The sequence below is a fragment of the Tetrao urogallus genome, assembly GCF_951394365.1.
Source record: "Tetrao urogallus genome assembly, chromosome: Z".
Taxonomy (NCBI): Eukaryota; Metazoa; Chordata; class Aves; order Galliformes; family Phasianidae; genus Tetrao; species Tetrao urogallus.
The window spans coordinates 18,634,304-18,778,482 of NC_136816.1; the positions used below are offsets into that span (position 1 = coordinate 18,634,304).

General features: G+C 40.2%; 5 protein-coding genes across 5 annotated transcripts in view; 2 read left to right on the forward strand and 3 right to left on the reverse strand.

Annotated features, from left to right (window-relative positions):
- Positions 1-8,898: 8,898 nt before the first annotated feature.
- On the reverse strand, positions 8,899-70,934 carry GAK (cyclin G associated kinase; the record flags this gene model as incomplete). Its single annotated transcript, XM_079548061.1, has 28 exons — positions 8,899-9,000; positions 10,467-10,643; positions 11,739-11,887; positions 13,524-13,736; positions 17,209-17,328; positions 17,686-17,820; positions 24,740-24,904; positions 26,788-27,261; positions 28,134-28,292; positions 28,904-29,097; positions 29,420-29,499; positions 31,128-31,245; positions 32,104-32,298; positions 34,446-34,579; positions 37,084-37,206; positions 39,589-39,737; positions 39,830-39,879; positions 47,119-47,242; positions 49,073-49,184; positions 49,777-49,889; positions 50,501-50,636; positions 53,772-53,861; positions 54,888-55,013; positions 57,464-57,606; positions 58,023-58,137; positions 60,490-60,549; positions 64,344-64,405; positions 70,793-70,934. The coding sequence occupies 28 exons, from the start codon at positions 70,932-70,934 to the stop codon at positions 8,899-8,901; spliced, it is 3,960 nt and encodes a 1,319-aa protein (XP_079404187.1).
- A 4,765-nt stretch (positions 70,935-75,699) lies between these two features.
- Positions 75,700-89,219, reverse strand: LOC306956898 (S-adenosylmethionine synthase-like; the record flags this gene model as incomplete). The annotated part of the gene is made up of 8 exons (XM_079548232.1): positions 75,700-75,802; positions 78,626-78,759; positions 80,456-80,638; positions 82,123-82,341; positions 84,214-84,357; positions 85,085-85,197; positions 86,055-86,177; positions 89,147-89,219. The coding sequence occupies 8 exons, from the start codon at positions 89,217-89,219 to the stop codon at positions 75,700-75,702; spliced, it is 1,092 nt and encodes a 363-aa protein (XP_079404358.1).
- Positions 89,220-104,802: 15,583 nt separating this feature from the next.
- Positions 104,803-115,565, forward strand: TMEM175 (transmembrane protein 175; the record flags this gene model as incomplete). Its single annotated transcript, XM_079548488.1, has 10 exons — positions 104,803-104,937; positions 105,307-105,345; positions 106,021-106,118; positions 108,324-108,375; positions 109,562-109,597; positions 110,701-110,784; positions 111,309-111,473; positions 113,277-113,355; positions 114,234-114,375; positions 114,902-115,565. The coding sequence occupies 10 exons, from the start codon at positions 104,803-104,805 to the stop codon at positions 115,563-115,565; spliced, it is 1,494 nt and encodes a 497-aa protein (XP_079404614.1).
- Positions 115,566-117,754: 2,189 nt separating this feature from the next.
- Positions 117,755-119,593, forward strand: ATP5ME (ATP synthase membrane subunit e). Its single transcript, XM_079548398.1, has 4 exons — positions 117,755-117,878; positions 118,016-118,070; positions 118,288-118,386; positions 119,472-119,593. The coding sequence occupies exons 1-4, from the start codon at positions 117,843-117,845 to the stop codon at positions 119,495-119,497; spliced, it is 216 nt and encodes a 71-aa protein (XP_079404524.1). The 5' UTR covers positions 117,755-117,842; the 3' UTR covers positions 119,498-119,593.
- Positions 119,594-123,805: 4,212 nt separating this feature from the next.
- PDE6B (phosphodiesterase 6B) overlaps positions 123,806-144,179 on the reverse strand; it is a gene marked incomplete at both ends in the record, with an annotated part of 21,414 nt that continues 1,040 nt past the window's right edge. Inside the window, 21 exons of the mRNA XM_079548693.1 lie at positions 123,806-123,864; positions 124,927-125,083; positions 125,586-125,669; positions 126,333-126,407; positions 127,128-127,191; positions 127,962-128,069; positions 129,440-129,540; positions 130,073-130,160; positions 131,044-131,153; positions 132,205-132,312; positions 133,141-133,287; positions 134,053-134,118; positions 134,677-134,820; positions 135,788-135,937; positions 136,119-136,166; positions 136,317-136,383; positions 137,844-137,908; positions 138,016-138,090; positions 139,146-139,286; positions 141,293-141,382; positions 141,719-141,871. Of these exons, the coding sequence (XP_079404819.1) occupies positions 123,806-123,864; positions 124,927-125,083; positions 125,586-125,669; positions 126,333-126,407; positions 127,128-127,191; positions 127,962-128,069; positions 129,440-129,540; positions 130,073-130,160; positions 131,044-131,153; positions 132,205-132,312; positions 133,141-133,287; positions 134,053-134,118; positions 134,677-134,820; positions 135,788-135,937; positions 136,119-136,166; positions 136,317-136,383; positions 137,844-137,908; positions 138,016-138,090; positions 139,146-139,286; positions 141,293-141,382; positions 141,719-141,871 (2,100 nt within the window). The remainder of the gene's footprint in view (positions 123,865-124,926; positions 125,084-125,585; positions 125,670-126,332; positions 126,408-127,127; positions 127,192-127,961; positions 128,070-129,439; positions 129,541-130,072; positions 130,161-131,043; positions 131,154-132,204; positions 132,313-133,140; positions 133,288-134,052; positions 134,119-134,676; positions 134,821-135,787; positions 135,938-136,118; positions 136,167-136,316; positions 136,384-137,843; positions 137,909-138,015; positions 138,091-139,145; positions 139,287-141,292; positions 141,383-141,718; positions 141,872-144,179) is intronic.

Consider the following 144,179-nt stretch of genomic DNA (forward strand, 5'->3'; position numbering starts at 1 on the left):
TACTGTGACAGTAACACTGCCTTGTGGCCAGGGGCCTGCTCTTTGTCCTGTGGTTTTGAACTTCTTTTCATTGCACTATTGCTCACCTTCTTTAGCTTAAGTGTTGTTTATCTTGTTCTCTCTTCCTAAGAAGTCATGCTATATGCAAAGATACAGCAAACCTAACCATTTATGTTAACCTCATGGACCTACAGGAGAGAAGGAAGTGTACTTATTAGCAAGTATGGATTGAAGCATATGAAGATAATCTTAGCTGTACCCAAGAAGAAGGAAGAAATTATTTGTCATCAACGCTGCGTTTTTCCTGGCAAAGTACACAGGACACCAGTGAGCAGCAAAGAGAAAGGGCTGAGGCAAGCTGTTGGTCAGTTCCCTAGTGCTGGAAGGGAAACATAATTCCTCTTGGGGTAAGCTTTTTGCTCTGAAGCTTCAGGTCCTTCCATTTCTTCCTTTTCTCATGCTGGAGAGGCGTCTGAGAAGCAAAGCCATGCCCACACATGAAGCCAGGGTGCACCCAGGCTTACACAGGGCTGCAGCAGCGCTGCTGGTATGCGTGGCTGCCTGCAGATGCTTTGTCATGCTTCCTCTCAGCCACACACCACTTCTCCAAGCTCTCCTAAGCAGGCTCCAGGAGAAGTTTGGTGGTGAGCCTTGAGGTACCTTCAAGAGGAGAGCCAGGTGCTGGATGCAGGCAGGAGCTGTGAGGGAGTGCATGCCTTTTCCTGTAAATGGTCCGATGAAGGGATATAAATATTCTCCCCCTCAATTCTCTCTGGGCCTGAAGCTGACTTTCAGATTCTCAGACGAGACAGTATTATCCAAATCCTTCTTTGTACGCTTCTGAACAAATAGCAAACACTTGTGCTAGGAAAAAAAAAAAGCCTTTGGGATATACATTTGCATGTCAATCTCTTTGTAGTGAAAAGTAAGTATTAAATATCATTATGGATCATGGTAGCAGATTTTTTCCAGCCAATGCTCATCTTCTAGCACCTGCTGTTCTTCCAGCATCAAGAGTAATCTTCTAATACTGTTTGCACAGAACTGAAATTAAAGAAGAGCGTTTATCATTTCTCAGTAGAAGCAGCTACGTTACACTTCACAGCAACAGAATTAGAAGTTGAAGTTCCTCTGATTTTATTTACCATACACAAGATTTTTGATCACATTAATGATGCATTTTCCATCCGTTCCTGAAAGTAAATCTCAAATTTAGCTTTTAAGGCCTAGTTGATATCAACTTCCCATGAACTGCTGTAACTTTTACACCTTCTTGCATAAAGGCAAACATGGAAAAAAAAATCTTACTAACTTGTGTCCTTCTTGAGACAGGAACTTTTCCCAGACAGAACTTAATTCAGCAGTTAAGTACTTCACATTCTGAGAGGATGAATTTTGTGGCATTCATGATGGAGCATAGGATCAATGGCACTATAATGTCCGCTAACCATGTCCTTCAATGCCACATCTACACAGTTCTTGAACATCTCCAGGAAGGTGACTCCCTTGGCAGCCTGGTCCAGTGCATCACCGCTCTCTCTGAAAAAGAAAATTGGCAATTTTGGGGCTCACATGAATAAGCCTAAGTCACTGATCAGTGACTGATGATAGGCTTATTCATGTGAGCCCCAAAATTGCTGATTTTCTAGACTGCTATTAGCATTACAGACCAGGCAACATCCCAACTGTTATTTTGTTTGCATCCCAAACTTTGTTTAGGAGCAGAGGCCACTCCTGGAAGACTGTCATCCCTGTCTTAGGGATGACAAGAGACATCAGACAAGCTGAACTGAGAGGGATCTCTGGAGGATATCTGTTAAACCTCCCCTTTTTATATCAGAGACACCCAGAGGAGGTTGCCCAGGAACCATGTCCAAGGAGAAGACTCCATCACCTCTCTGGGCAACCTATGCCAGTGCTTTGCTATCTGCACAGCAGAAAAGTGCTGCCTAATGTTCATAGGGAACCTCCTGTGTTCTAGTCTGCGCTCATTGCCTCTTGTCCCGGCACTAGGCACGCACCACTCAGCAGAACCTGGCTCTGTCCTCTTTGCATTCTCCCTTCAGACATTCACACACATCAGTAAGATCCCTTTAAACCTCCTCTTCTGCAGGCCGGGCAGCCCCAGCTCCCACAGCCTTTCCCCAATGGAAGTGTGCCCCAGCTCCTTGGTCAGTTTCACACCCATTCATACAGTTGGGCCTGTTCCAGTGTGACCCTTTACTGGCCTCCTACTAAGCTTTGCACCACTTACCACTACCCTCTGGGTCACACAGTCCACCCGGATTTTGACCCTCCTTGCTCTCTGCTCATTCACCCCACACTTCAGCAACTTCTCTGTGAGGATCTTATGAGGAGCAGTGTCCACCTGGACTCCAGGAAGGCCTTCACAACAGTCACTGCTCCCCCCTCACCCATCAGGGTGGGCACTTTACAGAAGCTTATCGTGCAGGTCAGGCATGGCTTTCCCTTTGTGAATCCATGCTGACTACTCCTGATGATTTTCTTGTCCTTCATATGCCTGGAATTGTACTCTGAGGATTAGCTGTTTCAACACCTTACCAGAGATTGTGGTGAGGCTGACACAGGAAGAATCTCTTGCAGTTTATATTAAAAGTTATCTTGCCAGTAGAGGCCTGCACATACTTACACAGTCCATTTCCCACAGAGCTTTTTGTTCAGTTCTGCCAAAAAGGAGCTAAACATCTGCCAGAAGCCTTCCTCTGGCCTTCAAGGAAGGCTGAGTCAGGGTCAGAAAGGGGCCTGTGGTGTAGATTTGGAATGCTCTGACTCAGACTGCAGCAGGCTGCACTGCATACCACACTACAGCAGTGTACCTTGTTTTAATGTTATTTGCTCATGCACTTCCATTGTCTGTTTGGTATTAAATGTATGGACATGCTGTTGCTCCACAATCCACCCTAAGCCTGACACTATAGGATTTCCATCTGGCATGGATTGCTTTACTAATGCAGCTTTCCTAAATACTGTTAGTGCATCTGTATATAGAGAATGAAGCAACTCGCTACCTTAACCATCAGCGCTATATCAGCAAAGAACACATCACTGTTCTCAACTTGTAAAGGTACTGAAACATTTGAGAAGTAGCAGCGTGTTCTATGGAAAGCAGGGCAAGATTGTTCAGTGAAAAAGCCCTACAAGACTTTTGTCTACAGACTACTCAGCAGACAAACTCAGCAGACTGTTGAAAGCAGTAAGCAGAATATGAGCAATATCACCAATAATGGGCCTTACCAAATGCTTTTCTGCTTGATTTCAACACTTCTTTTTTCTTACCCTGTACTCTGCAATTCTCCTTTCCTCTTCATCCTAGGTCAGATATCAGCATCGTTCCATAGTCTCCTCCACTTTACACGTCTGGAACTTACTTCCACCCCATCCATCCTCTTTCAGTCATGTCCTGTACCCTCCAATACCCTCCCTGTTGTCCAGCTTTCTCCTTGAAGAAATCCTATGATAATCCACCTTGACTCTGGCTTTTGTTTGTGTTTTCTTAATATAAACTTTCTCAATGCAACCAAATGATTTCTTCTTAATTATGAAAGACCCCACATTTTCGTCCTGATGATGAGCACTATGGCAGGCTTCTGGGAACCTGCTAGTACTGTGCTAGCCCAGTTCTCCCTTCTCCAGTATTCCTGACATCCACACTGCTTCACCACATCCCACCCCCTTCCCACATGCTGCTCCATTCCTCTCTCTAGCCCAAGCCTTGTCCCTTTGTTCCTGGTCCCCTCCAATTGCTGCTGTGCCTATGCAAGAGCTCCCCTCAGCAGCACTGCATGGGCACCTTGTCACAGCCCAGCTCAGACACAGTCATACCGCAGGAGATGCTGCAGTGACCTCCTCTCTATCAGGAGAGAGAAAACCCTTCTGAAGATGACATTCCTCCTTTGCTAAAGAATGAAACAAGTCAAATCACTTTGTTTGTTTTAATTGATCACTGATTAAGTCATAATACATTTCAAAGCAAAATATTCTCTTCAAGAACATTGTGCCAAACATCAAATCTATTTTTAAACAATGTTTAATTTGATTATATTGCCTTTATATACATACAGGTATATAGATTTTCATTTTACTAGTAGCAAAAGTACATTGCATGTCCTGAAAGATGGCAAAACAAAGAGGACTTCAGTATCTGTTCTGTCCTTCCACACAACCCAAGCCAGAAAAATCACAGGTATAGAAAGTACAATCACAAGTACACGTAACTACAGCAAGGACCTTGGGGCAACTAAGTCCTCACAGAGAGGTGACAAATGCTTCTAGGAGTCTACATTGCAAAAATACAGTACATTCCACTAAAGAGTTTCAGGAGTTCTCACAATGCCTCTCAATCCTCTTTGGGTAATAAAAGCTTCTGTGTCACAATGTATCCTTCATAAAAATGACTGAAAATTTCTGGAGTGTATGTCTGAAGTTTGATGCAGTCTAAGCTGCAGCTACCAATAATGAGCTCACCCGAATAGAGCAAACGAACACTGAGATTCCCCAAGATGAGAACCACACCTCAGCTTAGTCCGTCCTTGCTCCCAGTCAGCACATGCTGGTAGCTGAAACTGCTCTGCACCAGAGACAGACTCAGGTGATGGGAAATCATACATTCCTTCAACAGCTTCTGCAGGTCAACCACCTGCAAGTTCTTGACAGAAAATGCCAGATTCAGAGCACAGGCAACTGTACAGAACTATTCTGAATCTATTTACAAAGCATTCATTGCAACTGTTAAGACAAAGAGCTAAGGAGCAACAAAGTTCCACAGTTATGTATCCCCTGAAAATTTCTTGTGAGCAGCAAAGAGAAGTGATGGCCAATAACCACTGAGGCGTATTGACACTGCTGAGAAACTGCAGGCTGGCCGTGGGAGCTGAGTGCTCCGTGCAGCCCAGCAATCCCAAAGGGCAGCTGAGATTGCAGTTACGCTCAACCTCTGCTTTGGTTCGTGCAAAATGCTAATCCCTTGCATGCAGCTTTGAGATGGCCCGCACTCAGGAAGGAGCTGTTACTTTGTGCTTGGCAAACAGCTTTAGAAGGACTTTCTACAATCAACATGAAAACGGAGGTAAAACAAGGCATTTTTCCATGCACACTAATTACCTTCATGGGTGCAATGCCAAAGACTTTGCCACTGTTTCAAGGAAATGTTCTTAATCAACACATACAGAATGGAGAGGCTACAACAGTGCTGAAGGAAGTGATAGCAATGAGCAGAACTTCTCCTCCCAGACTCGATGCCTGGAAATTCATATCCACTCACAACGCTGAGCTCAACTCTGTGATTTTAATAGGAATGTAAATGCTTAACTGCTTGCTTTCATTTCTCTTTCCTGCTGTTAAGTTCAAGGAAATGTGACAGCACTAGAAAGCACACGACAGGCATGCACAACGTTAAAGACACCAACATGGACAAAATGTTACTCTTCTCCATTTGGCAGATCCTAACCACATGCACTCTTCACGCCAACTCTCTTCTTTGCAGACTTCTGTTCTAAAAGAGAAGTTATCAGACTCTCCAGACCTAACAACAATGTAATATAAGCAACTTAATTCGGAAATAACTAGTGGAAATCTACCCTACTTCATAGAACCCAAGCACCTGGTTACTGCCACTTGCCCATAACCAGTCAGGAGTACTTCTGAAAGGATTGGAACTGCAGGCAACAGAACTACTGTCCTAGACCTGTCCTTATCAGGGTTCAGTAGGGACAGGTCAGAGAATTAGAGAACATCTGTGATACAGTATAGTTATAGCCCAGGTATCCTTCTCTATTCTTCCTTTAATTTCTGCTGCATTGAAGACTGCAAAGAATGAACTGCATCAACAGTCTGTCATCATGAAGTAACAACAAACATGGGCCAGAAGGCATCAGAACCTGCTGGAAGAATTCAGGAGATGCTTCACAATACAAGGTTATAACTTCAGCATACCCCACAATACCAGGATTTACCTCAAACTTTGTAATCAGCAGCAGCAGACAAAAAGCCTGGCTTTCAAGATGCACCCCAGACAGCTCTCAATAAACAAGGAGCATGAGGAAGGGAAAAACCCTCATTCCCAGTCTGAGCTTTTTTTTTTTTTTTTTTTTTTTTATTACTGCTTTAAGACAAATTAAAAAAAGAACTAGATATCCTTCTTCCAAATTATCTTCTCATTTAAGACTAGTATCAGGAGCCAGTGTAAGCATACGTGCAATTTAAGTTCCTTCTTCCCACATTCACATAATTCAGAAAATGTGGTTTAGGCTTCAACTACGAGACTCCTTTTATGGTCTTCCTTCTCCTTTATCTTACACTGAAAACACTATTTCATTTTACTGCATTCATTACTTAAGTCTTGACAATTTAAATATTTTGATTTACTTTTTAACTGTGTCACTTAACTGAGTTGAATATAAGGATGCATAAGAGCCACATTTCAGTAAAATCTTAACTTCAAAAGTTTACTGAACTCTGAGCCTCTCCCAGATTCCTCTCCCTAGAAATCAAGCAGAAAGGAGCAGGATAGATAAACCAGACAGCTCCTTCACCAAAGGCCAGAGATGAGTAAGCTGTAATTTAAGCGCTCCTGTACAAATGGCTGTGGATTATTCCAAGAGCCAAATTTCATGAGTTTCCATGATATTTAAAAGGGGGAAATCAATTTGCAGAAATCTTCAGTTCCATATAAAACATTCACACATTTTTCCCTGCTCACTTGAAATCCTAAGGTTCTTCTCTGATGTTCAAGAAAGCTTTTGCAAACAAGAGTGGACAAAGAAAACCAGAGAAATGTAGCTACCATACAAAAAACACTACCAAGCAAATAGAGGAAGATATTTTCCTCCAAAACTTCAGGTTTTTTTGTTTGTTTGTTTTTTAATAATTGTACACACTTCAAGAAGAGCACAAAAATGTCTCAGTCTAGTTTCTTGTATGTGTTGAAAGTGATATGGACATTTAAAGTAGACTTCACATTTTTTTTCTTATGAGAAAGCAGCTCTTCAGAAAGATTTTCTCTCAGCTGCACACAGTACTCCAGTCATTACATGTCTGTTTTTAAACTTATTATTACAGATAGTTTATCTTAGAACTGTAAAGAACCATGCAGGTCTCTGACATTTATCCTGCCAAAGCCTTTGATTTCTAATGATGCAGATCATTATTGTAGGAAGTTGAAGTGTCCCAAGGGGGAAAAAAAAATCCTAAATCTCATCAGATTTCTTGCTTTCTGGCTGCTTCAAAACTGCAGCTGAACTACAACTGTTACTCTGAATAACATATAACCTTCCTGATCCATTGCAGGTGTCCAACTTGAAAAAAATTACAGCAGCTGAATAGATATGCAAATACACATACTCTGTTGATGAAAGACTGGGTAAGTAGTTAAATGTGTCAGAGCTTAGAGACTGGATTGTACACTGCACTGTGTAAAAAAATATTGTGTACACTGGCTCGGCAGTGGAAAACTGCATCCAACAAACTCTCCAGGTGGCATTAGTGTATTCTTTTTTCCTGTTCAGATGCTGCTCAGCTGATTTTACCTTTAGTTGTTACAGCGTCCCTCTCAGTTAAGCATGAAAACCAGACAAAATGTCAAGATTAATTTTTTTTTTTTTTTACCATTTGAATGCCAAACTACAGTGTTTCAAGAGACTGCTAACCAAGCTTTAATACAACAATACTGATTGTTGACATTTTCAAACTTGATTTGAGGATTGCATTTTGTTATGCTATGGAGCATAACAGTCATTGGTCAATTGTATTCATCTACCCCAGATCAAGTGAATAGCTGCTATCTGAATACAGATGAAAAAACATGGCAAGTTCTGTTCTCAAGTTGTACTAGCTCATCTTGTACTAGCTGGTGCATGGAAGGGGGATGAGCAGAAATACACCACCAATATATCCCTGTTTGCACATACACTGATGTCATGCATATCTCAGAAACACAGAAATTCAGACATGCAGCAAAATACAAAATACTCTCTACGTGATAACAAGTAATGTAGCTTTCTCATAAGAAATCAAAGCAGAGCAAAATATTTTGTGCTTCCACATCAAGTCTTGAAAAAACATTTCTATCAGAGCATTTTAAGTCCAATGGAAGGCATGCTCCACTGAAATCAGAAAACGATATTTAAAGAATTAGTAAAATAAGCACTGGTAAGAGCAAAGCCTTCCAAAGGTTCATAATAAATAACAAAATAGCAAGAACATGCAGACTTTAAAGCCAAGATTTGTTTCTAGATTCATAAAGAATAATTTAAAAAATAATAATAATTAAAAAAAAACATCAAGAACAACCCTGGTTGACTTTCCTCACAATTGAGGTCTTTTTGGCTAACCTATTAATTTATTGTAAAGAAGAAGGTATTGTCAGAAAATATTTACAGAATGATTATCAGATTGATTACATACAACACAGATGAAAATATACACCTTCAGATTTGAAACAAGCCAAAGAAATTCACTGTTGATAACTAAAGCACTTCAAATAAGGTGACAGGCACAAAACAACAAAACTGAATCACAAAACTACCGAAAAAATAAATGAAAGTGTGGTAGAGTAAGGTAAAGCAAAGATCAATAGAATTGGAATGATTTAGAATTGATCCGAGTGTATCAGAGACCATGGAAAAAATCCGTTTTGCTATATATAAAATCTGAAACAAAATGTTTATCCCCAGGCCATGATTTCTTCAAGTACTAAGCAGTTGTTTCCTTAATGCATCTACGTAATGCTTTGTACTTATGTCTTACAAAATACATCATCACATTTAAGTGTGCACTGCAAACTGTGCTGAAATCATGGAAAAGCACTTCATAAACCATAGGCAAGCAAGTCACATCAATGCTCAGCTCCAGTTTTTGGAAGTAGTTCGAAAAAGATGAACTTTAGAAGAGGGACTTGGACCCCTGGTTTTCAAATTCTGACCACGCATCGCTCAATTCCATGAAGATCATTTTGGCATACTGCTCGTAAGGTTGCCCTGTCGCCTGAAAACAAAGAGAACATTAAAAGCATAAAGCATAAAGGAATTTTGTGGTTTGTGAAGCATCTCAACCTTTCTTTTTGTTATTTACTTGTTTTGTTGTTTACTTGTATAGCAAACATTAGACTACAGTGTGAGTACCATGTTCAGGCACAGAGCACTGCCTTCTTTTACCCAAATTTTGCTACAGGTGTCCTTGTTTTCCTAACATTACTTCAAACTCTAGTGTACTCTGTAAGTAATTAAGACTTAAAAATTATTTATGAGAAGAACAGCTTAGAAAATGTTTCAGCTAACAGCTCAAAAAACAAAACCCAGCCATTTTCGAAATAGCTTCCTGACAGCCCTAGTGGTATCATACAGTAATGTTTGAACTTGAAATTGTTCGCAGTCAGCGCTAACTGCACATAACTGCCTGTCTGTTCGTCTCCATGCTTGAAGGAACAGAGACAGCATGCTCCTGATTCCCTGCCTCTGGGCCAGCCCAACCCCATGGTAATTAAAGATGCAGTTCCACACGATGCAGAGCAAAAGATTCTTTACAACACTGAAGTAAAGCCTCAAAGGCACCTCTCCATGTCTCTGCCCTTATGCTGCTTGGCTTTTGCCAGCAGTAGCACATTGACTCTTTTGTGTGCTGCTGTAACTCCAGGCGTCTGAAAAGATAAGGCCAAAAAGAGAATGCTTCAGAAAGGTCTTGCAGAAAGCATCAAGAATGGCACTAAGTTGTAGGAAACCATGTAGCCAGGAACAGGAAATAAAAGAGGGAAGGAAAGAAAGATGTCCTGTTTCTTTATTTTGGATGCAACAGACACAGGACTTTGACATCTACTCCCTAAACCATTAGAGGTAATCTTGAAAACTCAAACTAGGTATTATTTAACACTTACCTTTCATACCTAAAGCACAGCCTAGAACAATAACTCAGAGCAAGAATCTATCTTCTTGTACTGGGATACAGTAAGAGAATGTACTAAATACTTTTAGAAAAGTGAAATGTCATTATGTTTATTGCATTCTTTTTTTTTTTTTCAGTTGCTGAGTAATTTCCAGTAAGGATGTTCCATGGATGTTCCACAGTTTTGCTGTGGCATTTCCTTGGTCTTCATGCACTGGCAAACACCCTAGAAAACCTAAAAACACAGCTGGCAGAAATAAAGCAGAATCTAGTAGTTATCATTAGATCTGCGAGAAGCCAGTCAAGCTCAACTGATTTCAGTGGCTAATTACCTTCTGGGAATACTGTATTTGATAAAATTTTATCTGTTGAATTCTGTGCCATGTCAGGATTACGTGATTATCATGCACAACATGGATGCAGCTTCAGAAGACAATGGAATTGAAGCAAAAAGCATCTGGAATCCCAGTGAAGAACTAACACTGCAGCATCCATCAGGGACTCGTACAGCATGGTAAAAAGAGTTTCTGTTCCTTCTGTCTACAGAGAAAACACCAGAGGAAAACACTGACCTTATCTGGATGAACTACAAGCACCGCTTTCCTGTAGTATTTCTTCACTTGTTCAGGCGTTACTAGATCTGCCATGCTAACTGGCTTCCATTTATTTTCCCCTTCCCAAAGCACTGTATGAAGAGTAGATATTAATGCTCTGATATTTCTCTCCTTTCCTTCAATCCATTCAAGAATCTGGGAAAAACAGAACGCATAAAAACTGAATGCAACAATGCAAGCATTCTCTGCCTGTTTAGAGAAGTAGCTCTCATGCTGCACAATATTAAGACCCAAGTACAGTAGTGTTGTTGTATTCAGCACCCAAGTCCAGTTGTCTTACTACATTCATTCTTGAATCCAGATCATTAGCAGCCAGAAGTGATACATTTGCTACTAGATTAACTGGCAGTTAACCAGCTTTGTAGAGAAATTATCATTAGAAAATAAACTGAAATAGCTGCATATTTTAGTGCGAGTAGAACCCTGTACAATTAATGACAAGATAATGGAGAGGTAATTGAAAGGAGTAATTAAAAACATCTGTTGATTACATTACCTCCCTGTCAGAGCACAATATTCATTTCCTAATATTCTCACCTGATTTGTACAGAACTTTCAGTTCACATACGCTAATAGCTAACGTTTACTTCACACTTTGCACCTCTGCAGATTACTTCTTTCAAATATCCCCACGAGACTCAGAACAACTATTCACTCCACTGACTTCACAACAACTAAAACTAAACTAAAATGTACTAAAAACTAAAAAATGTATTATATGCAATATTATCAGCAAAAAGTCCGAGCAGGCCATCAGCCCTCATTCTGGAGTGTGTCTCTACCAACAGAAGCAGCACTAGCTAACTGTTAAGTGCAAGTGGTCACCCTCAAGATAGCTATTCTCATTTGCCTGTTCCTTAAAAGTTTTGTGTTATCAGTTAAGTCCATCTTTGCTAAGGGGATGTTTGTGAGACTGAAGATGAACAGTTTTGGCTTCAGAAAGCATACAAGGTATATTCTTAAGTTTTCCAGGCTCAGTTGAAAGAAAGAGGAACTTATATTACTTACACACAGTTGATGCTCTTGTTCCTACTGTTTCATTACAAGTTGACACTTGTTCATGCTTATTAACTTACACAGTAGTAAAACACAGTTATTTAAATACAAACAAAGCTTCCCCCCTCTGCTTTACCAATTTTTTTTGCCTTTCAATGTATCCTTCTACTTTGTTCTCAGTAGTTCAAAGTACAATCTTAGATATATGTTTAAGTTGATCTCTGTTTAACAAACCTTCAGTTTCAAGGGGTCCATATCTTTAGACATTTCTTGTTTCCTCATCTCAGCAATTGTTTTTGGTCCCTTTTTATCAGATTTCGCTGAAAAGCCTTGATTAGATAATAGATCCTCAAAGTCATTGGCTGAAACTTTTGGCTTTTGACCTATGAGAGAAGAAAAATGTTAAATAAAATTACATGAGAAAACACATTAGCTGTGCAAACACACTGCACTCAGATACACCTGCATGACATTTATCACTACCATAAATATTCTTCAATTGCTTAATAAACTCCACAAGGTAAAAAAAAAAAAAAAAAAAAAGACAGAAATAGAAAGTCATTGACAAAATGTATATTTATGACTAAATGCTTGCATGTTCTTTTCTCTCAAAAGCTGAGTAAATCTGGGGGAGAACATTTATCTATTCATGTGTTTGGAAATTGTTTTGTTTTCCACTATAAAATAACTTCAGATGTGCTGCAGTTTTTCAGATGACTGAATACTTAATGGTTTAGTCAGAAATGTATCGTGCATTTAAATACATTGAAACTTACACAGAATAACAAACCAACCATCAACAAGAACAGTTACAGCACTGTTACAGAACATACATTCTAGAGAACTGCAGGATTGAAGTTGGGTGAGATCTCTGCATATTACCTAGCACAATCCTCATTCAGAACAGGGACAACCAAATGAACTGCTCAGAACTTTATCATGTTGAGGTTCACCTATTTTTGAGGTATTAATCACCTGCTAAAACTATTAATGTTACTCCTGCAGAGCCTTGGGGTCAAGATGGGGCAAGCACCAAGTGCTTCAGGGGCATTTGGTCAGGGCCTGGTGCTAGGCTCACTGGAAGGTGCTGGAACAGGCACGTGGGGCAGCATGTGGGGCACCAATGAGGTTGGAGGGCATGCTGTGGTATACTAGGGGCATGGCAGGATATATCAGGGCATGATGTGGTACAGTGGAGCATTTTGAGGGCTCGTGGCCCTATTCTGAGAACTCATAGCCCAGCTGCCAAGAGTTGAACACAACAATCCCTAGGACTCCCTTCCAACTTGGGATATTCTCTGATTCTACAAGTAATAACCACATTCCAGGGCCTATTACAGCTTCCTAAATACACTTTCTGTTTTCTAATTGCATTTTCTGTGTTGCAAATTGTGTCCATCAATCTCTCACTGTTACCTCCTCCCAGACAAAGATCGACATCACTTCAGCTAATGGATGTACTTGTTCACCTGTGAGCCAGTGAAAAGACAGCATAATCCCACTATCAGTACATCTGAGATTTATTCTCACTCCTCATAAAGGCTAATACAGAAAGACAACACACCCACTTTAAGAAATTGGTTAAAAGAAATTTATTTGCTCCCCTTCCCATACGTTTGAAACACACAGATTTCCAGTAAGTTTAAGCTTAGTGATGACCTACTATTCTTCAGGTAGGAAAAAGGGGTGCAACCTTTTGTCTACAAGCAATTCTATCAATTATTTCTCCTCACTGCATTTATGCAAATTTATATTCTCAATCTACGGTCATGAAGCTACTACTCCTTTGGATAGGAGATTTATTAGTTTATGCCCAGACCTGTAAATATTTGGCCCATTGTCAGCTTGCCTATGATATTTTAGTTCAGCTTTGCACCAGATTTGTCAAACTCTCTACTAACTTACACTAGATATGAGCTAAATGTAAACAAAGAAAAAGACTGAGGTACAAAAGTTTGAAGCTAACAGTGAATCTAACTTTATACAGGTCATTATAAGCAATGCTTTCAGAAAACTTACCAAAGCTTGGGGTTCTGACTCCCCTTTCTTCTCGTCCTCCAATAACACTGAAGTTCACTGTGTAGTTAGGTTTAGCTTGTGTACTGGATTTAGTTTGGGACTGCCAAGAAGTATTTTGTGGTTTTGTGGGTTTCTGCCACTGACCTCCTGACTTCTGAGATGGAACAGTTTTCTGAGCAAACCCACTAGAGGAGAATCCACCTGTGGAGGAACCTAAAGGTAAAAACTAAATTAATTGCTCAGCTTGATATCTGTCACTTGTTTAAAGAAAGAAAGACACTTTGGCCTTAATATCTAACCATACACTTTACTGTGACACCTCCACATACGAGAAAGCATTAAAAGATTTTCTTCTCATTAACAACCAGGATAGCAGGAGCTAGAGCCATTTATTAAAAGTCTTCCAGTCTTACATTAAGTTCCCAAGTGTTAGTTTACACCAGAAGCATTCATTCATCTGAATGTCCACTTGCCAGAAAACAGTTCAGAAGTGACAGCAGTTATGCCCACAGATTTACTGTACTTCAGTATCTGTTAACAGTGGATGCTCCATCCCTGGAGGCATCCAAGGCCAGGCTGAATGTGGCTCTGGGCAGCCTGGTCTACTGGTTGGTGACCCTGCACATAACAGAGGGGTTGAAATTAGATGATCATTGTGGTCCTTTTCAGCCCAGGCCATTTTATGATCCTCTGAAAATAGACAATGAAAACTAATAACATATTCTTGATAATATAACATATTGAGGATATTTTCAAATGAATGCTTTCAAAGCCTCCTTAGTGGTCTCTTGCACAACTGCTTTAGAAAGATAGTTAATGTTACAGTAGCATTATCAACAGATGTTACAGAGAACAGGAAAAAACACTGAATCTTATACAAGACAATGTAATGAATCAACTGTAAACTATAGGCCCATGTCTTATTAACCTAATATTGCACTAAGTTTTTAGGATTTTATTTCCGTTCTTTTAGCTGGTATTGAGACAGCTGCTTAGCAGCCTTATCAGCTACACACTTCAGGAAGAACATCCAAGACCTCTTTTCCAGTCTACAATACTCATTATGAACAAATTAAGCTGAGTAAAAAGCTCCAACCTTTAACATTATTAGCTCTTTTGTTTAATTGATGAGAATGAATTCTAGATGCATTCTCAACCAAGCTGCCATTAGACTGCCCTTGACTGACTTTGGGAAGACTTCAAGAAATTCAGTTCCTTTGACAAGGTGCAGCATAAAACTTCCTGGCATACACCCATCATAGGGAAAAAATAGTATGACGGCTGAATTTAAACACATCTAAATTTTCCTGTAAGGGAAACATTCCACATTCACACTTATGATACTCCAAAGCAGAAAGCAACTTCTATCTTTGAATAATTTCCTAAAAATAACAAAACAAATTCCAGATCAGTGGTCAAATACATTTACACAAACAGGAAACCAGCCATTAAGCTTGATGTGAATAAAACACTATCACTTCAAAGATGGAAAGCCTTCTTTGATCTCTCAGTACTGAATGACAAGCTTATGATCCAGTCTCACTTGCTGAAGAAAGTCAATTTGTATTTCCATCTCTAACTGTCTTTTTAACCAGCTGCTGCTGATTAGAACTTAATTTTCAGCTCAAACCAATTCCAGGCCAGTTTAAATTCACTTGTTCTTGTTTCTCCCTTTTTATTTGCCCTAAAAATTAAAAAAAAAAAAAAAAAAAAAAAAATCACCCAAGCTTCTCTGTCTGGACACAGCAATGTAAACTTATCTTCCCAGTGATCTCCCACATCTCTCCTCTCCCCAATAATACACTGCTGTGACTAGCAGCTACAAGAAACAGCTCAAAAAAAAACAATGTCTCCCCAGAGCCAAATAAGAAATACCATCCTATACCTCTGAATAGCTCACCTGGTAAAACCTATTACTGTAACACATCACCTGACAAAATTTCCCCCACAGGAAGCACCTCATTGAAGAACTGCTTTGAGTTACTCTAATCTTCAGTCACTTCACCTTATGAAATTTACAGAAAACAAGCCCCGCAACTATCAAAGCTCATGACCTTGCACTCTAAGAAGTAAACTCACTCTACTGCTCTTTCAAATCATTCTATGTTATTTTAGTCTTCAAGGCCAACCAATTCTTCCTGTACTGCAAGCCAGTGCCTGACTTTCAGCAACAAGTTTTTAAACAGCATATTCCTACTTTCTGATACAAGATCATTACCAGAAATAGAGTGTGTTAAGACCAGTTATCACAGATCACTACTCATACCTTACTATTAGCATAACACTGTAATCATCCTTAGCTACTGTTTTTTCACATAGCACTCCCAATTAAGGAGTGTTCACTTGCATAACATCTTTCAGACTAATTACTTGGAAGTCCAAAAACTCCTATGAAAAGACAATAGTGAGTTCAAACTGCAGGTATTATGCCTCCTCAAAAATTCATTTCAAGCTTAAGACCAACTAGACCTATTACATCTGGCCATTTTTGTATGTAGTCATTAATCCTATTGAAAACTATCTGCAAGATTAATGAACTAACTCCAGTATCAGCACAGTTTTCTCCACTAGTTCACTGTGCATCATATCTTTAAGTCAAACACAAAAGGAATGTTTTACTCACACTATCGTGATAGCAAGTACATATTTATCTGAAAATGCTGAACCAGAATACTTTTGCAAACTGTTCAATGTAGAACAGCCTTAAGGATAATGCTTCAACATTAAGAGTTTTGCAAGGCAGCAGAATAGCCAAATACTGCGCATTACCTTGTACTTAAATAAGGTAATTTCACCATGGGCATACTGAATGTGCAATACTAACAGCCACAGCAACAAAAGTCTGCCACCTTCGAGCTAAGGGGAAAAGCACATTCCTGCAACTCAGCAACTACACTCTGCACCAAGCCATTTCTTGGATTCTTGGCAGCTAGTCACATTAAACAGCCACCAATTGGCCATTAGCAATGGCAGTGTGACACTGAAAAATCAAAGACTTCAGCTCTTTTCATTGCCTTTATTTTTTTCTGCTGTTCATGAATATCCCTGGGCTAATTCATGAGTTTATGTGAATACAACATCCTAGGACAAGTATTACTCTGGGGTGTGTTGCATCTTGTACACAACTGCAAATTGGCAAATGTTTATAACGCTGATGGAATTGCGTGTTTATGACAAACACAAATCAGGCCCAAACATGACTGATTTGAGCAGCAGAGCTATGAAAGCCCACTGAATTCAAACGGAAGTACTGAACTGACTATTCTTTCTTCTTAGTGAGGACCAAAATAAAAGGAATTTGATTAAGCTTTCCATTTTGTATCCTTCACAGCACATTAACCACAGTGTTAGCTAAGAAATCCCATGATCAGTTACTGAATTAGGGACACGTGGTTTCTGCTACCTTCTCAACTAGATTACACAAGCAAGCTGCATAACGTTTCTAAACCACAGTTGTAGTTATCTTCTGCAATATTTTGTAAGTTTCACACCATCTCTGCAAAGGCTCCCTCTTTTCCTACTATTTATCTGCTTTCAGTAACTCCATGAAGCTTGTTGTTACCACTGAAAAGGAAACTTTATATAAGCTATCTTTACACAAGCTGCCAATTACACTTACTGGAACAAGGAGCAAATCAGGAACAAGAGAAACATTAAGTTCAGACTTACAAAAGTAAAATCTTACCTGGAAGACTAGATCCAAGATTGGCAAGATCAGCAAAAGGATCAAAGTTCTGAGATTTAGCCTGGCTGAAGGATGAACCTGAAGACACACTGGACTGGCTCCCTGTGGTAAAAACTTGACCTGTATAGTGTGAAAACACATAATATACATTAGAGTATTTGGAAAGTGAGAAAATGAATAGAAGTACTATTTAATCAATTCCTCATATTACACCTCAGCAACCTGATATAACATCTCTTCTCATGAGAGGAATGAGCATTGCTACAGGCAGCTGAAGCTATTTGGTTCCTATGCCTTTGAGCTCTGAAAATCTAAAGTGCCTCTACTTTAAAGAGAGGCTTCAAGCACAAGAGCAAAGACTTCTTTAAGAAACAAACCAAAAGGTGCGCAGACATGTTTAGCAGTTTCAGCTCGCTAAAGTGATGAAGTTTGGAGTGTTTCTTATGCCCTCTAGTGGAAGAATTTAATTCATTCTACCTTCAAAAAGAGACTTCAACTGTGGTGTTGATACATTGCTGGCTGCTGAAGAATCTGCCCAAGAATCCCATCCACCTAAGAGATCTGGATGGCTTGTAGAAGATGATATTTTAGGTGGCTCTGGTGTCAAATTTCCTGTAGAAGAAAATATCCATTTTTATTCTTTTAAGAAAACTGCCACAAAAAAAAAGAATATTTTTGCCAACACCAATAAAGCTTACAAGGTTTTTGGCTGGCCAATTACAAAGCTAGCTTAAATCTCCATAACAAATTATGTGTTCTTAAACAGGAGTAAGGAGTGCTTTGCAACTGAATTACTTTAATTGAATTCCAAACATCCCAACAACTTCATAGAGAGCTTCATTCCAGACCATGATATGAGTTCAACAGCATAGGTGTGCGGAATGCTTCAGAACACACTCCTGTTTCTGCCAACACAGCGGGTAACCAAAAAGCATCAACGTCTTATGAAACAATGTTCTATTCTCTGAACAGCCCAGGTGTTACACAGGTGGAGCAGGGCACCGCAACATGTGGATCTGCTACACCAGGTCTTGCAAGACAAAGCAAGCTCATAAAAAAAACCAGAAAAACAATACTAAGAGCCCTCTTAGGGTCAGTATCTTCATGAATGCACTGATCATGAGAATACTGCTAGAATGGCCTCTTCCATAGAAAGATTAGGAGAATCATTAGTTTAGTGAATAAAATGCACTTTTCTATGTGCAAAGCCAGACCACCACATCAGCTGAAAACAGACCACCTGTGTTGCATGCAGTGGTGCTATCATTAATTTGTAAAGTTACCCCTTCAACACAGGTTTGTAACTGCCACCATGGCCCTTGCAAGTGATCACTCCCCTTCTCACACACAATATCTAAAGTGAACCATATGGAGGTATTTGAAACTGAGCACCTTTTTTTGAAGCACACCTTGTAGATACCCCCAAGGCAGCTGAGATACTGACTGAACCTTTTCTTTTACTTCTATGTCAACAGTCAGTGCTACAGCAAGAGGTGGTATTTCTGTAAAACATTTCAAATACCTACAATTTAGAACATTAACCCAGACTTTCTTACCTGAATAGGGACATCTTGATACTTTGGAATGTTTTATCTATTTTATGGCTTTTCTACTTCTCTCAGCCTCTCAACATTACATTCTAAATATTGATACCAAATCACACAAGCTAGTTGACCTTGTTCAAGGAAATAATTGGAAGCTTCTTAAATAGCACTTTCACCACTACAATTCACTGTCTAATTCAATTAGAAAGTAACACTTCGACCTTCCAGTTGCGTAAAGAACACACAAGATGCTCTACAAAAATACCTGCTGACAGCCTCTATTACAGAAGTTTGCAGCTGCATGTAAAAGACATTGGAACAGAAGATATTGCACAGCTGTTAAAGTCTGCTGAATGGACAGCAAAATTTTTTGCCCTCTTCAGACTTAAAAGTCATCTGCCTCCAATACCAGAGAAATAATATATTTGCCTCTGAGTACTCAGAATGCCAGCTACTTGCTATACAGCAACATAATGGGCTAAACAAGTATATAATTCATCAGTTCAGACATTCTATGTACGACATGCCATTCCCAGACACTAAATGGGTCTGAAATTAATAATTACCCTTGATTTTTAAGATAGAGACAGTTTGGGCTTATGACCTCTATATTTACATGTTTTTGACATGGAGATGAAAAAGCTTTCAGCCACTTGATGATGTTGTCCTGTGATAAAACTATCCTGAAGGGGTATGACCAGACTACACTGAATTCCTTATTTTTGTAGCCTAACACACCAGAATTTGCACAGATCCATCGATACAAAGGATCAGCACAAAGAAAGAGTGAAATATGTTGTGCAGTTAAACACAACAAAAGCTTACGTACTTTGGAAAAGAGCAAGCAGGTCTACAGCAGCTTGGTCCCTTAAGTTTTTCTCTAAGAGGTGTCTTTGTCATATAGCAGTCACCACTGGAGGTCAGAGCATGGTTCATTACTTACACAGCTCAAACTGTGCTAAGGTATAGCTTGCTTGTAATCAGATCATGCTTTCCAGTTTCCCAAAATAAGATACCTACCTTTTATTATAAACTACTCAACTATACATTAGGTTTTCTTTATTTAACTTGTCATCACAGGAAATCCTTTAATCACTGATGACAACAGGATTTTGTATGAACCAAGAGCCTTGCTTGTATGATGCACATTTAAGCTTGCTTAGAGTCTGACTAAGAGCACAGTCACCACAGAAACCAGAGGAGAAAGCCACACTGATCATGCAGGTTTCTTCTGATCACTTTCCATGTCTCATGCCTGTTGTTTGTTTTTTTTTTTTTTTTTTTTTAAATACCAGGCAAACTCATACTCACAGGAGTCAGATTTCCATTAAAGATTACCTACTTTTGCATCCAAACAAACCAATTCAGTTCTCAGAAATGCTCACTGAACAATTACCTACAAAGGAAAAATGGACACGCGTTCTTCCATTGAAAATAGTTCGGTATCTTAAGTGTGGCCACTCAAGAACTGATAACCTGCTCTTAAATTTAAGTGAACAGCCATCTCATATCCTAGCTTCTCTGTCAAGTGAAGAAAGATTTACACCAAAAATCCTTTTGCCACACTGATGTTTTTAGTAGCAACTGATCAATATTTTTTTATGTTCTGTCCTGTAATATCTTAACAGACCATACATTCTTTTGAAAGTATCAGAATGAGTGCAGCCAGCACGAGCAGGGCAGTGATTGTCCCTCTGTACTCAGCCCTGGGGAGGCCATACCTCGAGAGATGTGCTCAGTTTTGGGCCCCTCAATTACAGAAGAGACACTGATATCCTGGAGTGCATCCAGAGAAGGGCAACAAAGCTGTGAGGGGTCTGGAGCACAGGCCTTATGGAGAGCAGCTGAGGAAGCTGGGATTGCTCAGTTTGGAGAAGGGGAGGCTCAGGGGTGACCTTCTCACTCTCTACACCTGTCTGAACAGAGGTTGAGATGAGGTGGGAGTCCGCCTCTTCAAGCATATAACTTGCAATAGCATGAGAAGGAATGGCCTCAAGTTGTGCCAGCAGAGATTCAGTTTCGATGTAAGGAAAAACTCCACGAGAGAAGGTTCTGGAACGGGCTGCCCAGGGAGTAGTGGAGTCACTGTTCCTGGAGGTGTTCAAGAAATGCTTAGATGCAGTACTGAGGGACACGGCTTATGGGAAATACTGGTGACAGGCAGACAGTTGGACTGGATCATCTTGGAAGTCTTTTCCAACCTTGGTAATTCTATGATTCTAAGTATCTCCTATAAATTAAGATTACATTTTAAAGCTCTTTAAAATTTTATGCTACACTGAGAAATAAGTCGAAAACTTTAGTCATTTTAATCATCAAAGATCAGCTTTTCTCCTGATAACTATACAAGTGTAGTAATTGTTTACTACCAAGTAAAGCTTATCCATTTATCTATAATTCTAGACAATTACATCTACCCCAAGAGATTCACCCTATCCAACAGTGATGTTACCAATTTATTTTTAATGGGTTTAATACTTTTCTCAATTCACCAACCAGTGTTTGCACCTTTCTCTACTCTCTCCACACAATTTTTCCAGGCCTGTCATTTAAGTGAACACCTTCCTTTGCAGTTTCTTTTTCAATGCTAACTAGCAATTATCTTCTCACTCATTCATATTAAAAGCAGTAACTATTAGTATTCCTCATTTTCACATTAAAATTAATACCTGTGACTGTACCTGTGACTGCGTAGAACATTAAGGGCTCAAACACATACTCGATTTCAGCTTAAAACACAGAAGGGCTGTCATTTAAAAGGTAAACTGAAAGAAAATGAAATGCTACCCATTTTCTCAACTTCCACATGAATTCTGAAAGCCTGCATAGCAACGGTTTCAGTAACTCAAAAATATTTGGAAATGCGTAACAGTAAACTGAGGATGAGAGCATTTTTAGCATATTTTGCATATGTTGACAGAAACCTCTACAAACTACATTAAAATACTGGACAGCCTAACGCATTTATGAGGGTAAAAGCCATCACTAAAGTCAGAAAAACAAAACACAGAACATCAAGCATAGAAGGTGGGTATCTTAAAATATTTTCTTCCTTCCATACTTGTTCAAATGTTACAGACAACAAAACACACTGGTATTCTCCTTTGGTCCACAGATAAATATTTAGAGTGCAGAAATTACCATTTGTGTATTTTTTCACCTGACATTTTGTATGAAAGAGGGTTCTGCCAGTTAGGGCTTTGAAGACCTGTCTCCAAAGAATGGCTGAGTGTACTGGCATTACTTAAGCGGAAGAGGGTTAGGGGTGAGAGATTTCAGAAGAAAAAGACAGACTCATGTCAGCACTGCCCAACTGAAACACCAGGAGGCAAATGGGCACAGACCGAAAAACAGAAAGCTCAATTTCAACACTGTTCTCTTTTTCCTGTAAAAGCAGTCACAGGCATAAGATGCCCAGACAGGCTGTAGAGTCAGCACTTGGAGATCAAAAAATACAAATCCGAAAGGACATAGTTCTGGGCAGCTTGCTCTACTAAACCATGTTTTGAGCTATCAACTAGACAATCACCAGAATAAACTGCTTCTGAAGTGAGATAGATTATAGTGAACACTGTGTTTCACAGATCAGTGTTGAAATTTAGAAATCTTTTAACAGTTAAAAAAAAAAATCACTATGTTTAGTAACTATAAGCAACTGTGACCACAATATTGGCCTAAGTGACAACAGACAACTACACAACTAAAACATGCATCTATTACTTTCTTTATAGAAATGAACACTTTGCAAATGAAGCAGTAAGAGGGATCTTCTTGGCAGAACCAATCACAAAAGCAGCATAACTCCTAAACTGATGGTAGAGACAGTATTTACATTGCTAGTCTTTTATCTAAAAGAGAGCCTTTACTTAAGCCAAGCAAGTATTGTGTCTTTTTACCCAATTTCTCTGTAGCTAACACTCGGGACTACATCAGACAGAGGTAGAGCCAACCACATCTATTCTACTAGGAAAGGCATCTCAAAACTGCATACAAGCTATATGAAGAAAACACTCTTAGAGTCAGGACTGAGGAATGTGATATCACAGTTCCTAAATACAACTTCATTAAGAAGCAATGCAGTTCTGAAGAACAATATTATCCTGTCCTGTTATTCCTGACAGCACACACTTTATTTAATGTCTGTATTGTGCTTGCATGGCAAGACTTTGTCACAAGGGTTTGCCTCTGTGAGAAGAGGCTAGAGATTTCCCTGTACTGGACAGACCCACCTCAGGATGCGTCCTGACAACATGGTGATGCAAGTTCTCTAGGCCCTGCAGCCTACAGAGGACACAAGAGCAGATCTCCACATGCAGCTTGCGGAGGGAGCCTCCAGAGCAGCACTGCATGGGGCCTGGAGGAGGTACAGCCAAGGAGCATCCCCACAGGAGCAGCCCCAGGCCAGAGCTGCAGCCTGTGGAATGGAACCTACAGTGGGGCAGGAGGGCTGTGGGAGCTGCATGCTCATGGAGGACAGTACTGTGTGGAAAGGTCTCATGGTGGAGCAGTTTGTAAAGAAATGCAGTGCATGGGAAGGACGTGCGCTACAGCAAACCATGAAGGACTATATTCTGTAAGAAGAACCATATGCTGCAAGGAGGAGCCCATGCAGGGTAACTGCGTGAGGAAGCAGCAGCAGCAAAGTAGCTCCCATCCCTCTCTGTGTGGAAAAGGAGGCTGAAGTGTCAGGAATGGAAGAGTGAAGTTGAGACCAGAAAGAAGTGAGGCAAGGGGAAGGGAAAGTAATAAACTGGTCTTTCCTAAAACAAGCCTGTACCCAGTAACTGGTAAGTGATCTTCCTTTAACTCAGTCACTGAATTTTTTCCACCTTATTTTCCTCTACTTTCCTCTGGGTGAGAGGGAACAAGAGCAAAGCTGTGGGCATCTGGCAGACAGCCAAGGTTAACCCATCACAGTCTCTGCAAAGAGTATCTTCTATAAATGAAGGAAAATTAATCCTAAGCAGCTAAGAAGATATTTTAGAAATCAGTGCCATCTGAGTTAGAGTTATGTATTTCCAAAGCACAGCAAAATACCATCAAATCTTAACCACTTATGGCTCCTTTACATATCCTGCCATCCTTCTGAAAACACCTGTTCTAATCGGTAGCCCTTTATTTTTATTGTGCTCCTATCCTCTAGTTTCTAGGAGTGATGGAAGACAAATAGCTTTACAAATTCTATTTTTGTTAATTTGGATAAATGCTGACTAACGGGTCACAGTATAACCATGTAGTTGCTCCTTTTCTTTCAAAAGAAAATGAAAGAAGTAACACCTCTGGCTCTGTGACACCATCATTTTTATAACGGCATATTTCTTTAAATAATGAGCATGCATAGATGCTCTATTTAACAACATTTCAGACATACATGTGTAGGATGGAAATAGGGAAAGAAGCAATGTATTACAAAGCCTTCTGTTTAAGGATAAATAGATTTCAGAATAAGTACATGAATAAAAGGCTTCGTCACGAATCCATCAGGAATCAAAGGAAGCAAATAAGATTAGAGCATTACATAACGTATCTTGTAAGTATTATCAGGACACATGCAGGTCAAGAAGGTTCCAGATAGCTTCAGCTTGTATTTTAAGATCTAGTTATACTCTAGCTTGCTTGAATCACTCAGTTCTTTTCAAAGACTTTCAGAAAGACTGAAATCTCAAAACATTCAAAATGCTATGTAGACAACAGAATGCTGTAATTTGTGATTGCTTAAAACCCTTAGTTTTAAGAGCTCTTGGGGGAAAATCTAGCTCCTAACAGGAGGTCAGCAATTCTAGAAATCCCCTTGCATCATAAATATTACAATATATTATACAGGAAGACCTTGCAGCTTGGTACACGTGCATCTGTTACAAGAACATGGAGCTAGTGGTCACAATAAGCAAATCTATTGAAACGCTAACCCACCTTGACTACAACAAAAGACAAATGCACAGAGCAGCAGAAACTGCTGCAAAACAGAACACTGGAAGTACACTTACCTAAATTTAGGAAATCTGAACTGGAAGAAGGTGGAAGTGAACTAGAAGGAAACGTATTAGCTGTAGATGTTGTGCTTGAATTAAGGAAGTCCCCGAAAAGGTCTGGGCCAGACAGCGCTGAATTCTCAGAACTAGATGACATTGTAAATGGGTCAAAAGGATCGGCTAAAAAAGAAGCAAAAAATAGAATACAACAAATTTTAGGAAAAACAATACAGAAAAAGTACTTTACTCCTTCAGGCACAAAGACAGAAAGCAGAACTACACCAGCAACTAAAGGAGCCCCAGCTGAGTTTTTCTGTTGAAGTCACCATTCTATCTTTGTTACCAGATGCTGACACTTTCTATAGCAACATGAAAGCTGTTTTTACTGTGCATGGCTGAGATACTATGTCCTCAACAAATCCTTAGTAAAGCTGCTATATTCAATCATCTCATTATTTTCCTTCATGCAAGACATACTTCAATACAAGAGATCAGTTGTACATAAACCATTATATTTGTTTAAAAAGTTATATATAATGCAAGTCTCTAAAAAATTTAAACAGAACAGACTATTAAACTGCTGGAAAAAAAAAGTCAATTAAAGCATTCATACTACCATTTTGACTCGAAGGCATTGGTAGCTTTAGGGCAGAAAGTACATCAACACAAGAACAAACGCCAACAAGAAGCAACACTTTCAACAGCTCCTTAGCAATCACAGTGAAGAAAAAACTAATGGGAAGGGCATTTATAGTCAGCATGGGATAACACGTGACAGTCAGCTGGAATCACAGCTTAAGATCTTGCTGTTACTGCTGCCCTGTATGGTCAAAATCCTCAGGGGCCCAGGGACTCCTGCCAGGTTTGCCAATGAGGAAGAATAATCCTGCCACAGTGTCCCAGCACATCCTGAAGCAATGATCATCATACAGGACTCAGTAACACTTCAAGAAACAAACCCTGACCTCTCATTAGTACAAGCACTCTTACTGAAGCACAGCAACAGATATGCACAAAGTTTCACATAAGAGTTTGATGTACTAGCTGAAACAATGGTCAAATATTCTCACTTCTCTTCTTAACCAATTGTAGAATGAGAAATTATTACTTCTCATGTCTGCTTCATGTTTTCAGAGATATATAAATAAAACTTCTTTCACAGACTTCTGCCTATGTAAAAAAGGTAAACCGATTCCTCTCTGACCACGGTAACACAGTTCAAGAGAAGATTACTACAGAAGAAATATTTGAAATCTCCCAAATGCCCTGAATATATATACCTCTGTATAACTAAGGCTTGTAATAGTTACCCTGAATGACTAATACTCCTAGAAGTCTTTCAGCAAATTGAGGCTGAAAGTTACTGCTCTCAAAAATTCAATCAAGTGCCAAAGCCATAAGCCAAAGTCTTAATAAAGGTTTGGGTAAGACAAACACTGTTTTAAATACAGGTTAGGTAAGAGTAACATTCTCCTTCCTGATACAAACCTGCTAACAACATCAGGAAAAGCAACAAGAAAGCAGCTTTTAGCAGTAGCATTATGATAGTGGTTTGAACAGTAAGCTACAGGATTTCCAGCTGCCTGGCAGTCTTATCTGATTAACATTCAAAAATACCACACAGCCTTTTGACCTATGCAGAACAGCTCTATTACATCTAATGCAACCACTCTACATGGAGAGCAAGAAAGCTGCTGGTTTCTACAATTCTTGTTTTACCAAGAGAAGCTGCTTACATTATGGATCTAGAAAAAGATTTAATATGTAACATTTGCACAGGAAAGTTGTTCATCTTTAAGACTGGTGAACCTGCTTTAAACTCAAAAAGTTAACACTCTTTTGTTTACATTAAAGCTGATAAGATATTAGAAGCACAGCATACATGGATAATGTACAGTATCTGTCAGCTGCAAGTACTAAAAATGCCAATTTTTGTCAGACTTTTGCTATAGATCAACATGTCTTCACTGTATGTATCAAACGTGGTAATTGTTTCCTAAGCACAACAGAGGCAGCAGTTTTTACCAGGTGACCAGCAGAATATTAATGTTAAATTTACATACCTGAAGACACAGCTGCTGCTGATGTCTTCTGAGTAGCAGGTGGATGCTGAGACTGACCGCTGAAAAAGAAATCTGTTCCCTGCCCAAGGAGATCTCCAGTGGGCTCTTCTGAAACTTGTGATGCACCACTCACAAAAAGATTGTTCAACAAGGCTGCATTACTTGACGAGTTTATTTCTGAGATAGGTTGTTTCAGCTCTGTTGAAGTATCGGAATTCAGTCCCAATAAATCTACATTCTCTTCAGTGAGAGATTTTTGTAACAGTGTAGGTGGAGTTTCAAAACCAGCTTCAAAAAGCATCTCTCCTTCTGGGGCAACAGAGTCTCCTTCATCAACAGTTACTGCCCTCTCTTCACCTGGAAATGTAGGGAACTCCTCATCTGAAGGATCACTCTCTTCTCTCTCATCAGACAGTTGAACATGATCATTTTTAGACGAGTTATCATCTACTCCACTTTCTGGACTTTTTCCTTCTTGAATAAAATGAAATAACAGCACCGGATTACTAAAATTCTTCTGTCAAAGGTACGTCAGACTTACATGGCAAGAATACATGAAATCAATCCTTATGTAAACAGTCTTACAAAGAGGGATGGAAAAAACTGTCAGGTACCACCTGTTTGCACAGGACAGGGAAAGGAGCACCTACGCTCTTCCAGTTCAGATTATCCAAGTTAACAGATGGGCTTCTCTAGCTACAAAGAATTAGAAAATTGTGATGCATACTTTGAAAAAAATGAGAAAAACTACCACGCTTACCACTACGTAATGTAAGTCAATATTCACGCTTTCAGAACAGCACTGACTTGGACAATCACTGCAGGACATGATACCACTTATGGCTTGGAACATTGCTCAGTAACTGCTGCCCCATTCTCAGACAGCATTTGATGGCGACACAAGCAGTTACTGTTTGCCAGCAGAGGAGAGCCCAGAAAATGGACTTACGTATGCACCACATCGTTACATTTCCTCAGTCTGCACATGCTTATCTGAACACCACCGTCTACTCTTTGTTTCTTGTGCTTCTTAGACAGCCTAAAATGAAGCTGTGGGAATATAAATGTTTCCTTGCAGACCGTTAAGGTTAAAATTCTTACACAGAAAGAAAAACATAGGTCAGCACTTAAGTTATGCATAACAAAAAAAACATACTTAGTGTTTACCCAAAAGAAGTTGACTTTTCATGTGCTAGCATGCACAGTTCACTATTCAAATACCTTTTTCCTCTTTGTCTGACAAAATAGTGAACTTCACTGCAAAAGAGTACCTAAGGAACAACTGCAGTGCTCACTGGAAGGCATACAAGAAAAAAGTGATGGTAACTTCAGAGATCAACATGTACCTTTCCATTCCAGAGAATGAAAGAAGTTATTTGCATCAGTACCACTGCTGTGTGGGGATTCTGTCTCAGTTGGGGCACTTTCTGAGGACAGATCCAGTTGGGATGCTTCTGCTTCATACTGCGCAGTTGAACCCGGCTGCCTTGGTAGCTCCGGTTTCCCTAAAAAATAGATTCTAAACTAGGATCCTAAGAGAAAAACTAAAACTCAATCTTGGTTGTAGTAGCTGATATCTGACTTGTAGGTCCTGATTGCTATGGCAGAACAAAGTCCAAATCTTTCTGGCTTGAATATAGCATTAGTAACCTTATTTCAACTGCAAAAACTAGTAAGTGTTTTGCTGTAAGTTTGATTTATTAATGCTGTAGTTTAAAATAGGGACCTAAATAAATCAGGATATTTTTCTTGAATGTCACAGGCATCCCAATCATACCTGCAGAAACGTACAGGTCCCTATTTTAAAGTAGGGAAAGTAAAGTAGTTTTAAAATAATTAACAGCTCATTCGTACCACCTTCTACCCCTTAAAACAAGCAAGAGCTATGAATTCTTGCAATATCATTATCTGCAATAACTTACATGATAACCTCTATCATGCTTTTTATACTGTAAACACAGATTATTACTGGAGGACAAATTATAATCCTTCATGCATTGCAAGCTTTTTGAAATTGCATTTAAAGGAATGTCAGAAACCAACCAGAATGCAATTCTCAACCACTAAGTTATTAGCAATTTTATCAGCTTCTCTAAATATTTAAGAGATCCATTACCAAATTTTGATAAAATTTCCTGTTGTTCCTCTCGAGTGGAGAAAAGGATCTTGGGATTCAGTCCCTTTATATTCATGTTATCCCATGGCAGCTGCTCACAGCTAGGCCTATCTTTGGGCTCCACCTCCACTTCCAGATTGACTTGAAATAAATCAGGATATTTTTCTTGAATGTCACAGGCATCCAGATCATACCTGCAGAAACGTATACAGGTTAATTCATGAGGCTGATGAACAGATGACAGAACTTCAAAGCTCTCAGTATAGGGCTAAAAAGTATGCTGTACTTGTTTACATATTTCAGTAGATTTCTGTACATCTTAAAGAAGTAGTATTTAGAAGAATCTTGTTGTTTTGTGAAGAAGACCTTCAGCTTCCTTGAGATAAGAAAGCAGAAGAACTCACTGTATCGCAAGAGAAGTAAACTACTCCTCCCCAACCGCATCTGCTGGTTTGGAAGGATAAATCTGAAAGAAAACTTCTTCCAAATTCCCTACAAAAAAAGGTGTCAACTTACTTCGCAAATTTCACCGTGGTGGCATTTCGGGGCACAAAACCTGTGTGGAACTGAATCTGAAACATCTTCATAGAAGCCATCTATTGGAAACAAAAAGTAGGGAAACTACATAAGTTCACAAGCAGAGACACTGTGTTCTGTACTTAACCTGAAGCTAAGGATTTCTGTAAAAGTTATTTCAGCATTCATTTTTCTACTTTGTATACTCTACCTGGAGTGACTCTGCACTAACCTCAGATTGTCACAGTTTGTCAAATGTTTCTAGATAGCATCGTAAAGCCTGAAATGCTATGACCTTTATTACACTTTTCAGAATAACATACTCAAAGAAATTCAACATGCAATACACCAACCAAGAAATACAAATCAAAGATACAGCTCTGTTCAGCACAGTTTTAGAAGTAACATGTTTAGAAGGACACTGTAAGAGTGCCCTTTTCCTGTGCATCAGTGAGCACTTATTTGTTGAGCAGGTGCCCAAAGAGGCTGTGCAGACTCCCCTTGGAGACACTCAGAAGCTGCCTGAACAGCCTGGTCTGGTGCCCGTTTAAGCAGAGGGCAGGACCATTTGACCAGACACAGAGAGCTTCAGGGAAAAAGTTACTGTATGTAACACAAAGAACACACTGAATACTGCTGCATCAAAGCTCCCAGTCAAGCTCATTACAAACACTGTTGATGTACCATGTGTTATAACAGACAAGAGAATTCTTGTATTTTCCAATTAGTGAATAAGTCAGAAAAAACAACAAATAGGTGTTAATGTTATTAGCCGTGAAACTGACACTGAAAATGAACAAAAATAAGCTAACCTTGGCTGAATTTTTCACCCACCTTCAATCTCTGCAAATGACAGGATTTTGTACTCCTACATACAAAGTTAAAAGAAAATGTAGAGAAAAACTTCTAGTGCAGTAATAACATGTCTGCCCCATGTGTTTTCCAACCGTAGTACTGTCTGAAAATCCTCTGGATCCATTTCCACAATGCTCCAGATTATCTTAAACTTCCCACTACATCTTTCAATCTTTTACACAGACCCTGAGGTTTAATTTCTGAGAGGGGCATACGATTCATTTTTAGTAATGTGAAGACAGACTTTGTTTTCAAGTTTTTTTGTGATCTTCTAATATATTAGCTTTTTTCTTTTTTTAATTAAAGACGAAACATGCATTATTTCTGGAAGAGCAAAGACCAGTAAGAAAATGTGCTATAAAACATAAACTGGCTCTAAGAAAAGGGTACAACACCACACAATTTTTTAAAATTTTTTATTTTTTTCGGACCGTTTCATATGAACAGTCCCTGGAATTCCACTTCTGTAGTGAGTGGCATTTTCCTTTGGTTGTGTTGAAGCTTATTTATACAGTATTAAGAAGTTCTGTCCTACTGTGCACCTTTCTGGATGAGATTGAAAAAATTTGAAAAATGGCTAGAGGCTCTCCACACAAATGTAGTAACTACCACTGTAAATCTAATTTGTAGAAATGCTTACTAAAGCATCACAACAGAGAGCACTACAAAGAAAATGGACATATATATCAGGCCTGTTAAACTGAATTCCTAAATACAAGGCACAAAACACTTATTTGAATAAAAAGAAGAGTAAATAAAGCTGTGTACTTACTGAGATTCCAAATATACCTACAACACAAACTGCACAAAGGAAAAATAAGCCCTTGACATAGGCAGTTAAATGTGCCATTACCTTGGCTTGTAGTCGTCCTCCTAGTGTTGACCTCGCATGATAGATAACAATGAGAACATCTCCTTGTACTGTTATACCCAATGGAATTACAGCTTTCCCATCTTCAATTTTAAACTCCCTGAGGAAAAAGCATATCCTCTGTTAGTCTAGAGAAATTGTGTGTAAGAGCACAGCTAGAGCAAAGGAAAATACCAACAAGATATTATGAATATGACTGTTCGTATAGTGGACAAGGAAAGGTGCAAAGAAACTGCAGCTGTCCTGCTTCATGACACTGCTGCTACTAAGGATTCCCACTTAGGAACAATGGTAGGGAAAAAAAAAAAAAAGAAAAAAGAAAGGTGAACATACCCCACAACAGTTTCATTCTCACGCTTTACAAGTTGATGACATCTCTTTACTAGGCTTAAAATTATAGGAAAGTTAGAAGGACTTTGGTATTCACCCATCTTTCTTCCATCTGTGACTATTACCTAGAATTGCACAGCATTGTTTGCACTTGCAGTGATGCACTGCAACGGAAGAGCTATACCACAGCTAGTGGCATTAAGCACTTTCCTTAGTGCTCCTATGGTTGATGAATGCTTCCTGTTTTTCATGACTGCACTGTGAAGTTCAGTTTTAGTGGTGCTGGTATATCCCCACAACAACTACATGCGAAATGGGAAGACTGATCCCTGGGGTACAATACATGAAGGGTCTTGTTCCATTCTTCCTCCTGAAGCCCACAGTGCAATATGCCACCTCACTGTCACTCACCCATTCTGTGGAGATACCTCCATGCTTCTATTATAACCACGTGATGTATTTTTTAATAAGCACATGATTAACCTTTCACGATCAACTAAAATGGGATTTAGGAGCTTTTCCAGAAGCTTCCTATTCTACTGGCACAACCAAAAATGTATTTCTCTCGTAGAAAAGACAAACTTTCTACAGAAAAATAAAACATACAGTTTTCATAACCTGTACTTACTTCATTTTGTCATACTCCTGGGAGGTAGTGGTTACTCTCTCATCCCCTACATAAACTTCACAAAAAGGCCTGCAGCCATTGCGCTGCTTACTGAAAAGAGGAACTGGAGTCATAATGATGGATCTGACCAGGATTGGCTTGCTGTGAGGAATAATGGGCTCTTCAGCCATCATGTCACACATGTATTCAATGTATCTGTCAAAAACAAAAAGGTACTCATGAAGCCAAAGAAGCAAATCCTAGAATTGGGTACACACATTACTTCTGTTAATACTCAGCCTCTGAGCAGTAACAAATGACAATAAAACAGTGGGAACATCTAACAGCACTGCTGGGAAACAGTTTTAAAATCTGAGACAGTATCACAAAAGAAGACCTAAATAGAAACATGGGTAAGTACTTAGGATCCCTAACTGGTCTTTTCAGGTAAGGACAGCAACACAATTTCTGCACAGAAGCACAATGGCTCCACAACAACAAAAAATAAACAGTATAGAAAATACAGTCCTGTGAAATAAATCGCCTGTGTTCCACCTTACAGACAACTCTAGTCTCTGCCTTAGGTCTACAGCTAACAATTATCCATTTGTAAAACAAACTAGCCACTCTTCCCAAAAGCCTCATTTACAATACCCCAGTAGGAGAACTATTTTTGTTTTACACAAAATGAATTAAAGTTACAAGAGTTCTGAAGCTAGTTACTCAGAACTTCCTGACAGCACTTAACACACTGGACTAGGTTAAAGCTTATCTTACATGGTCTAGGCTATAACAACAATGCCCTAGTTGAGTTTCTGATCTTGAGGAATACACTCCCAGCAAGAAGTTGTCAAGACCCTGGATGAGATCTTCTGGGAAGCTGTCTTTACGGACACAGAAACAGAACAACGATGGCAGCTCTTTAAGGACAAGAGCTCTCCATTCCCTAGCATTTGTCCTGCAAAGACAGGTTGAGGCAGCTGGGCTTGTTTTCAGATGAGAGAAGGAATGGATTCAGGGAGACCTCACTGGGGCCCTCTAGTATTTAATGGAGCTAATAGACATGGCAGGGACCATCTTTTTACATCACCCAATACCGATAACAGCCCTGAAGAAAAGGGCTCGGGGGTCTTTGTTGATGAAAGTCCCAACATGAGCTGGCAGTGTGTACTTGCAGCCCAGAAGGCCAACTGTATCAACAGAAACATGACCAGCAGGTCAAGGTTAAGATTCTGCCCCTCTCTCGTGTGAGCCCACATGGAGTACTGCATCAGTTGTGGGACCTCTAACACAGGAAGGACACAGCTATTGGAGTGGCTGCAGAGGAGAGCCATGATGATGACCAGAAGGCAGGAGCACCTCACCTACAGACACAGGCTAAGAAAGCTGAGGACCTTCTGCCTGGAGAAGGCTCCTGGGAGACCTCACAACAGCCTTCCAGTACCACTTGGGGGCTTACAGGAAAGTTGGAGAGGGGCTTTCTATAAGGGCATGTAGCAACAGAATAAGAGGAAACAGTTTTAAGCTGGAAGCAAGCAAATTTAGACAAGTTATTAGGAAGAAATTTTTTACTGGGACAGTGGTGAGACACCAGAACAGTTTGCTCAGTGAGGTTGTGGACACCCCCTTGCTGGAGGCATTCAAGGTCAGTTTGCATAGGGTCCTGGCAGCTGACCTGGTGGGTGGCTATCCTGTTCATGACAGGGTGTTGAAACTGAGTGCGCTTTAAGGGCTCTTCCAATCCAAGACATTCTGTGATTCTATGATTCATTAATACAAGTTACTCTGCACAGGACCCCTTAAAATATACTCAGTAAAACTGTACAACATAATAACCTGTCATTTGCTCTTCACAAATCCCTCACACTTCTCACATTTCTAGATCTAATCCTTTTTTGTAGGAAACACCTTTACAACCACTGTTGCTTACTACTGACTTAACAACAACAAAAAAGCATTTTTATCCAAACATGAAAAAGACTCATTACTCTTTCCACCAAACTTGCAGTGTTCTGACACATTAAAATCTACAGCAGTAAGGTAGTAAACATGGAATATGATGCCTTCCACATGAGGAAGAAGATTTTATACTTAAGACAGCATACTCTTATTTTTGTTCTTAACACTGCCTCATTACAGGATCACATTCAATTCAGCTGTGCTAAGAACACCGTTGGCGATTAAGGTCTAACCAAGTTCAGAGCCACTTGATTTATGGTACACTGGTTTTTCCAAGTATTTTGCTGCTCACAGACACTACCGAAATAATTTATACTAAAAACCACCCTGTAAGAACAGTAACTTATTAACAGTTGCATAGATACTTGCTTCAGTAGTGCACTACAAGCAGACTGATACCATACCTTTTATGAGAAGGCCATATGCCAGGAGGACAGCGTTTCATACTGAACATATAAACTGCAGCCTCAGCAGTAGTGAAGAGACGACAGAAACACAGAAAAGAACAAACTACAACAGCAGATGCTGCTCTTCCATCCTACAAAAAAAAAAAATTGTAATTTTATTATTAAAAATAGTGGAAAAAGCATTACAGAAGATGCTGAAGAACATAATATCTATCTGTAATGTGTAAAGAAGCTCAAGTTCTAGTGTGATCACTGGATTTGAAAACTTCATCTGAAGTGTTTTCATTCTATTTCCACATGATACACATGATACAACAGATTACCTACTTACTCAGACATGAATAAATTGTGGTTATGTTTAAAGTTTTCAAGTTTTTTTTAGCTTAAAGTTTTCAGTTTGACGTTTAGCATCTTACTATCACTATCATCCATTTCATAGCCTGCTTCCTGGCTGCTGCCTTAAAGTTTTGTTTGTCATTATTGACATCCAGCACTAGAGAAGTCCAAAGAACAGAACCATACTATATTCTTTAACATTTTGTCTAGAACTGCCTAAGATCAATATTTGCCAGGGCACTCACAGAAGGGAAGCAAAATATCAATCTACCTGCAGGAACTGCTGGGATATACTACATTCCTCCCCAAAAATAAAATACTGAATATTTGGAAGCTTAGTCAGTGGTCGACAGAAATTAGTGCACACTTTGTTTTGGCCAGCAAGCATGGAACAGATTTTTTGTAGTCATTTAGCATATGTATGTAGAAACGAAGAGGAAAACTTTTCTTCTCAAGTTGTTATAACAGCCTTTTCCCTCAAATCCAGGCGATTACTAGTCATCCTAACTATCAGTGCTGGTGTAACTTGCATGCCCCAATTAAGGGCATCTTGTGCTAACATGGAAGTCAGCTCAGCTCAGAGCAAAAGACACAGCCCTACAATCTCCAGAAGTCACTTCTAACCAATGTTGGCTTATGATTCTATGGGCTAGACCAGGCCTTTCTGTGAAGTTTCACGGATCAATAGAATCACAGTCCCTACACTGAGAAGCCCATGCTTAGGACAAAACATGAATGAGTACAGGGGAAGAAAAACACCACCAATCAGCATAGCAAACAGTGAGTTATGTTCACCAGCATTACAAAATAATTACAAAAAAAAAGTATCACACTGAGAGGAGAAAAACATAGCACAAACAGGCTGACAAACAAATAACAGCTAACTCTTTGCAACCATGTAATGAAGCTAGAGCAAATGAGTAAGATTTTAAAGATTATGTCATAAACAGAATGACAGCATTCAAAATGCATAATATTTTATTCACTGGCAAACAAATCTGATGACAGATCTTCAGAAAGAAACTTGATAATTTGCATAACAAAAACAAAAGGAACTCTTCATGCAGAGATGAGACATTGAGAATTTCAGGTTTTCCTTTCATGTTTTTAAAGGACGTAGGGCTTGGTTACAGAGAAACTACCCTTGGCCTAAGCAATCATTAAGGTAGCAACAAAAAAAACTATTATCAGAAAACACTAAAGTTCTAAAAGTTAATATTTGTCCCAAATTCTTGACAAAAGGGATCAGTTTTTTGACCAAAGCATTTTAAAAGTAAATATACTTTAGCTTTTTCCAGCAATTATCTTAACAGGGTTTATTCAAACATGGGTCAAATACAGTTATTCATAAGAACACTTCAGCACCTTTCCAGTCTCTGGAGGCACTCAAGGCCAGATCAGATGCAGCTCTGTTCTGCCCAGCAGAACAGGGCAGCCTGTTCTAGTGGGTAACAACCCTGCTGGAAATGAGCAGGAGTCGGAACTGGATGATCTTTAAGTGTCTTCCAATCCCAGCAACTACAGGACTCTACATTTAAGAAGCTGCAGCATTTAAGTTTCAGATCTGCTTGCCCTTAAGTTCCTTCAAAATGATCTTATTCTAACATACCCCTAAAACTATGAGTCTTCAAGGATGACTAACACTGAATGACCCCAGATTATTATGCAGAACAAAATGCTACTGAAGATACATAGGAGCTACTCAAGACCCTGGCATATGTATTTTACATTCAATTTTCATAAGAAAACATGACGGTAACCTCATGTGCTCAAGCTTTACAAACAATTTTTTAAAACTGCTCTTCTCTCTTGTTTAACATGAGGTAGCTTTTTATGCATAGTTAACTTGCATTTTTGAGGCTACATCAAAGCTAGTGATGCATTTAAGAACATCGGAAGTTACAAGGCAACCTGATGCCAGCAAAATCAAGTACCATTAATGCTCTATAGTCAGTTTCTGCAGTTCTTTACCTATTCTTCTCCAAAGTGCTTCACCGGAAGAGTAGAATGAAAAGTAGAACAAACACTAAAATAACTAAATATTCTTTTCTCCCAAAAGTTATTTTGCCTTGCACTGTCCATATATTTTCTACATTACATGCAAGCTAGGGCTACATTATCTTACTGTCTAAACAGAAAAATATATGGAAATTATTTTTCTAAATACCTTGCAGGATGGAATTACCTCCAGGCCCTACAGCAAAGAAAATCACAGGAACTCCCCAAGTAATACTAGCATTCTTAATCACAATCTAAAGTTGGCAAGAACAAAATGCCTGGGTAATATCTAGCTACTTACTAGGCAGTGCACAATGCAAACATTCTTCTGGTCCTGTTTCAGCCATAAATGCATGTTCTTGCATATACTGTAAAGATTCTGAAGATTTGGTGCTCGTCTTGCTGGCCAGCCACATTCAGAAACCTAAAGAGACACAAAAGAGGTGTGAAACAACATTATAGTTGAATACATTCACAGAAGAGGATAATTTACAGTTTAATGCCATCTTCAGGTAGAAAATTAAGATAAAATGCAGTCTTGCAAAAATAGGAAGCACTCTCTAGGATCTAAAATAGTAGACCTCTAGTCCGTTGCACTGGAAGTGCCAACAATTCAGATTACTGACTTGTAATCACTTTTAACCATTTTAATCTTTTAGAACTTATCGATAGATAATATACAACGGCAAACCAAGACAATACAATTTCTTAAGTATTTTAAAAGCTGCTTCACTCTGATCATGTTGAAGGCTATGCAGAACCATCTTCTGAAGCACTAGACAAAAAAACCTAGACTTCTTTAGCTTACTGCATAACTGTTCTAGCCCAGTACTGAACAACAGAGTTAATAAGTTAGAAAGCGTTGTTCATTGAGTGTCTGGATTTCAAAGATGGACATCAAAAATTTCCCTACTATAACGACTTTTTTGAAAAGATATGAGATACTATTTCTTTCCAGATACAACAAAGCAAAGAGCACACAATAAAATTGATGTCACTAAGATAAATGTAGAACACAAAATGTTCAGATTACTGGTAGACTTAGAATCACAGAATCACAAGGTTGGAAACGATCTATAAGATCATCTAGTCCAACCGTCTCCTCATCACCATTGCCACCACAAGCACTAAGCCATATCACACAGCATGTCATCCAGACGCCTCTTGAACGCTGCCAGGGATGGCAACTCCACCACTTCCCTGGGCAGCCATTGCAGTGCCTGACCACTCTCTGAGAGAAACAGTTCTTCCTTATGTCTAACCTAAATCTCCTCTGATACAACTTGCGGCCACTGCCCCGTGTCCTGCTCATTGTCTGGGAGAAGAGGCCAAATCCCTCCTCATCACAGGAAGTTGTACAGTGCAATGAGGTCTCCCCTGAGCCTCCTCTTCTCCAGACTAAACAATCCCAGCTCCCTCAACCGCTCCTCATAAGACTTGTGCTTAGCGGTGTTTGTGTTATCATTTGCAGTATTATTACATCAGGAATATCAACATGTAAGTGCATCAGACTTGCATAACCAAGCATAACCAAAAAAGCTATCTCCAGAATAGACAACTTCCTAAAGACAGAACGTATCATTTCAAACGAAGGTTGATAGCTTTGTCAGAATAGGAGATAAAACTGTTCACTTAAACATGTCAGCCTCAGTGAACTTCAGTTCAAAAAAGGATTTCTGAGGCTTTTGCTTTGAGATACCTGACTAAACAGAAATAAATGGGAAGCTCCCTACAGAACTGTTACCTTTCAAGTTGAACAGCCTTTGGCTAAACCTCAAGCTCAGCAGAACTCAGAAAAACATTGACCTTGAATAGGATCCTCCAACCAAAGAGGCAGTAACTATTCTTCAGGTTGAACATACTTGTCTTGTGTACAGATTTGCGATGATGCAAAAAGGCAAGAGACATGCACTGGATAAAATACATTATCTATTTCCTAGCTTGATGAAGTTTAAGTGAACTCAGATAACCGAAGCAATGCTAAGAATGGCTCTGCAGAATAAGGTCTAGAAGGAGTTTCACATAACAAACAGTGCTTTTACACCATCAGCTGGACAGTCAGTATCAGAGGAGGATCATTACCTATGGACAGTTTAGATATGGTCTAACATGGTCACTGCTAGAAAACTTAAAACACATTAATAATCTGCATAGTTGAGCTAGTTATAGGACAGTTAAAGTGTATTTCAGAACAGAGAAAGAAGTCCAGCACTTCAAGTATCTTTCAAGCTGGCTTCACTACTTGTCTCAGTACACAGGGGATATGGTCTTCATTGCTGAACAATATTTCAGTCAGGAGCAACAACCAAACACCTACACCTCCCAAGAAAAAGCAGCATTCCAGGACTAGGCCACACAAAAGTCAAACAGTGTGCAGCAAGACAAGGAAGAAGACTCATCAGCAGGTTATTTAAGTGAAACTTCAAGGAAGTGCTACATCTGAAAGTAAAAACCATTGAACAGAGAGGAACTGAAGTGTTATTCAGATTTTTAATTATGTTCAATATTCCCCATATAAATCTGAAACCTAAGGGCACTGGTACACTTCTTCAAAAGATACCACCAGCCTAACAAACAGTCTTTAATCAAAAAGAGTAAAGATTAGCCTTTAATCTTTAAGTTTGAAATGGAAGTAAGGGCAAGCAGAGAAGAGGTTACTCTTTGAGCTTATGTTTATAACCATTCTGTTGTCATCTTTCTGATTAAGCAGCATGCTTTAAAGTATCACATGACAAGAAGCTGAAGGTATAAATCAATACACTGCATTGAAACACCTTTTACAGAAATACACAAAAACAATACACACTCTATTATGGAATCGTGAAGGTCTGTATGTCCTTGGAGAAAGATTATACACAGCATAGTGCCCAGGATGTTTGGAGTCCAGACATAACCGTACATCTTCTATGTTATTTTTGATGGCAGATTCTACACCTTCTGCTGGAAAGGACATCACTGAAAAAAGAAGATCAGCAGGTGAGGTATATACTTTTTTTTCCATGTATAATGCATGATCAGAAGTTATTTATGAGACTTAGCAATCATACCTGCAATTCTTGAAGTGATGTATGATATATCCAAGTCTCCTTTCGCATAACTGAAAAAGAATACATTGGAGTTGATACTGAGAAATAGAACCATTCAAGCCATGAATCTAAAGTCTTATCATAGGTTATTTCCAGAATAGATGGTATACCTGCACTAGTTGCAACAAAACCAGCTTTGGGAATTATATACAGGTACTCTCAATGTTTAAGTCATTCCACAACTGTTACTGTTACTGATAAATGTTCATTGCAAACGCATAAGCAGCTTCTAAAAGGACCTGAAGAACCCTTATCTTTTACACAGTATCAATTTTAAAATTCATTGAGGATTCATTAACACTTGGACTGGAGGACATTCTAGTGCTTCAAACAGATTTTTTAAAGATTCCAAAATGCCCGAAGTGAGCAAAGCATTAATCATTCATTACTCACTGGTTTCCTAATTACCCATGCAGTTTTTTTTGTAAAATAGCTTCCCAGTGATTTTCGTATTTATATTCATTCCTTCCATCTCTGCCTTACTCCCCAGCTTACACTAATAATTTACTATTTCATGATTGTCATTATTTTGTTTGCAGGGTACTTGCGGTGCAGCAAGGTGAAAATCTGGGAAAGACTGAGAAGTCCCAGCATATGTCAAATGAGATGGATCCCATAGGTCTACACTTCTCAGCGTCAAAGCAGGAAAAAATACTTCACCTAGAGAGTTTGTTTTAGATAGCTTACATCGGTAGCACATCTCCAGAATATCAAAAGACAGAGCAACAACATCATGCATGTATACCAAAGAGAAGCACTTTTTTAAATCATCACAAAGTTTCAAGACACATAGAATACAGCATTCCTTTCTGAAACACCAAAAGGAACAGTCTCTCCTTGATTCCTTATGGCATACTAGTTAACTTAAAGGAGTCGATTAAAAGATTACTGAATTTACAAGGACTGGGAGGAGAACTTGGGATGAAGCAAGAATGACAGCTTTGAAGGCAATGACGAGTACTTGTATGGACGGGGTTAACAATGATAACGACTCACAGACTCAAGAGAAACTGAAGTCACCATAAGGAAAGTTGAGAATCTCACCAGCCAAAACACTAAAAACTCAACCCTGAAAAACACTGCAAGAAGAGGTACACAAAATGACCTAATACAATGCTATTTCAAAAACATCTTCATTTTTGGAAGGCCATTAACTTCATCAGGTAGCTAAGGTGGTAACATACTGCTGCACACAAACTGATCAAGGCAAAAATTTACATTCAGTACCAATTATAATTGCTAACAAAAATCAGCACAGTCATTTCTGATTGTGAGGTGTTAAATTATTTGTCACTTACACCCACTAACTTCAAGTAAAAAAAAAAAAAAAAAAAGCAGATCATTCTAATGATTTGAACTTTTTCAGTTATCAAGATGAAGAAACATCTAATACAATAGCCTGAAAACAAAGAAGTATTACATATTCAATACCATAAGTTAAACAGCAACACAAAATGAATGCATACTGCTACGAGCAAAAAACCTGAAGTCTTCACATTTGTTCCTACAGCAGTATTTTCAGAAATTGACCCTTTACTAGCAACACCATCCTACACATTTTCTATTTTTACATTTGTCTAAATTAAAATGCAAAATTATTAGGAGAGTGGATCACACCACACACTAGCAGAAAAGTTCCATGCAGATTAGAACTTGCTGAAAAAAAGTAGTTTGGATTGTTAATAACAGCATGGACAAGGTAAGTTTGCTGCTTTACAGGAAAAAGTCTGCATGCCTGTTACAATCAGAAAAGTTTCAGAATGGTTCTGCTGTGTGAATTAGAGTGTAGCTGGTACACAGACTGGAAAATCAACTCAAGACTCTTAAAATGTATGACTATCTTTTGAATTCCTATTCCGTGTTTTCCTTGAATTTTTTCCTGAGTATTTCAGAGCTATTTCAGTATTAAGACTGGAACACCAGGTGCTCTTCTTAGTATAGTGCTTCATGTCAGACTGACAATAAAAATTTCTTTAAATAAAGGCAAAAAACATGTACACAGTTGTGGAGTACACTCTTCACATACAGTGATAGGCATTTCAAGTCAACTCTGCAACAAAATATCAGGTCTGACGTCCATCTTTGCATGCTGCTAACAGCTATACCTGTACTGCAGCACTGCTGGCAAGTGATGAATACAACATGCAAGAAGTCAAGATATTGCATGTAGGGTTTCTACCTTGTGACCAACATGGAAAAATTCTGCAAAATTCCATAACAAATGTGCTTCTTTAAGGCTTCAATTAAGGTAGACAGGAAAGCATGTCATCATATCAATATCTAGTCCCTTTCCTGATAATAACAAGATTCTTATACCCTCACAGTGAAATATCTAGATGGAAATGTAGCAAATAAGACATAAACTCCCACTTTGCAGCATAAGCATCTGAACAAAATCAGAAGTCCTAATTAAATGTTTAAAACTTCTCAATGTAAAGGGTTGGCATTATTGGTCTCGTCAGAGAAGAGCTGCACTAATGATGCCACAGTTTGCTGAAAGGTTAAAAATAAAATTAACAAATTCATAAAAGCTAGACAGCATACAGCACAAAGTTCTACAACAGCAGACAGTTACCTTGTGATGCTGACAGCTGAAGATGGGAAAGAAAGAAGACATACTAGTCAATTTAGCTACAGTATGAGCAAGCAAAGTATGGCCTTCAGTCAAACAATGCTCTAATGCTAAGCAGTCTTCCTCTAGAGGTGTACACAAAATTAAGACAAAAATCTATTAATTAACTGAGTAATACTGCTCTTGAAGTTTTTGGGCTTTTTTTGTTTGTTTGTTTTTGTTTGTTTGTTTGTTTGTTGTTTTTTAAAGCCATGAAGAAATGCAGCAGTGAAATTCATATCAATCCACTCCCATTTGGTTTTTCTTTGTAAAACTGAATTAATCATTTAACTATGCAGTGGTAACATGAAGCAAAGTAATATTCCCATGAAATGAAGCATTAATGCAGCACCAAGAAACAAAATTACCCTAGAAGCACAGAAAGTTAACAATGAAAGGCACTAAAATCTTAGATCAGTTTCTTAATTAGAAGATACTGTTCTGGTAAAGCAGGAAGACTGGTCAAAAATTTTGCAGAAAGGTTTGATGCCAGCAGATGCTCAATGCTTATAAAATCTATAAAACTTTTACATAATATTTACAGGTTATCTTCTGAAGTTGTCTTGTTTTTTTTTGGGTTTTTTTTTTTGTTTGTTTGTTTGTTTTTTTTGACAAGGCATCTGTATCTTCCGTGGAAGCAAGCCTCAGTAAGCAAAGAAGCTGAAGGGAAAAGCAGCATCACATCGCAACTGAGGGACAGGAGAGATGGACAGAGAAATTACACCAATGTTGCACAGCTGACCCTGAGTTAGCAGGCGTATATGGGTACGTGTGCAAGAACAAATCTCCTTTCAGTGCAGATGCTGCCCTGCAGTAGTATACATTAGGTTAGCCTGTGACAACAAAAGGGCTGAACCTCAACAGCTAAAGAGTGACAGACCAGCAACAAAGAAATTGCTTCTGCCTGACTTAAACCTGAATGCACAATATATGTTTATTCCAAAATAGCTTCAAATGAGGTGGCATGAGCACAATCAAGATGGTCCTGATTCATTCGTATTCCTAGTAGACCACAACACATTTTAGTGCTCAGGCTTTTATCACTTATTGCAACAAACAGGAGACCCAAAATTTGAATAAAGGCAGCTCTGGGAGAAAATTATCTTTTTATTGGAAGTAATGAACATCAACTCTTCAACTGTGGTGTGGATTCAATGAAGAAGAGTCTGCCTGAAGATAAAGGATATAACTCTAAAACTCAGAAAAGCAGCCATGAGCAGGAAGGAGACAGCCCATCTGTGGGCTCAGAGCAGTGATGAAAATGCATGGCAAGGAAGAAACATTTTAGTTTGTCCAGAAAGCCTGCTTCTCATATTCATTGAGTTTTAGAAAGGTAGTTGATGCCATTAGCATAAGGAATTTAAGAACACCTTTTCAACTAGGATCAGCTGTAGCCACAAATTTGTGAAGGTAGAGAACAGCCATGGCAGAAAACAAACACCCTACAGCAGATACAAAGAAAGAATAAGCAGTTCAGCTCAGTTAAAGCACGAGTAGTTCATGGATGCACAAAGCCTTGTGGTGGGACTCTCACAAGGACAGTGATATATGTGAATGCTGAAGAACCTCAGACTATCTCTGATCCTGTATAACATTAACTACTGTTCAAGGCTCAAAAAGTCAAGGTTCAAAAAGCATGCACTCTCAGAAAACGAAACTTGTGCTAAGAAGCCACTAACAAACACTGATAAATTACAAGTGGAAAAGGTTCTCTGTGTATTCATTAAACGTTATCTGGAAAACAAGTACTGATGTAACTTGTCCTCACTAGCACATTATATGAATCTGCACTTGGTGCAATCTCATTTTCTTTCAGTTCCCAAACTGCTGACCAAATGTACATGGTTAACAGGAGACCTGGAAGTTGTGCCAAAACAGATGGCCGTCCACAAGACCAAGTTTTGTTTTTGCTATTGCATATTTTAAACAAGTTTGACAACTTTTCTTCACTGCCAACAGAAACAATAGTTTGAAGTGACTGTACACACAGCCCTCCCCAGTTCAACAGCCTCGTCCAAAATGTCTGAGTGGGATTCACCTCCTCATGAGAAAGCCTGGAATTCAACAGTCAGACAATTTACAGTGAAAGCATCAGCTTGTAGAAAGTAACCTGCCATTAAATCATGGCACAACACTGTCTGTCAAACCTCTCCCCATTTGTTATAGCTCTTGGAAGTGCAGCATCCTCCTCTAGACAGGAAACACCAATGGTTAGTTATCTAATTGATTATCGTAACACTTACAGCTATTAAGTCTTAAAAAGCCAAACCATGCTGAGCAACCACACTCTCAAGGTAATCTATTGTCATTAATATTCACATCTATTATTTTACAGTTAACACATAAGATGGAAAAGTGAAGAGCTATTTCCTGGTTAATAATCTTTAACAATTTCCATACTGCACATGTAATAACACACCTCCAAAAGCACGAAGATCCCTGACAGAGGCTCAGATCTATAATCAAGTAAATCAATAAGTAATTCTAACTGAAGTGCTAAATATGAAGTTCAGTCACAGAACAGGAACTGGTTATTAAAAAATGAGAACAGTGACTAAAACAGATGAAAATTTATTCTGGGCAATCTCTATACCTGTATCAAATGACTTTGAATACAAGTATGTGAACTGAACAGCATATTTCAAGACAGCAAGTACCCACTGTCTTATATCTGTCAGTACCTCATGGGAGCTTGTATATTCAGTTAATATTTTACACCTTCCATGCTACCCATGGTATGGAGCCAAATGAAAACATACAAAGCAGAAAGCCCCACAGACATGTTAGGTAAGAGAAGCAAAAATAAAGTGAAGATACAGCACAAGGCATTCCATATACTTGTAGACTGTTCTTATCCCTTGCCACAGGAAAAGAAGACGACAACGCAAGATGAAATTGTAAGAAGTAATCAAACTTCTAGTGGTCAATAAGGAAAAACTGGTTGCAAGAGCAGGAAGAGAAACCTCTTCAAATATAAGCATATGTACAACAGTACAGAACAACTCATGGAAAACTGCACAAGAAATGGAGTGCAGGAGTACTGCAGAAGCAGTAGCAACTGTTAAAATAGTAGAATGGAAGAGTAACATCTATTGCAGGAATAAAAACATGAATCAGAGCTTACAACTTCAGAGGAAGACAAGAACTCAACTACTGTCTGTCACTAAGAGGAAAAGAAGTAATTTCTCTATTGCAAAACTTGAAATTTAAGCAAAACTGGCAGAATTTAAGACAAAGAATTAAGTACCTTCAGGTTGTAAGAGAGCTGTTGAAGGCAAGAAATCTGCAGAATATATCCAGGTATTATCACGCAGAAAATTTTCTTTAAAAGATACCGCAAAAGGAACAGAAATTACACTGAATAGAAGGGCTGAGAAAGATCACTTCCACAGAAGGTAGCAAAGAGGTAAAGAACAGAGGTATGTATCTCAGCGTATGCTAAAGAGATACAAAAGTTGCTTAAAATTAAAGCGCTGCTCATCACAATGCTTTGTACACAAAACTTCTACAGTTCTGTTGGGTTCCTAAGAATTCACTGCTTTCCATCATGCAACAGTTCACTCCCCCAGTTTATTTCCCTTTCTCTTCACTTGAGCCTGTGTGGTTCCATCACAGCAGAAAGTCTGATGCTGTCACAATTGATTTTATCTGCAGAAAGCTGCTAAGGACAGACCAAAGCTGCATAGTTATTGTGACCTTTAAGAAACTGAAGATTTGGCCTTTTTGAGCGCTACATGGAAAGTTCAAAGCAGCACATTAAACACTACGCTCCATGATAGAAAAGCATGTTGCAAATAGAAGATTTCACAGTATTTCCAATTAAAAGGTCAAAAAGGAATACAGTAACTTGCCCAAAAGGAGGTTCTAGCTCTATTACTACACTGACTTACATTCTCACCCAAAAAATTAAGAAAAAGCTTTTTATACCGCATAACACTCCATAAAAAACTGAAAAAGACAAATCCATATTCTGATCATCATACAGAGCCAACAGAAAACATTTGCTGTGAGTTTGGAAAACTCATTAAAATACATTAAGAACCCAAGAAAACATACATCAAATCAGGACAGTATTCTTTCATGTAATTCAGTGCTAATGAGAAAGGCAGTGTGAAACTTCTCATTCTGCCACAAGTCTCTGCCTTTCATCACCTATACCACACACAGGATTCCATTTAAAAGCTAAACTGGACAGAAGAGCTCATGCGCCATTTCCCTGTAGTTTTTCCTCTCTTTCATTGCCTTAAACTTTCACCACTCCGTCCTATTCTTTCATTATTCACTCAAACCCTATGTTGTAGCTGAATTTATTTTGATCCATGATAGTCCCACTCTCATACTCCTCCTCCTAGTTCCAGTCCCCACCAACTCACATCTCTCAGGTTTTCAGTATGTGCAAAATACAGCAGACAACATCAAGGAAGGCAGTACTTACAGACAGGTTTTCCCCTCCCAGCAATTTCTTTTCTATGCTATTGCTTCTTCAGTTTTTGTATTAGAATCGCTCAAAGTCTCTGCAGTAATTATCAGTTGCTAGAACTCATGTAGAAAATGATTGGGTTGAGTTTGACTATTTCCGGAATAAACTCCTTACTTCTGTAACGTAAATCTTACCAACATTTTTTTTTTTTTTACTCACTTGGCCACAGACTGGATAACTTTAGAAGATGTATCCTTAATATTAGTGAAAAATCGCTCTGTTCCACCCCTCAGAATATCGAAGAACCCTCCATAAGTCTGGTCACATTCCGCAACGGTCAAGCCTAGAGTAGTTGAATAAAAATAATTGTACTTTAAGTCACATCCAAACTAAAGAAAATTGCCCACAAAGCTGCAAAGTGAAAGCGTATACAGGCCAAGCTTTGCTGTAAGGCTCACAGTATTAAAGACCTCCTTAACCACAAACTACACCAAAAAAATGACACCTGTGTGGTAAAGAGCTACTAGTAAATCACTTAACAAATTGTTTAATTGACTGTATTAAGGAGAAAGCAGAACGAGATTTGTACCGGTGAAGCATTTCTTTCATATTGTTTCTGCAAGAAAACACTATCAGTCTCAACATGCAATATTTCATCAGCAAGTCAACTTAAGCATCTCCAGTAAAATGACATTTTGAAGCAGGGCTTCAAAAGCAAGGTGACATAAGTTACATTTTAAGCATGCAGTCCCAGCTAGCAACATTCCACCATTAATGGAAAACAGCACTGCATCCTGCACAAAACAGACAGCCAGACAAGATCTTGATTAGAATCACATAATCAGAGGGATTTAAAAGGACCCCTAAAGATCATCAAGTCCAACCCCCTGCTGAAGCAGGTTCCCTAAAGTAGGTTAGTGGTTTTGAATATCTCCGAAGAACGACAACTTCACAGCCTCCCTGGGCAGCCTGTTTCAATGTTTTGTCACCTTCACAGTGAAGACAACTTCCCCTATGCTCGTATGGAAATTCCTGTGTTCCAGTTTGTGCCCACTGCCCCTTGTTCTGTCACTGGGCTCAGCTGAAAAGAGCATTCCTACTAGGAAGGTATATTTTCCACAGCAATTTATATGCAGATGAAATTATTGCAATAAATATTACCCAACTTTCCTCTTGAGTTTTAATGCCTTCTTACTGTCAATTCAGTATAAGTAATAAAAACAAGAAAAAGTGAATACAATATGAAATACTCCATGGCTGTGTTTTACCTTAATCATAATGTTAAGCTCCAAATTCACATGAAATATATGAAAAGGTGGTTGCTGAGACTGCTTTTTATTACAAAACCAAATGCAAGCAAGCCAATCCAGCTTTCATTTTCTTTACTACACTAAATGCAAGTATTTACAACAAAATGAACCCTATAATACTTACATTTCTAGAAAGAACATGCCAGCTTTTAAATCATCTTGGAAGCACATTTTGGTTGAGTCAAGTACATACTGTTAGTTTAACTACTGTTTTTCTTCAGATGATGCCACAGCTTCTTCTCACCACTGAAGTTTTTTGGCACAACCCAGCACAATTGTTTCTTAGTTAGCTGGGCTCAAGCCAGCACCAGCAATGGCTGTCTCTGAATATAATGACTGTAGTGTCAGTAAACTGCTCAGCGACTTCCACCACATGTACTAAAGTTTTCATTACGGCACTTCTCAAAGGATTTTCAGCAGTTAAATCTTAAGCTCTCACTTTTCAGTGAACACAAATATCATATGTCTCGCTGAATTGGAAAGTTTAGTTTATAGTGAATTCTTTTTACTCTTTTTTTTTTTTTTTTTTTTTTTTGCTATAATTCTTACAGCTCATTTGATCAGCCACTGTCATAAAACTTTAGTTCATCCCAAATTCCTCCCCATCTACAGGTTAATAACACATTTTGGCTTCAATTATTTTACAAAGAAAACTAAATTTTATTTTCCCAGCAACAAACTATTTGTGTTAGCAACATACAACCAAACTCTAAGGAAAAAGAAAACAAAAGCTTAGAAAGACCAATAATAGACCAATAAAGACCAATAGTCTGTATTTGTGCAAAATGTTTAAAATACCTAAATTCTTTCCCCAAATGCAAAATATGCAATTGGTGCACTGAGATGCCTTTTGTTGCACATACCTGCATTGTACATATTGTTGAGCTGTCCTGCAGGCTTGGAGCTCTGTGAAACAGAGGTCACAGATATTCGAGGCTGAGCATTGTTTCCATAGCCTCCATTTTGTTCCAAGAGCTGTGGAGATTAATAACCACTGAAGATTTTCTTCTTCATTTAGCCAACTCATAAAAATCAACTAACAAAGTGTAACTTGGTGAGAACAACCATACAACCAATTTCTTAGGTTCAGGAGAAAGCCAGGCAGCTCAACTACGCTACTCATACTCAGTTTCACTGTAGTCTAAATAAAGCATCAAACAAGAGACACTCCAGAGAGCGTCCTTGCAAGAGGGTTTAAGTTAATGAAGACAGAGCCTTCACGTATTGGAGTTTCTTGTGCACGTTAATGATGATTGAATACAGCATGTTGAACAGAGCACTTGCCTACTAAAGAATGATTTAGGAACAAGACATTTTCATCAATATGCAGTAAGAATTGCAACTAGTTTCTTTTAATGTCATGTAAATTCTGTGTTGTTGGTTTTTTTAAGTGTATTTTTTAAAGGCTACATTTAAGTCATACAGATCTATTCAATTTCAAAAGAAGGCAGTGTGAAGTTTTCGAAAGACTGAGAAATGGAGGGCCTGCAATGACATGTATTTCTAAGCTCACATCAGATAAGTAATGAGACCTACTCAGTAATATTCTTTCATAAGATTCCTTTACCTCCGTGATGGGGGATTTAGGATTCACATTCCTAGCTGCTGCAATCTCCTGCAGCTGATTCACAAGTTCAGTGATTGACAATCTCTCCTCTGGGTTCACCTTCAAAGTGGAGCCTAAAAAACATGGTTCAGACAATGTAACAGATATCCTTCTGAGGCCTTCTTCCAGCAGGGATAACTTCTTCACTGCAGCCTCAAATATACAGAACAGTGTACAGCAAATACTAAACTCACACAAAAGTATCACTGTTTTAAGAAATAACCTTCAAGAAATACCTTTAGGGTTAAGAATACATCACAGAACATACTTCAGGGGTGCATTCATAAACAACCTCAAAAGTAATGCTGTATTTAATGTTGTTGGAGCTGGAATCATATTTCCAGCACTGCAACTGAAGGTTTTGGTAAACTATTGAAACGCTAAGGGAAAAGGTATTTCTAAAGCAAATTCAAAGAAATGAGTCAAAACATTTGTCATTCCTACAACATGCCTCAAGCCCAAAGCACGATAGGTGACAGCTCTAAAGTACAGAAGTTTAATTTGAAGGCTTGTTTTGTCTTTAATTATAGATCAAAATTTTGAATAAAATGAGAAGTTGTAATAGTTATCCTTTTCACTATAGAGTAGTTAAGTAGAAGTCAGTAAGATTTAATTCCTAGAAATATAATGCAAGCACAAAGTTGCATCAATAAAAACACTAAACTAAATAACATCATAAACTTACGGATGAGATCATGAAATACAGAGTAGCGGGTGTCGTTCTGTGGAATGGCGTATTTTCCATTGACTATGCGAAGTTTAGCTCCATCTTCAAAGGGATGTTGTCTAAAGCATAGCAGGTACAGGATACAGCCCAAAGCCTAAAAAGAGATAAAGGCAGAAGTATTTAATTTAGGCAGCGAAAATTAAAACTGAATTTCAGATTGTGATTAGGCTTCCTAGTACTGCTTGCAAATCACAGGTTTCAATCATCAACTGTTGACTCATGGAACCCTTTACACATTTGCAGTACTTTCAAGATCAGCTTCAGACTCCTTCTGAAATAGTCTTGGTCTTGCTCTGAGGAGAGAAACAGTGAAACATTCACTTGACTTGTCAGTTAGAGCACTCCTACTACCAAAGTTGCCTCTAAATAAGATTGTGATTTCTTTTTTCCCCATCAGTACAGTTTTCAGATGTAAGAATTCTCGTATTGATATGTTTTTAAAAATCATATGTCCATTTTACAAATTTTGCCACATATATCAAAGTGAATACTTGAAACATTGAGCATGTTCAAGAATCATAGAATCATTACAGTTGGAAAAGATCTCCAAGATCATCTAAGTCCAACCCTGCACCTACCACTAATTTTGCCCACAAAACTGTGTCTCTAAGTACCATATCTACAAGTTTCTTGAACACCTCCATGGACGGTGACTCAATCACCTCCACGGGCAGCCTACTGCAATGCCTCTAGTACTCTTTCTGATAAGATTTTTTTTTTTTTTTTTTAATTTTCAATCTGAACCTCCCCTGGTACAACTTGAGGGCATTCCCTCTAGTGTGATCACTTATCTGGCAGAAGAAGCCAACCTCCTCCTTTTAGACAGCTGTAGAGTGCAATAGCGTCTCCCCTGAGCACCCTCTTCTTCAGACTCAGCAATCCCAGTTCCCTCAACCAATCTCATAAGACTAGTGCTTTAGGCTCCTCACAGCTTCACTGCCCTTTCTTTCACACCTAACAAATTCAAAGTAGTCTGGCAGGCAAAAAAGAAATATAAACTGAGTGGGGGGGAAAAAAAAAAAAAAAAAAAGCCTTGTAATTACCTCACCATAGCAAGTCTTAAATCTCACAACAAAGGCATCCACACTCACTCGAAAGGAAGAAAGCTCACTGAACCTGGGGACGCTGCCATTAATTAATACTGACTCTCAGCAGAAAGAACTGCCACAAATTGAAAAGAGGAAATAGTAAAAGAAAATGATTTCCTTCAGTGAAGCTGTTTTATTTGGTTGGTTTTGTTTTGTGATGGGTTTTTGTTTGGTTTCGTCATTTTTTGGAGGGGGAACAAATTTTTTGAAACAAATCAAGGTACTGTTATTTACTATTTACTATTATTTAATTATCCCTCAGACCGCTTCAGGAAATAAGAGATACTTTACAATTACTATAAAAATAAAATACTATAAAAATAAAATTATACAACCTTTATTATGTAAAGGTTTTATACTATAGTTGCATGAATAAAAGAGTCCAAAACAAATTCTGAAAGAAAAAAACTTATGAAAACTACAGATATTAAAAAAGCAAGACCTGGAAGATGCCTTACACAGCCTAGAAAAGTCTCCTAGCAGAACCAGAGTTTGAAACTTTACTCCTTAGTAAGGAGCCCACTCACATTTCCAAAAGCTTTACTAATGGAAACATATGAAACAGCTTGCAAGCAACGGATAATTTCAACACAGAAAAATATTTATGACAAGACTCATTTCTGTAGAATTGAGTTTAATTTCAGTTCAAGAAATGACATTAAATAAGTGCAATTAATACCTGCCTCAACTTTTAATTCCTTTCTAGTTAATGTGTTTATTTTCAGAAAATCTCCAGACTTCAGTAGGAAATACACAGACACACACAAAAAAAAACAAAAACCAGACTTTTGTCTGGTTTTTTCACAAAAAAAAACAAAAAACTGAGCCTGAAAACATAATCTACTAAGTACCTAATCACAATCCATGTAGCTGATAACTAATACTTCTTCCACACTATTGTTTTAAGCATAGCATTTCTTCTGCCTTCATGCTTTTAAGCTCACACTATAAGTAACCACAAACGTTACCATACCTACATGCTTCTTCCTTGGAAAAGCTATCATTCAGCTCGCTAACAACAAACTACAGATCAGTCACACTTTGAGACAGCTATATGATTCTGCAAAATTCAGTGCACGTTTTCACTGAAACCAGAATGCAAAGATAAAAAAAAAAACAACAACACAGAACAAGTTCCAAAGAGATCATAATAAATGCAACAGACCTTCCAAAGACACAGTAGAAGACAACCGGCATGTTAATACCAACAGATTCAGTTAATTTAAACAAAAGAAATGCATCTGCTCTTTTCAGTAAGGCTTTTGTTAATGGATGTTCTTGCCGTGTTTAACTGGATGTAATCTTAGTTGAGATTGTCAGCTTTTAAGGCATGTGAAATGACCAAGTTGTCAGAAAAGCTTTTGTTTGTTTTTTCACCTGGTACATAAAAAAATAAATCACTGATGGATTAGATGTTAAATCTTAAGCTAAGAAACTGAATGAAGTTCTGAAATCCCAGCTGAAATCTGAAGAGCCTGTTACTACAATTTCTCAGTTTGACTTCTGACACATGCCAGATACAGTTGAAGAACTTGACACTATATCTTTAAAAAGACATCCAATAAACTAAAAGATTCCTAAATGCAAAGTTACTGGGTAGTATCCCTGTACTGCAGCAGTACTGCATAACTAGAAGATTTAAGACTTACAACAGATTTTTCAGTGAACATTGACAGTTCATGTTCTTTGCTACACAAAACATGAACAATCCAACTTTATTGATATCTTAACTACACAGATGCAAAACCTAGATGTAATCAGTTTTAAATCAATTTAGCAATAGGTTGTCCAAGGATTACACGCATAGCATAAAAAGAAAATTCAAATTAAAAGAATCTTAAAGACTTCGTAGCAGTAAGCTCCCCCAAAGCAATAGTTCTATGGAATATAGAAGAAAGTTAATTATTGCTTTTCACAGTGGAAGACAAGCTAGAACTGTGGGGGGGGGGGAAAAAAAAAAACCACATGAATTCAATATCTCACTACTTGAATATTTCAATACATTGTTCACACTACTTAAGTTGGTTTTGACGAATAGTTTAACCCACACTTATTTTGTGTTTTTTACAAAAGTGAAATACAAACTGCAAAACCAGTTTAATTATGAGCCCAAGCCATTATGATACAAAAGAATTTCTTACCCAAATGTCCTGCTTTTCACTGATTGGAAAATTAGAATATAAATCTATCATCTCTGGTGTCCTGTACATCGGCGTTGTATTCCTGGTAATCTGCAGAAGATAGAATCTCTTGAAGCAGAAACCTAAACAAACTCTAACGACATTCAGCAAAGGAAACAGAAAGCTATCTATTCTGTGTGGACAGTTCATTTTGAAATTTCACACTTGTCAACTGTCAACGAAGACACCATTAACTGAGTCATGGGCTAGTCACAAGGGCTTTCATAGAACAACGGGTAAAGGTTGAAGGACTCAGAATAAAACTAATCTTCAAGAATCTTTCCATAACACAGAAGATTTAAAATGGAGATGAACACAAATCAAGAAAATCAGCAACAAAACAGGAAGTGAATTCATGCTCCAGTACATATATCTCTTGTTTCCTCATCACACTTACTGACAGCATACAGACAAAATCAAATATTTACATGTGTTACAAGGATCCACTGAGATAAGACTTTTTTTTTTTTTTTTGCATACACTATATAAAGCAATGGTACATAATCACCTTTCCTTCTCTGGAAACCAATGGATTACTCTACAATAACAAAGGTTTCCAAAACAGTGGAAGGTTAAAAGAGGCATGATATCAGAGGTTGTATTCATGAATTTTAAATGCCAGTGTATTTCATCATACTTAAAGTCTAAGACCAGTTGATGGATTATGTTGGATTTACCAGCATTACTCTCGCCTCAAAACTAAGAACAAGTGCACTTTGGAAAAACCAAATGCATGTTTAACATCATCACTGTAGTTCTGGGAGCAGAGCAATACTGCTTGTTTTTAAGGGACAGACAACGTTCAACACCCTGTTTTGACTGCAATTAGAAGAAACTCTTTTAATCTGGTATTCCCCTATCAGATTACAGAATGGACACTACTCGAGCTGAAGCAGTGGTTACAGGCAGCTAGAGAAAACAAGCAGTGTTACCTGCAAGCCAGTTAAAATGAACTCCAGCAACATAAATAGCCCTACAAGAATCTTCACTTGTCCTAGAAGTTACACAAACTAAGAGCAGATTACTAACAGAAAATGAAGTCTACTGTCAACATCAACAACGATAAGATATTCTTACCTCTTCTTCAACCAGAGCTCTCTTTTGTGCCGACCAGCTGTAGTCAGGATAATAAGCTACTGTTGTAGCACTACCAAAGTCACAAAGTTTAATCGTTCCTTGGTTACTAATAAGCAAGTTCTCCACCTTAAAAAAAGAACAAGGAACAAGAAGAAACAAAAAGAAGAAGAACAAGGAACAGGAAATAAACCCAAGGGGAAAAAAACCACATATTAGTATCAGAGAATAGATTAGTGCTTCCAAGAGGCCACTTGTATATGCAGTATCTTGAAATCCAAATGTTTTCATCTATAAAACTGAACACTGTTAATGCCATTGTAGTGGAACAATGGTTAGGGCCACTGTAGATAAAAAAAAAAAAAAGTAATAGAAAAGAAGCGGGCTGCAAGGAGATGCCTAGAAAGATGCAGCCATGACTTTTTGAGGAAACAGAAACCAGCTATTTGAGAACTATGCGCTGCCTGAACATTTAACTGGCCCTTTTCTTCTTAGTAATCCAGCCGCCTTAGATGGTTCTGTGAAACTGGGATGAAAATTAGAAGAGAATAGAAGAGTGGGTCCAGAGTAGGTGTATTATAAGGTCACAACAACAAAAGAGCTGGAAAAGAACTTGCATTTCTACATAAAGACAAGAAAGGGAATGCATGCGCCTTTTAATTTTTCCAACATTAAAGTACCAAACTTCAGATAGCCAGATCTGGCTTCCCTTTCCCCACTGACACTACTACATTTCTGGATGTCCTTCCTCAACACCTCAGCTTTCAGAACTATCCTTTCTCAGATGTGCTCTTTCTTCCACCATAAAGTCATTTTTGACTACCCTCAGGATTATGCTGAGCTGGTTGTATCTATCTCAACAAGTAAACTGAATTCTTTTCTGTCGAAAAACATTTCCTTGGAAGGGCAGGCGATGACAAGAGGTAATGGCTTCAAACTAAAAGATGGAGATTTAGATGAAATGTTAGGAAGAAATTCTTTACTCAGGGAATGGTGAAGCACTGGCACAGGCTGCCCAGAGTAGCTGTGGATGCCCCATACTCAGGGGGTGTACAAGGGCAGATTGGATGGTGCTTTGAGCAACGTGATCTACCAAAAGGTATCCCTGCCCAAGACAGTGAGGTCAAAATTAGAAGATCGTTAAGTTCTCTTCCAATTCAAACCATTTCTTGATTCTGTGATTCAATATCAAACATACCTTAAATAATAGAAGTAGTTATAGTATCACCGAAGGAAAAAAATTAAAAAAAACAAATTCAGGCTTTTGTGAGCTTATGTCTTGTTCTGTGCTTTGAAGTTCGCTAGTAATTTAGAATATTTCAGCTGGTTATTATGGTCTCTGCTACACAGACTAGCTGTAAAGTTCAAGTTCTGATAATTGAAATATCAGATAAACACTGACAGCTTATCAATCACACTAGCTTGGAATTTTTCCAAAGCAGAAAGTACCTGGATTTTCACAATGCTGTACACACCCATTCTAAGTGCAAAGGTATTCAGGCAAAAATGAGTGGACAAACAAGAGAAGAACACCAAGAACACAGAAACTGACATTTCTATACGAAGTTGAACTTTGAGCTGTACTGCAGAAGCTTCACTAATACCCTAATACTTTTGGTCCAAACAATCTAGAAAACCTTCTTGGATTCCAGCTTCTCTCCTAAAAAACACACTGCTGTCACAGACCTCATTTGAAAGTAAGGTCAAAACTTTGATCTACAATTTTTTTTTTTATCTGCTGACTGCTTTCCAGAAAACACAGCATAGCTCAGTGAACTCTATCTGATACTTGATTATACAGGTCCTTGCCCAACTATCAACTAACTTGGGTCCAATTAAGGTCCCAATATCTATCATTTCCTCTTGCTCTACAGCCTCTAATACAACGCCAACAGGAAATAAAGCTGTTGCCTCTTTCTATTTTATATCTGACAAGATCATCTCTTGATTAAAAAAAACTGGTCAAACATAGCACTGTCTCAGCTATAAAATAGTTGAGATAAAAAACGCATTTCTCACTGATGTAAAAAATTCATATTTATTAGTAACTACTAATAATACTTCTAGAGAGAAAAGAGGTACCTTTTCTGTTCATAGACATAAAAGACTTCAGCAAAGTATACAAAATTTTATTCTACGAAGTATGACCAAAGAAGTTTAATGCAGACTTGGTTAAAATCTCTTACTTAAGATTACCTACAAGACTGCTTGCCAGCACTGAGCAATTTTCCTTAGCAAAACTACAAATCATACTATAACTCTAGTTATTTTTTAATCAAAAAACCACCTCTAGTTCAACTTCATCAGCAAACCATGTTGTGTGACATCTGTCATCTTATTTAGGTTGAGTACAATAAGTACTAACACCACATACACAAGAAAAAATGCTTAAAAAGATAAAAGTATTTTGGTGAAGATCTTCATTATACAGTAATGTTAGCAACACAATCCACCTAAACACTATATGCACACACATACACATATACATACTTTCAAGATTGCCCACTGTAGTCAATTAACAGCCTAAACACCAGCTTTACAGGCTCTTTCTGCTATTTAAAAACTCTGTATTTAAATACCTTTAGATCTCTATGGATGATAGGTGGCTTCTGTTTATGCATATGCTGCACTGCTCGGCAGGTCTGATAAAAGATCTTCAGAACTGTGTCACAGGAGATTGGCCCTTTGGATTCCACTTTCTTTAAGAATTCCACCAGTTGTCCTGGAGAAAAATCAAACAAATTCACATAAGTACATGCAAAATACCATACATCCTGAAAGCTTGTCATGTATAGAGAAACTCTCATCAACAAAGAAGACTTAAAGTATTGAGTTGTAGACAGATATTCTGAAAGTGACAAACCCATGAAGGCTGCCAAACAAAACAACACTCCCAGGAAATACTCTCCTGCTGTCCCTTCTATGACTAGTCTCAAATACTAAGACGTTCACAGTTACTACATATTTATGATAAAATTTAATTCCCTGAAAGAACATAATGCTCCAATTATGAAGGTGAACACTAGTTTCATCTGATTAACTTTAAGAGGGTTTTCAGAACTTCCATGCTCTGAAGTAACCTGTGAAAAACAGCTTTAAAAAACAACATGCAGTGCTAAGAAAAGAAACAATATTTACCTTTACACAACTCTGTAAGCAGAAGGAACTCTCCTTGTCCTGTGTCTGATTCTTCTTTCCCTATAGATGCAGCAGAGCAGAACTGGACAATGTTGGGGTGACCTGAAAGTTTTTTCTAGAGAAAAAGTGTTCAAGGAAGAAAACTGCCAAGATAGTTTTGTATACAGCAGTTCACAGGCAACTTTTGCCTGTGAAAATTTGAAATGTTAGCTCAACCCAGATATCATTATAGCTGGACTTACAGCACTCAACAGAACAAGTAAATTCATATCCAACTGCAGAAACAGACTTCAAGGCAAGCCACTAAGGTAACATGCAAGAAGTTAAAATAAAACATTTCAAAAATACCCTTGTGATTAAGGCTGCAAGGAAACTAGACTTTGTAACACATCTAAGTATTTCTTTTTCTTTTCAACAATGACTATAAGACATGAACGCATGGGTCAGAAACACTGCTGCTCTAGCTAGCTGATCTAGAAAGACCTATTGCATCAAACCCTGCCTTTTCACATAAAGTTGCTCCCAAAGTTATGCCTCCTGTTTATTTCAATGGAAGTGGCAACAAAGAGCACAATAAAAATATTTCACAGAGCAAATTCTCAGCTACAAAATAATTTTTCAGAAGTCATCACCATTAGTCATCACATGCCAGCAATGAAAACGAGCTTGCATGCCCACATTGCAAAAATCTGCACCAATGCCAAAACACATCACCACCAAAGCTTCACTGCATGACATCCAGTGTTTGGTCTCCATAAACAGTCAGCAAGCACTGATGAATGTCAGCAGGTACCCCTTTTTCCTCAAGAAATTCAAAGACACCACTCCATCCACACTCTCTTGTCAGACTGCCCCTCTTGCCAGCTGTCACACAGCAATGACATCTAATGGAACATCAGAGAGAAAGTTCTACTGTCACACTGCTAACAGCCACTTCACGCAATAGGAAGCATTACTTCCAGTGCAGCCCTCATAACTTCACAATGCTTAATTCAAAGTCAGCACAATAAACTTCACTAATAAACAAAAGCTAAAAAAAAAAAAAAAAAAAAAAAAAAAAAAAAAAAAAAAGGGAATCTTAATTCAAACTACAACCTTCATCATTTTTTCACTAGTTGCTCAAAAATTTAAATTATCAGTTTTTAATGTATGATAAAGGGAAAAAATGTATAAGTGAGCTCAAGGGAGGTTTATACACACATCATGCCCATATGGGTTGGTCCTACGTGCACTACATTAGCCAAACACTGAGAACTACACCCATATGACAAACAGTATTTACAAGCTGCATTCACCAAATCTAGAAAAAATAAAAAAAGATGACCTAAGAGCAACAAACGTGTAAAACAGAGGACAAGAGGACAAGACGAATTCACCATTTAGAATGAACACAAATGTTTTTAGTTCTTAATTTTTTTTTTAATTATTTATTTATTTATTTATTTTTTAAAATCATGTTTCTTTTCAGATCTCTCTGCTCAGAGCTGTAGGAAGTACTTTCATTTCAGTTGTATCTCAAAGAGAGCAACTGTTAGCCCTATTAAAATATTTACACAACATGATCAAGTAAGCTGTGAAAAGACATCCAAAGCATTATAAGTTATTCCTGGAAAGATGTAATCAGAGCAGCTAGAAAACACACAGAATTAGGATATTCAGTACTTGAATGTACCCTGTTTAAGGTTTTGATAAATACTGATAACCACACAAAAACATCTGAACAGCTTAAGATCAGTGGTTTTGCTTGCTAATCCTATTGCAACTGAATACTCAGTGGTAGCCAAAAAACAGGAGCATTAATACAGTTATTCAATCACTCTTGAAACAAAGGGTCTTAGAGTAGATGCTGGGGTGTAAGTCCTGAGTTTACTTAAAGCCAAACACTGAAAGCGTTATTTTGACATTAAAATACGAGATAACATGACACATTACTAGTTGACATCACTGAAAGTGAAAACTGTCAAACACACTGACAGTACAGCTTCTGCTTTCTGCTGCATATAACTCTATCAAAATTCCTTTCCAGATACTTAGTACCATTTTTAAAACCAAGTGTATCGGAGGCAGAAACTATATTACACTGACAGTAAAAGCAACATTCTGAGTCATCCCCTCCCCCGCCAAAACAAACAACCAGTAAATCCAGTGCACATGAGAGAAGTCTCATTAAGATTTGAATATCATTTTAAATAAAGCCCTGATGAGAAATATTATTTTCTGGTAGACAAAGTGCATGACAAAGTCTACAGCGGCTACTAAAACCACCCGCACACATTAAATTTCTGCAGTTTGAGGAACTGAGCTTGCTGGAATGTCACCATCAGGTTCATCCCAGACCGTAAACTCTTGTCTTCCTTAAATGTCAGTACTCCTAAGCAGCGTAAGGCATGGTAGAAATCTGTGGACAGTCTCTTAGAAATGTTTGATAATTAAATCAAAACATTTAAATACGTTCAGAAAAGGATACCATAAAACAAACTTCCTGAATGATAGCTTTGTTCTTTTCTTCCTCATTGGATAACAACCGCTGTCAGAAAACAGAATATTTTGAAAAATGTATGTATTAAAACTTACAGAAAAGTAACACACGCTGATTTTACATACTTTTTTTAGAACACAAAGGATCAGACAGTCAAAAAGCCTGAAGGAAATGCAACAGGACAGTAGGCAAAATATTACTGCACTGGGACAGACTACTACAAATGTAATGTTCAGTTTTCCAACCATCTGTTCTGTTAATGCCTAGGGACAATTGAGCAGTGCTAACCTCTGCCACTTAGAAAGGAACTGCTCTGAGTTATCTGTTGTATGAAGCATTCAAGTCTCCTGGTTCCATCATTATGCACTTTACAAATAAAGATCTAACTTCTGTATCAAATCTTTAAAAACAGCCTTTACCCAACTCCATCAAAACTTCTCCAAACATGTAGCCCAGCTTCTAGGTACCAGAGTAATGAGTAACAAAATCTAACATCACTACTTTTAATATTATTTTGATTTGAAATCAACATTTGAGCAGGATCAATCTGAGCATTTGTTAATAGTTCCACAAAGAGAAAGTACAGTTGCCTTCTGCGTGAAGTAGACAGATTGCAAAAGGCTGTCACTGAGAAACAGCTGTGACCAGGTTCAGAACTTGTGAGCTAAAATTAGGAACCCAATCAATAAAAGACATCTAGCAGTCAGGCTCTACTACAGGCTGGTTGATCAAGTGGAGCCTACTGACAAGGCTGTTACTTCAGCTGCAAGAAGCACTGAGCTCACAGGCTCTCATCCTGATGGGGGGATTTCAGTCTCTCAGACATGTGCTGAGAAAACAACACTGAGCTACAAACAATCCAGAAGACTCCCAGAATCCAATGGGAATAAATTCCTGGTCCAGGTATTGGACAGATCCAGCAGAGGTGAAGCATTACTAGATCTGGTGTTCACCAGTGCAGAGGAAAACATCAAAAGAGGTTAAGACTGAAGGCAGCCTGGGCTGCAGCAACCATGCCCTGGTCAAGTTCATGATCTTGAGGAATGCAAACATGGCAAAGAGCAGAGTTAGGACCCTGAACTTCAGAAGAGGAAACTTCAGGCTGTTTGAGGAATTACTGGATGGGGTCTGCAGGGAAATTCGCCTTAGGGAGGATGGATTTAGAAATGGAACAGAGCTGGCAGTTGCTTAAGATTTCTGACAGCACAACAGCTAACCATCTCTCAGAAAAAGAAATCAGGTAGAGGAAGTAGGAAACCAGCAAGACTGAGCAAAGACTACTGGTCAAAATGAGGAAAAAGAGGGAAATATATAGACAGTGGAAGCAGGGTGGCCTGGGAAGAACACAGCAGTGTCATCCACACATGCAGAAATGGGATAATGAAAGCCAAGGTGAGTGTGGAACCGAACTTGGTGAAGGATGTGAAAAATACCAATAATGGATTCCACAAGTACATCAGTCAGAAGAGAAAGACCAAGGACAGTGTACCCTCTCTGATAAATGACCAGAGAGAACTGGCAACAACAGACATGGAGAACACTCAGATACTCAACCAGTTCTTTGCCTCAGACTTCACTGAGGACCAAGCTTCCCATGCCTCTCATGTACCTGAACCTCTAAGCATGGACTGGGGGAACACAATCATTGTCACTGTAAAAAAATTTCAGGCTGGCTGATGAGACTGAATGTGTCTATGTCTGTGGGGCCACATGACAATGCATCCCAGGGCTCTGAATGAACAAGAGCACATATTAAGGCATACACAAGGTGAAGAAGTGATCTGTAACAGATGACATGGTTTCACTGCAGACGATTCTGCTTGGCGGCCTTCTACAAGAGAGTAACAGTATCAATGGACAAAGGAAGAACAACTGATGCCATCACTGTGGACTTCCGCAAGACTTTTGACACAGTCCCACATACATACTCATCTCTAAGTTGGAAGAATATAGATTTGAAAGCTGGACAGAGAAGCAATTGTTGGATGGTCATAGCTTGAGGTTCATGGCCAGAGGTCAATGGCTCCATGGGCAGGTGGAGGCCAGTGACTAGTGATGTCCATCAGGGATCCTGCTGATTCATGCTGATGCCCTGTAACATCTTTATCAGTGACACAGATGATGGGATTGAGTGCACCCTCAGCAAGTTTGCTGATGACACCCAGCTGACTGATGCAGTCGCTAAACAGAAGGAAAGGATGCCACCCACAGGGAACCAAACAGCCTTAAGAAGCAATTCTACATGAATGCAAGGAAGTTTAACTAAGCGAAGTGCAAGGTGCCGCATCTTACTGGGGGCAGCCCCAGACATGAGTACAGACTGGAAGAAGAACAGATTGAGAGCAGCCCTGTGGGGAAGAACCTGGGAATCCAGCAGACAAAAAGCTGGACATGAGCCTGTGGCCCAGGCTCAGTCTTTCAGGCCACATCAAAAGAGGACTGGGCAGGGAAAGTGACTACACCCCTCTAGTCTGTCCTCATGAGGACCCACCTGGAGTACTGCATCAAAGACCAATGCCCCGAAAATAAAACAGATATAGAATTATTGGAGCAGGTTCAGAGAAGGGCCACAAAGATGACCAGGGGGCTGGAGCACCACTCTTATGCAAGAGAGACTGTGGGAGATGAGCTTGTTTAGCTGGGAGAAACGAAGGCTCTGGGGGAGACATCATTACAGCCTTTTGAGACAGTACTTGAAGGCAGCTTATAAGCAGGAGGCATATCAACCTTTCATATGGGAACAGTGATAACAATAGAACAAAGAATGGATTTGCATTAAAAGAGGGGAAGTTTAGATGTCAGGAAAACTTTTTTTTCCTAAAAGGGTCCTGAGAAAGTGAAACATGCTGCCCAAATAAGTTGTGAACACCCCAGCCCTGGAGGCATTCAAGGCCAGACTGGATAGCACCACAGGCAGCAAGATCTAGTAGCTGGCATCCCTGCCTACTGGAAACTTGGAACTCTATCATCCTTAAGGCCCTTTCCAACCAAAGTCGTTCTATGGATTTCATTATATTTAAATGGGGGGCTATTTCTATATGACATTTTGAACACACAAACTGCACATGTACTGCAGTAACAAAATATGTTACTGAAGCCAAATTGCATGCTTATGGTCACAAATTTTGTTATTCTAGGATGTGGTATGAAAATGGAGCAAATTCTTCTTAGTGATGTAATGCCAACTTACTACTCTCACCTCTTATACTACTTTTTTTCCCCTCTTCTCCCCAAGACATCCTTTTTCTTATTTAGCTAGACCATTCCAGGCCATTTTGTAGTAATCACAAACAACTACTCTGTTTTTAAAAAAATGTATGATAATAAGGTAAACGGCTTTACTTTATTGTTCTCTCCATAATACTTGTTTTTAAGCTATCACATTATTCTAGGCCTTCAGAACATGAGAATCCAGATGAATCTGAGAAACATTCAGTTGAAAATTCAATGAATAGATCAAAATGTGGAGGTCTAAACCATTTTTAGTATTTTAATACGAAAATATTCTAGTATCTTCCACTAGGCAACTAGGCAAGATCCTTTCTAACTATGCAACTGAATCCTCGAAAGCAGAGCCATGAACATCTAGAATAAATTGAGATAAGCAGCACTACTACTTAATAGATCAATTCTTGTCATTGGTATTTCAGCGTAAAAATGCAAGGTCCTAAGAGCAATGATGTTTCTAAATATGGGTACACTGCAGAGCAAACAGCACTAGGTTTCATCCTGGGTTTTTCCAAATGACTTCTTCAACAGACTACGTCAAGAATCAGCAGTCATTATAAAGCATTAAGCAAAGACAGACTTTGCAAACCTGCAGTGAAGCAAATTCACTTTACCTTTAAAGCGTAATCTTTGCCACTTCCAAGATCTTGAGCTTCATAGACAAACGCAAAACCACCTGCAAAACAACAACACTAAGTCATTGATTTTCAGCTCTCGGGTAAGCCAATTTTTTATTTGAACAGACACAACACACGGAAATAGAAGCTCTTTTGAATCTAAGAAATAAACACATTGTTTGGTACCAACAGTATATGTAAACTACATATCAGAGCTGAAATATTCTTGGCAGTACTTGCTTTCTTTTGCACATGTCAAAGCCACACCAATTTGGTTACTGTCCTCTATTTTGTCAGTCTGCATATGTAGATCTTTATTTTTTTTTTAAAGCATGCATATATAAAACCAAGATTCAATTCAAATTTAAAAATTTTCACTAAACAACTGTTTGTGGAGGTGTTTTTTGTTTGGTTTCTGTTAGCCTTTCCATAGAAAGGCAACAATGAAAGGAGAAAATTTTACAAGATACTTTTTAAAAAATGTGGGATCTAAATTGGTACAGTCATAGTACTGCTCATTACCTTTTCTCTGCCCATGAGGTAGACTCATATGAGGCCAGAGTTATTTGTGCAATTCAGTGAGATAAAGGCTTTTAAAGAAGAACTTCAGAAAGTGTCACATGGGAATCAGCCACTAGGTTCTCTTCTCTTACACAACACCCAGATGTCACCACCCACACATTTCCTGTTACCTTGCCACTAGCATCAACAGCAGGATCTGCATGAATGACAGGCATCTAGATATCGTGTTTTCTTTGGTTCCATATAGAACCAGCAAAAACAAAACATCCCAATAACAAATAGAAAAAGCAACACACTACAGAAGAGTCAGATCATCAGTGACACCTGAGATGACAGCAGCCCTTGCTAGAGTCAGTCCTGCCATACACCACTCATGTTTGTATTGCGTTTACCATTTCCTTCAATTCATTTTCTAACAGCAGTTTTGTTGCATTCTGTAGTAGTAGTGTCAGCATTCCTAATGCCCCCAGTACAAGTGTTCTGGTTAACAATTACAAACATGCACCTCCATATGGGTGCAGGGGATAAAGCACACCATCTGTATATCACAGATGGAAGTACACAACACCACAGAGAGTATTCTTCAGACAGCTATCTGAAACAATATTGCTCCTTTTTGAATAGGAACATTTGCAAGAAAACCACAATTCTGCATGGCACTGATCAGCTATAACTATCAATAACAGACTTCACAGCACTGGCAAAGCAAGCAAGATAACCTGGTCATCCTCGGAATGAAACTCAAGTGTTGAGAAGCCACAACTTTTGATTAGGCTTCCTAATCAAATCCCTTCTCATGCTTGAGAGGTATGACCCATGTTCAAAGACCAAAGCTCCAAGTGAGCTGCAAGCACCAGTAACAATCAGTGCACACATGAGCACCAGTCACCATGCCTCAGCAGCATGGCCTCCATGCCCTTCTTCTATTCACAACCCACAGACCTCTTATACGGAAGTACCATTAGCCCTACAGAACTTAGTTTACACACACATACTTTAGCATTTTTCTGGTTTTACTCTATTAACTCCAGAAATTCAATGCTGAAAAACAGATATTTTAGATTACTAAGTTGGGATACACTTATCTTCAGCATGGTAAGTCAAAGTATTTTTAAAAAAGATACCAAAACACTATTTGATGATAGAGGACTATTTTGTATATGATTTATCTCACAGAAGAAAAAGACTCTAATTTACTTAAAGATTAATTTTCCCGTACTGTGATCTCTGCTCCAGAAAAATTTCAAGATGAAAAAGAACACTTTGATAATTTATTATTTAACCCATAAAACAAGACAGCAGTTCTCAAGTTAACATTTCACTGCTAATGAAATACTCCTAGGAAGATTTTATTATGCACTGAGAGGCAATTGGAATTACTAGTGAATTTGTCAATTGATTTTTAACACACTGTGAGAGCCCTTAGAAGCACTGCCTAATTACTTAACATAAAACTTGCAGAAATTTATCTGTACAAACTTAGGAGACACTGAAAAACATCAGTTTATGTTTAGTGGATCAACTCAAGCTTCTGCTTACTGCTAGAAAGCAACTTGAAGTTCTCTACACTTGATACATTTTTACTTTGTCAACAAAATAGGAAACAATTTATGAACTCTTGTAACTGTTTCTGCTACCCCATCACACTCACCACAAACTGCTTTTACAAAATAAACTCACTAGAAATACTGAAGGAATAACATATGATTAAACAGTGCATAATTTTTAAGTACATAAGCAGTTTTGTCAACATCTTACATTAACTCTGAAATTGTCATCCCATCTTTCAGATACATGCTCTAAAAAGTAAAGGTATTTTATTACGTACTCATTCAGCACAGAGCAAGTGTGCCTCTCCCTCTCCAGTTATAATGAATAATACTAATACAATACTGAAGCCAATTTAATTTACCCTCTCCTTGCAGTAGCATTCCTGGACAGAATAAAGGAATGACACCAAAACAAGTTCCTGTAATTCACTGATGGTCTGACATTGACAGTTTCTCAATTAATATTTTGACAGCTCAGTGAGCAGGTTTTATTATTCCTACAGGACGGGTGGAGACAACAAAATTTCCCTATTCATCACCACTGAATGTCACTGTTAACAAGCAAACAAGCACAAGGCTTACTGTAAGTGATTCTTTGTCCTAGACAGGGAAAATGGACAGCCAGCAACACCCAGCATTTAGAAAACAAACTTGCAGTGTTACTACACAAATATGCCAACTTTCAGGATTGAGAAATAAGACACTAATTTCTGAGGACTACAGTTTAGCCTGCTCCAATCACCTATTCCCAACCACTCTTACAAGGTCAAATATGCAGGTGTATCGATAGCTGAACCAGCCACAACAGCCTGAGTTCCTCAGCTATCTCATACAGAATGATACAGGAAGTTAAGCATTCCTGAACAAAGGAGAAGGACACTTAACACAGTAAAACTCAAAGACAACAGAAAGCATCGGAAGACATCTGCCACATGTAATTGGACTACATGCATCCAGACTGCCTGGTAAGAACATATGTTCATGCAGTGACGGAAACAAGTACAAAATACTGAGACTGGTGAGTGATGCGTGGGCATATGAAAGATGTAGCCCACATGAAAGCAAATAAGATACTACCATATTAGTCAAAGTAACCAACTAGTCATGTAATCAATATTTAGTTAAGTAGAATTTCATGGCAGTGTGAGACTTAACTGGCAGACCCCAAAGAACCATAACAAGCACTGAAACCAGAACCACGTGAAGGGCAAGAAGAGAGTAAACGTAAAGGCACTGACTCACTTCCTCTAAAATTACTTAGCCACAATTAACTACTGAAATGTTGAAGTAGAAAACATAGAGGCTAACCAGTTCCTTCAAGTTAGTTTACTATTAAAAGCAAATGTCTGATCTGAGAGATGGCATGAAGGAAAACATGGGGGAAGAAGCAGAAGAGAGCAAAGGTGATTCTGAACAAGAGAAGATCGGTAGCTGAAATGAAATAAAGAGCAACTCAAGTACACAGTGTGGAGCTAGTAACAGCGATGGAAATTTATAAAGATTATTTTTATTTATGAAGATTATTAACTTTAATATAGATTGTGAAATAAATAATCAATCTGCTACTAACCTAAGGATTGAAGAAAGTCTTCTGCTCTGGATCATTTTAACAGGGAGGAGCTCCCTCAAGGTGAAAATCATGGTGTGGTTGAAGTAGGAGCAAGTGGAGATTCCAAACCTAGTCACAGAAGCAGCCTGGACAATGTCACAGGAGACACTGAGTTTGAGCAGAAAATGAATAGGCTCATAGATGCAAAGCAGAAGCTTCAACTCACCGGCCAGCAAGGCAATGGCACAGGCTGCCCAGAGAAGCCATGGCAGCACATACCATGGGCTCAGACCCACTCCTGCTGCGGCATTTCTGCAGAACAGTGAGGGAAGCACACTTATGTGAACTGTATAACTAGTGTCTTGGTTTACAGTGTGGGCGCACATACATTTACACCAGTGCAGACAGGCAGCACAATACTGAGCTGGAAAGAGCTGCAAGGTGCAAGAACAGCCAAATTAACCCCTGCCACATCGTATTCCATAATGCTAACCCACAGGCTCCACGCACACCAACTAAAAGCAAAGGAAATTGTATTGCCTTACAGAAAAGGTCATCTCCATACATCTTCTATCCAGATACATTTCACTGCAGATTTGAAATGTAAATTCTGAAAGCCCCACTTGAACTTCCGCTGTGGAATCTGCCATGAAAACTCATTTAAAAGAAAAAGACTTTCAACGTGTTTAGCACTGGGGGGGCTGCTCTTAAGCCACAGATATGCATTTCTGAGAAATCATCAAGCCCAAGGCTCAGGGTGAGTTGCAAAGTTCAATTTCCGCAACAAATCTAATACTAAATCCAATACACAAACATTCCTGATCTAACTCTAAAAACAGCAGAAGAGAATGGAACATTTAGACCACCACATGTAAGTTTCCTACTGAAAAATCGTTGAGTTTTTTTTATGTGTGATGGTTTTTCTTCCTTTGTTTTTATGTTGGTTATTGCTGGTTGTTTGTTTTGAGAAAGTGATTAATAAAGCAAGACTCTTGCAACAGCTGACGCACACAAATTGTCCCCAGAAGACTTCCAGGTGTCAGCACAAGTTCACTATTGCAATCTGCAGTTGCATGAATACTGAATATACCAAAAGATTGTTTTAGCACCGCTGTGTTGGGTAGAAAGTCTTACCTCTTAGCACACACAAGCTGTTAAGAGTGGTTTCAGTCAGTGAAAGGGAAAGTAAAACCTTTAATACCAAGGCAAACAAGGAACACCAGAAACTGGTGACAACGCATGTTATGAGGGTTAGACTTAAAGCACATCTCTATATGCTTGAAATCATCTAACCGGCATCTCTACTCCAACATTTTAGAAGGTGAGCTGCTGCTCAAGTATGAAATACTTCCTTCAGAACCAAGAATTAAATATTTCTCTTGACAGTACCTGCCTGGCCAGCTTTTCCTTTGCTGTTCCTTTGCTCAATCCTAAAAAACCAGCAACATAATGGGCAAAGTTCATGAATTATGTATAAATAATAACAAATTTCCCATTTTTCATCTCAAGACAAGCCTCCAACTTTCCTTCTGGTTGAAGACAAAAAAAATTCCTCTGAAAATAAGCATATGATCCTAATTTCTACTAAAATCTAATTAGCGAGCACACACACACACACACACCAAACACTGCATCTATCTCAGAATAGGCTACCAAGCAGTGTGCTACAATGTCTATCCAAAAATTTTCACTGAGAGTGAAAACTGCCCCAAAGAAGCCCAGTGCGGGGTAGTTGTGTCTGCAGACTTTTCTGTACTTCTACTCCCTTCTTGTTGGCAAAACCTTGAGACTGTTGATACACCTGCATTCAAGGAAATTCCAAGCCTTCCACTTTTGACTGCAGAAATTCTCTTTCAGAAGTTACATGCTTTCATTTCCTCCCTGACCACAGGGTCCTAAGCGATGTGTCCCGCATTCTGCGTAGCAAAGATTACCAAAACCTCACATTTCACACTGCAATAACACAATGGTCTTTGAGGCCAGCCAGCTGGTCCGAAATTACTAATGCAGTTTTACAAGCTTATGGAATCATCAAGGTTGGAAAAGACCTCCAAGATTACCTAGTCCAGCTGTCCACCATCATTGGCCACCACACCATATCCCTACGGATCATTCAGGGGGAAGCTCTTTACTATGTGAGTAGTGAGGTGCTGGAACAGGCTGCCCAGAGAGGCTGTGGATGCCCCGTCCCCGTAAGTGTTCAAAGCCAGATTGGATGGGGCCTCGGGCAGCCTGGTCTGGTGTTACATGCGGAGGCTGGTGGCCCTGTCTGTGTCAGGGTGGTTTGAGATTCCTGATCTTTGAGGTCCCTTCCAACCCGGGCCATTCTGTGATCACAACTGTGTGATTCTTGAACAACTCCACAGATAATGACTCCACCACCCCCACTAGGCAACCACATCACCCCTGCCAGGGTTAGGTCGGGTGGCAGTCAGGGAAAGGATCTGCACCAGAGGGCAGTGGGCATGGAACGGGCTACACAGGGCAATGGGCACGGCCCCGAGTTGCTGGTGCTCAGGGGGCATTTGGACACTGTTCATAGGGTTGGATTCTGGGGGGGTACAGTGCGGAGTCGACAGTGCTGATCCCCGTGCGTCCTTCCCAGCTCAGGTCCTGCGCTTTCACTCCAGTACCATGACAAGGCGCTGGCTCCACAAGGCACGAGGAAACGACAGCATCGGCAGCCCCCGCCCCAGCCAGCCGCTGCCGAGCACCGCCCGCCCGCGGCTGGCCCCGCAGCTGGGGGCAGCGGCCCGCGGGAAGGCCTCCCGCAGCGCAGCGCAGCGCGGCCCCGCCCGGCCGCCGCCATCGAGTCCCGGGCTTACCCTCCGCGATGATCCGCCTGATGCGCAGCTTCATCTCGCCCATCTCCACCGTCTGCCCTACGAAGTCGTTCTGATCGCGGCTGGCGGCCCCCAGGGTGCCGGGGCCCGCCAGAAAGTCCAGGGCGGACTGGAGAAGCGACATGGCTCCGCCTGGCTTCGGCCCGCGCTTCCCGGGCGGCACCGGGGGAGAAGGAAGGAGTAGGGAGGAGAGAGGTGGGTGCGGGGGGCTCCGCCGAGCTACCGACCGCGGCGTGGGACGGCCTCCTCAGCCACCGTACCCTCAGCTCCGGTCTGCTTCCGGGAACGCTACGTCACTTTTGACCTCACGCCGCCACCTCCCTCCTGCCGCCCCTCGGCCCGGCGCGCCGTGCGGTCGGACACGCCCTCTCTCTGGAAGCCGCGCCCCTTCTGTAAAAGCCACGCCCCCCCCCCGGTGAAGATCGCTTTGCCGCCCTTGGCGGCGGTTGGGTTTGAGGTCCGTGCAGTGAGACTGCTTGCTAGTGGGAGGAGCGCTGGAAGCCACAATGTCTCCTCTGAAAGTCCTGTCCTCACTTCCTCTCTGCTGCCTTCAGTAGCTATCGCTGATGCAGTCACAGTCGTCATCAAGTTCCTTGGGGGCTCAGATAGCTGTGCTGGTTCTGTCCCGTGTTGATGATGAGTAATAAAGTGGTATTTCTCAGTCAGCCTCCACAAACTGACGACTTGGTGTTCTTCACGTAGGAATCACAGAACCATAGAGCAACCCAAGTTGGAAGGAATCTATAATGACCACTGTTTGCAGCCCCTGGCTCTGCACAGCGCCACCCAAAACTCAAACCCTACATCTGAGAGCGGTGCCCAAATGCGCCTTGAATTCACTGAGCTCAGGGCCGCAGCCACTGCCTTGTGCAGCCCGTTCCATGCCCACCACCCACCAGTGCAGACCCTTTCCCTGACCCCCATCCGACTTTCCCCGATGTAGTTCCATGCCTTTAATTTGCACTTATGGGTAAAGTACAGCTGCATGGCTGTAATGCTGTGCTTCCTTCACTGAGCTGTAATGCCTTAGTAATCAAGAAGTGTGGTCTTAAGCAGTAGCAGATGTGCAGTGAGATTGCAATGTTTTTTATCTTTTACTAAAGAAAAAATAATGTTTATTAAAGTTGGATTATATGGAAAATTTCCTTCTATTTGTAACAGAAGTCAGCTGCTGTTTTTGATTCGACCTCTAGGTAAACAATCTCTTTTACTGTTATAAATTATACCACTATCAGCACTTTGAGAACAGCAGACTCTGTATTGACATCAGGAGCATCCTACCTTCAGTCTGTTTTTGTTTCTGACTTCTCCAGATTTGTTTTTCAGGCAAAGGCTGGAATTATTTGAGACTAGCAGATACTGTTAGATAGGCTTATTACACCATGCCGTTCAACACATTTTGCCCTTGTCCTAACTTAACCTGCACATTCCTCTTTTAAGAATCATTCACATAAGGCCCCCACTGGAAAAGGAACAGGATCTTTGTGAGGAACCAGAGATTCAATTCTTCTGCACATAAAGGTTTGGATTTTGTTAGCATCTTTCTGATTCCCAGAAGAAGAACTGCATCAGAAGGGGATGAAACACCTGGAGTTTAGACTTCAGCTTAAATGAAAATTGACACTTCTCCCTTATCTTCAGTAACAGACTGAATGACCCAGGCTACAGCGACCTCCTTTCTTTTTTCTTCTTCTGCCAACTCTCTTTAACAGTTCCTGATGGATTCTCAACTAAGTGTCATGTTCACCCCAGCACAAAAGACACAGCTCAAAAACTTGAAGAAACCACTGACAAAACAGCAGACGTATTTCTTTCAGCAGCAGTACAGGCTCATGCCTGTTTGAAATGCCCTTAGAATCTTGCCTAAGTCTTGGTTCCCTGTCAGTATGTATGTGCATCTTTGAAGTATAAAAAATAACAAATTGATTTTATTTAAACTTTCATTTTGTACTACATCATCTAGAAAAGTAATTTGATGTGGCTATTGAGAAAGGATCTTAGCACAAGAAGTAAACAACTCAAAATTTCACTGAAAAAATTGCATGCAAATAGGCACTAAGCATGACATCTACATTACGTGACAGATTCCATTGGGAATTTGTTATAAGAAAGATTGCAGGAAAGTAACCATTTTGCAAGTAAAGGAATTTTAAGAAAAAACAAAAAGTAGGATAAGAAGCAAGAATGCTACACTTGGAAAAGTCAGGATAGATTTCACATCCCCAGCTACTACAGATATGCTAAGAGAGGTTTGTCTTAGGTAAGGTTTTCCTGGACAAAAGTTGGAAAGAATGACAGTGTAATATCTCACTTCCCATCTTTCTGTTCAGCTGAGTTGACAAGCAGACTACGAAGTAGGACAGGGTTTGGAATATGTGCAACTGTTTCAAAAAATCTCTGCAGTAATGAAGTTAAGCTTTTTTTTTTTTTTTTTTTTTTTTTTTTTTTTGTGGTATAATGTGTAATACTTCAATTTTAACAGTACTTGGCCAAAAAGATTAACATCTCATTTGTTATTTACACATCTTGAGAGTCTTCTGGATGTTTTCGTTGAAAGTTGATAAAGGCAGTAAGGCCTACCTGTTTTTATGTTGGCATCCTGGAAAGCAGAAGAAAACAAGGCTAACTTGCATGCCAGTTCTGACAAACAGAACGGACTGCTATAGGACTGTTGAGATCCTGATGAGAAAGTTATGCTCTTGTCTTCCTATTTTTATTCTCATCCACTCCTCTTCCTTCTACAGCCTCACCCAGAGGAAGCCAAGAGTACTTAGACCAAAAGTCTTGGATGGGGAAGGTAGTAAAGAAGAGATTTCCTTTTTGACCTATTGTAAGGTCAAGGCAGTGGAGAGCTATAAATTGAGGTATTATTAAATGACAAGTTTGTTCTGTTTACTAGCATTTAGTAATGATATGCACTTTTATTTCCATATCAGTAATTGCTTTCAGCTCATTAGGAATTAAATGAATTAAAGAGTAATGAATAAGCATTCCATTTTGCATCTTTCTGTAGCATTTAAAAGAAATACAGCTAGCAAAATGAGATACATAATGTCTGCATGGACCTAGATAAGATTTATTAGGCTGAGCTCAGCTTGTATTTTTTGATGCAGTAGCTCTCATGAAATACTCTGAAAGCATGAGTCATTAAGCTAATTCTGACACAAAGCCAACAGAACAGGTTTTGACCTTTCTTAGTATTAAAGTCTGCATTTCGCCTGCAGAAACACTTCATCTCTTCTGAGATGAGAAAGACAGGCACTTTCATAGCTGGGCTGGCACTTCTGTTTTGTTCTGTAGTTGGCTTGTCTAAGTTTGAGTGAAACTATGCCTTTTTGAAAGCTTTAGGCTTAATTCTGCCTCAGGGACTCTCATAAAAGCCATTAGATTTTGGAAGTGAACATCTAAATTCATTATTTGATTTATTTTTTCCCTAGAACAGCAACTAATACCTCTACATGTTATACTGTATGTTATACTCAAATAATTTTACAGTAACATGTTTCTTTCATACATGTAACTTTATTATCAGAATATCCATGCAGCAGTTACACTGTCATGTGTTTCACTCTGGTGTGTGATTATGGTTTATTTCTTACATAGATTATGAGCCACTGTATTTTGAGAGATTTACATAACATATTGTAGCCATGCATTTCAAAGAAGAGCCTGCTTATTTGACATTAAATTAACGTGTATAATAAAGCAGCACTTGCAACATTTGGAGATACAAATATTTTGATTGATCCCTCTACATAGGCAACATTTTAATTTAGCTAAATTTTCAGTAATCTTGCTGCTCATGTCTGCTCTGGGAATCATTTTTCATTTCTGAAGACACAGTTTAAGCAATTCATTTCCAGAATGATAATGGGAACATTTGAAAAGATGTTCATTGATTTTGTGGAGAAATTGCTTCATCTCTGGTATTGTATTAAGCACAACAAAGCACACATCTTTTACTATTCTTGAGGAAAACTTTACACTGGGCAAATTAGCTACCCCATGACAAATAGCTATTAGAAAATCTGTTAAAATATTTAGATAGAAGCTCTGGAGATTAGATATGTAGTGCTACTTCCTGTGTACAAGCCTTCTCATATTTTCCAGTCCTTAAAGAAAAAGTGAATGACTTTGAATTCTTTCTTCAATTTGTGCTTTCAGCTAGAGAACTCAAAAGAAGGTAATGCCCTCCAATTTTAAGGTTTTTTTTACAAAAAATTTCCACATTTCATTCAGTGGCTCAATGAAACTTAACAAAATCATCCAACTGCGGACATGGAAAATTGCAGTTTTAAGGGAGTAACAATAAATGAGTAGAAGAATTACAACACACAAGCTCATTAGAAAATTACGACAGTCCAAGCAAATGTAACACTAATTCAGATCTAACTTCATCTAGAGCTACAATGCCCACGTTCTGAAACAAGAATTTCTACTAACTTGCTTGGACCAAAGGAAATGGTAGTCGTAGAAGTCACTGCCCAAAGCATTAAGACAAATAGATCTATTACTGTTTTCCTTTTGCGGAGGGCTATTTGAAGGTACCTCACGTACTTCAACACAAAGTTAACTGGGTAAGCAGCAGCCAGCCTCCCTGGCAGTACTGTACTGACTTCAGTTCCCACAGTCATCTGTGCACTTAAATTCTTATCAGAGCTGAAGGCCTAAATTGTTCATGTTACCAAAGACAAAGCTGGAGTATGCTGGATAGAGCTGCATGCGTTTGAAGTTGAAAGTTAGAATTTGAATACATATGATTTTTAGTACACCTGTTAGCTACACAGTGTCATTTTAAAACAAGAGTAGGTGCAGTCTTTATGTGAACAGCTTGAAGTTGTACCTGATTGTCAAACCACCTGTCAGTTAACTGAAGCATTCTGAAAAGCTTAATACACAAGCTTTTTGGGTATTTCCCATGTAAATTCTTCTCTCCCAAAGTGCCCATAGCATGCTGTTTTTTGATAGATTGGCCTCTTCAAATCCAGCTCCCTAAATGAAAAGAAAAAAAAAAAATCCAACATGTTTTGTGATTTATATGTATCAGAGGGACAATTAGTAATATCCCTGGAAGAAAAATGAGTTAGGCATTGTTTCCTTGCACAGCCACACAGATTTATAGCAGTAAAAGTAGTAAGATGAGGGCTTCAATTTAAAGTAATTACAGTCAGCTTTATTCAGATCTATCAAATATGAATTAATAAGGCTTTTTAGACTTTGTGATGCAGAAGCACTGCAATAGGAATAAAGCTTAGGTGCAATTGTGCAAGCATTAATGTATTTTGTCTTATTTTAAGTGTACTACAGAATATTTTCTACTGTGCTATATGATGCTACTGTGCTATAAAGACAATGGTGATCTCAAAAGAAGCAAAGGTGCATGAAATAATTAGAATAGGGCTTAATAGCAATTATGATTAGATAAATAGTAAACATGCAAGTCATGATCATTGTTTTTCAGTCTGTACTATGTAGTGGACTGCAGCTATGCTAAATGGTTAGTCACAGGTATCCACACAGATGTTTCTCTTTATTATAAGGCCTGATACATTTTCTTCTATCTGTGCTTTCTTATATTTATTATTCTATTTAATTGCATTTGAAAGCATGTTTAAAATAGGTTGTCCTTACCTTGAAAACTGTCTTGGAAATAGCAGAGTAAGGAAAGAAAAGCAAATACTAGTAGCATAGTTAATCTATTTCAGATGGTAAAGGTATTACATATTCTCACACTTAAGGGATCATTTTGTTGATCTCATGGTATACAGCAGCTAAATCTCAAATATTTTCTGCAATATGATCAAACTCTCCAAGAGCCAGAGCGGTCATTTGTACTTGACCCTAGTAGAAAAGCCATTAAAATATGAGTTCTGACTAGATGAAAAGTGAAACAGCATGAAGTGTTTTGAGGCTTAGTTGCTCAGAACTGATAATCAGACCATTTAAATAACTTTGAAGGTCATGGGGTGAAGCTTAACAAGGAAATATTCACTATACAATGTTCTTGGTTTTGCTTGCTTGCTTCTCCTTTTGTAATGTTTTTATCATTTCAGGTTTAGGAAAATGTACGATAAAAATGTGGCATTTTTGAACACATTCAATCAAGGAAAGTGTCTGATAGTTACTGATGGTGATGAACTAACATAATTACAAAGGCACAGAGGAGTTTTAAGCTGTTAACACTTAGAAATGTTACCTGGCAACCTGAGTTGCTAAAATGCTTTGCATTATCTCAAAATATTTGTGGGGGAGGGGAATCTAGCTCTATTGTCAGTATATATGTTCAGGTAAGATCCTAAAAAGAAATGCAAAAGGTTGGCCCAACCAGAAAAATGTGTTGCTAAGGCTTGATTCTGAGAGCTGGCTCTCATTTCAAGGAACAAAAGGACCCCCCTATTCATTCATTCAGATGTTGGCATTTTACCCCTCAGAATAAAAGACAGTAAGGATTCCTACAGAATATAGTCTAGAATAGACTAGATAGATAGACTAGAAAGATATATAAATAGACTAGAAAATAGACTAGAATGATAGGAATAGCTCCAGAAGGAAAAGAGAAATAAATCATTTAGAGCAGTTCACTCAAATAAATGTGTTAACATTAAGCTAGTTTTAAAACTAGCATTGCTGAAAGTGACAAAGTGATTCTGTGATGCATGAAATCATACTCTTGCTGGTACTTATCTCAGACTTGAGCTCCAATGCCAAATTTTATGAAGCTTAATAAGGGATGAATTCACAGTGTGGTAGCTTCCTTAATAGGAAAAAAAGAGGTGAGAATCTGTCTAAAACACCTTCTTGCTCAGGCCCAGAAACATTTCAGAAAGATATATGGCTGAGTTGGCTGCAGGGGGTTTCTGTGTCCTCACTGACTACATGGTAGGCTCAATGACTCATGCTTCTGAACACAACTGAATTTTCACTTCAAGACAGTTCATTTCATGGTGGGCTTTTCCTTTTTTCTTTTTACTTTTCCCTTCCTTCCCCCCATCTCCCTCCCCCCCCTTTTTTTTAAACACAAGATACTTCAATCTCTTATCAAGGTTTATGAAAGTGTTTAAGAAATCTGTATTCCTTTTAAATCAAATTCAGTTGACTTCAAACAGGCTACGTAGGGCTGTATAACAACTATTGACAGGGTCTCATTGCTCAGATTTTCTGATGCAGAATAAAGGCTTGCAGAAGCTAGTAACTTAAAAATGTTATTTTCTCTTCTGGGCTAATGGCCAATATTCCCAGAAATGCAGTGGCAAACACTAAAACATCCCACTCATTTTAAAGGGACTGCTTGTGAAGTGAGGACACCAGAATCTTGTCATCTTGTGGCAACTGTCTCACAAACTGTTGCTATCTAAAGATTAAGGGCAGGGAGACCCTGTTTAATTTTCTTCAGTAAAGACCAGCCTTTCTGATGCCTTCCAGATAAATCTGGGCTTCGGAGGCTTACATACCCCTAAAACAGACTGTTTGAAAAACCTATCTGCATCTGATATTAAACTGTAATTGTACTTTATCAAGTATGCTGCTACCTGGCTAATAAACTGCAACACAACACACTACCACTGTTACTGAGAGATGAAACATTAAATAATTGACACAAGTCTTCCTTACTCAGTATCTTGTGACCAGATTTGAGAATTGGCCCTTTGTATATCATACTGAGTGTGTGGGAGAGGCAACAGCAGAAATGACAGCAATATTAGACATATGATGAAGGTGACTTTTGGGAGGTAAGAAGACAGAAACTTGAATATTAAACTGTTAGAAGAATATTAAGAATATGATTTATTTCACAAATACTAACAGCACACAAACCTTATGATAGCTCCAAGACGTAGATCAAAGTTTTTCTGTACAATCTCAAGCAGCTCTTCTTCAGATCTGTCTGAGGTTCCATAATGAAACACAGAGATTGCAAGAGGATGACTCAGACCAATAGCATATGATAGCTGTGGAAGACATGCATGTAACCCAGATGCAGTTAAAACACTCCTTCCTACATTTTGCCTCTGAGAGAGGAAATGGCTATCTCATTTATCAAGGGAAGATCACATGTACTTTCATATATATATATTCCCTATATATATATAGGGAATATGCTTTTGCTATTTGTCCTTTTAGTTAAGCCTAATGTTAGAACTAAAGTTAGGCCTCTTTTTTATTAACAAATAAGCTAGTAATTTTATGTCATACTAAATAAAACATATGTAGCATCTGTGACATTAAACAGCTGATCAATGGTAGTTCCCACCATTGTTTTAGCTTTTCAGTATTACAGGCTGGCTAGCAAGGAAACAATGTCTATTGCAAAGCCAGCTCAATTATCAGGCTAATTGAAGGCCAGCAAGGTCTTAATCCAGCATACAGCTACAACAGCACTGAAAACATGTTTCTAATTCTGTTTGATACGTTTTTATTTTCATTATCTTTAATCCAGACACCAATGATTTAACAAAACCTTTGCTTTTCTGCTCTCATTCTCTTCTCTCCTCCTTTCTTAGTTTCACTGTTAATATCTGACATCTCCAAGTTTGCTATTAACAACATTAGTCTTGCCATATCTAAAGCCAGGCTTGGGAATTTAAGGAGGATCTCTCAGAGTTCTGAAACAATAATATTCCCACCTGACTGAAGAATTAAGACAATGGTGTATGTGTTCCAAAATACCACTAAAAATGTGTATCCCAGGAAGCCAGATATCTTCTGTCACCTCAGAGAAGGGAATTAAAAAAAAAAAAAAGAAGAGAGATTTGCTAATGTGCACTCCCTGTTCTGTCTGCCCTTAACTTGTCTTACTGCACATATAAAACACATGCACACCTAAAGCAAGAGATCTTGTTCCTAATTGAGATGTCTGGCATTACATCACTGTGTATGTAAATAAAGGGTTCTTAAACTCATTTCTCCAGAAAAATACCAGCAAGATCACTGCTACATTTTAACATCCTGAGTTAAAGCTACTACGTAGCAGCTACTTGGAATAAATATGTATATAAACAAGTATTGCAAAATGCCTAGACAAATCTCCATGTTTTAGCATTCAGTTTGGGTTCCAACCAATAGCATAACTGTCTAGGTGCCAATAAAACACCTGCTTCCAGCTGAGACTTAGGAGTCCCAAAAATTCATACCCAAGGAAGGAAATGCATTTCTTCTGATGATGAAAGCTCTTCTTGTTTCAAACTTTTAAAAAACAAATATTCATATGATTGAATTTTATTTTTAGTCACACTTAGCACCATAGTGGAGTCCACTCACAGCAACTTTAGGGTATTTTCAAATACAGCTTAATGTGCTTTAAGATACAAATAATTTGGCTATTCAGAAGTGCGGATTACATAACAAAGACACTGCTAACATAACTGCGATGTGCAGTAAAGCCCAGTTTGAAGTGCTGGGAATGAATGTGTATGCAGAGCATCAGCTGAGTTGCTGCAGTAAAAGCAGTGATAATGCAAAGAGGTGCTGGGAGCAGGGATAGCAACACAACTGGAGAAAGAACATTACTGAGAACACTCCTTGTTCCAGGTGCTTTCTGGTCTTAGACTGGACTGTGACTGAGATTGCAAGCATGTGTTCTGAAGGAATGGCCACACAAGGGATAGATTGTCTGTTATGGTCTATTAATTTCACAGTTGCTCTTACCTGTATTAATACTCTTTTACAGAGACCAGCTTTCACCAGAGATTTTGCAACCCATCGAGCTGCATATGCTGCAGAACGATCAACTTTGGATGGGTCTTTTCCAGAGAAAGCTCCTCCACCATGGGCTCCCCAACCTCCATATGTATCAACAATGATCTTCCTACCAGTCAGACCAGCATCACTCTGCAGAACAAGCAATTGAATACTCATGAAACACAACAGTTCATCCAATTCCATACTAAGTTATTGGGTATCGTTTTGTTTTGTTGTATTTTCCACAAAGAGAACTTAATGTTCAGCACATTTGTTTTTGCTTACAACTGTTTAATGAATGAGCTCTACAGGACTGGATTATTTTTCACTAACTGATGGTACCATCACTGTTGGTAACATCTGTGATGCAATAACTTTTGAAGATAAGAATGTGGCATAACAGTAAACATTACAAAAAGACTGCTCCCTGCAAATTCACAGTGTCAAAGTACTGATCTATTACTTCACTACACGTGACAACGGTGAAGAATTTAGAAAGACAAAAGTCTTGCTGAAGAACAGATCATATGTAGCCTAAGAGGTCAACAAGATCCATTTACATACACATACTACAGAGGAAGAATTAATTTCATGGGTCTACAGTTCAGAGCTGTGTAGGACAAGAGCACTGAAATACTATGAGTTCACCAAACAGTTCTCTGGTGGCACAAGAGCAATTTGGTATTTCTCCTTTCTTCTTCCTGTCTGCCTTTGTCCTTAGCAACACTTTTGCATGCTGTTTGGCCTACTTCCCATGACTTGATGAGATGTTTTAACTTATTCAGCCAGCAGAGAATTACTGCCTTTCTGTGAGATTAATAAAGTTAGTGACTGCAAGCTGATAAATGAACTCGGAATGTCAAGAAATTCCATCTTGAAAGAGCACAAACTGTATTAATCCACTAACTTTAAATATTCAAATAAATGATACCAGAGTAACACTGATATTTATTCTTCAGTGAAAGCAGTTTCTCTACTTCACCACAGTATGAGCACACCTTGTAGTTTTGGTCCTTCCTGAAACACCTTTTACAAAACTGAAAAAAAAGTGCAGCAAGACTTTTTACCTTTTCATAGTAACGACCTGCTTATAACTTCCTAGCTCCTGGAAAGTAGAACACAAGTCAAATTCTGATGAGTGCTGAGGGGCTTGGTGCATTAAGGTCTCCACTGAAATTTGTGCAGCTTTTCTGAATAATTCAAATATGGAAATATACACATATATAAAAACCCATTTGTAGAAGGTGTTGTTAATTCTGAGTCTTTTTGTTTGTTTCTTTGTGTGTGTGTGTGTGCATTTGTTTCTTTGTTTTACTGTGAAAGCACAGACAAACCACTTGTCAGATATTTTAACATGTAACTTAAAGGCTGACTTTTGGTCATTTAAAAACACCTTCTGGGACCAATACAGAGATTTTGACATTTGGCTATCCAGGCATGTAAAGCTCAGTTTCAATGCAAGCTGTCCAGTACAAAAAGTTCAGTAGCAGTGACTGAAGATTCCTGAAAAATATTTACGCTTTATTCATTGAAGGTATACCAGTGCAAGAGAACATTTAGAAACATGTGGCAAAGTTTGTTCAGGCTCTCTGAATCCAAGTCTCTTTATCCTTTCTACTTTCAAAGCACCATACCTTAGGACCACCTTCTACAAATTTCTCACTTGGAAGGAGATGATAAATTGTGTCTTCATCGAGATACTTCTCTGGAATGACTTCTTTAACAACTTTCTCCATTAGCTCCTTTTGTATGTGTTGTAGAGGTACATCTGGGGCATGATGTACTGAGATCACAACTGTATGCACTCGGATGGGTTCCACTGCTCCATCACTCTCCTTGTATTCCATAGTGACCTGGAAAGAAAAAAAGGTACCAAATCAAGGCCAGGAATACCCTTAGAGCACACTTCTTCATGTAGAACACTAGTCTGAAAATTTAGAAAGAACTTCATAGTTCTTTTCTACAGCAAATAATAATAATAATAGTAACAATAATAAGTGCAGGGAAAGGGGAAGAAAAATATTATTGCTGACATTTAGTATCACTGTAGGAAAAGTGCTAAAGCATCATTACCACAAGTAAAGGATATTGCCTGTATTTACACATACAGTAAAAAAAAAAAAAAAAAAAGACGAATCACTTCCATACAGAAGGATTCTGCCTAGGATTGTTCCTGGCAGAAGCTAAACTCATTTAGTTTTGCATGGTAAGATAACTTCAAATAGTAAGCCTCCAAAGTAAAATCAAAATAACATCTGGAGATCTCTGCTGAAGTGAGTAAATGTGGTTGATGATATGGTGATCTGTATTCTTCACTACCCTTTGAACAGCTTTTATATACGTACAAATACATGACACTGCTCCACCTTTAGCGTTCTTGTAGACTAAGATTTCTCTAGTTTTCTACCCTCCAAGCAAGTTTGGATACATACAATGAGAAGAAACCAGTCTATTCACACTGCCAACAAAAGGTACAGGTTATCCATGTTGCTGTACTGCTGCTGTAACAGCTGTAGCAGTATAATTCAGTACAGTTCATTTGCATCAAAGCAATAGAATATAAGAATAGGACAATGTGCTGCCTTGGAAGTGTAACATTCGTGGATTTCCACTCCTCTTCTGCAGACTTGAAAGCCTGGAAGGACAGCCTTTTAGACAGACCAAGTGCACTATTGTTACAGTGTGCCTCAGTGACTCATCTACTCTGTAACACAGCCATCAGTGGCTCTGATCATTAGTCCATGTGTCCAGATCTGGAGCCCCCAGTACAAGAAAGACAGAGAGCTGTTGGAGAGGGTCCAGAGGAGAGCCATGAAGATGATCAGGGGACTGGAGCACCTCCCTATGAAGACAGGTTGAGGGAGCTGGGCTTGTTCAGCATGAAGAAAAGAAGGGCTGCAGGGTGACCTCACTGCAGCCTTTCAATACGTAAAGGGGGCCTACAAACAGGAGGGGAATCAACTCTTTGAAAAGGTAGATAACTGCAGAAAGGGGAAATGGCTTTAAGTTGAGGGAGGGAAGATTGAGGTTGGATGTCAGGGGGAAGTTCTTTACTGTGAGAATGGTGAGGTGCTGGAACAGGCTGCCCAGAGAGGTTGTGGATGCCCCATCCCTGGAGGTGTTCAAGGCCAGATTGGATGTGGCCCTGGGCAGCCTGGTCTGGTATTAAATGGGGAGGTTGGTGGCCATGCATGCGGCAGGGGGTTGGAGATTCATGATCCTTGAGGTCCCTTCCAACCCTGGCCATTCTGTGATTCTATGATTCTGTGATTAGTCAAATAAGCATGTATGGAGTTTCACACAGGAACAGACCTGTTTTGTCTGACTGAGAAACTGCTTTTTATCAATCCGAAATTCTGGAATATAGATGTTTATGCAGAAAATAAAAACAAAAACAAACAAACAAAACTTGTTAGTAATGTGTTAATCTTCCTAATCACCAGAGGAAAAGAAGCAAAATACCAGAGTTAATTTGAAGAAAACTGTAAAGACAATGGCAGAACAGATTAAACCTCCCATATGTGTTACACACAAATGCACCTTGTGAAATCCAGCTCACCTTGGAATATGAAAATAACACTATCATTTTTAAAATATATGTGTATATACATGTATTAAATATTACATATAAATATTCCAGTTTAGTAACAGACAGGGAAAGTGACTACTGTACTTACTCACCGTGAAAGTTTGTAAACTAATATCTATGCATTTACTTTACAAACCTGTGTTTTTCCATCTGGTCTAACCCAGGGCCATGTTCCATTTCGTTCCAGATCCTTTATCCTTGAAGTAAGCTTATGTGCCAGGAGGACTGTTAAGGGCATACATTCCTCAGTTTCATCAGTGGCATAACCAAACATCAAACCCTGCATTGAAATACAGGGAATTAAGCCACCCATTTCCATGTTCTCTTTTAGTTTCTGCACGTCTTTGCCACAAAATACTTTAAAATCAGCCAAATCTAGAAACAGACAGCAGTAACTTGCAGAATGACTACACTTGGAGGCATAACCAGCCTGAAATTACACCTATGTGTCTGCACTGCATGAGAATGAGAGTTACAGAAAGGCCTGCTTCCCAAGCGTGATGTAATCATCCGCAAGAATTCACTGCAGAGGCCTAACAGCCATAAAGCTCATGGAGTCTGGTCTGCCTTTTCCCCATTCGCGACAACTGAAATAATGCAGCCTGAGAAGCAGAACCAGGCCTCTTTCACAGGACGTGAAAGACCAGCACTGCCATCTACTGATCAAAAGCTTAATTGTAGCTCTAACCAGCAGCGCCACTGGAGAAGACATTCTCAGAGAAGTTAGTGACGACTATGTCATTTCTTGTACTTGTTTGACTGGTTGGTTTGCTTTGTTTTTGGCAGATTATGGTTTTGGTTGGTTTAATGGCTTGAGTTTTTTTGTTTGTTTGTTTGGTCTGTTTGTTTGTTTTTGCACTTCTGATGGTTAAGAGAATACAAAGTATTTGGCTTTAATTCTTACGCTTAAATTTCTGCAGTGCCCATAAAGGAAAGTGTCTGTCTAGCTCAAATCTAACTGCTTGTGCACACGCTTCATTTCAGTGTCTAGAATAAAATCCCATTACCTGATCCCCTGCTCCAATGTCATCGTCACTCTTGCCATGGGAGACAGCGTGCTTGATCTCTTGACACTGTTGCTCTAAGGCCACTAGAACTGTGCAAGTCTTATGGTCCAATCCTAGTGAAGGTATTTTTGGGAAGTGAGGTCATATAATTTTGAGAGTTTACCATCCACTAAAAAAGCTTTTGGGGATTATCTACTTACCTTGGCTAAAACTTCAATAAACCTAAGTATACAACTTTCCTACACCATCATGGTTTTGTACTGCTAACAAAAGCAGACAATATGAGCATATTGGTTTTACAGTACTAGGATCTGGGCAAGTTGCAGTTGAAATGAGCTTTTTAAACTGACAGGTCAAGTGTAACCCTAGCTGCCCCACAAAAGCTTGTGACAGTGCTTATATACAGATGCCTAGGGTTCAAACCACATGTGGAAAATGTTACCAGAAATTGTTACTCTTTTGTTGTTGCTATTGCTTCAAGTTCTAGAATTGGAGAAAAACTATGCAAGTAATATATGAAAAGGGAAAACTGAAAGAAAATAGTTGTGTTGGGGATTAAATTGCTGAAATGAAGCTACCATGGGAAAATGTATACATAAAGTACATAAAGAATTCCCTTGGAAATTAAACTCAAGTTTTGTAGGCTTATTTGCCCCAAGGGCAGGGATCATCAAGGCTTAAGCTTTCACTGTATAGACCTGTGATGTAACTACTTTTAGATAACTGAGTAAACACTAGTTTTTCTTTAACAGAGGAGAAGGGAGTAGATAGTCTTTTGAAGAATAAGTGTTTTGTGAATATTCTACCTCCAAGTAGCTTCTTCAGCATCTGCACAAAAATATGTATCAACATCTGTGCATTTTTCTTGCAGGTTAGACGTACATTTTGTTTCATTTTTAAGCAGATTATAGAAACAAGATTTTGGCCACATGCAGAGCAGATCCAACAATGAATGAAAGAAGGATCTCACCTTTAGAAGAGTCATCATACCCTATCCTCTTAAGGGTCTCTCTTACAATTTGTTGGTAATCTACTATAGCCCGGGATGTGATCTCTCCACAAAGCAAAATCATTCCAGTTTTTGCCACACATTCTGCAGGAAAAAAAACAAGAAAGAAAGACATAAAGAAAAAAGTAAGAATTCTACTGCTGCTATTTTTACAATTGCACAAGATGATGCTGAATAAGGTTTCCTATAAAAATGATTGCTTATTGGGGAAACTCAGAGAATACCTTAGCTTAAGTATATGTCTGTGTGCCATTACTCTTCTCTTAAACTGATACCAACATAAAAATCATTTCAAGGTGGGTTCATTCAGTGCAATTATCCTATCTCCACAGTAGCAGCAGCAAATATCTGTAAGAACAGGTCCATTATATAGACTTATAATATATTATATATATTATATAGACTTATTATATTATTATATAGACTCCAAATGCTTTCCTGGTCCATTTTCAGCTCAGGGACCTTCTGAAGATAGAGGGACGTAACTTATTAACAGACAGCTTTACTAATCTGTGATGGATTTTTGCTACGCTGATTCACCCAGTTGCCTCTGGCAACCATGAAAACTTCTAGCATCTACAGCAGCCTGACATGGGAAGCTCCACAACTACATTACAGTTCTGTGCAGAATCATTTCATATTCCAAGCATCATTGCAGCCTTCAAATTTCATAGAATCACAGAATTGGTTGAGTTGTAAGGGATCCTTAAAGGTCATCTAGTCCAGCACCCCTGCAATGAACAGGGATATATTCTCCATTTGGTGTTAAACATATAGCAATCAATCACAAAATCTTCACCACAGCAATAAAATCTACAATTACATGGCTTTATTTCATATTCCATTCAATCATCCCTTTAGGAAAGTAGAAAACTAGTCTAAACTATTCACTGACAGACATTGTATGGCAGTGTTGTTAGTCTTCCCAGTAATTTTTTCTTCCTATAGGGACAGAGAAATAAACAAACTACACACATTATTCAAGAGAGGTATCCACGGATTTACTTACTAGCTTAATTAAATTCTCAGTTCCACTATCCCTTAACTTAATAGAAATCTCAAACACTGAGTATTACAACTGAGGACTGACTCTGTTAACAAGACCACACCTCCAAGAGCTTGCAATGAACTCCAAACCTAACCAACTACACTTGTGATTAAGTGTGCTCTTTTTCCCCTTACATAAGCCTACACTGAGTTTCATCCTTCAATTTTAACATCCAGTCATCATCTTGTTTGAATAATTGCATTTGCTTTCAAAACTAAGTATTACAGGAAGGAATATACTATGAAATTGCGCAACTATGGACTGCAGTATCACAGCAAGGTGACCAAACTAACATCAATTGACAATTTAGGTTAGATAATCCATACAAGCAGCTAAGAACATAGTACAGGGCAACCTTTCTCTGTTTGCAAGAAGAATATTGAACTATACTGAACTACCAAGCTATATATATCTCACATGGTATCTCTGGATGACACCACGACCATGATAATACAGTAGCCCTAAATGAATACAGTACATCAAATCTAAGCAGTGGTAGCACAACAGTACAGAGTATTCTGGTACCATTATTTTCACACTCAGTTCTGTGCTCATTGACTAGCTATTATTTTCCTGTCTGCCTCACCGTAGTAGGCTGTTTATGTCTGTGAGACATGTATTGCACTGTGATTCCTCTGCTGGGAGAAGAGACCTCGTATTTCAGGCGGGATGAAGAGAAGAACCACTCTCAACTAATCCTGTGTGATCCCTACCTAAAGGGAAAGCCTTACTGGAAGAACACAGAGTTGTGGATCTTAGGGCTGAGAAATGGCAAAATAAGGCTCCGCTCATCACCAACAGTCCGTACAAACTCTCTCAGGCCCATTGCAGCCCAGCAAATCTTGGTAATTATGAAAAACTTCACAGCATGAAGATGTTATTTTAGAATCATAATAGGAATGGTTCATCTTGCTACATTTGCTTTTCATTTTGACCAAAATTAATGTAAACAAAAGAAAATGTGGCTCAGGAACTGCACTCTACCAGCCACAAATACCTCAGCCCCAGCAACACTCCTATCTGCTCTATCCAAGAGAAATTTACCATATAAGGTTTAGAGCTCCTCACTTGGGGATTGATTTCTTAAATGTTTAGGCCTCCCCAAAACAACATTTTGAACTTAACTACTGGGCAGAAATTTCCATTTTCTCTTTTGTACTGTCATGGTTTATAATTAGTAAAGTTTCTCTCTTGACTCTGATTTATTGGACACATCGGGAAGGAACTTTTACTCTCAAGAAACCATTTGGCTTCATTTAATCAGAGAGGAAACAGAATACCTATTTTGCTTTAGCTGCATGCTACTGGCACTCCTTATTGCCTTGACTTTACTGTTATATGTTGACAGCACACAAACAGGCCAGCTCCCTCCTGCCACAATGAGGCATTGCCAGATTAACAATTCAGAAATTCATGTGCAGAGATGTTGCTAGTGACAATATCCAGTGTAGAATACAGGTAGACTTAACAGAAAGTCACCCCAAAAAATACAAGCTCGTTTGATCAGAATCACACCAAAACAAACTGTGCATTTATCTTCCTGTGAGCCAAGGGCATCACCGTGGTTCTGTAAAAGCACAGTATGCATCTATTTAGCACTTCTGGATTTTATTAATACATTTTACTCAGTAACCCAGGAAATACATTCTCAGACACACTGTTTCTCAATTCTTTTTTTCCCTAGTTTTCTTAAACTCCTCATAATAATTAGCTCTGTTATCCCCAGTTTTCCCTGACACCAGTGACTTCTCCTGAGAAGTTTTCTACATTTTATCATTTTTAATTTGTAGTGAAATACTCTATATTCTTTTTCCTGTTTATGCCTTGCAGTCTTTTGCTCTCCGTTCTCCTCACAGTTACTATGTCAGTGCTGGCCTTTGGCTAACTGAGGAAGAACTGACTGCCAGCCAATCACTGTAAGAATTTTGGATGACAGGACATTTTTGGCAACATGGATTACTTGTCGTACTTCATTAATCTGTTTTTATGTCTGCATTGTACTTACCACAGGCAACCTTGGCATCTGGATCAATACTGAGATGAGCATCTAAAACAGCATCACTTATCTGATCACACATTTTGTCTAGAAGACAAAAAAAAAAAAAAAAAAGATGCAACTTTTCTATTTCCTGATAAAAACTGAAGTGATTTCTTAACATTTCATGTCCAGCAGCCAATATGTCACTGTTTATGGAGCCAAGAGCCAATTCGAGCAACTTAGAAGTCTGAGTCTCTCCTATCCTGTTTCCACACTTCTGCTCAAGTTAATCCAAACAAACATATCACTATCATCTGCAAGCACAAGCAGCATGCCAGGTGAGGGCACAAAGACAAAGTCTGTGAAGGCATTCTGGAATATTAGTTTCAGAAGGTGTAGTAGGTATCTCCTGAACACATATTTAACATATGCTCTTTCAGTAGTTCTTACCCATATATCATGCTAGTAACAGTCAGAGATTTGCACTTAAGATATCATTTATCCCTTTGCTACCTCCAGTTAGGGTCTCTGAGATCTCATGTGTCTACATTTTTTAAGGCAAGGGGTGTTGTTCTTCCTACAAACAGGTGTGTTAGTTTGAATCTTGCAATTATGCACAGCTCATCTGAGTTTAGAAAGCGTTGGTGAAAAATGTTTTTTACCTATTCTTCCTATAGTACCTACTACTTAATGAAGAAGTAAGACCTGAATGTGCCACAGTTTTCACTAGGACAGCTGTGTTGTTTAAATTAAGTGAACAGATTAAGGGACAAATTGAGATTCTTGTCTCCTCAGGGTAACTGAGCCAGATAAAAGCAAATTATGTTGCTTCTGAAGAAGTACGTATTTAAAATATTACATATCTGCAGAATCAGTGTGAGAAATATGCATTAATCTTGACCCACTATCATTAAAAAATACCATCAGAATGCAGCTACACAGCTGGATCTACAGCGTTATATCAGTGAGCCAGTTACCCTTACTGTTTGCAAGAACCTATATAATTATCTATACAATTATTAGACTAAAATAACTTTTCAAGTGAGAATACCATTACATGCTCTGGTAAACTAGAGGACCCAAAGAGAAAGTAATGAAGGAGCATAATTGAATGTACTCCTTACATTACTTTTTGCTTTTAACCTACTTTGGAAAAAAGCAAGCATCAGAATGAAATTATAAAATAAGAGGAGAGTTATTCTATACCCCAAAACGTCACAGAATCATGGAATCACAGGAGTTGGAAGGGATCTCTGGAGATCACCAACTCCAACTCCCTGCCAAAGTAAATTCCATAGAGTAGTTACACAGGAAAGTATGAGCAAAAAGCCTGCTGTGATATATTGCTATACTTGGTATAGAAAGCAAGCCAGACAGAGAGACCGCCACCAATTGATTTTTCATCCAGAACAAGCAAAAGAAGTGTCTCTAAGTTTCAGGAAGTACAAACAGTTTGTGGAAGATGGATTATTGTGGATAACGTGCAATTTTTATTTTCCCATATATGTCACCATTACAAAGAAAAATCACTGAGTGATGGAAGATGATGAAGACCCAGGATGGTGCCTAAATACATGCAGCAATGGGCAGTGTGGTCATTGACCAAAAGGTTGTGGTATCAGCCAGAGATGACTGTGACCTCACTGACCTTTGTGTATAAATTTTGTCACCAGTAGAGACCAGCATGAACTTATGCCTGGATGGTAGTTGAGCACAGCTGTGAGTCTTGGAGCAATGGGTTGGGTTGTGCTGTAGGGCTGTCAGCAGTTCTTGGTGCTCATCCCACAGCATCTCAAATTTTTCCCTGGCCCCATCTGACTCCGGGAGCTGGGGTGCACCTACAGTAGCAGAGGTCAGCAGTGTGGGGAACACAACCCTCAAGTTGGTCACAGGGAGCTAGGGCTGGGGGGTCACTGCTGCCTGCTCTGGGAATAGCAAGTGACAATGGCCTCCCTCTTTTTCTTTTGCAGTTTGTGACGTCAGACGTCATGGGAACCCCCCCTGGCTGCCTACCCCGCTTCCCCAGATCCCCCTTAGAAACAGGTTTCACATGCTGGAAATGGAAGGTGAGGTGAGCAATGAGGTGATGGAAGATCTGCCAAGGAGGGAGCCTAAGGCAAGGAGGGAGTCTAGGGCAAGGCGGACACCCCCATGCCTCCAGACTGCCTCTGTCAGGAAAGAAAGAAGGGTGGTCGTGGTGGGTGACTCCCTTCTCAGGGGAACGGAGGGCCCCATATGCAGACCAGACCCAAGCCACCGAGAAGTGTGCTGCCTTCCTGGGGCCCGGGTCAGGGACATAAGCAGGAAAATACCAAAGCTGGTGAGGCCCACTGATTACTTTCCATTGCTCATAGTTCAGGCGGGCAGTGAAGAAATTTCTCAGACAAGCCTACGGGCAATGAAAAGAGATTTCAAGGGTTTAGGGCACTTAGTTCAAGGTGCAGGAGCACAAGTTGTCTTTTGTTCTGTACTATCAGGGGCGGTCTGGGATTCAGAGCTTGCACAGAAGGTCCAAGCAATGAATAACTGGCTCAGAGGCTGGTGCCGAGCCAGAAACTTTGGATTCTTCGATCATGGGGTAGTTTACTCGGCCCCTGGCTTGCTGTCCAACCATGGAGCTCACCTGTCTCAAAGGGGGCAATGAATCTTAGCTCAGGAGCTAGCGGGGCTCATCGATGGAGCTTTAAACTAATTATGACGGGGGAAGGGGACAGTACAGGCCTCACAGGAGAAGAGCCTAGGGGAAAAATTGTAGAGCTGGGAGTGAGGCAAATGACTCGGCTCAAGTGCATCTATACCAATGCACGCAGCATGAGCAATAAGCAGGAGGAACTGGAAACGATTGTGCACCAGGCTAACTGTGATCTAGCTGCTGTTACTGAAACATGGTGGGACTGCTCCCATGACTGGAGTGTTGAGATAGATGGCTATAAGCTCTTCAGAAGGGATAGACAAGGAAGGAAGGGCGGTGGTGTGGCCCTTTATATTAAGGACTGTTTTGATGTTGAAGAGCTTGGGATTGCAAATGATAAAGTGGAGTGTCTATGGGTGAGGATCAGGGGGAAGGCCTGTGGGGGAGATGTCGTAATTGGAGTCTGTTATAGACCACCAAATCAGGATGAGGAGATGGATGAAGCGTTTTACAAGCAGCTTGCGGAAGTCGTGCAATCACCAGCACTTGTTCTTGTGGGGGATTTCAACTTCCCTGATATATGTTGGAAACATAACATGGCGCAAAGAAAACAGTCCAAGAGGTTTCTAGAGTGTGTGGAAGATAACTTCCTTACACAGCTGGTACAAGAGCCTACCAGGGGTGGTGCCCTGCTCGACCTGCTCTTTGCTAACAAAGAAGGTCTGGTAGGTGATGTGAAGGTTGGAGACTGTCTAGGGCAGAGCGACCATGAAATTGTAGAGTTCTCTATTCTTGGAGATGTCAGAAGGGTGACTACCAAAACTACTATCTTGAACTTCAAGAGGGCGGACTTTGACCTGTTCAGGACGCTTGTAGCACGGGTCCCTTGGGAGTTGCTCCTTAAGGGTAAAGGAGTCCAGGAAGCCTGGACACTCCTCAAGGTGGAAATCTTAAAGGCACAAAAGCAGGCTGTCCCTGAATACCGTAAGGCGAGCCGTAGGGGGAGAAGACCGGTGTGGATGAGCCGGGAATTACTGTCAAGACTCAGGAAGAAAAAGAGAGTCTATGTCCTGTGGAAGAAGGGACAGGCTACTAGGGGAGATTACAAGGAAGTTGCAAAGGTATGCAGGGAGGAAGTCTGGAAGGCGAAAGCCCATCTTGAACTTAGATTGGCCACTGCAGTAAAGCAGAATAAGAAATCCTTTTACAAACATATCAATGGCAAGAGAAAACCCAAGGATAATCTCTGTCCTTTAATTGATGCGGCAGGGAATGTGACCACAGATGACAAGGAGAAGGCTGAGGTCCTCAACACCTTCTTTACATCTGCCTTTAATAGTCAGACCAGCTATCTTCAGGGCACTTTGTGCCCTGATCTGGATATCTGGGCTGACATGCAGCATATCTCCCCGGAGATCAAGGTGGAGACAGTTAGAGAGCTCCTCCTCCATCTGGACAGTCACAAGTCCATGGGACCGGATGGGCTTCATCCTAGGGTGCTGAGGGAGTTGGCGGGGGTGATCGCTAAGCCGCTCTCGGCTATCTACCAGCGCTCCTGGTTGACTGGAGAGGTTCCAGAGGATTGGAGGCTTGCTGATGTGACTCCCATCTACAAGAAGGGCCGTAAGGAGGATCCGGGGAACTACAGGCCTGTCAGCCTGACATCAGTGCCAGGGAAGGTCATGGAACAAATCCTCCTGGGAGAGATCACACAGCTTGTCCACGGGATCAGGCCCAGCCAGCACGGGTTCATGAAAGGCAGGTCGTGTTTGACCAACCTCATCTCCTTCTACGACTGGGTGACCAAACTGGTAGATGAGGGAAAGGCAGTTGATGTAGTCTACCTAGACTTCAGCAAAGCCTTTGACATGGTCTCACACAGTATCCTTCTGCGGAAACTGGCTGCCCATGGCTTGGACAGTTTTACCCTCCGTTGGATAAGGAACTGGCTGGAGGGCCGTGCTCAACTAGTGGTGGTCAATGGAGTGAAGTCCAGCTGGAGACTTGTTACAAGTGGTGTCCCCCAGGGGTCGGTACTGGGGCCCATCCTGTTTAATATCTTCATTGACGACTTAGATGAAGGGATTGAGTGTACCCTGAGTAAGTTTGCAGATGACACCAAGTTGGGAGGTTGTGTCGATCTGCCTGAGGGCAGGGAGGCCCTGCAGAGGGATCTAGATAAGCTGGATCGCTGGGCTGAGATGAATGGGATGAGGTTTAACAAGGCCAATGTCGGGTTCTGCACTTTGGCCACAACAACCCCATGCAGTGTTACAGGCTTGGGGATGAGTGGTTGGATGATTGTGAAGAGGAAAGGGACCTGGGGGTGTTGGTTGATGCTCGGCTGAACATGAGCCAGCAGTGTGCCCAGGTGGCCAAGAGGGCCAACGGCATCCTGGCCTGCATTAGAAATGGTGTGGCCAGCAGGAGCAGGGAGGTGATCATCCCCCTGTACTCAGCACTGGTGGGGCCGCACCTCAAGTACTGTGTTCAGTTTTGGGCCCCTCACTACAAGAAAGACATTGAGGCCCTGGAGAGTGTCCAGAGAAGGGCAACGAAACTGGTGAGGGGTCTGGAGCACAAGTCTTATGAGGAGCAGCTGAGGGAGCTGGGATTTTTCAGTCTGGAGAAGAGGAGGCTCAGGGGAGACCTCATTGCCCTCTACAACTTCCTGAAGGGAGGTTGTGGTGCAAAAGGGTCTGGCCTCTTCTCCCAGGCAAATAGTAGGACCCGAGGAAATGGCAAGAAGTTATACCAGAGGAGGTTTAGGTTGGATATTAGGAGAAACTTTTTCTCTCAAAGGGTGGTCAGGCACTGGAATGGCCTGCCCAGGGAGGTGGTGGAGTCGCCGTCCCTGGCAGTGTTCAAGAGGCGCCTGGATGAGGAGCTACGAGAGATGGTTTAGTAGCCTGTGGCACTGATAGGAATGGGAGGGTGGTTGGACTGGATGATCTTGCAGGTCGTTTCCAACCTTGTGATTCTGTGATTCTGTGATTCTGTGATTCTGTAATTCTGTGATTCTGTGACACTTCCTGCAGCTGCAGTGCCAGACAGACAAGGAGCTTCTTAACCTCATCTCTCCCCAGCTCACTGCACAGCCTGGGGACATGGAGGTGCCCATGGGCACAGTTGGGATGATGTGACCTACATGACCCCTGTCTCCAATAGCTTTGCTATGACGGTCTGCTCTGCTGAGTAAAGAAGCAGATCAGATGTGCCATATGCGGGCACAATATAAAGACCACCCAATACTCAGTGAGGTTGGACAGCAATTCACAGAATCATAGAATCTACAAGGTTAGAAAAGACCTCCAAGATCATCCTGTCCATCTGTCCACTTATCACCAATATTTCCCACTTTCCTCAGTACAAAATCTAAATGTTTCTTGAACACCTCCAGGGATAGTGATTCTACCTGGCCTGGGCAGGCCATTCATGTGCCTGACCACTCACTCGGAGAAGAAGTACTTCCTAATGTCCAACCTGAATCACACCTGGTGCAACTTAAGCCTATTCCCTCTAGTTATTTATTGTTATTTCCATGGGAGAAGAGGCCAACACTTATCTCACTACAACCTCCCTTCAGGTAGCTGTAAGAGCAACAGGGTCTCCCCTGAGCCTCCTCTTCTCCAGGCTGAACAATTCCAGCTCTCTGAGTTGCTTTCCATAAGGCCTGTGCTCCAGACCCTTCACAGCTTTGTTGCCCTTCTCTGAACCCATTCCAGGATCTCAATGTCTTTCATGTAGTGAGGAGCCCAAAACAATATGGACACAGTACTCGAGGTATGGCCTCACCAGTGCTGAGTACAGAGTGATTATCACCTCCCTGCTCCTGCTGGCAACACTATTTCTGATATAAGTCAGGAAGCCTCTGGCCTTCCTGGCCACCTGGGCACACTGCTGGCTCATGTTCAGCCGAGCATCCACCAACGCCCTCAGGTCTGTTTTTCACATACAATCTTCCAGCCAATCTGCCCCAAGCCTCTAGCTCTCCCTGGAGTTGTTGTGGTCAAAGTGCAGGACCTGACACTCAGCTTCATTGAATTTCATCCCACTGGCCTCAGCCTAGCCAGTCAGCCTGTCCATATCGCCTTCCTTCCTCCAGGCAGATTGACACTACCAGCCAACTTAGTGTCATCTGCAAATTTACCGAGGGTGCACTGAACACCCTCATCCAGGTCATCAATAAAGATATTAAATGGGACTTGCCCAGCACCGACTCCTGGGGAACACCACTCGTGACTGGTACCAGCTAGATGCAACTGCATTTACCACCATTCTCTGGCCTGGCCATCCAGCCAGTTCTTTACCCAGCAGAGAGAGTATCTCTCCAAGCCAATGGCTGCCAGCTCCTCCAGGAAAATACTGTGGAGACAGTGTCAAAGGCTTTGCTGAAGTCTAGGTAGACTACATCAACAGCCTTTCCCTTGTCTACCAGGTGGGTCACTTGATCATAGAAAGAGATAGGGTTGGTCAAGCAGGACCTGCCTCTCATGATCCCATGCTGGCTAAGCCTGATCCCTCTGTTGTCCCACATATGTTGTGTGATCACACTCAAGATGATCTGCTCCATAACGTTACCTGACACTGAGGTCAGGCTGACAGGTCTGTAGCTCCCCAGATCCTTCTTACAACCCTTCTTGTAGATGGGAGTCACAGTGGCAAGCCTCCAATCCTCTAGGATCTCACCGTTGACTATGCACACTGGTAGGTGATGGAAAGCAGCCAGGCTCTCACTTCCACCAGTTCCCTCAGTACCCTTGGGTGGATCCCATCCAGCTCCATGGACTTGTGACAGTCCAACTGGAGTAGTAGGTCTCTGTTTCCATCTGAATCATGAGCGGTTTATTCTTCTCCCCATCTGAGATTTCCAGAGTACCCCAAGGATAAATGGTCTGACTTTTAAAGGCAGTTGTAAAGAAGGCATTGAGAACTTCAGCCTTTTTTTTATCCTCAGTGGTCATTTTCCCGCCACATCCAGTAAAGGACGACTCCTTTTATTGTTAATATATTTGTAAGAAAATTTTTCGTTATCTTTTAGCTCAACATTCAAGTTGAATTCAAGCTGAGCTTTTGCCTTTCTAATTTTCTCCCTGCATATCTTAACTTCTCTGTACTCTCCTTGAGTTGCCCTTCCTCTCTTCCACAGGAGGTAGGTTCTTTTCTCCTCTTGGAGACTCAAAAATCTTTTTCATCTATGCGGGTCTTCTTCCCCGCCAGCTCATCTTGATGTTCCTGCCATTTTAAGACTTTCTTCTTGAGGAGCAACCAGTCTTCCTGGAACCCTCTATCCTTCAGGACTGAATCCCAAGGTACTCTCCCTACCAGTGTCCTAAACAGTTCTTAGTCCACCCTCCAGAAGTGCAAGGTAGAAGTTTTGTTGCCCATCCTCCTGACTTTATCAAGAACCGAGAACTCTTCCATTTTACGGTCAGCCTGCCCAAGACAGCTCCCAACCTCCACATCTCTGTCTGTGAACAGCAGACGTAGTGTGGCACCTCACCTGGTAGGTTCTCTTACCAGCTGCATCAGGAAGCTATCTTCCATACACTCTAAAAACCCCCTAGACTGCTTTTTCTGCACTGTATTTCCAACATGTATCAGGGAAGCTGAAGTCTTCCATGAGACTTGAGGGCTGGCAATCATGCAACTTCCACCAGCTGCTCATAGAACACCTCATCTGTTTCTTCATCCTGGTTAGGCAGTCTATAACAGACCCCCACCAGGATGTCTGCCTTGTTGGTCCTTCTCCTGATCCTTACCCATATCAACCTTAGCATTCCCCACCCAAAGTTCACCAACATGAAAGCACTCTAACACAGAGAGGTACATCATCACCTCTCCTTCCTTGCCTATCCCTTCTGAAGAGCTTATAGCCATTCATTGCAGCACTCCAGTCATAGAATTGATCCCATCATTTTCCATTATGGCAACTAAGTCATAGTTTGCCTGAACCACAGCCTCCAGGCTCAGGAGTTTGGAAGGCTAACCTCAACCTCTTGGTCTGCCTCTGGGAAAAAAAACAAATAAACAGAAAGAAAAAGTCTGTAATTCAATGCAAAGTTCAAGGCTCACAATGAAATTAACACAGGAACCATAGAGTAGTACCTTCCAAAAGTGAAATTAACACAGGAACCATGGAGTAGAACCTTCCAACACACTCTAAAAGCAAATAAATATGAAAAATGCCAACCTGTTACTTAGAACATACGAACCTGTGTGCCATCAATACTATTTCACTGAGGTATAAACTAAAAATTGGCTTAGAGTAGACCACAGAGAGAGTTCATGCCTATACTGGGTTCCTTGATGATGTCATCCCAGATGCAGAACCTTGAACTTGTCTTTATAAAATTTCATGCAGCTCTTGTTTGACCACACTTCCAGCCTGTCCCAGTCTCTGTAAGACAGCTCTCCCTTCTGGCATGGTCACTTTATCATCATTATTAATTTAATTGTCCAGATCTTTTTTGCAGATATTCTACAGCATAGGGCCAAGTATTGATCCCTGGCAGATTCCACTTTTGTCAGCCTGCATGAAAACAACTGACCACTCCCCTTTGAGTAATGCCTGTTGGCCCATTTCCATCTCCCAGACCATATATTCCCTCTACATCTAGCCAGTTTGCCTAGGATGAGACAGTGGGAAATAGTGTTGTGTTGGATCTTCCCAGGTGCCCGCTTCATTTGTTTATAATATTCGCTAAGTGGATTCCATTACTTTCACATGGTTTGAAGTGAGAATAATGGCCTCATAGTTTCTTGTATCCTCTTTTGGACCCCTCATGTAGATGGGTGTGACACATGCCCTCTAGCCTTACTGAAATTTCTTGCCAGTATGTTTACTTACAGGATCAGAAATACGGTCAGTTACGTAAGTATATTGTACCATACTGATAAAACTGACCGCAGTTTGAAGACCCAAGGGCATGAGATGAAAGACAGAAACATCATGTAGCTATAATTTCAGACCCAGAAATTATTTTTACAATCCAGCGTAGAATCAGTAACGTCAAATTCCAAAGTTTATTAATCAATAGCCCTGTAAGTGTGAAAGGGATTCAAAACATGAGGTCTGATATTCAAGCAAGGAATGCCATATCCTGGAAGAACTGATAAGTTTTATTGCCATCAGTTACTTGCCCTATTACAACATACAGCATAATGTTCAAAAGCAAACAAGTGGTTGCAGTCATTCTTGATAAAATGCTACATGCTGCAGTGGTCTTGCAGTTCTTGGGCTGTTCAGACAGGGCTGAGCAGACATGGGATACTATAATAACTGGTCTCACACCATGCAGTTCCCACATAAGGAATAGGATTCATAAGAACAAACATACACAAGAAAAATCATCTGCAACTCTTCAGTTTTTGACATCACCCTTATGTACTCTCTCTTAGGCTTTTTATCATTTATTTTATTGTGGCAAAATAAAAAAGTAGTGTTACTTTTAGTCTTAACATTAAAATCTTCCATTTTAAGGTTAAAATAAAAATGTATAGATGTTGCAGCCTTTACTATAAATTTAAATTACTAGTATATCTGATGGAAGCCTGAACTTTCTCTGCTCCATTAGTTAATAGAGCTTCTAGATGCACATTTGTCTAAATAAAACTGTGCGAAAAACACCTGAATTTAAAGAACAGACATTAGAGATCTGGTATTATCTTTCAGCCCAGAAAAAAAACAGAGTGGTTTTTGAACCCCCTACAACATATTTAAACTTGCACTGAACAGAGCAATTTGGCCAAACAGCCATGTTTAGTATTTACAGAAGTATCTGGTAGGCAGCTCTAATGAAAACCAATGCTTAGTACTTCAAACATCTCAGAAGTTCAGAGTTAAAGATGTGGAAGACACAATTTTTTTTCAAATTGCAATTAAAATCAACGTCCACTATACGTAGTAGCTCTAAGTCTACTGTAGAAGACACCTCCTTCTTCCTCTCAAGTAGAAGTTCTAAGTTATCTATACACCAGACTATACTGCATATTAAACAAATAAAACAAATTATTGTCAAGGAAGTAAAAACACTAATCAAAACAATTGATTGTTCTTTCTTTTCTTCATTATAGGAGATAGGACTCAACTTTCGTAATAAAAGCAAAAATTTGGTCAGTATTTTGACTTACCAGAATGTCCTTCTGCAACAGATTCTGAGGTAAAAAGAAACCGTTTTTCTTTTTTTGAGGCATGGCTTGACATGACTTTATATTTTCAGCGAGCCTGCAAATGAGAAAGACCAAAAGCAACAACAGAACAAGCCCAGACAGAAAACAAGGTGGAAAGGTTAATGCATATATGAAAGCAGCTGATGCAATAGCTTCCACCTTTGTTGCTCAGAAGATTAAGACTGATCTTTGAGAATTTTAAAACACACCACTACAGAAACTCATAAGACTTTAATGTTTGGATAACCTTTGTCCTGTTAAACTCTGCAGAAGTGTTAAATGCAGAGATAGCTAAGCCAGAGTTGAACAGCTTTGTTCATGTCCCAAATCCTTCATTCTTCCCTTCTTCTAAATGCTAAGTAAAAAGCACGTCAAGATGGCAAAAAAGCAATGAGATTTATTTGTAAGGGTAAATAAAGTTTTCTCTTAAACATAGTATCTACACTTAGCTTTTGCAATGAACTGTGCAGAAACATCTCCCTTTTATGTGAGAAGTTTATAACACCTCGGGGTGGTGAGCTGTCCTTCCCTAATAGTATTTTTGACAGTAGTTAAGTGAAGAGCTGTACAGTAATCACTGGAGATTCTTAGAGCCATCAGAAAAGGCAGTGTTCATTATAAACTACCTTAAATTCTGAGACTAAAATCTATACTCCTGCCCCAAACATAGTAAATTTGTCAACAGTCAGGCTTTCTCACCTCCTTTTACAGAACTCTTTTCTCCTACTGTTTTCCTTAGAGAAATGCACTGGAAACCAGAAGGATTCAAAGTATCTAAACAAAGTGAAGAGCTTTGCTCCCCCGAAAGCTCTGTGTTACATTAGCATATTTTAGGATGTATTGCAGTAGCATAATGGAGCACCCAAGTAAAACGCAGCATCAGAAATTACTTAGGAAACAGCAGGTGCATCTGGCCATGAAAATCCCCTTACCACTGAGCAGTTTTATGCTGCTGCAATTCATTATGTTGATCTCAGGTCACCAAACCAATTGCCACTTACAAAAATGGCATTCCATGATGTAGGCATAATATACAGCAAAGAAAAAGGCACTGAGATACAGGTGGAGCAATACAACTGCAAGCCATACTGGCTGTCGTGAACAAAAAATATTACTCACCAGACCACTAGCAAATGTCTCACAAGTGGAAGGCAGGTATGGTAGCAGTAATAAATACAAACCACTTAGACAAATGAGCTAAAATCAATCTTCTTACACAGCATGGGGTTTTGTACTGTGGCACGCTTGTTTCTTTTGCAACTGTATATTTTGTGTGGTAATATACGTATCTTCCAAAATCTGCGTATCAAATTTCCAGAAACAGTAACTGTAGAGTTTTTTTAGCAGTGAGCATGAGGCCTAAGAGAAGCTTTCACTTTGGAGATAATAAAATAGTTAATCTTGAGTTAAGCTGACTCAGACAAAAGTAGGATTAAGCAAAATTGTCTCTCAGTTGCAAGGATGGAAAAAGTGCTGCCTAACTGTGATAACTCAGGTGGTAGCTAGTATGTTACAATGAGCCAGCCCCCAGCAAAAAAATCACCATTCTGCTGAAGGCAGAGTGATAATAAAAGAGATAATGGCAAGAGACTCATTTTGGCTTTTTATTTTTTTTTAAAGTTCTGTTCTCATTTTAATAAATCTTATGGGGCAAAAGTTTTCAGAACATAATAACACTAAGTAGCACCTATTCTCAGGACAATTGCTCATGTGTATGTGGAGATCAATAAAAAAGAAATATTTTAAACCACAGTTAATTATTATCAGAAACACCATATGAAGACCATTAACTCACTTATTTAATTGTTTCTCTTTAGCTTCAAAGAGTACATTATAATACTATATGAAAATGAACTGATCATACAGAGATTTATGTCCTCGGAAGGATATCACTTCTGTGCCATACTCTTTGAGCTCAAGTTGCATGTTATACAAAGCACTTCATGCAAACCAAATAGAAATGTTCACATGAACTCTTCTATAATTAATTTGTATTATTCTGCATTCTAAAATTCTTATGCATTACTTTGTGGTTTATACAGTTTCCATTCAACATATGCTTCTTGGCATGCTTTACAATGCACAACACTGCATATACTCCAACTTCATCTATGAATACTTATGATGGGAAAAAAGAAAATATGTACAGAGCATAGTTAATCTTTATTAGCCTTTTTAAGGAAAAATCTAAAAGACCACGGGTAAAAGGGAAACGGGGCAAAGGGAGGAGGTGCCAGGACAGGAGATATGCAGGGGCAGGAAGATGCTGGAGAAAAAAAAGGAGGCACAAGAAAAGTTGCCTGAATGAGACTAGAGCAAAGAGACACCCATGCAGCAAGAAGCATAGATGACAGCAGAGGAGAAAGTATACCTTCAGAGGGATCACAGACAACGAATGGACCCCATTTCAGAGCGATGGAGTATGAAACACTCAACGGGCTGATGTCAGGAAGCAGTGAGAAGCGTCCACTGTGAAGATGAAGCATCTTTTCTATGTGTTCTTTTGTCTTCGTTATTTTTTTCAATACCATAATCTTTTAAAAATTGAAAACTTGAAAATTAAAAACTAAAAACTCGAGATTTGGCAACAAATCAAGACAAATTTCTTGCAGCAAAGCCGTTCTGTTCCGAGGAAAGTTTTGTTTTACACTGTGGATATCACAGACAACATTTATTACTAGCTAATATGTTCTAGCAACTTCGACAGCTTCTGTAGGAGTCATTTTCATTTGCCTCTTAGACCAAGCACAAAAAACACTACTGATGTCAGAAAACTGCAATGAAAAATGGAGAGACCATTTAAAAATGAAATAATTTCAGTAGCTTCACTTTCAATGGTTTGCTCTGCAATCCAGAATCTCAGAAAGAAATTACTACTAGCGCCACAGAACTGTCTATCCCAACTGAAGTACACAATTTAGAGTTTGTTTGTGTTTGACACATTATTTCAGTATTTCAGCCAAAGGCCTGTCCCATTTTTCTTACAAACTTATTTCTGCTGCAGTTCTGTTTTTTTTCACCATCTGTACTTTAGTTGAACTTTACTTCAACATGCTTGTTAAAAGAAATTCATTTTTCTGAGATTTCATGGTTGAATCATCCCATGCTACAGAGGACAGGTAGGTTCTTCCAGGGATCTTCAGCAGAATGAAGAATGGCCACAGGGCTATGGTTACAATTAGAGCTTTATTAATACACAAAAACATTAGTGATCAGCATACCTTATTGTATCTACAATTTCTAGCACTTAGCTTACAGTTAACCTAGAATCTAACCTACAATCTACCATAGCTATCTAATTACATAGAATACTTAGTTACCTGGACTTTTCAGTCACTTGGACACTCTGCAGATCATGTGTCAAATTCTCAATAATCAATCAACACACTACAATAATTACAGGCTACATTCAGGCTTTACTTAAAAGAACACATGCCACTCAATCCTCAGAAGTAGAAGATGATACTAGAGGTGTCCATGGCCACTGACGGATCACAGGTTTTACTGTCCAGTAGCAGTTTTAACCCCAGTCCTTAGAAATGGTGCTGCTTGATTTTGAAGGTAATATTTCATATGCTTTTATCACATCCCTACTCTGTGACAGCTGTCACCACATGCTGGTGGCCCCAGCACCTAAGTTTTGATAACAATGGTGGGCTTAATCACACCACCAACAGGAAGCTTGCCTGTCAACATCCTGGCACTAGAAATGGGGAGACAGAAAGCTGGCAGGGGGTGATATGTTACCAGCCTGTTTACATATTGTGGTTGCTTGCTAAACTTACTACCGTGGGTCAGAGCCAAGGAGTACCAGTCCCCAGTCACATACCTGCCTCAGGAAACTTCAGCAGAATACATGCTATTCTAACAGGCAAATATACTCATGTTTTTTTCTCTAGACTGTTGCTTGCCAACCCAAAAAAATTCCAGAGGTGATTCCCTAGATTCCTCTTCGCTAAGGCTCATGGCTAGTTCCAGTTCCTGACATGAGTCTCCCATGAGTATGCATTAGAAACCTGCTGCCCCTTCCCCACCATTGCAGCTTTCTCCTCTGGCCTGAGTGCAGCCAAGATTGTCATTTTTTTTTTCACATTCTTCTTTCCAGGAAGAATGCCTATCACCGTCTCAGAGTGATCAGTTGTGCAATATAGGTAGGCTTGAAAGCTAACTTCCACCAGTTATAAAAGCAGAGCCAGCAGAGGCTGGGATGCTGCTGAATATCTCACAGGTTCTTCTATTTATTGCCTAAGACCATACTATCTTACTTCCAGTGTCTACTAACTCACTTGAATGCCAGATTTCAGCACTGTGAGATCTTTTAGCACGGACATACTTCGTGTGCTACTCAGCCTCTCCAGACCGAGTATCCCAGCCCGGGCAGTACCGCCACCAGTCCTTGCTGACCCCTGGAGAGAGCCCATCACTTCGTGCGAGCCTTCAGGCCTATCGCTGCCCACGCATACAGCTGCACTTCCCTGCTCTGGGCTGAGCGCACCAACGGACAGCAGTCGCACGGCACACATCTTCCTCTCCAGACCCTTCACCATCTTCGTATCCCTTTTGGATGCATATATTTAAGTCCTCCTTATTCTGCGGCATCCAAACTGCACACAGCACACGAGGCGAGGCGAGGCAGCACCAGAACGGGGCGGGGCGATCCCCAGGGAGGCTGCAGGGCTCTGCCGGCCGGGGCTGACGCGTGCTGCGGGGCAGGGCCGCAGCCGGAAGCCTTGGCACCCCCGAGCTCCAGGCGGCGTTTTCCTCCTCGCAACCACTGTAGCGGGGCTAGCGGCCCTCGGCCCGCTCCGCCGTCGCCCCCGCCCCGCGGCCGCCGTGCCGGGGGAGGTGCTGGCGGGGCGGGGCGCACCGCACCGGGCCCATGTCGGCTCCGCGGGCCGCCACGCCGGGCCCTGGCGGCGGGGCTAGGAAGATGGAGCTGGAGAGCAGCACGCAGACGTCGCACCGGCTGCTGGCCTACAGCGACGCGCTGCTGTCCATCATCGCCACGGTGATGGTGAGCGCCGGCCTTGAGGGCCTGCGCGGGGCCCGGGCCCTCTCCGACGGGCGGAGGCTGGGCGGGGAGGGACGGGGGCTGCGCCCCGCTTGCCCCGGAGCCGCTGCCCTGCCTTAAGGACCGAACCCAGCGCCGCGCCGCGCTCAGCTGCCGAGCTGTGTTTACGTTCCCCTCCCCCGCCCTTTTCCCTGGAGGGATCACCGCCGTCTGTCGGAGCTCCAGGCGTTTGCGAGCGGGTTCCGCGAACAAGTTCGGGGGTAGCATTGCTCTTAATGAGTCGTTATACGAGCCCTGAGTATTTGCACCCTCCCGAAGTTCGTTAGGTTTTATAATGTTCTGACTTGTACTAATAGAACTTTGTTATTTCAGATTTTGCCTGTGGCTCACACAAAAATACATCCCGATCAGGTACCTTCTTTGCCGTTTTTTGGTCATCTCTCGAGTCTTTGGAAATGAATTTTGCATCCTAATGCAACGCCCCTCTTCCATTCAAGACCTGAACTCCCAAACCATTAGTGTTAAGCCTCAAAGAGGAGCTGTATAGCCTGAGGCGAAGAACTTAGATGCTGAAGGCCTGTGTAGTTTACGAAAGCCATGATATAAAGCCTTAGTAAGATGTATGGAATATGCAGGCCATAGATCTTATGCAGTTATTTTGTATGGAAATGAATGACCTACCTCAATGAAGCATCTGTCAGAAAACATGATTGCATCTTGTTTGCAATACATCATCAGTTAGAGAAGCCACTTAGTGTTACATAAAATTAATGTGAGTTTTAAAATCAGGCTAATCATAACTAATCAGAATAAAGGTGGAAGAAAAAAGGACTACAGAAAATAAATCGAAAGAAGCACGAGTGTTGGGCAGTGTAAGTTAATCATTTGAAAAGACTCACAGTTCCAAATCACAGTATGTGTTTCTGCTCTTAAAAACAGCCAGACTCAACTCTGAGCATTTTGTCTAATTTACTTCAGGAGACTCAACTATGGTCCGTGGTCATAGCAAATGTGCTGCATGAGTCTACAAGTAACTTCTTTTAATCTTTCATTTCTATCTGGGTGTAACTTCTTATTTTGTTTCAGAAACTAGGTGAAAGTGTTCAGCAACTTCTTCTAACAAAAATTGCGGTGTACTTGATGACCTTCTTAATAGTCACAGTGGCATGGGCAGCACATGTAAGGTAGGATGACAGAAAAATGTTGAACTCCATTGCAAAGTTAAAGAAAAGTTCTTGTTTGAAAAGTTGGGAGGTAACGTTTTTATATTGCTGTTATGTTTCTGGATTTTCTTAGTATAAAAATTCTTCCTAAAGCCATGAATAAATATATTTCTCCACAATGGAAACTGTGATATGAGAAAAAAACAAGCATTATATGTCTTTAAAATTAGAATTGCTCTTTATTTCACTTAATAGTTTCAGTGGAATTAAAATTATGCTGAAAAATTGACAATTGTGAGGTTGTGAAGTATAGAAATAGAAGAACTCAGTATAGCCAGCTTAAAATTTGACTTTCTCTGTCCTAAGGGGTGCTTCTCGCAAAATCAAATGTGATGTTATAGGTGCAGCATTTTACAGTGCTGTGTATGCTGCCACTACACTGTATCTTAGTAGCTAAATGAATATGCAGAGATGAATTAATTTACAAACATTCACTGGAAGTGGGGCAGCAAGCAAGTTTTTTCTTCTATGCCATAGTGTTCTAAGAGTTTTTAAGAGTAAGGTCAGCTGGTCCTTTTTCAAATCCATTAAAAACAGTGTGGATTGTGTTCTAGTGAAATCACTAAAAATTACCTCTTTGCTTTCTTTATAGCTCAGCTATTTGTAGGCAGTTCTGATTTGCCATTTTTCCCCCTAGTATCATTCCCAAACATATATGGTAATTAAGTGGAAAGCAATTATAACCCAATGCAACATATTTTTTTCTTCAAACATATATATATTAATCCTTACTGTATACCTTGCAGTGCTAACAAGTGAGATGGAATGTTGCCATTGGTCTTTGTTTGCTGTAATTCCTTTTGAGTAAAGAGATAAACCTCTACATCCTTAAGGAAAATGAAAAGCATAATTAAGTGCTTTAAGTCAGCTAGAAAGCTGTGAGTGGATAGTATAGTTTTAAAGGACTCAGGACCTGAATAAATGTTACCCTCACTATAGTGTTGCTGGGCTCCTCACAGTCAAGCTAAAAATCAAGGTAACTGCATCTTACTCTCTGCTCAAGTAACTCTGCAGCTTACTGGAATCAGGGCAGTGTTTGTTTGAATTCTTAAAATATAAAAATGTTGCTACATTCCTTCCCTTAAGGAAGTGGATTGATTCCATCCTCATAGAGATGCAGCCTGTAATTCAATTGCTGAAACTGGTCACATCAGTGCTTTTGTTACGTTGTACTTCTTGCCTGCATAAATAAATGTTGAAGGATGGTTTTTAAGAAATTTGTTGGTTTTTTTTTTTTGTTGTTGTTGTGGAGGGTGGTGGGTGCCATTGATTCTTAGTAATGCTTATGTACATCAGGAGCTTCATTAACAAGATGTGTGGCAGTTTGGAAGAGCTCATTTGCTTTGTGCAACAACTTGTGCTGTATCTTCAGGAGAAATAGTTTTAAGCCTTGAAGTTCTGCAGATAATCAGGCCCTAACAGCATGAACTTAACTCCGTTCTACAAGTGAGATTCAGAGAAAATGACAAAAATAGCTCTTCACAATGGCATATGAGGCTGAGACTTTGGATGGTCTCTGAAATCTGCATCTTGCAGACCAGTGCAGTCCTATTGCTTGGATTCTGTCACAACATACTTTAGCACCTGAAAAGTGAAAAGTCAACCTGATGACTGTATATTTGTTTGGGGATCTGAGTATCAAGTGGACTTGATATGGTACTTGTGCATGAATCCCATGCACAATATTTTGTGTTTTGCTTTGATTTTGCTGAAGTGTGACACCCATTTGTAGCCTTATGCCTTATTAGGATTTTGGTATGTGATGGATCAGTGCTGCCATCTTCATTGCTCTTTGACAACAGAATTGGTTTTAGATAACAGTTAATTTTAGTTTGCATCTACCTTTGTACAAGTGAGGTGGAAGGTTAGAACTCAAATATCAGGTGCAGTGGAAGGATAGAACTGACACACGCATGCAAAAAAACCCAAGTTGGTATGTCTTATGCCACATCTCCTTTAAACAGAAGTGAATTGCTCTGCAATTGATCTACCTTTTCAGATTTTTCTAGCAAGTGACTTCATGCTTGATTGAGTTTTGGTAGCATTTTAATTACTTGCATAAGTTCTAGAGCAGGGGGAAGTCAGATTTCTCTATACTGCGTGTATAAATTGTGTTGCAGTGCAGATTTTTGGATCTGTCCTGTTCATGGTATCTTGTCTTGCCAGGTTATTCCAGGTGATAGAGCTTATAGATGATGTCCTTGCTCTTCTAAATCTGGTGAGTATTACCAGGTATTCTTGGTGATTAACTATCAAATATATGCCACTTTTTCCTTAATATGCATCTATGAAACAGAAGGCTTCTAATTAACTCTGCCAAAGTTCCTGCCAAAGGCAGGAGAAAAATAGAATTCCTCCTAGGCAAACTTATGATAGAAAGCTAACCTGCTTGTATTTTGCATGTGTTTTACTGTAAGCTAAAAGAACCTCTGCACTTCAGTTCAACTGGAGGAACTAAGAGGCACCTAGGCAGAAAGATTTTGACCCTTGCGGTCAGTATTGCTCACGTATGTCCTCTATGTAATGCTATGTCATTTGTAGCAAAAATCAGAGCTGTGAATCTGAGTTTCAGTTGTGATTTCAGCCATTTTTCTGTTGAAATTCATTGTGGAGTGTATTTAAAACAGTATTATATGGTCTTACTGCTGAGACAGCAGTCTCTAAAGCAGTGTTTTGATTTCTCTTTCCTAAATCTCATAAGAATTCCTCACTTATCTGAGAGGATGTCTATATGAGCCATGCTGCAATGCCTTGGTTGCTGATAGATGTAATGGAATGCTACCCTGGGGTACATATTCTTGTTTTAGCTAGAGTTTTGTAAAACGGTGTAAAATGTTGTTCTCTTGACATTGCAATCACAGCTCCTTTAATTTTTATCAAAAAAAAATTCTGAATGTAAGTTCCTTGAGAACAATACAGGAAATTATGTAGGAACAGCTGCTTAAAGCATGTAACTCTTCACTAATTTACCCTTTAAAGCAGTGTCTGCTGTAAGCTTTTGTTGTTGTTTTTTAATTTGACTTTACTATGTTTGAGATATTTGTGATCAAAAGTTAATAGCTTTGGCTAGGGAAAACCAGAAGCACCTCTTAAAGATTCTGTGTGGTACTTTGGGCAAAGAAATCTAGCAAGAGATCTGCTACAAGCCACAGACAAATCTCTTATCAATAGTACTGGTAAGAAAGCTGTAGTGTTTTCTGAAGTAAACCTGAACACTTTGGGATAGGAGACACAAAAGGTGGGTTTGAAACTAGCCATATGTTATAGTAATAGCTCAGCAACTTCAGAAGTGTTTTGTTCATGATGCAGCATTTGAGCTTTTGTGTTGCATACTCTGTTTTGAATTATGTGATTGTTTGCTTGTAGTTTACCTAGATTTTCAGTATGTTTTTTTCTTTTTCAAGGCCTGTATGATGATCATAACTTTCTTGCCGTACACAGTAAGTACTTTTCCAGAATTTCATGTGTATTTAAATTACTGTTTTTTTTTTCTATTTGGAATGACTTCACTAAAGTATTCAGAAAACCAGGACAGTATTACTATAGCGTAAACCCAGAATCCATTGTAATAGTTAATTTTGTAATTAGTTTATTAATCCTTAATTTTTGAAAATTCACAATGTTATTATCTGCAACTACAGCAGACCAAGCAGAAGATGGATATTGAAGTAAAAAGTGTAATCATAAAAAGGCATAGTTTGCCATGTTTTCTTTAAAACAAGTGGATGTATTGAGAGATGTCAAAGTTGAGTAGAGGGAATTTTGCATTTTGTAAGGAAACCAAAGCTGTGTTTCATACTGCTCTGCAATTTTTGGTCAGATAACCTAGAGAGAATAATTGCAACTGAACACCACAATTAGCAAAACAAAACAGTTGTTTAAAATGATTGTTGATTTCTATTGTATGTTTAGAACAGATTAAATGACAGGCTGTTTCTTTGTGGATAAATCTCTGTTATTATTACTCTACAAAGAATAAGGCTGTGGTCAATAGAAGGGCCTCTGTCAGCAAGCGTATATACTTTGTTCTTTGCTTTCTAGCTGAAATAGTTTTTATAAGGTTGGCACTGTTATCTAATACCAATTCCTAATGGTTTGTTTGTTGGTTTTCCTTTTTTTTTTTTTTCCTTCTTTTGTTTTCATGCAATGGAGCTACAGAAATAAATAAGGCATGCAGCCATGAAGTTAGAGGAATAAAAAGATTCAACAAAGTGTTCTAATATTAAGACGGCTCAGTTACAGACATATACCTACTGAAATGTTGTTAAACTTCTTGCTCAGCTGCAAAGCAGTTTGTAGTTACTGGGAAGACATAGCATCAGTGAGGTTAAGATTTACAGAATCAACCCGAGAGCAAAGCCACCTCTTCAGACACCTTCGGCTGGGATGCTTGCATGTGTTTGTGGCTAGAGACTGCATGTAGTGGAGCTGCACTGAAAAGTAAAGTGTTATTTATGTTCTTAAGTTTCAGTATCAAATGAAGAATACTTCATTCCTAATTGCTACCTAGCAGCATGTTTGATCTGGTTGCTTTATCTTCTAGTTTTCCTTAATGGCCTCGTTTCCAGGGGTGCCTTTTGGAATTTTCCTGTTCAGTGTCTGTGCTGTTGTCATTGGCCTTATACAGGTAAGTTATCTGATTACATTTTCTCTTTTAGAGGCTATATTTTATTGAATGGAACTAAAGTCCAGTTTGTTAGCTACAGATATAAACTGACAAGTACCTTTTTTTGTTTGTATAGCAGTAGTTATTGTGGACAGTTATCTGTTGATGACATGAGTGATTGCATTACTACTGTCCTGTGCAGCTCTCTTATGCAACAGATCTTTTGATCTAAAGTTTGGAATTCTTTCCTCACTCTTCAAAAGTTTTAAAATTGGCCAAATAGCAATTCATCATTCCTGCTGTGGTTTTCACTGCGCCAGACAGCAATGGCTGAGGGGCCATAGGCTTTCTGCCTCTGTTTTAAGTACTTGACAATGGCTCTGGTTTCTCCTGGGGTAGTCACTAGTTGCCTTCTGTGTCTTATTGTGAAGAATATTGTTGAATGTGTTCTGGAATTTATTGATTTACAGTTTTAAAATTGAAATGCTGTGTATGCTTGTATGAATTATTTTCAGTAACTCGCAGTTATGACATTTTTCTTGCAGGCTGTGATAGTAGTGTATGGATTCTATCACCCACACTTATTGAATCAGCAGATACAGGTGTCTGAAAATCAGAACTTCTATAAACGTCACATCCTAAAGATTATCCTAAGAGGACCAGTTTTATGCTTTTTAGCAGCCATCTTTTCTTTTTTCTTTATTCCCTTGGTAAGTTCTTCCACTCATCAGAGTACATTGATGAAGCAGCTTATATTAGCTGTGCTTACGGTTATTGTTAAAACTGTATGTTAAAATAATTATCTGTGTGTTAAATATGCAGATTTTCTCAGTTGCCAATTCTGCGGTGATGTAATTATGGTCTGTATTCTGTGTTGAGCACGTTCAGTTCACGGAGACCAATCCCTAGACTGAGTTTGTATAGGTTTTGGAGGAGTTTTTTGCTACAGTGTTTGCTTTACTCAGTCTAGGTGTTCATAATGGTTTCCTTAATTACTTCTCAGAAGCAGATTTTTTAAAATGTAAGTTAGAATCTTTCTTATCATAAGTAAGTTATACGATGTGAAAGGCTACAGGAAGTGAGCTTCATATTGCACAAACTGAAAAGAGGTGAACATAATTGTTGTATTTGCAAGATTTAGGAGCAAATAGAGTAAGCAGACCAACCAGCCTAATCGCATCTCCGAACAAATGCTTTTGGCTGTCTTGCTTTTACATAGCCTTTTTCTCTACCATCTTTATTAAGTGGTGGAGTTACTCCTACATATTCATAGCTCTTATTTTTCTCAAAATCTCTGCTTGGAACTGGAATCTAGCTTTTAATATGCTCAGAGTTTCCTTTCCTCTGTCTTGTTCTTTAGGAATAGATGGATTTAAATGAGTTTTTAAATACACCGTCATAGTTCCCAAATTTGGCAAGAGTTGGATCTGTAACTAGTCTTTTTTTGCAGAAGTAACAATCCAAGTGTGAAAATGCCTGACTGTAACTGAAAATACTTCTCTCGTCTGGGACTTCACTGTTATTCTCCACTCTTGTTCACAAATACAATTTATTTTTTTTTTTAAACATTAACAACAGTAAAATATTAATGAGAACTTGGACTTGTGCAGAATCTGTGAACAACATTTGACTGTCTTTGGACAGAAGTAGCATGCAGACTGATGCAGCTTATGCAAGCTCCCCCAACAGTCAGTTGGCGCGGTGGGTCAGCATAATGGTTACATACTTCAAAAACAAGTTCAGGAGACGGATATTTAAATCATGCTCTTTTGGGGGGGGAACTTGCTGAGATGTATTTAAATTTCAGGGAGGTGTGGGTATTTTTATAATAAAGACATTTCACAGAAATGCTTAACATAGGTACAGCCTTCATCAAAGATATAAAGGAACTGGAAGAGATTTGAGCATTTTCATGAAATCTTTATAGAGTAGTGGTCAAAATTTGCAAAGCACTCTGCCCTTGGGAGTGTCTCTCACAGCTGTTTCTGTTTCCTAACTTAAGAAACCCTTACACTTCTCTGTCACCACCACCCTTTTTTCAGTGCAGCTTTCTGAGCGGCCTGCTGGAAATATAAAGTGATTTGACAAAAAGAAAGCAATTGCAGGCTTGGTTTTATTATTTTTTCTACTTGTAAAGCAGTAGAGATTCCCTGACCTCATTATTACATGGTTATCCAAACACTTTTGCCAGAGATTTAAGAGATTTAATTGGGAAACGTGGTATTGTAATTTAATTGACAAATGCCAGGTATCACTAGGAACATGTGGTAGTTCTCTAACTTCCTGTTTTAGCTTGGTTTGCTGATTTTATTAAATTTGCTATCAAAAAGTGGTAGTATTCAAGATGTGCATGTTGATATCAGATGAGTTATTTTCACACCATAAAATCACAATTTTCTTTTTCTCCATGAGATTATAACTAAGGATTGTGAATAATGGTTTCATATTAAATCTGGGGAGAAATTTATGTTTTGATTATTAAATTTAAATTCTCTTCATTTTCTTTTCCATAGTCTTACCTACTTCTTGGGCTCGTAATCGTTTTTCCACATCTCAGTCGATTCATAACATGGTGTAAAACCAAGATTGTAGGTGAGTATTTACAGGGAGTGTATTCAAATGTTTAGTTACTAGGTTGTCAAATTGTTATCCAAACAGCATGGAATGATGTAATTTCAATACTTCCAATCTCAGTCTTGGAATATAATGATTTGGGGGACGTGGGAATTTTATTTAGCTGTATTTCCATTTTCTCCTCAGCTGCCTGCTTACATTATGTTTCCTACTGGATTTGTATAGCATATATGTTACAGCATCATTTCTGAAAGTGAAACCTCTCTTGGTTTGTCCTGAATGTTATACACACACAAAAACAGAGTGATGACTGCAGGCTGTCTGTCCCTTTTCTTTCCTTAAAGGAGAGTGTGAGGACAGAAAAATACAGGAAGCAAGCTTTGTGCCTGCATGACTTTCTTTTCAGCAGTACTCTATGGTCCCATGTTCTTTGGCATCCAACAGCACATCTGAGATTCTGGAATCATAGAATCACCAGGATTGGAAAAAGCTTCCAAGATCATCCACAATGTCTTTGAGAACCTACCGCTGTTAGGTTATTCTGGGGTATATAGCACAGCATCTGAATAGGGCTTTTTGACTTTTTCTCCTTCAGAGGAAAAATTGACTTTTCTGTTCCTGAAGCACTTGTCCTGTTCAGGGAGAGTCACAACTGCAGGAAAAATATGGTTCTATGAAAAAAAGTGGAACGACTGACTTGGGTGCATGAGCAGCACCCTTCTTTCTATATAAAGATTTTGTCAGGTGTGGTGAAAGACAGTAGGTGGGGAAATCATGGCAGCTTTGTTGTTCTTACGTTGATTCATACACATGTATTTTTTCCTTTAACTATCTCATTTTGTAACTTCTGATTTTTGTTTGTCTTTAGTATAAAAACACCCAGATGTTTTTTCCAGGTCCCAGAGATGAAGAGGAGGCAAGCTATAGCTTAGAAACCTTTAGTTTTTACCTCAGTGAGCCTCTGAGTAAGGAACGGGTAGAAGCATTCAGTGATGGAGTCTATGCTATTGTAGCAACCTTGCTCATTTTGGATATCTGGTAAGGCTTTGTGCTGACTCTCACAACCTGTATTGTGAACTGTAATATCAATTTGTATATGCATGTAATGTTTGAAGAAATAAAGCCGGCTAAATATTGACACTCACTTTTAAAATCTGCAGTAGTGACGGTAAGTGTAATTTTCCAGAAAGAGCACCTCCTACATTTCAGCACTAATGATCATCAGTCTATGTAATGTATGTTGGGGATTCTTGAAGAACAAAGCTTCCTTTATATTTCATTGTGTTTTCAGATAAAAAGACTTTTGTCAGGAAAAGCTGTGTTCCTGTGGCAGCTTTATTATATTAATCTGAAGGAATGCCAGCTTACTTTTCAAATTTCCTTTCAGATCTAATTTATTTGCAGAACTTTTATTTGAAATGCCCATGCTGAGTTAAAAATTAGAGAACTACAGACGGATATGTATTCTTCTCTACCTTCTCAGAGTAAAACAACATAGAACATTTTTGGTCCTGGTGTGTTGTATGAAATGTGCATGAAAGTAAACTAAGTTTTCTTTCCATAGTGAAGACAACGTTCCTGATCCAAGAGAAGTTGGGGAGAAGTTTCATGGAAGCCTTCTTGAAGCTTTAAGTGAATATGGACCAAACTATCTTGCCTACTTTGGTTCTTTTGTGACAATTGGTCTCTTGTGGTTTGTCCATCACTCGCTTTTCCTGTATGTAACAAAAGCTACACGATTAATGGGACTGCTTAATATACTTTCGTTGGCTTTCATTGGTGGTCTTCCGCTGGCTTACCAGCTGACCAGTGAATTTGCAGAGAAGTCACACAATGAGATAGAAGCTATTCAGGTCAGCTGTGTAATTACTTTCTTTGCCAGCATATTTCAGTTTGCAATATGGACTACAGCCCTCCTCCATGAAAGGGAAACATTGCATCCTTTTGCTAGATATGGTGGCAAGGAGCATGCCTTCATGTTTGCCAAGCTGGCTCTCTACCCTTGTGTGAGCCTTGGGGCCTTCTTTCTAACATGCTTGTTAAGTGAATTTAGCACAGAAATTTTCCATCTTATGCAGATTGTAATCCCATTTGCTTTTCTTGCCTTGCGCATTTTTGTCAGGATTTCTTTAACTGTCATAAAGTCTGTGATGTCTCTTTCCAGACGGAAGGTTGTATTGTTAGAAGAAGAGGAGGCATGTTTGTCTCCTACTGAAACACACTCATAAATTTCCATGCAGTGCATGTGAAGTTAAATCATTAATTTCAGTTCTTCTAACTCATGTTGTCTTGATGTGTGATCTGTATATTGATCTAAATTATAGCTTGTGTTGACCATAACTGGAGTGTATTTTAATTTTAGCTGGTCATGCCTAAAAGCCTTTCTGTAAAACCAGTAATAAGGGGGCGAGTGAGGAAAGAGTAAGTGGGGAAAACAGAAAGCATGTTCCCCTATCTTGAAAATTACCTCTTGGGGAAAAAAATGCTGCTTGAAGTGTAACTGTAGTGATAGTGATGGTGTACACAGATACCCAGTGAAATGCCTTTCTCTGATGTGCAGTAGTCAGTATGGAAACAAAACACAGGTATAGAAGCTGATTATGCTGCTATAAAATAGGAAGAAAGGCTTGGCAGATGTGATGGACACTTCTGGTTTTCTGGATGGTGTATCATAACAGGACATTTGTGTATACAGATTGCTGGTCTCTGCTCTCACCCCTTTATTCTAAGTCAACGGCATTGCTTCTCAATAGCCAGTGATCATTTTGAAAAGCTCCTTTTGAACAGTTTTGAACTTCTCTTGAGAGTTGAGAATTGAATTGTGTATGCAGGCCCCTAGGCTACCTAAACAAAAGTTCAGTTACATTCTTTTTAAAAATGATGTATTTAAAATATGAGGATTCGTGGCTGCACATGCAGGGTTTGAACTAGCTTTGATGTCTCCTAGGGAAGAAATTTGAAGAGCTGTGAGACAAAGTAAATTTGCCTTCAGTTCTCAAGCAACTCTACATCTGAAATGAAAGGTTTGGATTTCTCAGGCTTTCAGCATCTGCTCTCATGCCATAGAAAGGAACCTCTTTTTGTTCATGTGAAAGCATGATGCTATATTCTGATAGAATGTGACTTTCTTGACGTGTGTAACAATTCTCCAGTGGAAAAGAGAATTGAGTTGGTCTTTCACAAGAGGCTAGATAAGCAATAGTGAAACTCGTAAGGAACTAACTGGTAGAAGTTCTAGTCTACTGGACATTGGTATTTTTAAAGTTTATGTACTGATGCTCAAACTTTTTCCTGTGGATAGCTGTTTAAGAAGGAGCAGGTAAATTTATCCAGGCTCTGACTATCCTCTGGAAGGCTTTACATTTGTTTTTGGTAGAGGCATTAGTTCGTACTTTGAACTTAGTGCCTGATAACCTTAATGCCATGTTTAAAAGCAGTTGGGGGATTTTGGTGTTCCTCTTAAAAAGGAATAACAAAAACAATAGAAAAAAAGCAACACAGTCCTGCAGTAAATAATGCTTGGAATAATTATTAGTGAAAACAAATTTAAATACCTACTTTCAGTTGACATTACTCTAAAAGCATTTTTTGCTTTTGGTTTGAAGCATCTTGGTGTATTGTATGCTTACTGTAAGATAAACCTTCAGATACACAGGAGTTTTATACCTGGTTGAGGCTAAATGACTTGCAGTAGGATTCTGTGTTGTGTAATGTATTGCTGTTTTTTTTTTCTGATAACTAATAAAAGCACTTTGGTTCTATACAGTTTTGTTTCTATGGTTCAGTTGGCATATAGGCAGTGAATATCTGTACCGGTAATAAATTTCAATCGTTGAAGAAAATAGCAAAACTTCCACCCCTTTATTTCTGCTCTGCAGATGACATTTGAATCAAATCCATTTTCTGCCTGACATCCAACCTAAGTCTCCTCTCTTTTAGTTCAAAACCATTCCTCCTTATCATATAACTATCGGGCCATGCAGAATGCCAGTTTCCCTCCTTAAGTTTCTGACAAGTACTGGAAGGTCAGAGTGAGGTCTCCCCGGAGCCTTATCTTCTCCAGGCTGAACAAGGCTGGCTCCCTCAACCTTTCTTCACAGGAACGATGCTCCAGCCCTCTGAGCGTCTTCGGGGCCTCCTCTGGACCCGTTCCAGCAGCTCCATATCCTTGTGCTGAGGGCTCCGGCTCCGGACACAGTGCTGTGGATGCAGGGAAGTGCAGAAGGGGTACAATCTTGTAACCTATACAACTGGAGGACGCTTTGCCCCTTCTATTATATCATCTGTGCGTTCCTGTAGTTATTCGTTTCTGAAAAGCTGACTTACCCAAAATTCGGGAACAGATTCATTAAATTCAACGCGGCGCTGGCGAGCAGGCACGCTTTATTTCCTGCGTCACATGGTAGGGACGGGCAGGAAGGCGGGCAAAGCGGAGCGCAGGACCGGCTTTCCTTCCGCTCCCTTCCGCCGCAGCCCCGCTTTCTGCTGCCAGTTCCGCCGCCAGGATGATTCCACCGGTGCAGGTCTCGCCCCTCATCAAGGTGAGGCCGCGGCAGCCCCTGCCGCCATCCCGCTCCGCTCCGCAATTCTGCGGGCCGGGCCGGGCTGGGCCGGGCATGGTGGCAGCGGCGGCGGCGGCGGCTGAGCGCGGGGTGCGCCCTTGTCTGTCTCCCCGCAGTTCACCCGGTACTCGGCGCTGCTCGTGGGGATGATCTATGGCAAGAAGCGATACGGTGAGTGCGGCGGCCCTTGGCCCCGCGGCCCACTCCTCCCCTCCCTCCCCAAGGGCACCTTGAGGCGGCCGCCATTTCCCTCCCGCCCCGGGGGAAGGCGTCCCGTGTGCGGCCCCGCCGCCCCTTCCCTCTTGGGTTTTCTTTCCGAGCGAGCTTGAGCCTCACTGCTGCCCCGAGCCTCAGCAGTGGTGTTTTTAACCGTGTGTGTTAACGGCAGACTACCTAAAGCCTATTGCTGAGGAGGAGAGAAGGATAGAGGCGGAGGAGAAGAAGAAGCGCGAGGAGCTCGAACGGATCGCAAAGGAACTGGCAGAAGGTGGGCTCTTGGGTGGGATTCTTTGCCCTCATTAGGGTACAGTTCACCCTGAGGCGGCTGATGACCGAAGCCAGAGGTCCTGGGCCACTGCTTCTGTCTGCAGCTCACTTGGCTGTGCCATCACCAGCATAGGTGTAGAGGTTGACTTCACTTGTGGTGTCCTTCACATCAGGATTGCTGCTTTTCTCATTCCCACCGTACAGCATTACTGCAGCAGCATGCTTTCTTTTTTCCTTAGGATTATTTCTTTAATCCTCCATGCCTTTCTAATATGTACAGAATAGCTGTGAGTTAAATGGACTTACAGAAAGGAAAAACTTGAACAGAACTGACTGATAACTCTCACTAGTTTTGGTGTAGCTTCACAGTGTTTCTCTGGGAAATACTGACATTTGTGTTGTCTTGAAAAAAGATTAATGTTGAACAAAACCCTGTGAAAAAACAAACTTGAGTGAACTACATATACATACAATCAAATATTCAAGCTGTTGAATGGTTTTCTTAGATAAAGCTATTTTGCATCTTGAATGTGCAGCTTTCATTGAACTTTGTACATAAATCTTTGGGGTATTTCTTTATTTAGCTGAAGAATTTTGCATTTTTGGGGACAGAAGCTGTCCTGTAGGACTGGTAGTTCATTTAGAAGTGGAGTTCTGTGATTATTTCTTTAGGATGTTTATTTAAATATTATATAGGCTGGCTGTTAGCTTTCCCAGCAGTGGCATGGTACAGTTCTCAGAAAAGCAGTTCTTAGAACTTGAATCAGTGCAGTGCAGCAGTTGAAGATTGTTCTTCCAAGATGTATAAGTGGAAGCATCTGTGCTGATGACTTTCAGGGCTTATCTGAATTGTCATTTCAGAAGGTTGTTACTTAACCAGTGAGCAAGGCAAAAAAACTTGCTTTTACCCTACAGCAATGAAATACACTTGAGTTAGCAGAAGCAGAAATTACAAAAAACAGCTAGAAAGAAATGGCATATTTAAAGCTAATCTTTGATCCCACAAGTGTTTTGCATGTTTTAGTAGTTTAGTAGTAATGGAAGTTACGAGTAGTCTTAACTATGTTTGTTTTTCTTCCCTTCTAGCATCTGAAGATTCCATTTTGAAATAAAGGATTGGATCTTAATTTTAGATACATGGCTAGGCTCTGAATGGTGTAGTGGTTGATGGTCTCTGCATGTTACTCTACCAATAAAGTACTTAACCATGCTTCAGTTGGTATTTTTGACTAAATTGCACAGAGCAACAACAGAAGTATTTACACAGTGTCAAAAATTGCACTGGTCAGAAGCTGACCATCACAGCTGCTGGTGAAACAATTTGTGTGTTCCTCTATCAACAGAGATAGTCTCCACACTAGTTACACTCAGGGAATGTTGTGATCAGGAAATTCATAGATTTTTAAAACACACAGGAGTCCATGGAGAAGGCTAGCATTGCACTGGTTGCCTGTACCTTTGTTTTAACTAGCTTAAGTATTGCTGTGATATTTTTTCAGCCTTTTTACCACAGTGGAAAATGGTACTGCTTTTGTTTGACTTTGATTTGTCAAGCTGTTCTGTAACATGAGGAATTAGTATTGACTTAATAGCTTGTTTTTAACAGTTGTCTTTCACAATTTCACAAATGGTCAAGTGCTCCCTGAAACTAAGAAAAATTGCCATCTGATTGTAGTTTTATCTGTAAAACAGGGCTGGCTATACTTATGTGACTGAAGTTTAAAAGCTATTAGCCTTTAACCACTAATTTAGTAGCATTTCTTCGTTTGGAAAGCTGAGTGGAGGTGGAACTGTTCCTCTCCTGCCTTACTGAAAGGAGAACAGTGTTTCTCAGCTTTAGATGGAGTCAGAACCTTGCCAGCTTGGGGAAAAACAATGAGCATGTCTTCCAGATCCATGTGAAATGGCTGAAAACAGAGCTGTACTCCCTGCTTTCCTAGGCAGCTTTCTATCTCTGTCCTTCAGCTCCTATCCAAGAAACACCCCCACACATGCCCTACTTCCAGTCTCACAGGGGTATTAATTTCCAGCCTCTGTTTTAAAAGCGACTATGACCTGTCCACATTAGCTCCTGCCATGAGATCCCTATAAACAAGACTCCTCTCCTTGTCTCCCACTGGTGCTGAGAGCTGATTCAAAAGTTCTCAAAAAGAAAAGTTTTCAAAAAGAAAAACCTCTCCTGGGCTGCTGAGGGTGAACCATGCCAGGTTTCAGTCTTGTCTAACTGGCCAGTATCTTAAGTGGGAGGTAAAGTATACGTGTAGTTCTTGACAGTGCAACAAGATGTAGAGACATTTGTTAGTGAAGGCTTGCTGGTCAGAAAGAACAGCTGTTCCAATGTTCTGGCAAAAAGATGATGCAGTTAAATATAACCATTTTGGAAAAAAAAAAAAAGAAAAAAAAGAAAAGGATTGCATGACCCTGTCTGTGATGCAAGAAAGTCAGTGTTCCTCTCAAACACTTAGCACATACTGGACACTGGGAGTGAGAGACATAGGGACAGGCAGGGAGAACCTCTGTCCGTAATGGAAGGGTTTCTTCCCTTCAGTTGATCCACTCCAGGCCCTCATAGCTAATGGGAGCATCCATAAATTAAGCTGAGTGTGATAGTGTGATGGGGAACACAAAAACACAAGATATCTGCTGGCTTGAGAGCAAGGAGCATCTGTAAGAAGCACAGCTGGGACCTTGAAGTGCAGCTGCGCTCCTGTGAACTTGGCATGGCTGAGATAGCCTTGCTAAGTGCAAAACCACAGAAGTGCAATGACAAACTTATTGTCTAGAACGGTGGAACTCAGTCTGAACGTGTGGAAATTGGCATCAGCTATAGACTGCTGAATCTGGAAATACAGAAAAAGCAGTCTGAAAAAAGTCAAAACTATTCTGGGAAAGTAGACAACTGCATTGTCTATGGGCTATTCAGTTGAATCATAGAAGTCAGCAACATCTATTGGCTGTGATGGTGGTGTCCTACACTCACTTATGTCTGCAATGACATAAAAATGTCTCACTTTCTACCCAAAATGTAGCATCTTTCTGAGACCCCCCTCTGTAAACCTCTCTGTGTCAGACCTGCATGAGCCGGAATGGGTAGGAGCCACACTAGGGGTGCCTGGCTGGCTCCAGACTGTGGTATGAATCATCATCTCAGCACAACTTTGTCCATCATTGATAAGCACCAATTGTAGGAGTAATTTGGTGAGTGCTTTGAGATAGTATAGAAATGTATATGGGCACACATCTAAGTAATTGATCGTAATTATATATTCTTTTTACTTGTAGTGATATGTAATTATTTGTCATATATACTTGCTTTACCAGTAACAGTATTACTACATTACTGCTACAGTAGTAATGCTATGTACCAACAGTTTGCAAAGAAATTCAATGAACAGAAAAGCCTCTGCTCATGGCTTCCCACAGGAAGATGAGGGGCAGTCAGCTGCAGGCAACTGAGGAACAAGTCGGACGAAGCCAGTTTGATTGCATTTCTGTTGGCAAGAAAACTGCATGGAGCACAACGGGAGATAGTGAATGGTGCTTGAGAGGGCAAGGCTACAGTGCTCAGGAGGCAGGCAGCCTGAGGAACCAGTGCTGATGTCCAGAAGCAGTCCGACAAGGTGGTTTTGCACAGTAGAGCTGCATGTGCTCTGCATGGGGCACCTCACTGCCATCAGTGGAAATGGGAGTGGCAAGTGGGGAGCAGCCCTCTGTCTCCAAAATGCACTCGTGCAGGTGGGTGGGCATGGGTGCCCCAGCCCAAATACTGTACAGGCCAGCCCTGCATCTCTGAACTCACACAGTGCCGCCCACAGCAATTTCAGCATCCAGCACACGGGACAAGGAATTAATTATTGGCTTTATTTCCAGGAAAACATCTGAAGTCAAGGAGAGCTTTTCTCAGCGACAGGCATTTAGCTTACAATGACTTGAGGTGATCTTAAGAACCCACTTCTTAGCACACCACAATAAGATCATCTCACGGCGTATTGCCCACTGGTAACAACTTGTTTGGCTTGGTGTCCTGGAAGTGCTGCCATGTGATGCAAGCCTCCTACGTGGTTGCTGATGAAGCTGAGATAACAACACGAACCAACTACTAGCTGCATATTTAGCTTTTGAGCAAGTGGAGAGGTTTCTGTATTCTCTTGAAGGACAACTTGCTGCTCACACAACAGCTGCATAGCAACAGAAGATTACTTCTTAGTGCACTGGGATCTGGACAAACAGTCACCAGATACTGCTATGGCTATAATTTCCTTCTACTTACAGTACTTCTGTAATGCAAAATAAGTTACTGAGGGATAAAAATACTGAAGGTAGCAGGAGTAATAGAAGAAGATCCCCACAAATCAGAACTCTCATTACATGGCTGACGTGCCCGCCATGCTCTGAGTAAAAGAGAGAGAGAGAGAGGGCAGGGGAGTAGAGAAGGGTCTTTCCTCTACGATAAGAGTATTCTAACATGGTTACATTAATAAACAGGAAAACTAATTAACTTAAATAAAGGGGTAGAATTCATCACTCTTTTGAAGTTTGGAGTGGAATGAGAAAATCAGACATCTCAAACAGGAGGAGAAAAGGAGGAGGGCTGATACCAATCAAAGGAGGATGTGTTAGATAACACTGGCATTACAAGGTAAAACAGAACAAAGTCAGATGCCACAGTTCAGGTTGTGTGGGTAACTGAGGCGCTGCAGTGGGTAGTGATGACACTGCCTTCTCACAACCACATGTCACAGCACAAAGCCTGCGATAGTGCACAACGTGGCTCCTGTTTCTGAAGCCAGCATCTACTGGGTCTTGCAGCTGAGGGATCATGTGCACAGCAGCAGCCAACCCAAATTCCCAAAGTGAATGCAGAATTACTACTATGTGCATTCCTTGGACTTACAGAGAAATGTAGCCTTCTAGAACAGCTCAAAAGTTCTCATGCTTCATCCCCAGCTACAGATTTCTTTCTGATATCCTCAAAGACAGAGATTTAGATATTATAAATTTAGCTGTTCTTCACTTTTTCTACTCTGCAGGCTATTCCTTGCACACATGGACAATCTGGGAGATTCACTGGCTTTGTTAGCTTTGGGGTCTGCAGTATTTCAGTGCTGGAGCAGTGCTTCTTCTGTGGCCAGACAACCTGATATATTGGGCCAAACATTGCTCTGACTTGCCACATGCCATCTGACACCATCAGGTATGTTAAATGCAGTGAGAGTCAGGACAGGATGGGTCCCTTAGCATCAAGAAGAGATGCAATTAAGGCAAACGAGATCTAGCCCTTCCTTGGTTGGTCATAAGCCTAATTAAAATAGTCCAAGCAGGAATATATATTTTAAGCCAGGACTTTTTGTTGTTGTTGTTGTTTGTTTCTGAACATGGGCATTCTCATTTTGGGTGGATGTATTGCCTTGGAAATAGATCTAAAGTATACTACAGGTTTTTGAAGTTGGAGCTGTTCCTCCGTTGCAGGTTATTCCATCTGCCATACAAAAAGAAAGAAAGAATTAGAAGTACAGTGTAAGTGCACTAGAATCTCTTATTATTCACCACAGCAGAGTTTTTGGACTTGTAAGATATTGAACAGTCAGTGAAATACCTGCAGTACCTTCATCTAGAGATATCTGCTATGCAAAGTAACTGTAAATGCAGTTACTTTGGAATTGCTTTAGAGTTAGCAGAAACCTTCACTTAAATACTGATTACTCAGTCATGAAATAACTCTCCAAAGGTCATATCCAGAGTATTTATTTTCAGTACTTTAAGGATGGAAATGAGATAAGACCTGTAAACTCTGTTTGAATAATGTCTAAACTAAGGAGCTGTTCAGGGAGTAGCAGTGGACTGTAGTGCAACAAGAAGATGCTTCAGTGCAGCCTCCAGAACAGAAGCAGCAAGTTCTGACAGGGTGGTTTTCAGGCACCTGGAAAGGCAGCCAGGAGCCTTCCACTTCCACCTTTCTCAGAGCCAAACAAACCCTCAAGATATGAAGTACGTGTTAATATGAGCTTTCATCCAGTGTTCACTGCAGCTGATGGACTGATTCAGCCCATCAGATTAGCCCACAGAAAGTGGCAAATAGATTCAACCCAAATAAATTGGCAAGGTGCTAATTTGGGCTAGAAATGGGATGAACTACTACCCCAGGAATGTGTTAGCTATTTTCAAATCCTCCTGCTTCACAAGCTGTGAGATGGCACATCAGCCAAGCCTGTACAAAGGGATGTGTCCCTGCACTTCTCCAGGGACTACAGACAGTGCACAGAACTTCTTGCTGATCCCAGCTTCATGGGAGCTTGTGCTGCATGTAGTCCATTTGTAAGGCACAAGTAGCCCCCTATGCTTCTGATGCCTTTCTGACAGCCTGTCATGGTGCTAGGCCTTGAAGACAAAAATGTATTTTAGAGTCCTATTTTAAATTTTGCTAGTGGAGCAAGGCTGAGGAAACTATTCTTGGCATCTGACATTGTTGGGGCTACAAGTCTTGCTGCAGGTCTCAGAGTGTACTGAGTAAGTGAACAAAATGATCAGTATTGGTTCTGACCTTTCTGTGCAGCCATTTTCTCTTCCTCCTTTTTCTTCTCTTCCTCCAGAGCTTTCATCTTTGCATCATACTCATCAGCACGGGTCTTCCACTCATTCCTGTTGTTCAGCAGCCCATCGAGCATAGGCTGAATTTCCTCATGGAAACGTGAAAATTCCTGACCAAAATACAGCCATCAATGCCATGCAATGTGGAGGTGCTGACTTGCCACCCATCCTTTGCACCCAGGACTGGCCCTGATCCTTGCCTGCTGGGCTGGCTACACAAGGAGGGCACAGATGGCATGGAGAGGGGCCCTGCAGCATCCTAGAGAGTGCAGCTGGTGAGAGGAGGAAGTTCATCCCTCCTGAGCAGGGGGAAGGATGTGTCTCCTTCTCTCCTCCCCTCCCTCTTTCCCTGCGCCAGGATGACGACAGGGAGTTCTGTCTGCTGCTCCTGGTCTCATCTGGTATACAGATGATTCCATGCTTTTCTTGGACTTGGATCTCTTTGAAGTCTCCAAACGTTTTTTCTTCAAGAGGTAGCAGAACAGATTCACTGAGAGATGGGAATCCCCTTGTTATCTCCTCTGCCTGCCCTTGTGCTCCTGCGTTCTGTTGCTGCACCAGGACTCTAGACACTAGGACCTGAATTTTGTGTTGAGAGAATGGTGTGCTTACCTTATAGACAAATGTGCACACAAAGTCGATGAAACCCACTTGAAGCTTTGGGAGCTCAGCAGCTTTCCTCCTGTCCATCATGGGCTGTGGTAGGACACAATCACAGCATGATATATAAGAACACTGCACTGGAAAACACTATTCTTTTTTCTACTCAGTGTTGCCCTGTTGTGTAAGCTGGGCTGTTCTGCTGTGCTGTCCATTACCTCTCTCATCCTCCTCTGGAGAGAACTGGAATGGGTTTATTTCCTATGCTGTTTCTGTAGAAATTTTAGACAGCTCTTTCTTTGTCTATTGTGAGATCAGGGACAGAATTTTTCCTTTCCCTCTCTCAATCAAATTTCAATTTTATAAAACATTTCTGAACATGGAATTATATTTTAATATGGTCATTTTGCTTACTGAATCATTACTGTATCATTTATGTTGCATCTGTGGAGATATACTATGAAAGTCTGCTTAGTGATTTTCTTAAGTCTACTGGGTCTGTCACGGCTTGGGATATTCCATGATTTAAAAAAAAAAACAAAACCAAGCTGAGATGGGTGGAGACAATCTCAAGGAATAATTCTTGGTTCTTTCAACGCCAAATTTAAATATTTTCCCTATTTGAATGCCCACTTTTCTGGTGGATTTTGTCAAGCCTGGGAGCCACGGAAAAACACATCTCTCTGAGAGCATCCCTGCTTGCAGTGAATCTCTATTTACTGTCTGAACTGCGCCCTCTAGCTCTCACAGGATACTTACAATGGGCTGCTGCTGAAGGACGCTTATTTCTAAGTCCCCTTGCTCCCAGAATTCTGCTGCTACCAGGAGAGCTACCTACATTGCCAAGGAGAGAAAAAGTAAAATTAGCACTGATTTTGATTTCCAGATGGACTTTAGGACAGGGCTGACTTTGAAGCAAATATCACTTCTAAGCCCTGGGTTGCTCCATGCCCACATCCAGCCCCCGCCTTTCTGCTGGGAAGGGCAGACAGTAGCCATGGGATCGCACCTGAGTAGTGATGGCCCAGATACCGTTTTTGCACTTGGACTTGTCAGCTCACTGCTCATCTATTAAGAAATGTTTCTAATGTGTCCTGCAAGGATTTGGCTTGTGATCACAGTTTTATGGTTTTCTATTAAGACTTTTTCAGCTGTCCTTTTTTCCATACTGAACAGGAAGATGGATTTTATTTATTTTTATCCTCCTTTAAATTTTAGTGTTTCTTACCTAGTAATTGATTAAGTTCAGTTCAGGAAGGAACTCCTACCAGAAAAACAAACAACTGATGAAGCAGGAGGTATTGCACTAAAACAACAACAACCACCTGAACAATTTCCTTCTTTTTTTCTTTGCTCCATTTGGTGAATGTAAATTCCCTGCAGAATCCAAAACTATAATTTCAAAGATTGACTTATCCATCAAGAAAACTATTATTATGAAGTATTTTCAGTAGTTTTAGTAGGAAACTTCAACACAGTTAATGAGTAGCTTAGAAACATACAATGCTTTCAAGTACAAGCTAGAGAAATCTGGCAGTATGTCAAGCACCTGACCTTACTCTGGACTTCCCAAGGCTTAGTGATTGCTGACAAATCACAGGCAGTCATCATCATGGCCCTACAAACAGAAAATAAATTAGTTTCTTCTCTGGAGCCCTGAGGCTCAGGATGTGCATGTCCTACCAAATGTCTCAGTTCAGTGCTGAAGTGGTGGATAAAGAAAGGCAGGCTGCTGTAGCCTTGACTCTGACTGGGACATGGATCGAGAACTGCTTCATGGATCAAATGGGGTGCTAGGAAACTGCTCTCTTTTGACACTAGGAAGTTCATCACTTCAGTCATTGCTAGGCTGAACCTTGTGCCTGTAGGCTAACTCATCTGAGTTCCTTGCGGATGTTTAACAGTGAAAACTGCAGCAAGGTTGTAGGTACAACTCATCACAAGCACAGAGTGTTCTGCAGAGACTATGCTGGCTGCAACAGCATTGTGCAACTCAGATGGAGTTTCATTAGGAAGAACAACTCATGCATGAGGTTCCCTTTGCTCTGCCTTTGCAGAGCAATACATTTTTACCCTGTGGTTTTGCCTTGCTTCTCCAGAAGATCCAATTTGAGTGGACACTACCACATGCTGGCCTCCTCCTAAGGGCAATGCAAGGATGTACTGACTGCACACAACACCAGTGTGTTTTTTTTTTCCTCACTCAATTTACATTAGAAATCAAAAACAAAGGAGTGTATCAGCTAGGGACTATTGCTGCTGAAGCAGAACAATGTTTTTTAAAACCAGACCTATTGTGGGTGTGTGCATGCTTTGTAGCTCCCACCACCCAGCCCCAGAAGAGGGACACTGCCACATCTCTAACCCTCAAGGAGATGATCTACTCACATGACAACTTCTTTCTTTGTCGTCTCCAGAGACAGGTAATCAGTCCAGGCAGTTGTACTGTCATATGTCTTAGACTCATCAACAATCTTCTGAAACATTGTTCTTTTTCTTTGAGAAAAAGAAAAAAAAATAAGTTCCAAAAGAATGAAGTAGGTGTGTTAAAAATAGATGTCTGTGCTCCCAGTAGACATTTTCCTGGCAGTTGTGTCCTTAGGGAAGCCCCCAGCAAAACCAGGTATCTTCAATTGCTTCTTTTAAGTAGAGGGAACTATTGTAAATGGCTTAAAGGAATAATAAGCAGAGTAGTGAGACTGGAGCAGGAAGCTTGAAAGCATGTGCTACTTCAAGTAATGCATAATGAGAAGGGCTTCTGGCTTTCCTGACAACACAAGAAGGCTTTTTGCCTGAATGCTGAGCAGACAGCAGAAACTTAGAGCTAGCTTAGGTGTTAAAGCACCTGTAAGACTGCCTGTTGCTCAGTCTGATCTTGCTAATATTAGTTATAAACCTAAATATGGGAAGCAAATTCCAGGGAGGGATTTATATACCACACGCCCACATTTTGAGTGGCATGAAATCTTGAAAAATCTGCTGGTTCAATGCTAGTGACAAAGAAGGACCTTTAGGCCATATACACAAAGAAGCTTGACTATGTGCTCTGTCCACATTTTTTCACCTGGAATCTGATCTAAATTAATTCTTCACATACAGATGACAAAGACTAGCTAGTTCCTACCTGGTATGGAAGGGAAGTGCAGATATCTGTTCCCATACAATCACCAAACCTCCAAAGTAAGTGAACTGGATTAGGGTTGGGGTTAGGGTTCCTTCCTCGTAATCTTTTTTCTTTTTTCTTTTTCTTTTTTTACTATTTATATTGTGTGTAACCATCCTTCAGTGTAAAACACAGAAGTAATCTCTGGCCCTGTATTTCAAAGCACATTTTGAAAGTTCTTTGCTACTTAAGATGTCAAATATCATAGACTTCCAGCTTATGCCCCAGGAAATTAGTGGATATGACAACATGGTCCTAAGTTTTTGGCTTTGGTGAGTGAAATAGACTATAAACGGAATATTCACCTATAATGAACCACTTACTATTTGAGTTGTGTTGTTGCTCTCCCAGAGAACTTAATGGAATGCTGGCCAAACCACTGACCATTAGTAAGTATTTTTAGTGCTGAAATGTTATAAAAAAAATCATCTCTTTATTTTGGTTGGGGGATCATACGGGGCCTTGTTGTAGACAGGAGGCTGAAAGTCAATACATGATATAATTAATCAAATGCAAAATTCTTTTGAACAATTTGAATTCTTCCTGGAAGCTCTAGTACTGACATTAAAAACAGTCCTCCATAAGCAATGTCTGTGAAGATGTTTGCTACCAGAGGGGCTCTCAAAGCAAAACATCACACTTTGTCTTTGTACAGCTCCAGCTGCATGCAGCTCTTCACCCACAGTGTACGTGACCAACTTACTTGAAGTAGAGTGCCAGATCTGTTGCTATAATGGCAATATCCATCAGATGAATCATGTGCTCGTGCTGTCTCCGGTTGAGGTTCTGGCATATATTCAGTGACTGAAAAAGAAAAGGAAGCTGCAAAATGCAAGTCCTGTGCTGCTGTGAGCTACTGGGAATCTTGCTTTCTCAAAATTGCTTTTTTTTTCCAGAGCTGCAACTTGCTTCCCTAAGATCTGCTGGTGCCTGGTCTCCCTCTGTACTCACGAGCAGGGTCAGTGTCTGCACCTTGATACACCTTGAATTTGCCAATTTGCCTGAAATGGAAAGTTAGCTGGGGGGGTGTATTGGCCTTGGTTCCTCGGGACTACAGGAGACAATCTTGTGTTTCATGTGTTCCTAAAGGGGCTAATGATATGGCTTCTGAAGAACCCGGGTCATGCAAGTGTTTTGGTCACTAGTGAGAAGAAAACACGTGAGGGTGGAAGAGAATGAGCTGGCTGTAGAACCTCAGAAACCCAAACCAGAGATATACCCTGTGCTCAAACTGTAGGCCGTGGGTCACAGAATTTGACAGCCTGGTGTTTACTGATAAAAAAAAAGTCACTGCAGTTAAATTATTCAGGTTTTTATATTACAGTTAATAACAAACCTCTTCAGAGAGCAAAAACTTTCCAAAATCCAGGTGATGTCTCTCTAAAATTGAAGATCCATGAAGTTTTGCTAAGGGATTTTGAGATCTGGTAGCATAAGGGAAAAATAAAATATGTTAGTATAGCACTTAAAAAAAAAGTATCCTATCTGATATTTGTCATGAACATTCAATTTATCTAGCAAAAGCTGAGGAGTAATATTGTCAACAGGTGACTCTGCTTATAGTTATTTGTACACTGCATATAGTATTCTTCTGCCTGTGGATTTCACCTAAATTGTTTTTCTTGGTAGAACTTTTGTTGTTGGGCATAATGAACTTCTTGTTAAGTTCCTGAAAAAGTACGTTTTGGCATCTGTTAATAGGAACTGAAAAACCACTGGTCCTTGAACATCTTCCTAGGCAAAGTGCAAGACGATCTCATATTCAAAGCACTTGTGATGAACTCGCAGCTTCACTTACATTTTTTCAAAGCTCCAGAAAGCAGTGGGATAGCACAGCCAAAAAACATTGCAGAAGAGCTATGATCTGACACTACCTTGCTGTTTTTTTCAATCAGCTACTGGAAGCAGAACTCACATCCTCACATATGTGATAGGTGATAGGTTTCTGCAGGCAGCAAAGTCAGTGCTATGCACAGTGCTTTCCAGCAGAAAGCATGCTTCCTATGTCCAGGATGGTCATGGAAGCATCCTGCTTCTCCTGTGATGCTCAGACCACTAAATGCCTGCACTGCACCTGGCCTACCTTGTACCAACAATGTAGAGCTTTGGTTTAACCAAAGAGCTGAGGGCAGTCTGCTAGGAGGCAGAGCCCAAGTTTACAGTATGCAGAAAAGAGAAGTTAATTGACAAGTAAGACTGTTACCCTTCATATAACAGAGCTGTGCAGGAGTTTAGTGGGATCACAGCCTGAATCCACTCCATGCAAGAGAAGCAGGAAATGGTTGGAAGTGGCAAGAAAGCACTTACTTCATCTGGTAGAGGTTGTTGGTTCCTCTGTGGTCTATATCATGGCACAGAGCAGCAGTTACCATTGCAAAGGCTTCAAGGTCTGTGTAGTAGCGCTTCAGTTTGCCTGTCTGGAGGGTGAAAATGTGCATGCCATCTGTTAGTATGTCTTACAGGAAAAGGTATGGGACTGTGACTTGGACAACCCCCACTGAGACAGCCCAGGAGAACTGGAACAAAGATAGACATTACATACAGCGTGTTTAGATCAAAATGGGGAAGCAACTGGAAACAAAAGGTTTCAGACTCAAGTAGACGCCTGTCGTGTGTATATGCTTGATGCCCATCTGCAAGGTTGGTTGCCTGCTGCTATAGCAGCATTATGCCATTGGGGCGCTTGCACCCTGACAGCTACCTGCATGCCTTCAGTGCTGGGCCGTAGGGCTGATCCATCACAAGCCTATGGTGACTAGAGCACTTCTGATGCCTCTGTTCTTTTGTGGGCGTCTCTCACCCATGAGAAATGGCACTTTGCTACACTCATACAACAATCAAAGAGTCATCAAGATTGTAAAAGACCACTAAGATCACCGAGTTTAATTGTCAGCTCACTCTCACTACGCCCACCAACCACATCCATCAGTGCCACATCCACAAGGTTCTTGAACACCTCATGGAATGGTAGTCCACCACCTCCCTGGGCAGCCTCTTCCAATGCATTACTACCCTTTCTGAGAGTAATTTTTTTCTGGTATCCAACCTGAACCTCCCCTGGCTCAACTTAGGGCCGTGACGTCTCATCCTTCCACAATTCTCCAGGGAGATGAGGCAGACTTAGCAATGGGCTTACATATGTGGCTGTTCTGCCTACAAATGGGAAATGTGTGGTTGTCTTCATCTGAGCTAGTATCACTCATTGCCAGAAACTACTGGAGGAAAGGATGTCCTGCAGTCCTTCACCATACCATGCAGACGGATTAACCTGGAGGCTCTTCAATACCAGACATGTCTGTGCCTACAGTGCATGCAGTTAATGTAAACTGGGACCTCATATGGTGCTAGAAGTGACAAACTAATCCTATGTAGGGTTTGAAGGGAGCCCTGCATGTCTCCAAGCCATGACATCTGCCTTACTTGGGGTAAAGCCATGCCACACAACAAGTAGGGATTGTGTTACCTTACCATGAGAAGTGTGAACATGGTCTGTGCAACGTTGAAGCCATGGCGCCAGTTGTGGTACGTTATCTTCCGGTAGCCTTTACTGACAGAGTACACAAACCTCACCAGAACCTGAAATTGGGGAGGAGGGTGTTTGATGTCAGCTGGCTTGTGGGTGAAGCTGGCTGCTGCTGCTTTTGGAATAAAGACAATGCATAGAAATAATGGATAGCGGTCAGACCTTCAAGAGAGATGGCTCTGTAGGTCTGTAGAAATGGAATGTTTATCCCCTACGTGGTTATAGTACAGAGCATTAAGTATCAGACTGTTTTTGTCCACCTGTGTTCTACTTGTTTCCCTTGTATCTACAGAGGTTTTTTTCCATTGGAGAGGGAATAAGAGAGTATTCATTATTTTAAATCTTAAAGGGGCAGCAGAGAATGGCTGTTCTTCACATCTGCACCAGGATCGTCGTTCCAGAGTGGACATTTTGAATGCTTATAACTGACTCGTGCTGTGGGTAAGAAGCACAGAGGTAACCCTGTGCAGAGCCCTTCGTTTCCCTCCTGCACTCCTGTCGGCCACTCATACGTGCGGGAGGGACGTGCGGCGGGAGGCTTTCTGTGCAGCAATCCGCGGGTCCCACTAGATGGGGATAAAACACACAGCATGTGCCGAAACATCCCTCGAAGAGAACGGGGAACGAAAACGCGTTTTCCTAATCTGACTGACACGGACTGTTTCAAAAAGCCTTGAATTTGCGAAATTGAAGACTTTGGGGTTGAGTAAGGTTCGATAATAAGGTAGGCAGATTTTTGCACGGTGCAGTCTCAGTCTGTAGAGGCCCAGTAGCAAACGCATACTGGTAGCCCACAGAGCTTCCACCGCTGTACAGAGCAGAAGTGGCCAGCTTCATGCTCCAGACTCATGAGGTGGGGGTCCTGGGTTAGGGTTAGTTACCTCCTGTGGGATCTGGAACTTCTTCACCACGCCAAGCTCATAGTACATCTGAATGCCACACTTCACAAGCTCCAGTTCAGTGCAGTCGAAATCTGAGAACCTGAACTCATAGATTTCAAACTTGCTGGGCCCTGGGAGTTGCTCTTTCTGTGAAAGGCAAAATGGTTTGTTGCTATGGTATTTATGCTGTCTCTAGAAATACCTGGAAGTGGTTTTGCTAAAGAAGAAGTTATCAGTCTGATGCTGTTGGAAGACATCTGTTTCAGAATGTGACACAAAAACAGCCCTAACAGGGCTATGTTAGGGTTAGGGTTAGGGTTAGGGTTAGGGTTAGGGTTAGGGTTAGGGTTAGGAGCAATCGCATTACTTCCAAAGGACCTACATGCGCAAGGATGAACAACTTTTTACATAAATAAATATTTTCCTTCAAGGATTTAGTACAGATGAGCAAAAGTGTTTTCCCTCTTCCTCTGTTAAAATAGCCCTGTTAGTGGGGGAGGAGGGAGAACTTTTTTGGTCTGGCACAAGATATTGTTTGCATTCTGTTAAGCACTCTTTTTAATTTGATGTAGTTTGGAGAATCCAAACTTGTCAGGTCTTAGACTCAGGAAAAGTTTTAAAGTTCCTCATTCATTCTTGTGAACAAAATGTATGATAGTTCAAGGCGCATGGCATGTTCCCAGTTGGACTTTGGAACCCCTTGTGATAAGGAGGCACTAAGCAGGCACTTCACAGGAAGGCATTCTCTGCTGCTTGGTAATCACACAGAACACAGGAGGGGCAGGTGTGTTTCACCTTTGCCCTTCACCATGTGCCTCGTTGATATCTACCAACTCCAGCAACTCTCCCCTGCCTCCACCCAGGCAGTAGTTGTTTGCTACACTTCCAAGTTCACCTGCACACTGCCCTTACCAGAATACTTGCCAGCTCCTCTTCCTCACACTCGCTTGGCTCCTTCCCCAGCTTTTCTCGTGTTGGCTGCAAAGAGCATGGACACGTTACACTGACTACTATATCTTACAAGATTGTGTGCTGTATAGCTTGGGGGTAATCTAGGGTGAACCTACAGGAGGCAGCTCTGATAAATCATATTTTCCTCTCAGACCCTGCTTTTACTTCTGATCCTTCAACATATTCTTCCTTGAAGGAACATTATCTCTTGCTTTAATTTTGGCTTGTTTTTCCTCCACTTGAAAAATTCCCCTAGAAAATTCCCTGTGTCTCAGCCAGGCTTAGCAACTCCGTATCTTTTGTACCAAGATGGTTTTAGGATATAAATTAGCTCCTCTTTCACACCCTACAGCCTGCCCTGAGCAGCATCTGCATGAGCCCACCTCCAGGCCTGGCTTAGGCACAGCATGCTGGGGCAGAGAGCAGAGAGCCTCAAGTCAAAATAAAGACTTGTTCTGCTATAGTGTGAAGGCTTCCATGGCTGGAAGACTTTATATGGGATGGGAGACCTTGTCCCACAGACACAGCTGCTGTTGAGCACTGACCAGTATGCTAACAGGAGTACTGTACATTGCAAGTCATTACCAGAATTTCCTGAATTTCATCCTTGTCACACTTCACGTGGTAGAGCACCATATCCTGGGCGATATCTTTCCGGTTCTCCAGTTTGTTCATCTTATCATATGTATCTGTGTTGAGTACTGACCAGCCCAAAAACTGTGTCAGGGACTTGGAGAGGAGGAAAAAGAGAAACAGTGAAGTAACCAAAGTGTCTGTTTCCTATGGCCACAGAAAGATAATGCTGTATAATATATTTTTATAGAAACATGAGCTCCAGTCTGGCCCCAAGTTTAGCAATGAGCAATTACATGTTTGTTCCTCTAACTGTTCTTCACCATAGCAGCTCCCCAGCTGGTGGATCTGCCTAGATCTTAAGACTGTCCATACCATGCAGATTCGAGGATCCTTTGTCCTGGGAAAACTACTTGCATATGTTGTTACAAGTATTCAGTATACTACCCCATGTCTATGGGAAAGGCTGCAGTCATAACCATGATAGCAGGTTAGGAACCCTCATATCAAGGGAAAGCATGATGGTCTTGTCACCTTTCACATCTGTTTACTCATACTTTGTTTGCTTTTATCTTATTTGCTGCTCAGTGGCCAATTTGAATTGATTTTTTTTGCTTGGTTGTTTATTTCGTAGTAAAAGTATTTCAGCAAATGCTCTGATTGATAATGGATGCCAAGATCTATATGTCCATGTTGGATTGAAATAAAAAAGAAGCATTTCTCAGCCACAGTGGCTTCGATTAGCGCTACTGTTTGTAGATTCAGCAGCTGGCCACACCTTGAATCACAGCCACACTGATAACTTCTGTGTAATTGCCAGAGGGAGTTGCCCAGCAGTATCTGAGCACAGGGCAATATAGTCACATTACTACCTCATAGCTGCTGATAGCTAGGTGTCCAATCTAAGAATGCTGAAACAAAATAATCTAAACATAGGTGAATTTACAAATTTCAAAAGCATCCAACTTTCATTGAGTCACCTTCAAAATTTTCCATCTACTGCATAACCTATTAAGAAACTTAGTTGCAGAACACTGGGGGATGTTTGCAGGAGTGCTGTGAGAAAAAAAAATAACCTCTCTCAACCACATGAACTTCTTTCAGCCATGGTAAGGAATTATACCTCCATCAGGGTCTCATCCTGTTCATCAAATGGTTTCCCATCTTTTCTGTTAAAAAATGTGACAACGCCAACAATTTCTTCCTTTTTGTTGACTATTGGCATGGAGAGAACATTTTTGATAGTCCATCCTGATTCGTCTAGAGGACCTTCCTTGAAGAAATAGCAAGCAAAAAGACACCATATGCTTAATTTGTTTTCTAAATACAGCAGCAATCCAATTTCACATCATGACTTCTGATGAAAAAAATACCTATGTGCCTGATATTGACTCTGAATTACATTTCTGTAAGTAAAGTGGAATGCTTCATAGAACTAGAAGTGTTCACATTACCTGAAAGTTAAACATCTCGTCTGCAGCAGCATTCATAATATTGCAAATCTAGGGGATCACAAAAAGAAATACATACGTATTTTACAAGTTAGACACATGAAGTTGATTAAAATGCCAAAACAAAAAAAAAAACTGAAAAGCAGCTTTAACAAAACTTCATTTCAGAAAGCCTTAATGAAGTCCAAGCTATGCACTTACAAACCCACTTTCAGCCACATATGTTGGCAGTCCAGTAACTAGTGCCCAGTGATCCGGCGTAGGATTTCTGATAGAAAGAAAATGGAAAAGGATAATTAAGAGTATGTATTTATTGAAAGACGATGATCACAGAGCTGGCTGCACAATCTACATATGCATTTCACTCTCAGCTATCAAGCAGTTTTGTTACTTTCAAAGGACCTACATGCACAAGCATAATTTTTTACACAAGTAAATATTTTCTTTCAAGGATTCAGTACAGATTAGCTCATAGAATATACTCAGCAGAGCACTTGAGTTAAGAAAAAAGTATTCCTGGTAGTGAGGGTCATGTTTCAGAGCTACAGCATAGAGAAAAAGAAAAGAAAGTCTCCGGTTAAGAGTCAGCCAGATTAACCCTGCTGAATTTCTATCGTGGGAGCTTTTCTTGAAGCATGAAGGTGCATATCAGGTGGATATTACTGCGTAGTGGTGTGACCAGCACAGGTAAAACTTCTATTGTGTCCTCAAGGAGACCTTTAGCCACATCCTACAGCAGTTGGACAAGTGGTGAGTGGAAGTGCTGAGGGATGTGGGGAAGTATGCCGGTAGGCATCTGAGGATGTGGAGGGTGCATGTGTATCTATATGTGGAAGCAAGATACATGAAGATGAAAGTGGGTGGCTAAGAAGCTTGATGAGAGGGGAGCATTCTCACCAACTCCTGCAAATGCAGCCATTTATGTTTCCCTTCTCATGTTTTGTAGGTGAACGTTGAGGAGAGAAACACCATACAGAAGTAGCAGTTTGGAGAGTTAAACCACTAGAGAAGAGGATGGTTGGTGGGGGAAGAAGAGGAAGAAGAGGAAGTTGGTGGGGCTCTGCTTCTCAGAGCCCACTGGAACGAAGCCCAAATCTACTCCGCAAAACTCAGTGGCAGGAAGTGAAGGTGATTTTCAGAACAAGAGTCTCAGGGTAGAGTAAAGAGAGGAGGAAAAGTCAGAGACAGCCTTGAGGGGGGTGGCCAAAGGAGAAGAGAGCAGAAAAGAAGCTAGAGGACAGGCAGAGGAACAGGAGGGACTGTGTGGGTCGAGAAGATATCCAGATGAATGGTGGGCAGGGCTGCGACTGCAGATGCCTCAGCACCAGGGCAAGCTGGATGGGCTCAGAGGCGAGCACAGGAAAGATACCAAGGAGGAGTGATGCCTTGGGCTAGCACAGACAATGGCAAAGCTGCAGGCAGTCAAAGCAGCTCATTCTCACACAGAAACAATTGCTTGTTGCAGTGGTTCTTGGAGCCTGACTTACAAGCTGGGAGAATCCCACTGCCCTGGAAAAAACCTTTGTCCCGCATAAATATGAGTTTATATGAGAAATATGAGTAAATATGAGAAACAGCATCCTACATTCTGGCTTCTTACTCAGTCTTGTATGAGTCCTCTGCATATCTCTTTATGAACATCTTTAAATCAGGGACAACCTTTGTTTCCGCTGCACTCTGTGTCTTTACCAAGCACACACAAACAGTGGCAGCAGTCTGGGCACTTACGGGATGACTTTAATATCTTCTTTTCCATGTAATATATAATCAATCACTTTGTAAAAGACTATTTCCTGCAAATAAAAAGAAGAGCAGTGTTAAATATAGCAGTGAGATAATTCATCAAGACAATAAGACTGTAAGACTATGTAAGACTATAAGAAATATGGCTGTCACATACTCTGCCATCCGGAGTGCGAGGTCCTGAGTAAGGGGGAACTTCTCCCAGCAGGACAGGCCATAGATCAAAAAATTCCTGTTTTTCAAAGAAAAGAAGTATATTTAGAGTAGAAAAGTGCATTTTGCCTCAAATTTCAGAGTAACTGCTGCTTTACTATGCTGGTTTTGGTACTCTGTGAACAAGACATGAAACAACATGGCTAGAGCAAGGCTGGGCAGCACAATGGTGTACCTAAGCCAGAAAGAGTCAGGTGCCTTACAAGGTTGCATATGGCCATTTACAGCTTATACACAAGACATCAATCAGTGAAGAGTGTGGAGTGTGTGCACAGAGCAAGCACCTATTTCTGTATTTTCCATGTTCCTCATTTTCCAGAGTGTTTCAATTGGGCTGATTTTCTACCTCACTAAACCCAAAGAACAGTTTCTACTAGGCTATGTTAAAATGCTTTACCAAAATAATGATCTTTTAGTATATCTCCTCACATGACCAAGTGCTGTAAGGGCTCAGGCAATGTGGTGGAAATCAAAGTCAGTGGTAGCCTCATCAGTTAGCCTGACCCCAAAGTAAAGCAGAGATGCTATGTAAATGTTGCTGTGTAACTCCCATGTAAAGCTTGTCAGTCAGCTTGCAAACAATCAGAACAAATCGGAGCTGTAGAGGTAATTCAGATGCTCTTAGTCTGCATTTCCTTGAAACCAAATTTCACCTTGAAGCCTTGATAATGTGCATGTGGATGAGGTCTTGAAGTGAGTGCCTGTTTTGTTGCTCTACTGGCATCTCATTTTATTTCTGGCATCCAAAGACTTGCTGAGGCTGTGCTTGCAGTGTGGGCTTTGGTTGGGATTGATGCTTGACAATTAAACACGTTTGCCTCTCCTTTGTCTCCATTCTTGTCCTCTGCCTCTTCAGATAGTCCCATCCCAGTGATAAACTCTTTATTCTCTTCCTCTTTTCTTCATCCCATGTTTTTCATTTGTACAATGGAATTAAAAATGCAAATCAAAGCAGGAATAATGACTTAAACCTAGTTTGGAGTTTGACTGTCCCAATAAACCTTATCTCCACAAATCAGTCAGCTATGGATAGTAGCAATCAGAAATATCTGTAGCTCATCAGTGAACACTCACCTTCTGCTTTGTCATGTCCAGGAGGCCTACTGAGTACCTGTCACAATTCAGATATGCTCTCACTGTATAGAAGGCCTTGTGGAATTGCCTCTCAATATCTGTCAATTCCTCAAAGACCTTGTTAGCTGACCACAGCAGCACCTGCAGGATAAAAGCCAATTGTAAGCATAGCTTTCCCTTGAAGCTAGACTTCCCAGTTGTGTTTGCATTAATAAGGTAACTGTGCTGTTTTTTTTTTTTATACTACAGTCCCAGTGCAGTAGCAAAAGTGCAACTGCAAAGTGTAAATTCATTGCTTATTTACACCGGGAATTACTAAGGAGAGATGCATTCTGAGGACTAGTCATGCCATCAAGAGTACTATGCTAAGGGCCAGTCTTACAAAGGTAATGGTGCCAAACAGACTGTACACTTACTTTTTATATCCATGAGTAAAATCTTGCAAAGTCTAAAGGCTGGAGTTGGAAATATTTGAATCAACTCTTTCCTTAAAGGCTTTGCACAGATCTTGTGTGCGCATTGTCCTATGACCCTCTACCCCATGCAACACAGTGTGGATATAACCTTAAGAAAGCTTTTCCTACTAGGCCATTTCATCTGTAAAAATGGAGGTTCTGCAGTGAATTAGGCAGATGTTTCTAATAGTAAAAAGTAGGTCTTTGTGGTCATAAGGGGAGCTTTGTTATCTCTGAAATGATAAGGAAGCCATCTATGCAGATGCTGACCTTTGCTATTGCCTGTGTTCCTGATTGGGTGCTTTGCTGTCAGAGCAAAGGAAACAACAGTGCCAGTGCCTAGAAGTGCTGGTAGCCTCTACCTGAAGCTGACTGGACCTATGCTTGGAACACGGAGCACTACTGCTTGGCCACGGTCAGGAAAAGTGTGACTCACTGCTTCTCTGAGGGCTAGCAAACATCATATACAGTTCTGGCCTGCATTGTTCTCTGTTTCTGACCCTTGGGATGTGAAAGCTCTGGCACTGTTGTAAAGACTAAGGTCTTCACAACAGCAATACTACTAAATACTACTAGCATCCCACAGATAGGACAGTGTTGTTGCCATGCAAATTGTTAATGGAAAATGAGCAGTGGCTAATCGTTGCTCTTTTACTGCATGCAGTATGTGAGGCTGAAAGCCACAAATGCAGTGACAAGGATTGAAAGAAACGCATGATGGAAGGGCATTATGTGGTCTTCTACTAAGACTCTAACAGATTACAGTCTAACAAGCAGACTGTGTTCTCTTTGCACATGATGTTTTATGTGCAGGTGTTTTTTCAATATAAAAATCTTACACATCTTTGAGAATGTTGTTTGCTCAGACTGTACTGAGGTAGTTCTAAGTCTAAAGCAACAAACAGTGTTAACTGTTGCAGATACCTTTTGATCTAGATGGCCAAACATCTGCTAGTTGAGCTAGTTTAGTTTTTCTTTTCCGCCTTTTGTGGGATCTGCTAATACAGCGGTGACATATGAACATCTGATTCCAGGGTTCAAGCCCAGGTCAGAACGCCCTGCAGGATGCACTGGTTCTTCCACATCTTGGGTATGTGTTTTCCTCTTAGACTCCATGCCCCCCCAGGCCTGCTAAGCCCTCAAGAGGAATGAACTTTGGCTAATTGACCTCAGTTAAATTACTTAGCATTGCTAGATGGCTGTATCACCTGGACACCATTCACTGGTTTGTGGAAAGAACTGTGCAAAGAATAAACCATGGGAAAAACTTGTGACTGAACAGGTTCCATTCAAAATACCTGAAATTCATTGATTTCTAATGAAGGAGAGAAATAGATCAGGCAGATGAGAATCATTCTGCTTTCACTAAGAAATTCTATAGTATTTTTATAAGCATAAAAGATAATATTATAGTGTTCTTAATTGTTTTGGCAGATCTTTCAGTGCTGCTGTCTGAAGTAGATAAATGCCTCAAGAGTGTTCCATCACCTGAACTCTGCACAATATCTGCATTTACCAGCAAACAGACACGGTGAAAGACTAAGGAAGAGGGAGTATGTGAAAGCATCCAGGGGCTGTCTTTTCTTTCTGCTCTTTAGACACAAATCTCTGAAGCAGATCATCTATATTTCTGAAACCAGAAAAAGTGCTTTTGATTTTAAGATACAGCCCAATTTGCATCCTTGCTCTTACCTGGCCTCTTCGAGTTTCACAGTTGTGAAGATAACTCAAGTGATAAATTTTCAGGTTTAGGGAAGCAAAATTCAGGTACTTCAGGAAAAGCTGTAAAGAAAAACAATGGACTTGGGTCAAATGCAGTAGCAGTCTCATGTATATTGGATTTCGTAACACCACTTCAGCAACGTCATGCTAATTCTCCTGGATAAATGCTTTGCTTTGCACCAGTGTAAGATAAGGCTTATCCCACTGTAACTTCCCTGAAAGATTTCTGAGATAAGCATCTTCATAATAAGTCTCTTCTGTTACAGGGTGGGTCCCCTGTAGGGAAATTTACACCATGGTGCTTCAGTAAAGCAGACATCCCTAATGTAGAGGGATGTATTACCCATGTTATACATGTTGTACAGCAATGCAACAACTGAACTATCGACCACTTACTGTTTCATCAGAGTTGGTGAAGAATGGGCCGTTCAGCTTATTAATAGCCAAAATGACAGCAACTAGATCTTTGCCATTCAAGATGGGTGTTGCAAGGATGCTTTTTGTAGTGTAGTCGGTGAGCTCATCAACAAATGAACTGAACTGGGGACACTGTTCAAAGGAGAGTTTACAGATTAAGCACTTTAAACAATATTTGTAGCCTTAAAGCCAAACCAAAGCATAGATTCTTGAGGCAAACTGTCTAGAGAAAAGTTTTGCTTATAACATTGAGGAAGATAAAAAATTAGTAGAAAATTGCATAATGAACAGGTAATAGAACTAGTATCAAAGAACTGGCTATGGCTGCTGATTGATTGCAATACACGTGCTTTTTACAAAGATCTTGCTAACTATAATCATTTAACATGTTGAACTCTGTCAGAACAAGGAGGGTCTCCACTAATCATCCTCAGACAACTGACTTCCTTCATTATAGCTCCTGTATAATTTTCTCCAGTGTTGTATTAACACTGCAAGGTGGATGTAACCAATTTCTATGCAGTAGTGCGTAGCTACAGTTTATAAACCATGCTTTATATTACAGTCACTAGGAATCTCATTCAATCTCTTTTTTCTGCATGGAACAATCTAGACCTTGGTTCTCCTGATAAAAAATTGTTGTCCAGAGGATTCCCTTCTCTATTAGTGTATCTTCAGCCTTAGTCTTGCAGTTACAGTTTATCATTCCTTCATGAATGAAAGAGCAGCAGCAGGCATGGGAAATCAACCTGTAGCCACTATATGTGCCAAACGTTTTTTTACTGATACTGGGGAACATTAGGAAAGATGTTATGGCGACCTCAGTACAAACCACCGTGATGTTGGACCTTTGTGTTTGGGATAGTGGGCAGGATAGCTTTGAGGAAGATGCAGCAGGCACCAACTACGTTTTCCTGGCACTCTCCCCCAGCACTCTGAGCAACTCAGCCCCATCTCTCCAAGGAGCTTGTTGGACAGGGTTGCAATATGCAGATAGCAACAGCAGGGTTTGGCTGCACAAGGAGTCCTGTCCTTGAGAGAACTGCCATCGGGAAAGCACTAGGTCATGCTATAGGAGCAGTATGAAGAGAACTCAGTGTGATGTCAGTGTCATTGTCTCTCAGTGCCAAAAGAAAATGAAACATAGGAAGGGTAATGTGAGGAAGGCAGACAGCCCAATGTCCTGCACAATGACATACTCATACTTTTTCTCCTTCTGATGGGAAATGTGGGAAGGGTCTTACTGAACCATCATCTTCCTGCTCAGCTGAACGAATTGTCAACTACAGCTCCTCTTATCTGAATTATTAAAAGCCCAGAGCTTTGTTGTCTCTGATCACAATCAAAATGTTGCTCCTGAAAGAACTATCACTCTACCACACCTTCTCCCTACATATCCTCTACTGCTAGCCTTCCCTGCCAACTAGGGTAGACCAAGCATTTAAATGTTTGTGTTTCCTTCAAAAGAACTGTCATAATAGTGGAAGCACCTGAAAGAGTTACAGTTGGAGTGCAGCTCTTGGCTCCCAGTTATGAAGTCCTTACTTATTCTTAGAGAAATGTCTGAAGAGAGAACCTTAAAATTTTAAGCTATATTCTGATGCATATTCTGCAAAAGAATGACTGCAAAACTAAGTCAATATCTTAGTGTGTTCTATGGAGATCAAGGAAGATTTCACCAAAGCATTTGGATATGATCATACTAAGCAACAAATGGGCAGATGAACAGATGTCTCTGTATCTAGCAAATAATAGGTGGAGTAATCCCAAATGCCATATTTGGGTCACATGGATTTTAGTTTTATATCTACGATTAGGGCAAGCAGATTGTAATTCCAGCCATTCAGATTTATGTGATTCAACTGAGGAGTATAAGAGGTAGGTATTGTTATGAAGGCCATAGGAATAAAACACTGAAATTCCTTGCACCCCTCTCAGTACTGCACTGCACAGTGTCTGCTGAAAGAGTGTGCTTTTTGCTGCTTTCGGTGAAAATCACCCATACTCAGGTTACAATTAGTCCACATGCTAGACTATTTGGTGAATAAAGAATTGGTTGGATAGTCTCAGCCAAAGGGCTGTAGTCAACAGTTCTATGTTCAGTTGGAGGCCAGTCACAGCTGGTGTCAGGGCAATCCCAGATAGGTATATAGACTGGAGAAGAACTCACTGAGAGCAGCCTTGTTGAGAAGGACTTGGGAGTTCTGGTGGATGAAAAGCTGGACACGAGTCATCAGTGTGTGCTTGCAGCCTGGAAGGCCAACTGTGTTCTGGGCTGCATCAAAAGTAGGGTGGCACCAGGGAGGAGGAGGGAATTGTCCCCATCTGCTCTGCCCTTTGAGGCCCCATCTGCAGTACTGCATCCAGACCTGGGGCCCCCAGCACAGGAAAGGTGTGGAGCTGTTGGAGTCTGCCCACAAAGACAATCAGAGGGCTGGAG

What these genes read in the sequence shown, in the direction of transcription:
- ATP5ME (XM_079548398.1), top strand. Translation starts at nt 117,843, where the DNA reads ATGATTCCACCGGTGCAGGTCTCGCCCCTCATCAAG. An exon ending in AGGTCTCGCCCCTCATCAAG is followed by an intron (nt 117,879 to 118,015) that starts GTGAGGCCGCGG and finishes GTCTCCCCGCAG; the next exon opens with TTCACCCGGTACTCGGCGCT. An exon ending in CGCAAAGGAACTGGCAGAAG is followed by an intron (nt 118,387 to 119,471) that starts GTGGGCTCTTGG and finishes CTTCCCTTCTAG; the next exon opens with CATCTGAAGATTCCATTTTG.